Source organism: Balearica regulorum, chromosome 13, assembly GCF_011004875.1.
Source record: "Balearica regulorum gibbericeps isolate bBalReg1 chromosome 13, bBalReg1.pri, whole genome shotgun sequence".
Lineage (NCBI taxonomy): Eukaryota > Metazoa > Chordata > Aves > Gruiformes > Gruidae > Balearica > Balearica regulorum.
In genome coordinates, this window is record NC_046196.1 from 16,251,824 (window position 1) to 16,396,002 (window position 144,179).

The 144,179-nt window shown below is 40.2% G+C and overlaps 1 protein-coding gene across 2 annotated transcripts; it reads left to right on the top strand.

Annotated features, from left to right (window-relative positions):
- The first annotated feature begins 2,891 nt into the window (after positions 1–2,891).
- NKD1 (NKD inhibitor of Wnt signaling pathway 1) lies at positions 2,892–115,550 on the top strand. Of its 2 annotated transcripts, XM_075765468.1 has the most exons (10): positions 2,892–3,153; positions 3,294–3,326; positions 3,529–3,686; positions 74,893–74,950; positions 93,735–93,841; positions 96,412–96,507; positions 105,092–105,239; positions 106,288–106,372; positions 111,100–111,230; positions 111,986–115,550. In XM_075765468.1, the coding sequence occupies exons 1-10, from the start codon at positions 3,129–3,131 to the stop codon at positions 112,558–112,560; spliced, it is 1,416 nt and encodes a 471-aa protein (XP_075621583.1). In that variant the 5' UTR covers positions 2,892–3,128; the 3' UTR covers positions 112,561–115,550. The 2 variants fall into 2 exon arrangements, with proteins under 2 accessions (XP_075621583.1, XP_075621584.1); XM_075765469.1 differs by lacking the exon at positions 96,412–96,507.
- Positions 115,551–144,179: the final 28,629 nt, after the last annotated feature.

Consider the following 144,179-nt stretch of genomic DNA (forward strand, 5'->3'; position numbering starts at 1 on the left):
GGTTGAATTAGAGACCCTTTAATCATTAGTACAGTTTTATGAATGGTGTACTTTACTCTGCTATTTTACTAGACGTCACTACTTAACGCACTTCTGGCTCCATGGAAGGAAAAACAAAAGGCTTTGTGTGCATCGAGGTCCCTGTAGTTTTGAGGATCATTATAATTCTACTGAGTCAAATCCTGAGGTCCTCGTTTAGTTGTTATACCATGCTAAATCCTCCTGAAATCAACTGGAATTTGTCTGAGCAAAACCACGCTAAGAATCTCAGATTTGGCCCTTTAAGAGTAGCTAAAACTTTCTCTTTCCCAGGTGGAGGAAGAAATAGCTGCAGTTGTGATTCCTACTCAGTGTAGTGTCACCAGCTTGTATTTGTGTTAGCTCTGTGCCCAAGCATCGCAGTCATGAACCCCATTGTATGCGGAGTCAGCATTGTAATCGTGAATCCCATTGTACGCAGAGTCAGCTACTGACATTTGGGATTCTTTTGTCAGATTTGCTCTCCTGTGAAAACCTTGGTTTTGCAGCGTACATCGTTGACAGTAATTAAAAAGGGCTCGCTTTAAACTCTAACAAACGTTGCATATGTGAAAGCATTACTGCACAACAGTGACTGTGTCACAAATGCAAGTCCCTTCAACTCTGTAACTGGGACACAAGTGGACCTCTGTAATCCACTGTGAAAGCGAGGGCTTCTTCCCCTGGTCCTTGTTCAGACCTGCTGAACTCAGGGCATTTCTAAGGCCTCGTTTTGTTCCCAAGAGCTGAATGATGGGGGCACCATTTCACAAAATAAATGAATAAATCAATTTGGAAGGCACTTCCATTAAGGTGATCTGTATTTCTCATAAACAGTGAAGATAAGTGATATCTCAAATAAAACATTTGCTGATGAAGTTAAAAAAGGGTACTCGAATATATGCCAAGCTGAGCAGCAAATAAAATTGGTATTACAATTTCAAATTTCTTAATATGTATCAGAGAGTTTTTACAAGTTTTCACTGTCTAGGTGAGACTCATGCCCCAAGGAGTCTGCTTTATCTAAATCACTTTCTTCCCCTTTTTCTCCTCCCCAGAACAAGAGGCAATCTTCAAAGGAACAAATACGTCCCTTTAAACCCACAACATAAAAAATGGGCCAAATAAATTATTAAAATACATAAAAAAGAGATTTGCAAAAGAGGCATGTTATTAGCTATTTGACAAGCAATTGATGCTGCTGCAATGGCTGCATTTCACAACACAAGTGTTTTCTTTGCTAGACAGATAAATAGTTGAAATAATGTGAGAAATGACTTTGCAGTCATCCAAAGAACAATTTGGCTTTAAATGGTTCATTTAATGGCTTTCCACTGGCTGTGCTGTGCAGTCGTTTCATACCAGACCTTCACCACATCCATGTGCTTTGGAATTCCTTCTAAAAATGAGCTCCAAGCCTGACCCTCCTCTCCCCGTCCCAATTCCCTGCAGAAGTGTTACTACATATGCTTTGAATCTTTTTTTTCAGATGAGCTCCCAAGTCTAACTCATTCCTCCCTGTGCTTGAAACGTATGGATTTGAAAGCACAGATGTGGCCTTGAAGTTTTTGGACCAGGCCCATCTGGGTCAATCCCTACATAGTTTGACTAGTAGTTTCTTGAGTAAAATTCTCAGAAGCCTTCATTTTTTCTTGTTCTGAATCTACTATGCACTCCCTTTTATCTCCCCTAGTTGAACTATAAGGATCTCAAGGGAGATGTGATTTTCATAAACAGAAAAATAATGACCAGCCAGACGCAGGAAACAAATTTTTAATGACTGTGAGAATTGTCTTTATGAAACAGCAAGTTTCCTTTTAGTTTATTCTATATGTAAAAAATATACCATTCATAAACTGGAGAAGGGGAGATTCTTTTTAAATCTCATCTACTCAATAATAATAATAATAATAAAGCAGCTGATTGAGACTTTGTCCTTCTGCTGTCAACATTTTGAATCACTGAGAAAAGGTTCTGGATCTGACCCTGAAAACTGCGTTTTGGCATTAACAGGGACTTCAGTAGGATCACTTGTGCGCACAGAGGTGCCCGTGAGAAACAGTTTGCAGGACTAAGTCAAGAGAACAACTGCTTTTCCAGATATGCCGGCTTCTTTTGCAATCAAGGTACTGCTAGGTAGGGACACGAGGGGTTCAGGAGCACTTCATCACCGCATCCGAGTACCAGGGGTGATGGAAAGCGGTTTGCGAACATCACAAACGGCGTGCGGGGTGTCCCGCCTTAGGATCCCTTCTGCATCCCTGAAGGGGAGGCAGATACAGAGTCGCGGCTGGGAGGGAGACCCTTTGGCCCATGCGGAAAAGCTGCTTCTCCGCGAATAAAGGGGGCAGGCCCCCGCGGGCTCGGAGAGCGGTACCCCCGCAGCGCCGGCTGTCCGCAGGCGTCCCCGCAGCCTGCGGAGGGCGGCACTGCCCGGCGGGGCGGCCCCGGCAACTCGCGGCCGGGCCGGGCAGGGGCGGCCGGCGGCAGCAGCCCGGGCCAGGAGCCGCCGGCAACGCGGGGCGAAGCAGGGCTGCCTCCGCGGGCGCGGCCGCCGCGGGCGAGCAAGGCGGGGGCGGCGGGGGGCAGCGCGGCGTATTGTCTGCCCGGCGCCCCCGGGACTTCGCGGGGAGCGGAGCGGGGCCAGCCCTGCCGCCCGTGCCTGGCTGGAAGTGAAACGCGCCCTGGCTGCTCCTTTTTCTTTTTTCTTTCTTTCCTTTTTTTTTTTTTTTTTTTGAGCCTCCAAAAGGCTCACTCGCCCCTTTCATCTGCCGCCGCGGCCCAATGGGAAGGCGGAGGCTGCCTGCAAGTGGTCTAATCTCAATGAGGTGTCAATCATGTTCCCCGGTGGGTGAAGTAAGGTCTTTTGTAACCGCCTCTGTCTTTGGGAAAGAGAGGAGAGAGGAGGAAGAGTGGAGCGGAGAGGGGGACGCCGGACCGTGCTGCAAGAGAGGAACTGAGATTTGATCTCGCTTGTGCGTTAGCAGGGAGAAGTGGAACACATGGATTTCTAAATACGCTGGGATTTTATATATCTACAAAAATAACAAGCGAACCTGACCCTACTGCAAACAGTCAAATGAATCGTAATTACAGATCAATGCAGAGAGATGGGGAAACTTCACTCGAAACATGGTTAGTTCTTTTCACTTGCTACTTCCTTAGCCCCTTCCCCTTATTCGGATTTTACTCGGTTTGTTGCTGTGATTTTATATTGGCGTCTAATGATCTTCCTTTATTATTTCCCCCACACACTTTCCTCCGGATCTGCCTAGCTGCCGTTTGTAAACCCAGAGAAAGTCCAGAAGGTAGGGATGGCTCCTTACTGTTAGCAACTTTGAACGCCTTCCCCCGGTCCGGGTGGCTGTCCCTGTCCCCCTGCCCTCTCCCCTCAACTTTCCGCCGCGGTTTGCGCCCTGCGTGTCCGCCCCGGCTGGCCGCGGGGATGGCCGCGGGGGCCAGGCGGGCTCTGCGGGCGGCTCAGCGGCGGCATTGTCTCCTCTTTTCTAGGTGATAGTTTTGCGGTGAACGCCTCTCTGGCTCGCAAAGGGCTGGAGGACTGGATGGTGAAGCAGAAATACTCCGGGGGCAGCAGCAGCGGAGGCAGCAGCTCGGGACTCCAGCAAGGCTGCCAGCACCGGGCTGTTTGCAGGCTCTCCAGCGCCAGGGTATGTCAGCCTCCTCGCTGTCCCCACCTCCCCGCCCCTTCTTTTTGAAAGAGGGAAAACCAAAAGCTCTTTCTACATCCCTCTCTCCCTCCCAAGGGGCGGTTGTGCAACGGAAGGGTTTTCTTTGCCCTAATGCTGCTCCAAGAGCCTGCCCCGTGGGTGGTTTCCTTCAGCCCTTTGATGAAGTTAGGAGCTGCAAAGCAAACTTGGTGCTGGTATAAAACCCAGAGGAGCAAGGGGACCTGTCCGCTAGTGTCTGGGCAGTACGGTTAGAACAAAACCCTTCACAAACAGGAACAGAGAATCTCTGGGAAAAGCTCAGCACCCTGCCAGCGTGCGCAGGCTTGTGAACCCTGATTGGCGCACAAGTTTGTGACATTTTGGCAGAGGAATTCAGGAACGGAGAAGTCCCTGAAGAGTGTTTTGTTATTTATTTGCTCTTTGCTAATAACGCATGGCTGACTTTCTCCGTAAGAGTTACTGCACATGTCACTTGTCCTGGCTGTTACCACTGTGGTCACTTTCCACCCTTTCTTTTTGTCCAGTTCTCCCCTGTAAAACTGGGCTGCAGGAAATGTTTAAGTTGCCTTTTTTTTTTTCTTCTTTTAATGTCGTCTCTTTAAACAAAAAGGCGTGATGGGAGGTAAACAAACTTAACGATTCTTAGAGATGGTCCTCATAGTGTTTCAGGGTATGATCCAGAGCTTATTGATGTTTACTGAAAGACTCCCATTGACTTCTGTGAGCTTTGGATCAAGCCCTGAAAGCTCCATCAGTGGAAAAGTAACCTGAGAGATGGGGAGATTGGAATCTGTGCTTCCCAGCAAGGAATGTGGCTCTGAAAGCACAAGCAGAGCAGGGCCACCAAACCTCCTGCAGGCTCTTCGCTTTGTTAGCCACCGGTTTTATTGTCCGAAGCCTGGACTTCTCGTGTCTCAGGAAAAATTAATTTGCAAGTCAAGAATACTTCATTTTACGTGGGGCATTAAAGTGCATAGAAGATGCGTAGTATGGGACAAGCTAATGATGACTTTTTAGATTCCACCAGTATTGTATTTAGAGGAGGATAAATTGTTTGGGAGTCATTAGAAGGGGGTAAGATATTGATGTAAGTGTTTGTAATTGATGAGCATAATCACTTCACATTCAACTTGCGGGTGTGGTTGGTTGAAGTGATTTTTATTGTGCTTTACTTCGAGACAATGTGTACAAAGAAAGGCATTCTCAGTAATAATGGTACATACATATATGATAGAGATGCAAAGAGTAAAAATGTGCTTTTAATTATTTTTAATTATCCCCATTTTTGTGAGTCAAGCTTTTTAGCTATGTTCTACCTTTCACATATATATTTTCTAGGAAAGAAGTTGAGCTCACCAAACTAAACATAGGTTTAAAATACAAGAGTTAAAGGTAAAAAGCTATGACTTTAGCTTTGTGAAGTGGATTTTCTTCCACAAAGACAGTTTGCTTTCTGAAAAGCAGAAAAAAAAATCTTTTGTCAAATATACTTTGCTATTCACAAAACTCTTCAGTTTTCAGTTCCGTGAGGCTGCTCAGCTGGAATGACATTAGAACAGTATTTCTCTTACTCAAGGTGTCCTCCTCATGATAACTCAGCAATTAGCAAGCCATTAACTAAAAATTAGTCTACAGTTTTAGTACATTAGAAAACTGTAAATAGGTTTAAGTATGTTTAAAAGCACTGTTCCCATGAGCCTTTTTGCTGTCATGATAGAGCTGTTTCTGAATGTTTGAAAATATTTGCAATTTATTGCCTAATATATTTGGTAGTATCTGTGTGCATGTATAGCCTGCTAATTGATTTAGTTTAATTGTCATCCTGTCACAGGCACGCTGTGACAGCTACATTAAAGTTCCTTTAAAATATGAACTTTTTGTAATATGGAAGGATGCATTTCTAATCCTACATTGGAACCAGATGTGCCATATGTACAGTCCTTTTGACAAGGATTGTGGAGTCACAGCTATTGCCTCCATAACTGAGATTGCCTGACTGTTTCACTTCTGAGATCTCTTTGATCTCTTGTATAATTATACCAAGATACAAAGCAAATTGTAGCTTAACCTGTTGGCTCTTCATTCACCTCAAGTTGTAGAAATACTAGATGCTTCTACTCATGGTTAGTCACATGGGATTGTGTGGGACATTTGTGTATTCTCCAGTAATGTAGTACTGTTGCACTTGAATTGACCAAGGGCTCTTCTTACGACTTCAGAATTCCTCCTAAAATGTTCAATTAGCTTACAAGGCTCTGTGGAATGGTACAGTTTTATAGTGTCACAGCTGAAACCTTGGATTCTCATTAAAACATTTTTTTCCTGAAATAGGGGGAAATGGCAGAAGGAGTTAGATCAAACACTGATGAAAATGTCTGCATTCAGAGAAACATCCAGTTGAGTTTAAAAAAACTAATGGTCCTAGAAATAATTTTCCTCCTAGGAATCCTTAACCAGAGTTTTCTCGATAGTAGTTTCATTAGTATGTAGGGCCCTGTTTGGTGAAATCCAGTGTACTTCCAAAGACCTGTTGATGGAAGTGAGCACTCCGTTGCTTCCAAGTCTGAAACTTCAAAGATTTGAATAATTTTGATTAGAACTTGAATGCGATAGTGAAATTTGACTTACACTGCTCTGTATAATCCAAAAATTCTGTATTGGTTGTAGTTGGAAGGCTGTTTTCCTCAATAACAGAGACACATTAGTCATCCAGGGGAGATGACACTGAAGTTCAGGGGGATTCATGTAGCATTTTACAAGAGGAATGAGTGACTAATACAGGAAAGCAATAAAATTTCATTTGTGCTCCTCTCTAGAATGATTGAATTTACAGTAATTGTGGAGGGGAGGTCATTGCGTCAGTTCACTCAAGGAGTGTTTGACACAAGGAGGGTTCAAGAATACAACACCTTTTCTCTTCCTGAAGTGAAGTTTTGAGAATTTCTTGGTTAGAGCAGACTTCCCTCAGCTGACATATTGTCCATGTCGTGTCCTGTCCATCTGGGTCTTCCCGCTCCAATTCACTGGAAGAACAGTAATTAGTGTCCAGGTATTGCCAAATGCATCAGTCATCTGAGAAGGATCTCAGAGTAATGTTGGGTGAAGGCATGGGCCGTGGGTAGGGGAGTGTATCTGAAATATGCACTTCTGGTGTGTATACAACTTTCTGTTCTGGGCTAAGAGCTCTGATCTCATTAAACCATTGCCACCCGCCCAGCAGGGGCTGCTCTGCTCTAAATGTTTTAATTACTGTGGAGGCTGAGGGCTGGGCTGCAGCCTTCCACATCGTGTGGAATTAAAGAAAAAACGAATTCTGTTGCATCCATGAAAAGTATGAGGTCCAGAGTCATCTTCTAGTTTCAAAGCTAATTGAATCCACTGAGGTTGTAAATCTATTAGAGCAAGTGAATACGCTTTGCTGCTTTATAAAGGAGTTAACTTGTGCCCAGAAACGTTTTCTGATGCTGTGGATTATCCTGTATAATTCTTAAGTTTAACTTTATTCAGGGTGTTTACTTTTACAAACTATTTTTGGAGATCAACATTGTTTGCAAATATTCATGTGTTTATTTATTTAACTGAGAAGTAGTTCTATGCTAGAGGGGAAAATATTAAATATGACACTTGCTTAGTTCAATTTACTTTTATCTTCAAAGCCATAAGAAATTTTACTAGTTTCTTGTGTGTCTTGTTAAGATCTGTGCTTGGGATTGGAAAAAAATCTCATATTTTTAATTAAATTTCAAACCAGCTCACAGTGAGCCAAGTTGTAAGTAATCATTTTAGGTAAAAAAGAAAACACTTTAGCATACCACTTCTGCTGGCCTCTTTGGTGCTGAGTTGAGTATCTGGTCTGGGAATAATACAGTATGAAATGCTGAGGCACATCCCTGCTTCAGAGGTGGGGCTTGTTCTCCATTTGTTCTGTGCCTTTAACTGCCAGTGACATTAATGGGCATTCCTTGCATGGCTGAGAGGAGACTACCCCAGTGTCAACTTCACTGCTCCTCTATAGCATGATCTTTCTTAAATTTTAAAACAAACAATAAAAAAAGCCCTTCCCCATGTCCCACTGTTGAATAGCATGTGTGTGTGCATATAAAAATACATAGTCTTATGGAAGACACAGCTGGGTAGGTCATTTATCCAAAATGAAATTATTAGACTTTTTAAGTGGTATGTATATACTATGGTTTAGAGGCTGTTGAAGTGGAAGATTTAATTGTAGCACTACTTTGGGGTCATCTCACGGGTAGAATGACATTTGAAAGACTGCCTTCTTACTGATATGGTGACAAGAGCAATTAAAATTTCCTTGGGTGCTATCTTGTGTGACTGCTTGATCTTCCAAACTGAAATATTTTCAAGTGCATTAGTGTCAGTATTGTATAGATAATTATTTGTATTGACTATGAGGATAAAAGAAACAACAGACTCAGCAGTGCTAGATATTGGTGTGACTAAAAAAATATTTTGGTATACAAAATATTGTGTATGGCATTTAAAATAAAATTGCCAAACTTTGTATTTAAAGAGAGAAGCAGAATATTATTTAGTGTTGAAATTTGGTGCCGACAAACCAAGATAATTTAATTAGTGGTGCATGTAGTATATCTTGACAGCTCTGGTTTGGGAAAATTATAATATAAATATTAACAATCAAAGAGTCTCTGAAATTATTACTGCCATAGTGATGAGATTAGTGAATTGGCCAATAGTGTAGCAGAAAGCTGGATTCCAAGGGAATTATCCTTGAATGATACCAGTTGGTGCAATTAAAAGCCACAATTCAGTTGCCATATGGAAAGTGTTAGGCATCCTTACATGGTTTCAAAGCTATGTGCCAGAGGTTAAATTGACATATGAAGAGAAGAATAAATTAAATATTTTGTGTTATGAAATTAAAAGTTGACTTTGCTTGATCCATATGGAGGAGGTGGATGGAAGACAGTCTGTATTTCATCAGGGCTTGTTTTATAGGTGTTTCAGATTTAACGTGGTGCACTTTTAATTTGGCATGTTGATTGGAAAGCTGAATGGCCCGTGAAGTTTCTGCAAACAATCTTGCTAAAGTAACTTTTTTTTTGATCTCTAACAACCCTCTTTCTCCCATCCCCCCTAAAGTGGAGTTACTTAGGGTGATGTTTGTAAGAACAAAGTGTATTCTGTGTAGTAGCTGGGTGAAGTCCTCATCTAAGTGATAGCTATGTCTCTTGGGCTACTGCTAAGTTCCTCTTGGCTTAGTGAAACCTTAATTCTTCTGAATGAAGCGGCCTTGGTTATGGAGTACACTTTCTTCTGTAAATGGGGATGAAAAGTAACAACAGTAAGTTATATTCTTTAATGACTTAAATGTAAATAATGTAGTCCAGACTTTACACTAAAACTTTGGTTATAACAAAAATGGGAAATTTGTAGCACATGATTGTCCACATATGGGAATGTTCTTTACAGCAGCATTCATTAACAGAAGGGTTTTCTGCAGGTTTTGTGAGATTGGTAATAAGACCCAGGAGGAGCTCGGTAAGTGGCTATTTGTAGGCACCCTTTAGAAGAAGATCTTAGTTGACTTTTATGGTTTCTTTTGAATTGAGTTATGAACAGAGGAAAGATAAGTCTTTTGAGTATTGAAACTTTGTAAGAGTTAGGTTTTCCAAAGTTGAGGAAATAATCGTTTGGTGATGATATTTAAATCAAAATGGAACATTGCTCCCTGTGCTGCAGATGTTGGCCTTTGTAGAAATCCTTGTGGATGGATTTTGCTTCATGAATGTCAGCATCAAAACCTGGTTGGAAAGTAAATGGTAGATGTTGAAATGTGCAAAATACTTGAAGTATTTTTTTGTAACTAAACTACTTTTCTAGTTAATATACTAGTTACTCTGAATACTTGGGAGTTTTCAGACTATGTGATATTTATAGATACCTTTTCATGGAAAATGAGGTATAGTTTTAGTTCAAAAAGTTAATGTGAAGAAATGATCAAATAGACTTTCCCTGTGAATTTATTCAGTCATATCTGCCAACATTGGCAGCACAACTAGGCTTGTATTTACTCCTACAGAGTAACTACAACTATGGGAGACTGAGTTGGACTGTATTCCATTAAAGAATTATTAACCAAGTTCCAAATGCAAAAATCTTCATTGTGTCTGATTTCTGAGCCAGCAAAGCATGTTTGTGTTGGAATATCTCATGACATTTGTCTTGCAGTGGTGGAACACCAGTGGTGTTAGCTGTGGTGAAAGGGCTGTGCTGGCACAGATACTTTTAACTACTGCGTAATCTAAGAGACAGGGGAAATAACTTGTGTAGGTACAAATGTTGCTGTCCTGGTCTCTCTGTAAGGGATACAGCCATACAGTATACGTTTGCTTTTTTGTAAACTTCTGGATTTATTGCCATCAGAGCAATATGGCATATACTTTTATCTTGTAATTTGCAGAATAGAGATGACATTTCTGAATGTGAGAGACATCCTGTTTTGAGTTGGGAAGTCCTGTATAGTTCGTGTCTTGCGGTTACATGACAGCAGTCTATTTGCACGTCCGCTGTTTAATAAGGACCGGACCATTGGCTTGTCATGGGAGTTGGCTTTCAAACAGGCTTATATCTGCAAATAGCTGTTCAGCCAGATTCCTTAATACCTATACATGTGTGTCTCACATGGCCTGATATGTGCCCATCATATGTGAGAAATACTTCTGGTTTAGTCATACAGAATCTAATCGTTTGAGGAAGGGAACGATGCAGTCTCTTGTTGGGAGGTCCTACAGCAGCTGTGAAACTTAGCACCACTGATTTTGTTTGTGTGATATGGCCTACTGTATGTTATAGGGCAATAAATGATCCTATTGTTTTAGTCTATAAAACTTTTGGTGGAGTAAATCGTTGTGCTCCTTGAAGACCAGAATCTGGCCACAGGAGACTGAAATGCCATCAGTGCCTGAGAAGCTCCTCAATGGCCAAGAAGAGCCCTGTAAAAACACACCTAAAAGATCCTGCCACACTACCCCTTGGCAGGGATAATGGAAGACCCTGTGGCTCCCTGGTTCAAAACAAGGTCCTTGCCAAACATACATGAGAAGTTGTTGCTCCTTAAATCTGAAACTGTTGTTAATAAAACTGAATGCTTGTTCACAAGACTTATCAGGCAAGCAGTTTTTCTGTTTTTTGTCAAAGATCAGAGTTTAATAATTTTCTCTGATAACCCTTCTCAATCTGAAAATTCAGTGGAACTCTGAAGCTCATCGAGCTGACTGTGAAAGGGTGTCTTGCTTGTACCTGAAAAAGTGCCATCTACCAGTCTAGCTTTTGGTTGTAATGGATTTGGATTTAAATGCAGACTCAGTGGCACTGGTCCCTGATGCCATTTGCAATGAGAATCCCTTGAGAATGTGAGATCCTCCCTTAAAATGTGGGAGAGGATCAGTTATGTTTTGAGCAAAATTTGCAGCAGAGAACTTTTAAAGTGCCTGGAATTTTCACCCACGTATCCTTGGGCTTCAAACTGACAAATGCAGGCAGTGTATGTTGCTTTAGCTCAGAGATGGATTGGCATGTGGTCAGAATAGTCTATGCACTGTCCATTGAGAGAAATACTTTGTGTTTTGCAATTAGGGTGGAATTTAATGCATTTGGGGGCATTACTGTGGGAGCTTTAAAGGGATTAAGTATGTTGAGGTTCCTATTAAAGTATAACATTGTGATTCAAGATCTGTGAAAGAAAATCATGCATGGGTGTTTGATCTTGGGGTGCAGCCACACATGCTGTGAGGCATAAAATAAGGGGATAGACTCAGTAGGGAAGTGACAGAACAAAGTACTGTCTTGCAGGAGAAATGGGATTTGGGAGCAGCCTCGGATCTTTTGATCCATACTCTGATGCAAATGATGAGTGGTACGGAGGTGACAGATTTTATCTTGGGGGAGGAAGGAGAATGGTGGGTAGTGTGTCGCATTGCCCTCGGAGATAGTTTGCTGTCTGATTCCCCAAAGATTTGATAGCAGTAGGTAAGGACTAAGCCATTTCTTGTTGTCCTATCCTGAAAATGTTTTATGATTCCAGGATGGTTAGTTTCAAGAGAGTTAGGTAAAGAAGGTAGTGGCTGTAAAGCTAAGCCTTATGCGTTAAATGCATATAAAGAATAAATGCCTGTTTGGGGGACAGGAATTTTCTCTGAGCATAGAGTACCCCGGTCCTGAGCTCACAGAATAACAAGCAGTCTCTGTATTGCATAAGATGCTGTGGTTAAGCCTGTATCAGTGTTTCTGTAATAAACTACTCTTTTTGAAACAATAAATAATAATTTTGTTTGTGAACTTTCCAAGTCTCTCTCTGTTCACATAGTGTACGTGTGTATAAACTACAGACACTCATTCCCCTATAAAGAGAGAACATCATAGTCTAGCAAACAGAATATCTGTCATTCCAGCTGAGCAAAGGTCTAAGGCAATAACCCAAAATATCCTGGAAGAAATTCTAAAAAGCATTGAAGAAATCAATCGTCTGATCCTAGGGGAAGGTCTTTGATGTAATCCTGGTAAGTTTATACTGGGAGCCTGCCTATTTCTTTATGGTCAGCCCTAGACTCTCTATATGAAAAGTGGATCAAATAATTTCATATGCTTCTGCTTTAAAAAAAAGATGGTTGATAGTTTTCTAAAGCATACACACTGTTTAAATGTAGATTGTGGCTTTTAGCCGAAGCCCAGGTGGGGAGGAAAGGCTTTTCAAAACAAGTACTTACAGAAAAATAAATAATACTTTGATATTTTCCCATGGAAAAACTGTGCCTCATTTAGCCATCCTGAATATTTAATTTTATTTTGAGGATAAACTTCATAGGTTATCTCAGTTAAAGCCATTTTTATTTATGCAAAGCTTATGTGCAAGGTCTTGTTCCTGATGTGGATGTGTATGTAAAAGGAGTTTTTCAGAATACCATAAATAAATTACTTTTAAAGGTATATTTTTAACTCAGTGCAGTTAGGTAAGTCTGGTTTTATCATCTTGAAAAATTCTCCAATATTTCTCTGTTATGCTTTGATGCAAAGCCCTGCCATAATAGAGGGGAAACTTCTCATTGCTTTCAGTGGTTTTGTATCGGGTTCTCTGCCACATCAGTGGAAGATGAAGGAAGGTTGAAGTGGTGAGACTAATAGTCTTTTTATCTAGCAGCTACACTGCTGGTGGAATGGCAATGTACTTTCTGCAGATGCAGTTTATCTGATAATTTTATGACAGGTTCGCAATAGTTTTTCCCGCTTGTACGGCCACTTAAATTCCCATTTGCAATTAGCAATGTAGTTTTGCAGATAGGTTTAAAAAGCATGTTTTGAGAGAGGCTATTCCCACAGCACTGCTTAATACCCATTAAAATACCACATTTTTATTGTACGAAGGTGTTTTTTATCTAATTAGGTTGGTTTGTTAAAGTATTGCACCACAGTCTCATTCTTTTTGTTTTCTTTTTTTTTCTTTTCTTCTTCTTCTACTCTAAGGCTGTTTTTAATTGTCTATTTATGACCAATAGGAAGCACACAAAATATTTAACTCTGGACTAATGCACAGCATAAAGTAGTAAATGAGATCTCTTCCTGCCTAAGCTATTGCACAGGCCTTTTCTTTGAAAGGCAGTCAGTCTTGGATCAGAACATGGTGGTGTGTAACAGAAAAGAAAGGAAAAAAGACCCCAGCATTTGGAAAGGAAGTATTGTATTCATTGATGCTACATAGACTTCATTGGAATTTGGTCATCAGCCTTACCATGGCACTCTTGTCCAGTTGTGCTGTTTATTTTTTTTTTAATGCAACTTAGAAAAAAAATGAAATAAATTTTTGTGAGAACTGTGTGATGAAAGTCAAAAGTAAGGCACGTTGAAGTAGCTCTGTGTCCTTGGACATTTGCTGTTATCCAGGGAGGGACTAGCTAGGCTGGAGCATGCAGGTGTTCCCTGTGCTTAGCCAGTGAACATACATGTGCGGTTTAAACACAGAACAAACCTCTGGTAAAACAATTTGACCTTAATCTATGGCCACCTCTGATTTTCCCCATTTTGGAATGACAGAAACTGAAGATACTGCAGTGGAATTGCCCTAGATTTGCCAGTAAATGAATAACAGACAATGGGTAATGTCCTGTGGGAGTAGCAAAAAGACTGTGAGGTCCCTTATTAGCTCTGCAATAGTAATCTGACTGTCCTTGTGTGTTTGTGATGGCAACACCAACAGTCCTGGTCTCCTCAAAAAAATAAGGACAATTTCACTACCACTGAGGAAAATTGGAAAGCTTGTCAAATACAGAACAACAGAATGGTTACAAAAGAAAAATGCTAATGTCATGCCTTTAGGGGTATGTTTTAAGCAAGGAAAGAGTCCTGCCCTACTGTACAGTCAGAGTGTCTCCTAATAGCAGCAGGAGCCCTATCCAAAGACTGGGTGAGGCTTCCTCCTTCCATGCTCTCAATAGACGTGGAGTCTATTCAAAATCTCTTGTTACTGCTTATCAGTTCCAATATCCAGTAGTATCAGGGATGGATAACCTGTTCTGCCTTCAGTTAGAAATATGTCCAGAGACATATTTCTCTTTTCTGAGAGGTGTGCCAGTCTGAGAGAGATGCCAGATCAGGGGGAGGATTTGGCTTTAAATTGTGTTGGCCCAGCTTACTGATGCCAGCGGGCTGGGTGCTAATAGCTGAGGGCAGAACTGCGCAGAGGGAGGTAACTCAGCTGAAAAAGCAGTCTGCTGATGTTCAGTCTCATCTGTCTGTAAATGGGTGGACATGTGTGTTACCTGGACTCAGCTCTCCGTAGCCAAGAATCTTTCTTCTCATGATGATGGTGAGTATTTTGTGTCATACCCAGCTGCACTCCAAACTATATTGTACGGTTTGTGCAACACTGGTTTGCAGTGGCCCTTCTTGCAGGGTGATGCCTTCCTTCTGTACCAGTGCTGCTTTGTCCAGGTATAGCACCCTTTCTTCCGTTGACCAAGTTCTGCTTACAGCAGGGTTTCCCAAACTTCATGTGCCTGTTGGAATTGCCTGTGTTGTACAGAGAGTGAAATGGTACAGGTTTCGCCACACAGGTTTTTGGCTGTATGCTATTGATAGGACAGCTTTTGGAGTGAGCGATCTTTGTGGAGTATAAAGGGTTACGTTGTTGAAGTTACACAGGCGCCAATCCACTGGCACACCGCAGGTGATCTCGGAGTGAATGTTGTTTAAAGCGCCTGTCCCACGGTTTCACAAATGTGCTCTGACCAGAGGATGTTTTTCTAACTTCAAAGGGCTTCTCGGGCTGGCTCGGTGCCTCACAGACTGAGTCCACAATTCCTCTCTGCTCGTGATGTGTTCTAACCATGTGTGATTTTTTTGGTATGTGATGTTTTCTTAAAGCAGCATTGACCTGTGTTCAAGCGAAACTTGCTCTTAAGCTTGTAAACACAAACTTGTCGTGTGGGCAGTTTTCATCTTAACCTGGTGTATTTTTTTTTAAGAGCAAGAATAGACATCAAAAGGAGGAGTAATTTACAGGAAAAGGAAAAAAAAAAAGAAGAAATAAACTTGCAGCAGCATTTTGAGTTGCACTATCCAGAGGCTTTTCCTTGAAGATCAAGGTGTGAGTCCTTTGCTGGCTGTAAAGAGAAGAGCATAGTTCCACCTTGGCAGTGCTAGTGGGTTACTTTGTATGAAATGTGCCTCTGCACAAGGGGCGTGCAAAGGGGGAAAGCAATGCAAAAAGGAGTAGAAAGTGGAAAGAACCTTAGGACAGTTAGCAGTGATGTGATTTTTAAATTCCACCCCCTCTTTAGCAATGTTATATTAATATTTAAAAACATACAAGCATATTCCTAAAATTTTATTTTAAAGTTTTCTTTTTCTTTTGTAGTACTTTGTAGTATAGTTTTCTGAAAGGGATTATTTTCAGGTTAATGCAAAATGTACTTTCTTTTTAATGCCAAGAATTAGAAATGACTGGGTCTTTGTCGGTCAAATTCTTTTACCGTTGAAGTCCATTAACTCTGCTGAGAGCAGGATTAGGCCCTGAAATATCTCCTGAGGTGCACTATGCTACATGCGCTATGGTTGTGAATCTGGGAAGAGCTCGTGTTCCGTTGGTGGGCACTGGTTTTTGCAATGTTTGAGCATTCATTAAGGCTAGAAACAATGGGCTACTTTCAGGTTTTAAAGTCATAATTTTTAGTTTACTGTTATGACTATTATGGGTGGGTTTGAGTGTATTAAAAAACCCTGAACCAACAGCAAAGCAAAACCTTTCTTCAAAGAAAACAATACCTTACAAGCCAGACCATAATACTGCTTGCTGAGTGATTGAAAAGGATCGTCTGCTGTGGGAATAAAACATCATACTGTGAATGGCATGCTGTGAACAATATATCTCAGCTGTGCAATGAAGCTTCGCTCCTCATGAGTAACAGTACTGCAATCTAGCACTTAATAATTAAGCCAGCTTTCAGATGTGGCTTGATCCCCAGGTCCTCATCCAGACCAGATCCTGGAGAAGTTCGTGATCTCTAGGATCTGAAGCCCTAGCAGCAAACAACCTGTGCTACCCTGCCATCCCATGGTTATCGACAGGAACCATCCCACCACGTTTATTTTGGCTAGTTTTAAAGCAGGTGGCCAGGATGAATTCCTAGTTTCAAAGTAGCAGCTGCTGCTTTGAAATTGTGTAAGAAGGGCTTTGGTTTCTTAACACAAAATAACTGAGCTGCTGTTTGGTATTAGAGCATCATTATTCTGGGAAATGCACTCTTCATTTTAAAAATATCTTCTGTATGGAAGTTGAAAGTTTATACCTCACGATTCTAAGGGCAAAGAGCTGAAAAAGTTCCTTGTTTTACTGATGACTGCAAATACTTAAGAATTCCTCAGTGACTTGAGTGAATGGAATCTGAAGGTAGTATTAAAATTAATAGCAATATTAGAAACACTGATTTACTGCAGGAATCTCTTGTTTGTTGGTGTTAAATAATTTTGAGGGGGGTGTGTGTGTAACTATAATTTAAGATTTTTTTCCCTCTTAACTGAATGTCCTTGTGATGGTTAGCCCAAAAATGTTATGTCTTTATCATTAAATCAATTAAAAAGTCCAAGTGGACTTTATACCATCATGGTAATGATGCTATGATTAAGTAGAAGGAAATGTTCCATTACAAATCCTCATTTCCTCTCTTTGTAAAATTTTGTTTTAAAATGAGACTTCTCGGGTGACTTTTTCAGTAGTGTCAGCAGAATGGTGAATTTATGTTGTTGCAAGTATAAAGAGAATTCATGAAGAAGTTTGTGTTAAGCATAGTTTTCTTTTTTATAAAAAAGGATTCTCTTCACTGTGGTTTTTTTTCTTCTTTTGTATTCCTTCTCACCTTATGATATTATAATTTTTTTGCGTACTTTCAAAATTTCATAGATATATATTTATAAAAACTATATGTCATGTAAGCCTTTTTCTAGTGTAAGGGCAAGTACATTTTATGCAAGGTACATAGCATGGGGTTTTCTGGGCCTTCAATCTCATATGATCCTGTCTCACAATAAATATATCAAACAGGAATGAGCAAAGTGCAGCCCTCTCAGAGTGGGTGAAAATGAGCTCTTAAGAAAGAAGATGAGGGAGGGCTGGTTAGAGGAAAGGCTAGACCTTTCCTTTGAAAGGAGGCCTGAAAAAAACAAGTAGGCAGAGGATGGAGTGTTTCTTCAGCTTATGTAGACAGGCTTGTTAAAGGATGCAAAGTGGAAAATTAGGGCTCATTTGGTACTGGGAACGTGGTCAAAGAAATAAATGAATGTAGGATACACATGCATAGGATGGAACAAAATCATTGACTTGGTTGTTAAGGGGATGGGATGAGACTGGGCACATCAGAAGCACAGGCAGTATGGATGGGATATCTGGGCTGTGCCCTTAATTCTTTTTGCTTCAATCATAAGATAATTTTTGTTTGTATTTTTATCTTGTGATAGTAATTACTGGTAGCGCTCTCGTCTCTTGGAAGCCGCATGTTCTAGTGCAGCACTTCTTAGATTTATCCATTAATAAGTGGTGCTGAACCATATTTTATATATATGGCAGAAAGATCCCTACTAAGTTAAAGCTCTCAGTGGTTCAGAGACAGGCTTACTGTGCAATCCTTGCATCCCTGATAACAGGGTATGCCTTTGCTAACAGGGCTGACTAGTGTAGCCCCTTGGGTCTCTATTTAGTGGTTGGGATTTTCATGGGTAGGATGCCAGTCCTATTGTACTTAAGGAGATAGGGTAATAGGTTAAATACAGCTTTCTTGAGGACTCTAAATCACAAATTAGGTAGGCTTTGAAGTAATCTGAGATTAGAAGACTGGTCTGTGGGTTTGGATGTGAAGATGGGAGGTGTTTGTGATGTGGGTGGTCAGATGGATAGCCGTTGCTGTGGTGCTACCTGGTCCCTGAAACTCTGAATGTATGGCTTAAGAATGAGATACAGGAGCCAGTCTAGACCCTAGCTTTGGCTGTATATCCGTCTCAAGTTGCTCAAACATGAATCTTCACAGAGACCCAAGATAGCTAAGCACTTGTCACTCATTTAGTCTCACTTGTCTTCTCTTTGAAACTACTGGTTTTATCCACTTTTTCCCACTTTCCCATCAGGAAAGTGAGGATAAGTTTTATCCTTTTACCTGCCTAGGCTGTTGAGGTAGACAGAGAAATATTTAAAGTTCATGAAGAACTTCAATGCCAGCTGTACACCTAATCCATTGGTATGTCTTTATGAATAAACCATGTATTTATTACCTGCTTTCCCGAGCAAAGTAAGAAAATAAGAATGTAAAAGAATGTTTGAATTTCCGTTGGAGTTTATATAATCCTCCTTTGTAAAAAGCCCCTCTTACATTGTTTCTTTTTTTGCTCTACAGTAATCTTCCTGAAATCCTTTTGGAAAGGGGCCTTTCTGAACTGTCCAGCTCTCGTCACAATCCAGTGGCCCAAGACGTCTAATTCTAAAAAGTTTGTATTTATCAAAGCAGTTTTAACATATGGAGAAAAAAAGACATTTTACTTCCCCCTCATCTGAACAAGAGTTTGGACAAGGTTAGAAGGTGGTGGAAGGGATGTGTCTTTAATGTATGAGTTGAATCTCCGTTCCTTGTGGAGGCCTGTCTGAGGACACCTGCGTTCAAGTGATGTAGCCTTCCTGCTTATTGCTGTACCTTGCTTTTCGTAATGCGCATAAATTTAGTGCAAGCTTAGCAGGAATGTGGGGATAGAACATATGGCTAGCATATGTATAAATCATAATTGGTAAATAATATAGTTTGAGGAGAATGCCAGATTTTTACCACTGTTACTAGATGAAATGGACTACACAGACATAACTAAAGGGCGAAGGAAAACATTTGTTAAAAATTAGACTGAAGATGAGCTCTGATGCACCAGCTAGACTTGCAGCTTTGCAGGGAGATGAGGTTTTTTTGTGGTGTTTGCTTGAATAATGAAATTGCCCTCTCTTTAAGGTTATTCTTTGGAGCAGCAGAGTTTGTACATGAGTGAAATGCATGTCAAAATGTTTACAATGAACTGGAGTGGTGAGCCAAAGCAGTAGGCTTTTGTTTGCACTGTCTTTGTAATGGAGAGCCTTATAATGAGGGTGAACTATGCCTCCTATTCTGGTGGGCCTTTGTACTATCTGGACCACGAAGTGGAGCAGGTTTACAGGTTAATTAACACCTCTTCCCTCCTCCTTCTGGTGTTGGCAGTGATGTATCACTTATGATCCTGTTTAGAAATGGTGACTGATGGCTAGCGATGGATACTCCCAAGATTTTTAGTTGTTGCCACTGGATTGTCTGCTGCGAATGTCATTTGTTCTTATAAACAATAGAAATCACAGTTAATGTATAGTGCTGAAGAGAAACTTATTGTCCTGTTAGCCTGGCAGCAGTGAGCACACCCCTCCAGCTGTGTGTGTGTGCAGCCAGGCACATCCCAGCCTGTAGCTTCCCTGCTTCCCCCTCCTTATAAATATGATGAGAATTCAGACAAATTCTGCCTGTCTAAAGAAGATTTAATGGCATCTTGTAACCCATTATTATGTATTTAAAGATGATTTCTCTGAATATTGAATTGTAAGAATGGTTTTAATCTAGCGGCTCTGTGGTTTTGAGAGTTCAGTGAGTCTGGCTGGAATCATTGTACTTTGTGTGTTAGATATGGGCATTTATTGGGTTTTTTCCTCTTCCTTTGGAGACTTAAAGTTTTCTTTGCCACCTATTGCCAAGGGTTCACACTTTCTCAGCAGTTGCCCTGTGCTTCTTTCTTTCCCTCCTGGTTCCTCAGGTCTCAACACTGCATGTGTTAGATACTTCTATTTTAACAGCTATTGCTTTGCCTGAGCTTGATCTAAATGTGATACATTATTTGGAAACTAAATGTTGGTGGAGAAACAAAGCCACATGGTGGTCTAACTAGCAGGGTGCACATTTGGGTGTGGAACATCAAGAATCCTTTTGCCATCTAGCATCGGCTAGCACACCATACTGTACCATTTGAGGCAAATATATACCATACATACTGCCTAGTCATACCATACCCAGATTGATAACAAAAAACCATGTATAGCATATGTGTATTTTGTGAGGAGAAATTCTTTCAGCTCCAATATCCTACTTCCTTACTTGCCTATTTGTGAGTGGAAAGACAGTGGAGCATAGCCCAGCTCAGGAGCAGAATCATTTCTGGAAGAGGACAGTGCAGAGGCAGTGCTCGCCACCTTCCTTGAGGCAGCGGGGAAATTGGAAAGGAAACTGTGATTCAGTGAATCATAGCCATCTCTGACAGCTCCAGGGGCACTGCAGCTCTCAGCTGCTGCCTTGCTCGCAGTGGATTATAGGGTCATAATACATCCCACTATGCTGAAGCAGAAAAACAGCAAATTCGTCCTCGGGAGCTGCTTTATGTAGTCTAGAAATGAAGAATTCCTCTGTTAGAATGTAGTGCTTTTTATCCAGCTTCCCAATTCCCATGCTTCAGCAGTATATTTATCTTCACCATTTTCATGCTGTGAATAGAGGAAGGCCAAGAAACATGCATAAAGGACTTCCTTTACAGCCAATGATATGTGCAGTATAGCATCCTATAAAGTTAACAGGGATTAAGGTGAATGACCATGTGAGCAAGGGAGGCATTCCATCAGAAAATATGTCTGTTTCTGTGTAACAGCTAAAGCAATACTATCTACAGACTTTGAATCAAAGGCTTGGACAGCTAAACAAAGCTAATCCCCAAAGATGTACTATTAAACTCATTTCTTGTGTATGGAACAAATATTGTAGGCGTTTTGAAAAGCATTTTCCAGCCATTGTTAAGAGAAGAGTTGGGGTGTGAGCTATAAAATTTTGATCTGGGTTCAGACTTTCTCCGTATTTGTGGTTTTGGTTTGAGCCTGTCTCTAGTTAGCAGGGATATAAATGTTAAAATTTACCCATGTGGCTTGAGAGCTGTGCTGTGTTAGTAGTGTAAGTCTCGCTTTTTCAGCATGTCTTTTATTTTAGAACATATTTCTTTCTGCTGGGATCAGAGCCTTTCTTTTACTGGGCAAACTCTGAATACTCTGGCAAGGAAGGACAACTTGACTAGGCCTAGTAGAGCTGCAAGTGTAAAGTGTTAATCATCTATGAAAAATCATGTTTCTGCCTCTGCCTCATAAATTCTCTTGAAGTGAAAACTCAAGTTTGTATGCCCTTATAGAGAAAAAAGTAAATGTCCTATCATGTTATTTCTTTCAGGAAAGCTTTCTTTTCTTTGTTTCAGCTTTTGATAGCTTGTTATATTTCATTGCTCAAGAAACTGAAATTAATTGATAGATGGGAAAAGGTGAGTAAAGAATATCCTTGGTTTTGGAGAACTGAACTTTAAGTGAGAAAGATGAACACTAAGAATGAGGTCCTGTAGTGAGCTCAACTTTTTTAATTTTTTTTTTTTTTTTTTTCCCTTGGAGCCTAAATACAATTGCAAGAACAACTCTCACTTTGGGTAAAAGAGCTGTCTGCTCAGATCTGTTAGGTAAGGTCTGACTGGGTAGTATGTTTATAGAGTGCAAGGTTAGGGCTCCAAATTTGAATTCTTGTCACAAGACATGATGATTTATGAATGGCAGAGAGAAATGATTACCCAGATGTGAACAGAACAAAGAAGCTAGGCATTGAACATGCTTTCTCCTGGGCTGTCACCCATTGTATCTGTAGCCTGGTGTGTGACACTTAATGTAGTTTCAGACTAGCTTCATTCTGAACAAAGGCTGATAATGTGTGAATGCGTGTGATGGTCCTGAGATGATGGCAAGCAAGCCCATTAGACACTGCATGGTGTCTATTTTCAGAGGGGATCTTAGCTCTGATTTCTGTAGAGTTACGCTCTGGCAGTCAAAATTGTGTAGCAGAGAATTTTACAGAAATTGGTATACAGGCATTCTCAAACGCTTGGCACTTTGTCGTATATTTAATCTATTTACATATTTCCTGTACCACTGTGCAAACAAACCAGTGGGCAGAGTCCTGAAACCATTTTCTCAGGCAAAGTTCCAGTTGATACCAAAGAGGTTGGAATTGAAAATAATCACTTTAGAAGCATTTGAATGTGACCTTTAGAGAAATTCTCTTTCCTTTTGCTGACTTTTTGAACCCCTCATTAGGGAGTTACTGAAGATCAGTAGGAATCCTCAATGAGTTCAGGCTACAACCCCAGCTGAGTTGTCACTTGTTGTTCCTTTTGGAGCATTGCAGGGGACATTGCTTCTTCAGAAAGTAGCACAGACCTATGGTATTGTTACTCTTCCCTGTTTCTCATTCCTCGTTGAATTTGCAAGTACTCCTCTGTTAGCCTTATTAGATCTGTGGGTAAAAGCATGTGCGGTGAACTTAGACGTGTTTCAGCATAGATGCTGAGGCCAACCCAAGTCTGGTAGTGTTTTGCATGCCTGTAGAGATCTTATCGCACAAGCAGTATACAATATATTGTTCTCTGCCACCATTACAATATCCTTTTGTTCCCAGAGAAACCCTCAAAAAGATATTGGCCAAGCTTGAAGAAATTCATAGAAGAGCTAAGGGTGGTTGAACTAAGATGACTGAAAGAGCAAATTATTTGCTTCTTGTGTATGTAGGGAAACTGATAAGAAGAGTTCTCGTTATAGAGTGAAAGAATAAAAGTACTTTTATTTATCAGTAATTTATGTGCTTACTTATACCGACTTTTATTGTGATACAGAGTGTTTGTGCAGCAACTATTCTGGAATACCTATTGCAATCAATTTCCATATGTAAACATGTCAGTAAATACTACTGAAGCAATGACCGAATGAGAATTTAGTCTATACTGTTTGAAGCTTAAAAAAGGTTATTTAGACCTGTGAAGGAATATGATTAGGAATAGTAACGGGGGAACTTAGGAAAGATTGGGTGTAAAGACATGGTAATGAAGGTCTATTTTAATGAGGAATAATTCTTGGAAAATGGTACAGGTTTTATTTTATCTCAGAATTGTTAAACTGCACAGTTTACATCTCTAGCTTTCTCCAGTATGTAATGAAAAGGCTCTTCAAAGTTGAGTCCATTGAACTCAGTTCATTTCAGTTTCTTCTACTGAAAACATAGAATAATTGTGTGCATCTGTGTCAGCAAAATTGAGATTTATGGGATTTTTTTCCCTTTCAGTGAACATCTTGTACGTGATACCATTCAACATAGAAGTGCTGTTACTTTAGGCGTGGCTTTAGCAGATTATGCTGACAGCAGATAGTTGTAACTCGGAGCTCCATCCTTTATAAAGAGTAATGATCCTTGAAATAATAAATATATTGGAAATGCCAACCCTGGAAGTTGTTTTCAATTCATAAATATCATCGTTTGTGTAACAGCATACATCTTCCTGCGCTATTTCCTATGTGAGAGCAGAAGTAAAATACTAGAGCAGTAAGGTTTCAGTATCTCAAAGGTGCCATTGGAGAGAAAAGATCCCTTCATGAGGAATATATGTGTTGGGAAGGGCAGGAAGAGGGTGATGACAAGCCATTTTGCAATATCACATTTGCTTATGGCTTACGGGGAGTGCTGCAAAGAGCTCGAAGCTTTTAACACATCTGAGCATTGTTGATTTTTATTCTGGTTGCCATCATTCAGTGGGCAGAAAACAGCTCAGCAGGCACAGGGGCCAAAAGCTTGCCTTCTGTGAGTGGCATTGTTTTGGGGGAGAACCAGTAACTTATTTTTAAGTTTGTTACAGTACAGACCTAGCAGTAAATTAATCATGACATTAAAAGGGAATGTATGTATAGACATTACTTCACAGAGTTGTGATAAATTCTGCTCTTGCCATATTTTAATTTCCAAGGCTTTTGAATCTCAGACAAGGTGTTATAGATGTAGTTATTAAATTCAGCAGAAATATTTTTATTGGGAAGGACATTGCTTGATGATGTAGCTGTGAAAGCCAAATTCAGAGACTAGCAAAAGGTTCTTTATCCATGCATTTAGGAGGAAAAATATTATTTTGTAACACTCACTTATTATTGAAATACTTGTTTTAAATTTACCTTCTTTTTCTTGAGAGTGTGTGTGTGTAGTGTCACAGTCATGACAACGTAGGGTTTATTCCGTTTGTTACTGGATTATCAGTAACGTTGTCATTGATAACACAGAGGTGGAAACACAGCTTTGGAAATAGCAGAGGGGTTCTAACTCTGGTGGCTCAGTAGACACTTGTTAGAGTGACCTGAGGACATACTGCTCTCTTTCAGCTTTTTTGAATACTCTTAAGGAAGTTTAGGACAGGTTGTCTGCACTGAGGATGTATTGGCAACCAGGCAAAGAATGGAATGCCAAAGTGCTCAAAGAGTTAAACCCCACCTTATCCCACTTGATCTGTGTAGCAAATCTGTGCCTGGGTGGGCTGGAGATATCTTAGGATCAAGTTCCTTGAAGGCTGATATGGGACTTTGGTTGGAGTTTTGGGGCAGATGGTCTCTGGGTGAGCAAGGCTGTGGACGCACTGGTAACTGGCTGCTCCATGGAGTCCTGTCTGCATTCCCTTATACCCCATGGTAAATACAAGGTAATTTGAGGCAGCTTATGCCTTTATTTACCCCAGTGGAAGTGTTGACACGAGCTATTACTGTGGAATGCCTGCCTTGTAGCCATACTCTCAGATGTCCTAATGTTGAGAAACTGGCCCGAAGCTATTCGCTGAGATTCATCCAGTAAAACTTCCTAGCTCTTAGTCATTTGCTCCATAAGCCATGATAGCAGAGCTGTATCAGATGGCAAAGGCCTACAGCTTCTCGCTTATGGCTTGGAACAAAATTTAAGAGTTATGTATCGAGTTTAATTTGATGTAATAATAATTTATATAGTGTAAACATGCTAGATATATATTCTGTTGCTGGAATTAATCAGGGAAAAGTCAAGTATGTAGAATTCTCCTCTTCGTCTTTCTTTTAAAAACACATGCTCGCTCCTGGTTCATATTTTAACAGCACTGGTAAATGAAGTTCTTCGCCACAAAACAGGTGTAAGCCACCATCCTGCCCAGCCAGCACGCCTCGGTCGTGGCTTGGAGAGCCAGAGCTTGACCTGCCTGGTGAAACTGCCAGTTGTGTTGCAGACACCTACTTAACAGAAACACGAAGTGAAATCACTGTTTCATTCAACATTGGCCACCTATTGGATAGTACCTCTCAGTCACCATAAGACTGGGCTGGATTTTAAACAGCAGCCTGTTACTGAAAGACTCTGTTTCCCTTTCTGATCTGCTGAGCCAGCTTGTGCTCCAGAAGCATTTGAAAAAATATGAGTGGAGGGTAAACACATGAAATTTCCCTGCCTCTTCCATCTGTTTGCCTGTGTCTTGTTCTCACGTGCCCTTCAGTTCACTGTTCAGTCTTCAGTTTTCACATGCTATTTGGCTTCAATTTCTATGCAAAATTCTTGGAAACCGGAGATGACTCAGAAGGGGGTGAAACCCTTGTCCTACAAGACTGTTCCTGAAGCAGGCAAGTGGTTTTCTTTCGCGTAAGGAGCAAGCGAGTGCTCTGAGCCCTTGAGAGCCAGCTTGGTTCCTTGCTCCTCACGCTTGACACACACAAGTCAGGACACTTCTGCCAAGAGTTTTACTTGCACTTACATTAGCGGAAATGTCCCTGATAAGAAGTAGTTGTTGAAGTCCCATGGCTTCAACTGTGAAGGCTTTTAACTTTTTTGCATGAAGACTGTTGATCCATTTATATTTATTGTTGTTGTTTTATGAAAATGTGAGTGAGGGTTTATCTTTTCCTTTGAGATGTATGGCACTAGCTCTGGAATTGCTTCCAAGTTTACAAAATCAGTCTGTGGTTTAGACCTCTCCGATAAACATTTTTTTGTTGTTGTTGTTGCAAAGTTGGATCAGATTTTTGTTGTCATAATGGTTGGTGCACTTGGCAGCTTGCATTTTAAGTAATTAGGAGATAAAATTGGACTCTGTTTGAAATCCAGTATGTCTGGTATTTTGTTGCTTTACTTAGTGATGTTTTTAATCCCCCTTTTGACTTTGAAGACTAATGTAAGGCAGTTAAGAAATGAGGGTTGATAATTTTTTTTTGTCATTTTTTGAAACCTAGATCCAAGCCAGCTTCTCTTGCAATATTTCAGCCTCACTGTCCCAGGACACTTTGAGATAAATCAGTGTCTTTATCAAAAGAAGTAGGCCTTTTGTGGTAGCATTGTAACATTAAATATTCATTCTGATTTGTAGAGTTGAGACAATTATATTGAAGTTCCTGTAAACTTTACTTAGGATTTTGAAGCCTTAAAAATATGCCACTTGCTTAATTTCATTCTGCAGTAGCCAGTAAGGGAGTTTACAGCTCAGATGCATTGAAGTGAGATACTTTGGAAAGCTTGTGGAAAATCTTCAGCGCCCTCCATGGCACATGAAACAAACCGAAAGGCAGGCATTGGGGTTTTGAGGGTTTTCTCTTTCTTTTTTTTTTCCTTCCCCTCTTCTTTTTGCTGTACACAGCATCATGGGAGTGATGAGGGAGGAAGGAAAACAGCAGGCTAAATTGGGAAACATTCTTCCCTCTTAAAGAATCTTTGCTGCATGCAGTTTATACATTGAAAATATTCTTTTATACAGTTCTGAATCCAGTCACATTGAGGAAAAGATCCTCGTTTGCAATATTGTTCTGGGCCTCTTAGGAGCTATTGGTTCCAGTTCTGGTCTAGAAGTGGATGCACTTTAACAACCAGAGAAGTAATTTTCTGCATCATTAGAATCAAATTCTAAAAAAACAAACAAACAAAACCAAAAAACCAAACTTGGCCTAACTCACCATAATTTGGCAATATACTCTACATTCAGCAGAGGATTAACAAGACAAAATTTGTGCCAGTGTGGCTTAGGCTGTGTCCTCTATATCCAGGCTTTGGAAAGGAGATGCGCTTTGGAATTAAGTAACGTAGACTACAAGCATCAATGTCTAACTCATACACAGATACTTTTTTTTTAATTATTGTCTTGATTTTACTTAGTTAACTTCTTTAGCCCAAAATAAATCATGTGAGGAAGGAGAACTAGAAGTCTCTGGTTCACAGCCAGCTATATAGCTGCAAATGTCACTTCCAGTGAAACATTTTTTGTTAACAGTCTACCAAATATGCCACAGAAGGATAGTTGTGGCACCTGCTCTCACTTCATGTTCTTGTGGGCATCTTCAAACAGAAAGCGTAGAAATTCAGGGACTTTGAATCACCTTGTTTCCTTTGTTCTGATAGTCCCTCAAGTACAGAATTGAACATGGCAGCATGGAAGAACATAACCTTGCTCTTGTCTGAGCTGAGTCTGTTCCGAGGATAAATTGACTATTCAATCTGCTTTCTTCCAAAGGGTCTAAATTCACTTTACTCTCTTTACAGTTGATTTTCTGTAGAGATTGGGCATCCCAGTTTTTTCCTCTGGGCAGCTTGTGGGAGGAGATCCAGATGCATAGGCAACTGGTAAAGCAATTTTGTTCTGCTGCTGGTGGCCTTAATTAATTGTGTCTAGATTAATTAGCTGATCCATTTGTGGATGCAGTGTTTGGGGAAGAAAGTAACTGGGAGTGTTGTGAGCCAACAGTTAGGGCTCTTGCCTAAATATGAATAAGAAAACATACACTAGCTGATACTCTTAAAGCAAGTGTGCTCCCTCTTCGTGCTTATTGTGCATACATATACACGATTTTAAATGGTGAAAATAGAAGTTTAAAAAAAAACCCACTGAAGTTTGAATGGTAAAAGTATATACATAAAATCAAGCTGTTTCCTTGTGGAATGTGACTTCTGGAGAGGAACACCCAAGTTTTAAACTTCCTCCCTTCAAAATTTATGGAAGCCTCAGAAACTTTACTTTTTTTCTTTTTTTTTTTTTTTAATGCTAGGATCTGTTTCAGGATTTAAATTTTTTTAAAAACATGTATAACCCCCCAGTACGTTTCACAACTTGATTTAATGCAGCTTCCATGTGTCTTAAATACAATAGTAACTTCTGAAACCAATATTTCTTTAGAGAGCAGTAAAGTTGTTTCTTCATGACACCAGTAAGTAGCTTTCTTGCCAAGAAGTATATTGTAAGATTTATTAGACTCTCCATTGCCCTCCCCCAAGTAACCCAGATTTTAGCTTCAAGTAAAGCAAACATGTTCAAAAAGTACTCTCTAACTTCAGGCTAGGCGGATACAAAATAAAATCCTCCAGGGGTACATTACAACTAAAAGATTCACAAGCCCTCCAGGGGGTTTAACTTTTTAAGTAGGCATTTCACAAGTATTTGTTGCATAAACCATTATATGCTCCAGGCTGGGGTTCTTGGAGATTATTTTTTTTTAATATAAAACATGCAACAATAAATGTATTTTTGTGAAAAATAATATCTCATCTTTGCTTAGAAGTGATGTTCTGTGCTTTAGAGCATGTGTTTTCTTGATTTAATATTTAATATCAAATTTCTTGGACTGTCATTTTAGTCCATTCAGTACCTTGGGATGCTGCTGTATGGAAATGGAGATCATGCATTCCAATTACTTCCATTCACTCGTTTTGAGTGCTTTTGGTGAACTGCAACTCCATCTTTGGCAGTTGGAAAAACAGGTTTTGGAGACTGCAAAGGCAAATGACAGCCATTTTTATAAGTTGTCCTCGCATAATCGAATAGACCAGATGGGCACAAATGCCTTGGAAAATAGCATATCAGAAAGAGGAGATAGTAGCCTTTCAGTTTTAGGCGATCTGGCCTCACTTTCCATATCTTTCAGAGACTTCTTTGTAAGTTTGAACAAGTCTTGTTTCTGTATTTTACATGTTGTTCATCCTTCCCACACAGATAATTATCCTTTATTTGTTTCTTTCAATTTTTAACTCCTGGGGCAGAGTGTCTCTATTCCAGTGCTGTAATGGGCAAACTGTTGTCTACAGTTTCATTGGGACCTCCAAGTGCTACTGAAATGCAAATGAGAAATAAGAATACGAAGAATGGAAAACAAGTAATGTAAGACAAAAAAGGGTCCTTTTAAGATTGTAACAGGAAGCAATATAAGAAGCTTAATCCAACCCTGAGCCTTCCAGAAGTGAATGAGGAGCTGTAACTCAAAGAGATTTTGGAAGAGAAGCCCTTGAGTATACAGGCTACCAAGTGACAGGAAAATGTCAGAAAAGAAATCTTGATTTGTCTTTTTAGACAACTTGTTAGTTGAAATGTTGCATTTAAATAAGAATGATGATCAGTTCTGAGTAGAAAGAGTAATAGAAACCCTTGTAAGAAGCAAAATGATGCGTCTGTTAGAACAGTGATACTCAAATCATCAGACACGAAGGATAAAGACAAAATACCAAAAGCTTCAGAAATACAGGAAGGGGGAATATAAATCCCAGCAAATTTCTTTCTTTCCAAATATGAGTCCCGTATATAAGAAAGAGGAGAGCCCTAATACCTGTAAGAATACCTCTTCAAAGAGGGGTTGAAGTCAAAATATTGTGTGCATCAGAGCTGAGAGTTATATAATAGAAAGTCTTAGGTATTTGGTAGACTGAAAGAGTTCTTGGTGGACAGAAACAGCCATCCAGAGATATTTTGAGATCTGAAGGTACTAGGATAACTACTAGACATTACTAAACTGACATAATATTTGTCTTGAGACTTCAGTGTTGGAAAGGCACTTGGTAACGTCAGCTCTAGAAGTGGTCATTCCCTACATCTCCATTTCCCAGAAGAGACTAGTTCTGCCTTTTTTGCACAAGCATCCTCATTTCCAACAGGAACTCATCAAGCTCTGACAGCGAGACATCTATACGTTTGTTTCTACTAACCACTGCTTTCAAAAGTGTAATCCAGGAACAAGCCTTGCTTTAAAGCCCCAATTTGAAGGAGGAAGATGAAGCTCTGCCTGCCCTATAGTGTAAATACTTCTACCCTGGCTGCATAAAGTTCAGTGGTATATTGTCTGACTGCCAAGGGACTGTGCTTACATTTTGACTCACACAGACATTTGAAAACTATTAATAAGAGAGCAGATATGCTTAATTATTGATTCATTCCACATGCTGCATGCTTTGTAAATCATATTTTGCATAAAAGCACATGGCTGGTACAATCAAGGGGACATCACTAGTTAATCCAGCTGGCATGGTAACCTGCTGGATTTGTCCACAGCATACATATGATTGGCTTTAGTGCCTGGAGAAGCATGAAATTGTTCCTGGTATGAGGAGGTGGCAGTAGAAGGTTACCATTAATTAGAATATGGTTTGATGGGGGCTATGAGGGTTTTTTGTTTGTTGTTTTTTTTAAAAGCAGAAGCATACTACTTGTGATAAATCACTTTTTCGCCTTTTTTTTTTTTTTTTTTCCCCTCCACATCCCAACTTCTGTACTCTATTTTACCTTTCCTGCACTGGAAGAGTTAATTACATTAACAGGCTTATGCTCAATTATTTATCTTCAAGGATATTTCTTTGTAACTTCTGTAAATGTTTTGATGTCTATTGCAGATTCTTTTTGACATTTTAGTCTTCTGGCTCTGTCATTTCCATTTGCATTCTTGCATTTGGACACGACAAGATACATCCATTTCTGTTGTGGTTATAGCTGATGTTGGTTTTCCATTTTATGGGCCAAATAAAGTCCTTAGATGCATATGCGCCGTTCCCATTGACTTAAATCATCTATATATTTTATTTATAGTCTTTTTTTCCCCCCAGACACTCACCATTTCAACAGGACTGTCCAAATGTTGCAACCTCCTGGTCTCTTATGGCCTGAATAAAGTGAAAATGAGTCAAATTCTTTTCATGTTTACACACACAGAGTGCCTGACTTTGGGAGTGAGTGTGTGAAAAGGAGAGATTTATTTCAACATGCCTGAGGCTTTTATGTCTCATCCCTGTTGATACAACTTGTGCAATTTTAGTGAAATCTAACTACATTAATGACAAAGCAAATTTGATTATTAGGAAGCAGTCTTAGCCACATAACGTGTACGAATGAGATAGCTGGCAATAATAACTGGTATTGTTTCAACTCTGTCTCACTGAAAATTACTAAAGTGAAATGTAGATTACATAAATAAAACAACGAGAGTGCCTTTGAGAGCATTATTGTTATAGAGCAGTTCGTTCATTGTTCACCTGGGATAGAAAGAAATACTTGAATTTGAGAGGACACATGTACTCTGCAATTCAAGCTGTCCTGCTTCACAGGTAGAAATAAAGCATAGCCAACTGAGGACTGTTCTACTTGTTTACATATGCATTTCTAGTGTCTTACTGATCCTCTAAGAGTTTTTAAATTATTATTTTTTTTTTTACCAGATGCTTACTAGAAATAAAAGCCACTAATAAATTTACTTTGCATTTAACTTGGAGAGTGTGCTGTTGATGACATAGTCTACAGAACAAACAGTTCTACAGACAAGCTGGAGATTCAGGGTACAAGATCAGATTTTCTCGATTTGTGGGAAATTCATTTTGTCCTGGTTTCAGCTGGGATAGAGTTCATTTTCTTCCTAATAGCTGGTATGGTGCTGTGTTTTGGATTTTGGGTGAGAATAATGTTGATAATACGCTGATGGTTTAGTTGTTGCCAAGTAGTCAAGGACTTTTCAGCTTCTCATGCTGCCCTGCCAACAAGAAGGTGGGGAATGCACAAGAAGCTGGGAGGGGACACAGTCAGGACAGCTGACCTAAACTGGCCAAAGGGATATTCCATACTCATGGAAGTAACAGTAAGTTACTTCATGCTCAGCATAGAAACTTGGTGGAAGCTGGTTGGGGGGTGCCACTGCTGCTCGGGAATTGGCTGGGCATTGGTCTTCTGTTGGTGGTCAGCAATTGTTTTTCATTTGCATCACCTGTTTTTCTTGGGTTTTATTTCTCTTTTTATTTTCCTTTTCATTACAATTTATCATTATTTTTATTTTATTTCAATTATTAAACTGTTCTTATCTCAACCCATGAGTTTTCTCACTTATACCCTTCTGATTCTCTTCCCCCATCCCACTCCTGGGAGGGGCAAAATGAGCCAGCAGCTGTGTGGTGCTTAGTTGCTGGCTGGGGTTAAATCACAACGCATTGGAAACTTACCATGGAAAGAGGAAAAAAATCTTAGATACCTTTCTGGTGAACTTCTCAGTGTATATGTGAATTATTTTCTGAAACAGAATGAAGCCAGCATATATTTGTAGCCATACAGGTGCTAGGATGCTGCCCGGTTTTGGCTCCTGATAGCTTACTAGCTCCTCTGCAGCGCACCTTCATGGTTGGGACAATCCTTCTGGAGAGTTGATGGAAAATCTAAACCAACTTTAGATTGCATTATCTCTTCTTTGGGGGCAAAGAAGATTTACAAGGGAACCAGGGTGATGGACCTCATGGGTTTTCTTTGATCTCTTACTGGCAGTGTGATAGGAAGCATTTCCTTAGGACTGCAGAGCAGCAGTCAGTGCTGTGGATGCAATTAAACTTGTTTTTGTGTTGCAGATCCAGCTAGTCTCCATTCTACAGTTACTTACAGGAGAAAGGGGGAAGATTAACCTCATTTTGCTGCCCACATAGTACCTTCAACAGGATGAAATGAAACCTGAATAGTGTGCTGTTGAATTCTTGCTGGTTGGTTTCTGTGGAGAGTCTGCATGTTTCATTTTAATTTTTCTTCATTTTTTGATTTTTTCTTTTCCCTTGATTCTTTCTTTTTTCAGTCATTTGAAATAGGGAATGTAACTTGAAACTGGAAGCACAAAATTTGCTTTGAGAGATCAAGAGTCTTTTAAGCGGCTTACTGGATCAGCAGTTGCAAAGTTATCATGAGGCCTGAACTCTTTCTATGGGTTTAATGGAAGCAGCACAGTGCAGGAGCAAACATCACAACTCTGTATCCTCAAGGGAAGACTTAGTGCTTTACACATACAAGCAGAACTAAATACTGTACTTTGATGTACCTTTTTTTTTTTTTTTAGTTTCAACCTGTTGGGAGTAAGTTTTTCTGCACTCCTGGTTAAGATTTCCCTTGATGTTTTGTGGATTTCATGTACATTATATAAAATTGGAAAGAAGGACACTAGATGGTAACCATCCTAATAGCTATAAGCTATGGATTTGTGTCAGTTTGTTTTTTATACAATTCCATGTGTGAAACAGTACTCATCATGTGACAGGATTATCGCAATGTGTAAAAATTTGCTGTTTGCCTGGTACTCTTTGTTGTGTTTGGTGAAAGCAGAATGGGTGCCCAGTGTCCATGTTGTAGAGGTGGGCTGAGCTGTTGTTCCGCAGGTTGAATTAGACTCAGTGATTCAGATACAGCACCAGGACTCTGGTTTTCAGACTGTGTGTATGTGGTGGGTAGTTACTACAACACACTGTACTAGCACAGCACAACGTACGCTCTTTATAGTCATTGTGTTATCTGGGTGTTGACAAGTGCAATACAGTGGACTTTACTCCTGTGAAAGCGTGTTTTTAAAATGCGGGGTACTAAGTTGTATGAGCTATCTTGAGGTAAGAGCACAGTGAAGACAAGGCGCTTCAGCTTTACCAGAGGGTTGGCTACACAAGGTCAGCAGCAGTCAGAAGGTGACTCTATCTAGCTTGCCATGTGTTTAAAAACCTTGTATCTCTCTCTAGAATGTCTCGTGTGCATCAGAAAAAATGAGGCAAAGGGCTGGAATAATCCTCTGGGTTGTCAAGGTTATCCCCTGTGGTTACAGACAGCCATGCTATATAAGCACATTTATAAACTCGCCAAGATCCGTTAAAATAAAATAACCCAACAACGCTCCAGGGTTTTTGACTGTCTGTTCTAGGGGGAAGAGGAAGAGGAGATTGCCCCATTTTTCCTGTTGAAAAGGTGTTCCATTGCCTAACCTTTGGGTAGGAATCTATGTCTTAATTTCAGCCTAAATTAGTTATCCTGAAATACAGAAACACCTTTTTAGCAGCAAAAACAAGGCCTCAGAGAAGGAAAACTAATGGCTGGTACATAAAAGCTTCAGGTTTCAACCACTGAAATGTCCTGGCATAACAGATCCAAATCCTGGCAATGTCTGTGTTTGTCCTTCAAAGGTAAATCAATTAAGCACCATGGATTTCCCTGGCTGGAAAACTGTCATGGAAGGGTAAAATTTCCTTTTGTTCGTCTTCTTTAAGACCATAGGATAGTCTCCTTAGTAAGTACAAATTGTCCTGATGTCCCTGATGTAAATTTTTTCTTTCCCATTCTTGACTGTAAAGTGCACTAAACTGATGCCATCAATTCAATAAATTCTATATGTCAGATACAGGCATGTTGAAAACTTCCATGATAGAACGCACGTATGCTGTGGAAATTCAAGTGCAAAATAATAATAATAATAAAAAAATCTTCATTGTAACAGCTGAAATACATGCATTTCCATTGACATAACAAAAAGGTATTTTGAACCTTTCCCAGGCGTTTTTGTGGAAGGGAAAAATTTACAGTAAAACAATTTGTAGGTATTTGTTCTGTGATTCTGAAATACCTGCAGTACTGCTTCATATCCTGAAATCTGGACTTAACCAAATTTCCTACTGAAACCAGTAATCTTGCTTAAATAATATTAGTAAAGATAGTGGGAGGACCCAAAGCTGATTTAGAATTCTATTGTGAATTTTATTTCCCAAACAATATGATATGTCAAAATAGACACACTGTGTGATAAAGCTTAATTTCAAAAAATGTCACATTTTATTCAAAATTGCTGAAACATCTGATTTTTACATGTTTGAAATGAATCTTTATTTCTACTGTTTGAGCAATTTTTTGTTTGGGTATTTCAGTTATAGCAAGTAAACAAACAGAGGAGATTGAAATTGAAACAAAACTGCTTGAAAATGATCTAAATAAATCCTTGGGTGCTTTGATTGACCCAGGAAAATTTTTAGAAAAAAAAAAAAGAATATGTCACTCGTGACTTTTTTTAATCCTTCCTTAAGATATGTAATTTTTCTGAAGTTTTGGAAGTTATTGTTCAGCTCTCGAAGGTTTTTGTCTCACATTACTGTATGGAAGTCAATGTTTAAAGTCGTCTTTGATCTTTCCCTGTGTATAGAACTCTATGCTATGAACATTTTATAGTTTGTTACCCAAAATAATTGGACCTGCAATAATTGTATATGCAACAGCATTGTAGTGAAATAATGCTGAACTTCCCATGTGCAACACAAATGTTGCCTCAGATCCGAGGACTCACGTGACAGCTCTTCAAGAAGTTTTAGCTATACTTGGCTTTAAAGGGTGTCTTAGCTAATTAGTGTATTAGAGCTCATGGGCCACGGCTTGTGAGTTCAGAGCTTCTGCTAATTAAGTTTTGAATGTAATTTTAGTTAAACTATTAAAGCTTTGTCCCAGGGCTGTTCTCATTAAGCAGAACTCCAGCTCTCCTGGATTTTCTTTGTTCAGAGCTCTCTTGCAAGTGCATGGAGGCACATCTGGTATTGGCTATGGCATTCACATGGGTCTAAAACTGCTGCAAAAGAAACAATGCAATGAAATTTATCTGGGAAAACAGTGAGATCACAGCATAACATTTCCCTGGAGAAAAGCCTGAACCTTTTTTATGATCTGGCTTAGTAGTTAGTACAGTACCCTTAACCATCAAACTTCAGGGCGTATGAAATCCCAAAGGATGGAAATGGAAATATTTTTTTGTTTAGTGAAGGCTAGAGTACACCAAGATAATGATTTCATCTCCTCCTCCAGGATTCATTTAGGGGCCTAAGCCCCACTGAGTAACATGTGCAGAACAAGTACAGTAGGTAGTTACTGCAGATGGGTAGGGCGTCACATACTGTGAACCACCTGTGACTCGAGTTACATTGAAACCTCGCAAATCTCTGTTATATTTCTGGTGTCATAATATCACTTTGTTTACCAGCCTTGGGCTTTTAATTAAATTTTACAGGATACTTGCCCACAATATGGATTAGGCCCATTCTGTTACTTGGGGGGAAAAAAAATTATTAAACATGAGGCTTTAAAATTGGCAGTTGCTCAAATTTATTTTTTCTTAAAGCTTAATAGGCATGTCCAAATGAACATGGCAATTTCTTTAGAATAGAAATGAATACACTGTTTTGTTCTATCCGGGATCTGTGTAATAGACTGTGACATCTCCCGCTGTGATACCAGGTGAAAAATCTCTTTCAGAAGGGCCAAACCCCACCCGTTCACATTGGCCTGTAATGCATCGCTTTCTCGCTGGCGGCCGTAGCCTGCTTCCCGCCGCACTGCTGCGTGCAGGGGGAGGCTGCAGGTTGCTGAACTTGAATTTGGCTGAACTTCCATGCTAGCATTGCTGCATAGCACACAGATATGGAAAGATAAAAACTAGGATAGAAACTTGGGAGTTGATGTTCACTGGAAGTGAACGGAAGTAGTTCATTCTAGAGGCAATTTTTTCCCCTTTACATCTCTATGGAAAGCCCCATGTAGCAAAAGATACCTGGTGTTACTGTTTATCTTTGTCTTCAGTTCTTATGTACTCACTCTTAACAGCTTTCCTCTGCCCCTCCCCCTTCTGAACTACTTGTTTTCTTTCCTTATGGTTGTGTCCTTTTCCTGATTTATTGTTTTCTCTCTGTACCTGCCTTTCCCCAGATCTTTCTTTTTTCCTCTCTACTTCTCATTTTTCCTTTCTGTCATCTTCTCTTTTTGCGTATGGAGCAAGAAGCTCCTGGAGTGACAGCATAGGATTTGGACTGCTCTGCTAGGGCTGAAGCTGCTGGTTACTGCAGTGGTTCACCACTTGGAGGGAGCTGGAGGCAGGCTACTAGCCGGGAAGTGGAGAGGGAAGCCAAGAATGTGCACTTGGTTTGCCACACATGAACACTTAGCAGCAAACAGCACCCAGCACCTCTGCATGGAGATCCTACCCTGTAGAGAAGCTGACAGATCATGACCTTTTCCTGTGTATGGCTTTACTATGGTGTTTACTGTGTTTCTGTGTGTTTGATGAAAGTGAGTTTTTTCTCAGGTGTTGAGTTTGGCTTGGAGTTCCTGGATTGGGCCAATCTGAAACGCCAAATGAACTTCATAAGCTGCTCCCTCAGGAAACCATAGCCATGGTCATAGTTTATCTGAACAGTGCGAACTCTGAGTACTCAGCTCTCGGAGGACATTTCGGTCACGTTCAAGGACAGTATTTGCCCTTACCCCTGACTTGCAGACCTGTCCTCTTAACTTCTCTTCCATGTCAGTCATAATCCTCCTGGTTCTTCCTGGGGCAAGAACTCAGTCCAAGCACCAGCATCATTTCAGATTCCAGCTCTTTCTTTATGTTGTTTCTCTGGCAGCACTTGTCGAGACTGTGGCATGTTTTACTCAAATTCTGGTTTTCTTTTTTACCAAGAAGAAACCACACCATTCCCTCAGTTGGCTTGGCAGACTACCACAGTGAGTTAGCAGTCTGAAGCTCTGTGAGGCTCCTGTTGTTGCTCAAATTTTTAACCCTTTTCTTATGTGTCAGGGAAGAGTTGCTGGTTTTGAGACTGTAGCAAGATAGCTTAACTCCCATCCTGCCAGGCTGATGGGCTGGTTTTGCATGTCTTTGCTTCCTCTAAAATGACAGCATTGAGAAACAATTTTGCAGATAAGGTGTATCTATTTCACCTTGTATTAATTTTTCTTTTCACTTACCCCACGTTAAACATCAAAAATAAGATAATGGGTTGTTGGTTTAGTTGTCCTGTAATAAGTCTTTTCTTTGCTTACATCTTTGCTGTTAATAATCTTTAATTCTTTTTTTTTCTTTTTTTTTTTTTTACTATAGCTCTTGGAGGCAATAAACAATTCAGCTCTCATTTCCTGTCAAAGACTAGCACCGTATGACTGATGGAAAAAGTTAATACATCAGCAGATCAGTGTTTATGTAAAATCCGGTTATTGTATTCTTAGCTTTAATCGTTGTTCCTAAGAAGTATGATGTCCACATTAAGGCAGAAGCTCACACTAATTTGGTGGTGGAGATTATTACTAATAATATTAATTGTGGCTAAATAGCATTCAGCATGATAGCCTGAAACTGTGAGTGGTGTGCATGATTACAATGTTACTGTGACTGGCAAAGAAAATATTCTTTTGAATGGCTTTAATTGTGGTCAGAATGGACCAGCGTACACTTGTATGCCATCCTGACATTTCTAAGGTAAACCACCACTTTCCATGGAGGGAGAATGAATTAGACCTGAGCCTGCTTCCCCAGGCTTTTCATCCTCTTATTCCTTCCCCCCACTACAGCAGAACACTGTGTATAGCAGGACAGCAGCAGGTCTGTACATTAGCTCAATTACTGTGAGATGCTCATTCCTGACTATGCTCAGCGCAGACCTGTTTCTTACAGCAACCTAGTGTTATTGGCATATTGTTGAAAAATGTGCCACAGAAAACACCTTGCTGAAGTTGTCTTGGGAGCCTAGTATTAAGAAGAGTTGTTCTTCTAAAGCCGTGGGCTAATAATTTGTTTAGCTATATTAGGTCTTTTGAACTGGTATTTCCATTTCCTCTCTCTCCTCACTTTTTCTAATTCTTCTTTTTTTCAAACTCACCCTCTAACCTCAGCCTGTCTTGGACATTCCTTTTTCACTTCCTCTTCCATGTCTGCTCTTTCTCTCCATGCTCATCTTTGTCCACGTCTCTGCTCCCTGAAAAACAGCAGAATTTCTTCTGTATCCTAGAGCAAAGTTATACCATAAGAGATTTCTGCTCCAGCACCACCAAGGCTAGACCTGAGTCTGCCTTTTCTCTCTCTTCCTCATAGGCATAAAGTATCCAATATAGAGATGTGGTAAAGAATAAAAGTTTAACTTTTCTTTGAATAATGGTAAAACTGCCCGGCATTGCCTGGCTTTGTGTCCATTCAAGAAGGGTGACAAAATAAGTATTATATGGAACACTTTATCATATTTCTGTAATTATATACACCTTCAGGGTCATCATTCAGGAGATGGGCTGGAGGGACTTCCAGACTATTTTCAGTCTTCTGTTGAACCCTTATGTGACTAGGAGTAAGTAGTTTCACTTCTTTTGAATCTTTTTTCCACTACTGTGTTTACTTATGTGTCTCACCTATAAGACTGTGTAGGGCAGGATATATCTTCCACTTGTATTTAGAGCCTGAAGATTATTTGGATTTTTAGATACTTCCAAAACGCAACTGATCTTTTCAAAGTTTGCTTAATTGTGTGATCAACTGCATTTCTATGATCATAAATTGCTCTGTTGTCTTAGCCATGAAAGATATTCTTGAATCTCTCATATGTTCTGTTCATTTTAGCGGAAATAGACTCCCTTTTGTATATATCAGATTTGTTTAATGGAATTAACCGTCCTCCTTACCAGAATTATTTTGATGATTTAATCCCTATGGAATTTGATAGGAAATGTAATCTTGTTCTTGTATGTAGCACTTTAGTTATGATCTTCACAGCTGTGAACTGGGTTTCCCTTATGCTTGTCTTGCTTCCCTTGTCTCTGTTAATACGAATTTGGTCGAGTGTGGTTTATAGTTAGATTTCACGCTCATTACAGTGTGACATGAACTGGTAGCCTGCTGAAATGGGCATTCAGAGGCTTAAGAGATGGGAAGGCTTGCTAGTGTGTTCAAAAAATAAACACTGTGAGGAAGTTTCTTCATTAGATGGAGCTGGGAACTGTAAACCCTGGGAATTTGAGAATTATCTATGTACATATCTAGGCACTTAGAGCTAAACCAGGGAAGGTGTGAGATTTCAGCTTTAAGTCATACCTGTCAAGGGTTAATGGGAGTTGAAGCTGGGCTACTTCCTTTGCAGCAGTATCCTTTTACATACATGATTTTAAAAACTTGCTAACCAAATACAATCTGGCCCTTGCTTTCCTAAGGTTTAACTAGGGCTGTCTGTCCAAATCTGCTCACATGCCATTTGATATCACATGGGAGAATCATAACTACTAGTGGAAAAGGCCACAGATTTATCCTAAGAGCAATGTCTTCCAAGAATCCGTATCCTACATGACACCTGAACTGAGAGCTCAGGATTATACCCACTTGGAGGCGTTCCTTTGCAACTTCAGTTTCCCTTAACTTTGGTATTCGTATACCAATGTGCCCAATATTTCATAAATACAATCAAAAAAATCTTTTCTTGTGTGTTTTCAGAATTTGCCTTTATCATAGATATTACTCTGCTTATTAATTTTTAATGAGGACATCTGATTGCTTGCATGATTGACACAATGAAAGGAAAACTCAAAACAGAAATGAAAAAGCACACACAATTTGATTTAAAACAAAGTGGATTATAAAATTAATGAAGAATTGCAATTTTTATTAATTTTCATTTAAGATTATTTTTTTCTGAACAGGGGTGTAGATTTGACTGTTACAGCCTTCTCCTATGACTAAATTTGTTAGAGGCAACTGTTATCTTTCAAATCAGATCCATGAATGAGTATATCGGCATTGAGAAGAGCTGCTGGCCAGAAGAAAATTGGGTTGTAAAAGTAAGAGTGAGTTCTACAGATTACCAGATGTGTGTGAGTTCACCCTCACTTTAAAGTTTGACATTTGATAACCTTTTCTCTCTGACAGGTATGGATGACTGCTCAAATCAGTTTGGGGGATGTATGTAAAAATCAGGCTGGCTGTTTGTTTTTAGTTTTTATGGCGTATGGTGAATGGTGGGCTAGCCTTTGAACTCTGTTATCTTACTGCAAGTCTGCGGTGTGCCAGAAAACATGGAGTGCCTGAGTGTACCTCTGAGAGTTGGCTTTCCTTTTTTGTTTTAATTAAAGATTTTTCTTCCTAAATCATATAACAATTTTTCAGGCATCTTGCTAGTTAAAAAAAATTGCTCAATGTTTGTAACACAGTGAGAGATAATTTGACTCCTGCCTTGAATTTAACCACAGCAGATGCTGCTAAATATACTGTGTTTTCCCAATGAAAGTAATTTACCTTGAAGATGAGAAGTGGAAACATATTGTTTAAATAGCTGACTTGATTGCTCAGAAATGAGGCTGACCAAAATGATTTGATGACTTTTACCTTAGCACTAGGCTATTAAACAAAACTAAACATACAATACTATCAGCAAAAGATGTCAGGGAGAACCAGACGTCATTGCAATGGGGATGTTATGAATATTTTTTTAAGCAAATAAGCATGCTGAGTCAAGCAATAATGAAAGAAATGCTGTGATTTGCCTGCAAAACTACCATTAGAGGTCAAGAATGAAAAACAGTAGAGTGCCAAAAAAGAGGGTACTGGAGGTGTGAATGCCATCTGTAGCAATGAGTGGTAAAGACAAATGTGCTGCATATGACACAACACAGAAAATTATTCTGGATTCGTTAATGACTTGAGCTATCAAGAATTTTGTAAATTATAACTAAGCTGGAAAAGTTTCACATGCTCAACTCAGTAAAGTTGGGATCAAAACCTGCAGTACCTACTCAGATAAATTGTCATAGTTGTCTTTATTTTAAGTCTTCCAGCTTCTACAAATAGGAAGTTCATTACTAATTTGGTAATAGTTTTGTTATCTTATTTAAATAAAAGTGGCATAGGGAGAACTTCCAGATTTTATAGTACTCGCATGCAGAATCTGGATTTAACTTATGGTTACCCTTTGTCTTGCTAGCACCCCTCATCACAACTGCAGAGGCACTGTGCAAGTACTCTGTGCTTCTTGTCATGTCTTGAGCTCAGTTCATCTCAGCTAACTTTAGATGTCTACAAAGTAAATGTAGACATCTGAGCTAGTCATGCTGTCTCCTTTCATCAGTGGAAAGAAACAGAAACTTAAGTGAGGTCAGTTTTAACACTTGTGACTGTTTCTGGTAAGCCATGTGAGCAGGAACGTCTATTTATGCAGAACAGAAGGAGACCTCGTCTCTGGCTGGCTCCTCTGGGTGGTAATGTTAAATATAGACCATGGGTGAGAATATAGCATTGAGAACGTTGTTATTTTTGAATATATAGCAGGAGGTAAGTAAGGTAGGATTAGCTGCTCAGTGTCTAGCTCCTTTGAAATTTTACAGTTAGTTGTGCTATTTTAACCAGAGAAGATATATCAGGTTTCCATGGATAGACTCGTGTCCACTGTGTGTGCTGGAAGTCACTGCTATGTCCAAAACTGTCACCTTCTCTCAGGGAAAACAAAAAACCCAGTCATGGTCAGTGGCTGAGAAGGAAGAAACTTACCGAAACACTGCAATAAAAATCTGGGAGAGGGTATGTAGATGTTTATGTATGAAAGGAGAAGAGCAGATGACAGAAAAAAGAAGAAAGGAAAGCTGCCGCCTGTCCTTTCTTTATTCGTTGCTGCATTAAGAAAGGCCATTAAGCTGGAGAGCAAATCGGAGTGTCAGCAGCGACGCACAAGCATTAATCTCTCATATCTGAAAAGTGGTAGATTTAGGAGCCTCTGACTGCGAAGCTTGGCCTCCGTTGCGCTTTAAGTGTGGGTGTTTAAGGGAGAATGTGTTTGTGTGTACATGTGTCAGAGAGAGAGAAAACAGAGGTCCAAGGACTTTGCAGCACCAGAACATGACAGCCACTATCAACAGCGGGTGCCTCTCCCTTGCAGGTAGAGGGGTTTGTCCATTGATCATCTTGTTCTGTGTGTCTGCAGTGTTTGCCTGTGTGTCACAGAACTGGATAAGCCGTCACAGTGCTTCTCAGCCTTGAGCTAGGGCTATGACTTATCCCGTATCTCTTTGTATCTGCTTTTTATATTGAACAGACTGAGAAAATCCTTGCTTTTTCCCCAGCAGCACAAGTCAAAGTAACATCTCCGTTATGTTAGAGGTGAGATGTGCACAAGTAGAAAGAAGTGTGTGCATGCGTAAATAACTTGAACAACTTAAGCTGTACATTTTTTTCCAGAATGGTTCAAAATATTGTATGTCTCTTTCACATATGTATAACTAGCATAATGAACAAGTAATAACCCTGCCACTCTGCTTTGGAAGGATTATTGGCCAATGGTTATAAAGTAGGTGAGGTTATAAAAAGTCCTGGGTTCTTTCATTTGTCCTCTTCAGCTCTGACTTCTGTGTGCCATGCTTTATCTGTCTTGAAAATACCTTTAAACTTTTTCAACCCTCATTGCATCATGTACCCATCCTATCACCTGCCATCACTACTCACTACCCCACAGCTAGTTGTCACACTTATTTTACAAGGTTCTGTTAATGTCTGTAGAGCAATTTGTACTTACTTTCAGTCATGGATTTCAGTACTTTCTTAATATCTTCCTGATGACATGGTATTTAGGGACAAGATTTTGTCTGCTGAATAACTTTTCACTTGAGAGTAATACCAGTGCTTGAGACTTTCCTGAACAAAAGACGATGTCAGCCTCTCGCAGGAAGGAAGAAGCCTTGCCTGTGCTTTAGTGGCATAGATAAGGGTAGGGGAAAAAAAATTCCTTCCCTGAATACTTGTGCTTGAAGCAGGAGGAGCTCCTATCACTCAGATCTTGAGATGCTTTGTTGTAGCCTGGTCTTCCTCTTTGATGCCTTTTTTTTTCCTTTAGAGCCCTGTAGTTAATTAACTCACTTGATTAAAAGCAGAATGTCCAAACTCATGGGTCACCACACTTGGGAAGTTTAGATGTCCTGTTTAAAAATAGGCATCAGCACCTGATATGCCTTTTGAAGACAGTGGGAGCCAGTCCTGCATGAGCTGGCTAAATATAGCGGCAGCCCCACCACTTGCTGGAGAGATTAATAAAGGGGAGAAATTCCATTTGGGCAGGTAGGGTGCAACAGATCCAGAAGATCTCCTAGCTGTGCTGTCTGGTGGCATGGGCTCTCAGTAAAAGGAGAATTGCTGTGGTTTTTAGTTTTTCAATATAGGGGTATAGAGAAACTTGTTCTGTCAGATCTTGTCAAGCTGTGAACAAGAAGGATTTTATATACCATTTACTCAGTTGTTATTTGGACAGAGCAGGAATACTTGAAAATTGCATTTTTACTTCACAGCTACTTGCAGAGATCAGCCATGCGTGCAACCTTCACTTAGTGAAATAATGAGAAAATTAAATGATCCTAATTGCACGGTGCACCTTGATTCCATCTTTCAGCTGTCCTTCATTTTAGTTTTACATTTACTGCCATTCCACATAGACCTATTTTTTGTCTCATTTGTTTTACTGTAAATTATTGGCATCACCTGAAAGGGACGATGAAGGTAAAGTTAAAGGAGCTGGACTGGTGAATTACTTAAACTAAGGTTTAGTTCTTCAATTTTATTTCTTGTGTTCCTCAGTTTAGGCATATGTTTTAAGTCTGTGAGATTTGGCAGGTTGGAAGGTTTTGATGTATGTTGACTTCTGTACGTAAACACAAGCCACCAACTGTCCAGAAAAGGAGAAGCTAATCCAGTGAAAAGGCTAAGATGTGAAATGAGAAATGGAAACAGTGGATAAGAGGAGAAAGAGAGAGACTAGCCAAATTAAAGATGCAGGAACAAATTCTGAAGGCTGACAACTAGCTTTTGGAGTGCTTTTACTCCCCATGCTTACACTAGGTAATCCATTTTCCGAAACAGAGCCTGAAAAGTTTTGCTTGCATCAGCCGAAAAAAAGCTTTAACTGAAGGGGAGGAGTAGTACTATTGTGGAATTTTTGATTGTAGAGTATGATTGATATAAACTTCATTTGCCTGAAAAGTTAACCCAGCCTTCCGATTTTGGACACAGTACTGCTGAGTGTAATGTCCTAATACCTGCCTTAGTGTGCAGGCAACACCGGAGCTTCTTGTGCTGCCACAGCACTCTTACATTTCAGAAGTGTGCGCAGTAAGTGTCCTGGACAGTTTGAAACAGCATCAAACAGTCTTCTGCTGCTTAGGAGAAATTTGTAAATCCTTCATATGTCACTAAAGGTGTAAAGTAAACAGTGTTGACCAGATTTTGACACACAATGCAATACAGTAGTCCACTGTCATAATTCAGATTTATCAAAGATCAGTCAAACACAGCAAATAAATCAAACACAAGAGGGCCTGAACAACTGCCAGAGACAGTGCACCTCTGGGAGTGTGGCACCTCCAGCAACAGAGAAAGAGAAGGTTGATCATTTACCGTGATATTGCCCCTGTACAGATATAAAAATATGTTGATACAGTGTCATCTGACCCTATCATTGCATTCAGTGTATAGTGAACAGCGTATGGTTACCCTGTACTCCTAATTAAAAAGGAAGTTCCTTGGGAAAGAGATATCTGAAAAGGAACTCTTTAACCTTGATTGGTAGGCTTAGTACTTGAAGTACGTGGTATGAATAAATCTTTCACCTTTGTATTTGTAGATTATTTCATCTTTTCTCCAAAAATCTGATATTTAGAAACACACCTACTTACTGCATGCAGATGTTCTGATCTGAGGACCCTCTTCAGGTAATAATTTGGCCTCTTTGAACATAAGAGCTTTTTTCCCCACAGACCACTTGAAGCTGAAACAGATGCCTGCCTGACTAGGAGGGCAGGCTGATGAACCCCAGACTGTCTAAATACTAGCAAGAGAAGGAAAGAACAGTGATAGAAAGGGTGGGGGAAAACATACTCTAATAAACCTTCTGTGGCCTCTGTATACATGGTCAAAATACACTGAGAATTGCTCAAACACAAATAACACAAAGGTGGGACTCCTGTTGGTCAGCTCTGTCCTATATTTCTTCCCTGTATATGTGTGATGCAGGCAGGCACATCCAACATTTCAGATGGGGCTGAGTGCCAAAATTTCCTTGCTTTAATTTCTGAACTCAGATAATTGATCCTTACTATGAGTTGCTGATGGGAAGTGTTTACCAATGTCACCTTCTCCTTCCACACTGAAATGCTGCTGTTGAAATAATGTCTCTCTAGGAATTAAAAAAAAAAAAAAAAAGAGATGGAGCTAACTTTGTTTTATCAATGTTGTTGTTAAAGATGGGTGGTTTCAGCAGTTGCAGGAGAGGCTTAAGATCCAGATGAATACTGCAACTGAGTGGAGAAGAAGCTGAAAGAAGTACATATTCCATGGGGACCCATCAAATAATTCTTGCCCCTTTGTGAAGAAGGAATACAAAAGCATATTCCCCAGGCTCTGCTGCCATTTTGTCCATTTGCTATTTATTCCTTTAGTATGGAAAAGATAGAGAAACTCTTTCCTGTCTGCATGAGGCAAAAAATACAAGCCCAGCTGGTCTCTAGAGAGCCTCATGTAGGGCTGCTCCCATCTGAGATAATTTGGCACAGTTAAGGCTGGGTGGTGCTGATTCCTGGAGGAATGCTTTTTGCATGGGATGACGAGGAGCTGTTTGCACACAGGACAGCCAGGAGCCTGGTCCACGCTCACAGGCTCATTTAAGTGGTAGTTCAGCGGTTAGTGTGAGAGGGTTCTAGCTCATCGCCAGGGCTTGTAGGCATGGCTGCAATGCAAATAACTGTTGTTACTGGCCTGTCGCATTTCAAGAGTGAATAGATATGGAAGCTAAAATGCCGTATTAAGTGAGGTTTGAAACAGAGGCAGCAAGGAAGAGCTGTACAGCCAGTACTGCATGGCAGAGCACATAAAGGCTGTCGATCTCCTGTACTTTCAGGGGGTCTTCCTTTGTGCAATATGTTTTTATAGAAGTTAATACTCTCTCTATAAAAATCTACTTGTGTTTGAACCTTGTGCACGCTTTTGTTAAAAGTTGGGAAGCTTGAAGAGAGGAAAGCTCCCCTTCTTTTCCGGCTATGTGCCAGTAGCTTCTTCTGGATACTCAATCTCCTCATTTTTCCATTGTAATTACATCCTTTCCCCTTTTGTGGAAGAGGGTTAAATATTTCAAGTGTGTTAATCTTTTTTTAAGAAAAGAACGTGTTTTTGGAAGTTTTCAAATTTCAGGTTGGCCTGGGTGGTCTTTGTTATTCTCTCAAGATGTTGACAGTATTTCTAATGATGGCTTCACTTGTACACAAATATTATTTAAAAAAACAAACAAAACCCCCCAGCCTTTTGAGTTTCTTCAAAACCATACTGTCCTTCTGCCTGTATTACCCTTAAAAGTAGTCACCCAACTCTGAAGTTTCATGAAACTACAGAAAGTAATTTTTTTTCAAATGGCATCTGGTCTTAAGAAGATATTTTCTGTTTTCTGTGCTCCTAAAAACAGTATTTCCCTTTCTGAACTCCTGCGCTGCTTTTGTTTCTCCTGAAAAACTTGGCTAAATCAGACGTAAGAGAAAGATTAACAGAAATAAGAGGATAGAAGGTGAAGAGAGAAGGAAAGTATTTAGTGGCATCACTAGTTTTAAGTGTGTTGTACAAAGATACTGTCCTATCAGTCTTTGTGTAGTCCCTGTGCCTGTGCAATTTCTAAATGTGTGTATCTCATGAGTTTAGAGTAAGGAATCTATTAATTACTTCATTTAACAGGAGTTGTTTCTTTTTTTGGAGCCTTTCCCAACTTTTCTTTGGGTCCCAAAGAGGGTGGATAGAAGGTTTTGGAAATTTGCAGCATTTTCCTAATGCTGACTGTGGACAGCTAGGTAAATCCTGATAGATCAAGACAAATTACATGCACTTGCCTGTCTGTAAGAGACAGTAATATACTGGAAAAATATTTCTTTGCCAGCACCTTTCCCACATTGATTCATCTCGTTCCAGCAGCTTAATCATGGCCATTTGAATGTGCCATTGCAGATATTAATTCAGTTTGACACATCCATTTTCCATACGCTTGGGAAGGAAATCTCTTTCTACTGGTTCCCTACTTTAAGACACAAAGCAAAACAAAAAACAAAGGAATGTTATGTGATTGGTACCAGCACCAGTTGCTCTGTTTGTCTTGTTCTTTTTTGAAATAAGCTTTAGTGGCAAGAGAGGCCTTTAGACAATCTGGAGGGGATATAAAGAGTGTGCTTTGTTTATAGTGAGCAAAGATAATTGAGCTTTTCTGTTGCTGCCTGAAAGCCATGTCTCCTGTTTCTGGGACCTGTTTACTGTGTACTGTACAGAGCCTGCAGCCTTTCTGCAGCAGATCAGGACTCCCCTAGCCTTTCTGCCGTTTCCTTTTTTATGGTTGGGCTTTTGAGCAGCGCTGGTATGCCCCAAACACCTGCCAGATTTGCATATCATTCTTGCTTGGCTTGAGCATCCACTGCAAAGTTGGCACATGAACTGTGGAGAAGCAGGGCTAGTGTTTTGATTGTACGCCAGAGCCTGATACTGAAATAGGCAGTGGGAAGGAATCCAGTAATTGTTGGCCTCTGATCAATGAAAACTGTCGTTAGGCCAGTAAATCGTCGGTATGTGGGCTTAGTTCTATATATCATCTTTGGGCTGGTGTCACCCTGACTCCAGGACGAGAACATTATCAACATGTCATCAAGTCTGCCGGGAGCTTTTTATTACTTTTTCTCCCTTTGATTTATATCCTTTCTCAAATTTCACACAGGTCAGGTTTGACAACACTCTGGAGGGATGTTCAGGGGATTGTTTCTTTGGTGCAGAAATAGATTTGCCAGCCCTGTCTAGCAGGGAGCCCCGCTCCTCTCCCCTGTACACCCCAAACGGCTGCTGGTAGAGCTCTGGCCTGGCAGAGCCTCCCTCACACGTTGCTAATTGCTGTGGCAGGAAGCAGAGCCTGCCATTATCTCTGCTCAGACTGTTCGCTGGGATTGTGGTGAGACACCACCTGATTAGCTTTGGCCTTGTGCACACACACACGAGTGGCACAGCTTTAGTTTAAATAAATTGCTACTTTTGTTTGAGTCAAATGGTGAAGACTCCATTGTGGGCATTAAGGATTCTGACTATCTTCTTTTTTGCTTGGCTTAAAATGGTTCTGGATCGGTTAAGTCAAATAAAAATAAACTGCACAAAACAAATGTCCACATGGCTTTTTGCACTCTCAGTTTAAAACCAAGCCTCCCATTTAAATTCAGCAGAGCTTTCTTTTGCAGACAAGCCTGTGCCACCTGTAGTGCTGTGAGAGTAATGCTGGAGCATCCCTTCTGAGCAGAGCAGATGTACCAGCTCAGGCAAAATCTTCTTCTGTTGCCATTGGGAAACGTAGGTCTTCACTGGCTACAAAAGCTGCAGCTTCTGTGGCTTTGCTCATATTTTTCTAACCAGGTAAATAGGTGGTCACTGCTATGTATGGATGTGGGATAATGTAGTCTCTTCTTTCGGAGAATTTATTGCCAAATAAAGACTTTTTCTGCAATAGTGCCTGCAAAAGAAAGATACATTGTTAAAGCAGTAGCAGAATAATTGTAATTGTGACAAAGACCTAAACCTGCTTTAAAGGAAATCATGAATGTTTTCAGTGTAAAATACTGGCCTTCTCTTTGAGCTGGAGCTGGGGAACTAGGTGGTATTTCTTCAGTAACTTTTTTCTTTATTCCTAACTATATCCTGTATTTTCGGAGCAAAGTAGGGTTCTTTCTCAGTTATTGCTTATGAGAATGATTAGTATTTAAAAGTATGTGGGGTATGCAATTAAAGCCTATTGTAGTGTAAAAGTTTGAATTCAACTCCTTCTGCATACAAGTAATGACTGAAATCTGGAAGAGATTATAGCTGAAAAGAATTTGGCCTGAAAATACGGATGTTGCCTGTTGGATTACAAAACTAAGACAGCACGTTCAGAGTTAAGGCTGGCTGCACAAGTGGCTGCGGTATACCAAGGGATTATACGCTGCTGCCTTCTACATATAGGCACAGCGAGTCCGGATACGGTTAAGAGCCCAGGCCTTGATTTTTCCCACATTTAGCTGAACTTGAAACGTTCTGTTTAAAATAACTCTTTGTGGATTCCTTCCTTGTATGTAAGATAGCTTTATTCAAAGGCAAAGTTAGATAAAAAGTTGCTGGTTAAGGTGAATGGCTTGCTTTTTACAGGCTGAGTGGCTTTTCTGGAAACCTTTTATTCTAATGTGTAAATCCTCATTAAGGACACTCTGTTTAAATCTGATCATGGCCCCATTTCAGCAAAGCACTTGGCGTGTGCTGAAGTATGTGGAAAGTCAGTGAGATTACTTGGATGCTTAAAGTTAAGCAAGTGCAGTACTGAATTGGGATGTACATGAGCACAAGATTAGTTGCTACACAAGTACAGACCTTATTACTCGAAGTTAAATATTTTGAATTCTTTTTTAATCTTCTTAATGGGAAAGTGAGTAGGCTGCCTTGAAACTCCTTTCTTGCCAAATTCCATTTCTGAAATCAAAGCTCCCATTTGAGTTACATGACCACAAAAAGCGTTATAAACTAATAAACCTCTGAATTTGTTTACAGTTATGTGAATTGAAAAACAGATGAACCAGTTTAAGATTTCTTTGTTCTTATTTTTCCTTTTCTGTTTCTTTTAGTATTTACTTTCAGAGTTGGGCCTTTGAACTATGTTCTTTTCCTTGGCCGCATTATGCTCTTCCCTAGCTCGAGCAGGCAAGGGGGACTTCTGACAGCTGCCTGTACCGAACTACACAGCTAGCCTTGTTACCTCTGTGCGCACAAACTCTCTTCAAAGGAGCTACTGTTTTCTGTCAGTACAGTTTAGTATGTCCAGAGTGACGTACCTACCTGACCCAGTCTGTCATCAGAAGGCTTAAATGCAGCCCTGGTCATAGAGGGCTGCACGACTGCTGCTAGATGTCCCAGGGTGGTGACTTCCTCCACGTACAATTAGGAAACTTGTGTTCTCCGCGATTCCCCTGCTTCTTCGGTGAGGAGAGCAGAACGCACACTGTAAGTGGAGAGCTAAGGCTCTATGTGTTATGCTTTAAGGGCATAACAAAAATAAATACAGTGATAATACATTAGGGAAAAAAGAGCAGAGATCTCTAAACAAGCTTTTGTGTGTTATCTCCAGCAAGCTTATAAGAGAATTCACAGCATGAATTTGTGTATGCATGTGATTATTGGCTTCAGCACGTAGGCTTTAAAGTCTCGTACAAATTGTATTTGTTGGTATTGCCTCTTGTCCTGAATTCTACCCAGAAAGTGAGATCTTGAAGCTATGATAGTTTCCTGTTCCATTTATTTATTTATTTTTAAATCTTTTAAGTTTGTTACTCTTAAATGGAAAAGACACCAAAGCAGAGGAGAAGGAGCTCTGCCCATCAAAACAGGCCTATGGAAATATCCCTAGCTAAAATAAACAGAGCTTTGTTGGGCACATTTAGGATTCAGTCAGGATGCAAAGGAATACCCAACCCATAACAAGCTCAGCAGCTGCAAAGTTTGCTTTGCAGGCATTGTGTAAGAGATTCACAAAATTAAGCTGTTAACAGGGATTCTACTGCCACATTACAATTGGCAAATATTGGGTATGCATAGTTATTTGCTGTAAAGCAGAGAAACTTGAAATGAAATGGTCCGTTAATAGCACAGTGCAAGCAAATGGAGAATACCTTAGACTCCAGTGCAAAATCCATATACTGCCAGCTTATGTGATTGAACTGGTGTGCTAAATCTATCACAGCCACTGTGTTTTATGATATAAGCCAGCTTGTGTTCATGTTTCCTGAAGTCAACGCTTGTCACATGTTAACAAAAACTCTCCTCCTAGGCTTCCTTCCAATAGTTGAGTCTACAATATTCATCAATTCAAATGGACCAGAAAGTTGTGTAAGTTCTGTTCCTGTGTGCTGCGAACCCCTCTGTGGCTCCTTTGCAGAGCTTATGAGTCTGCAGCAGGTGGCTTTTCAGGGACACTGTCCTCTAGCTCAAGCTGCTGGGGCTTCTGCTTTGGCCCTGGAGACCTTGGAAAACTATACAAATAAGGTTTACCATGAACATCTGAACATTGTGTTTTTTCCGTAAGCTTGGTGTAACTTTCAGGGCCTTTACTTCCATCACAATATGTATTTTCCTAGCCTACCTCTATGCACTTTTCCCACTCTACAGGTTTTTCTTTTATTGTTTTATTTTTTTAGCATCCCTGTTATGGATTATTACCTTTGAGCAATGTCATTGGAGATGGTTACTCCTTTCTGCCTCATAGAACACATCTGAGTGGGATGTCTGTGCTATAAATACTGCTGTAAGAGCTGCTCACGTAGAAACTTTGAGGATTGCTTTACAATGGTTGCTCAGGTAGCACCGACAGCACATGGCAGCACAGGGGAGCTTGGTGGTGCATGAGCTACTGCACTGTCTGCTGGCCACACTCTTTCAGCAGGGTGACACTGTTTGCAGAAATTTGTTAAGATGGATGGAGAATTAATCTGCCTCTTTCTTCAATAGCATGGAGTTGTCAAAGAGCTTCACTGAAAGACATCATCCACAGAACTATCTCCATCATACCCAGTCTTCTTTTGAATTCTTGATTTTTATTTTTTTTTTCCAAAGCAGCTCTACATATGTGTTAGGTGTTGATACCTAACTTTATTTTACTAGGGCAGTGTTCTCAGTTTTTTTCGGAAGTGTCAGCCAGCAGCCCATCTCATTTCTGCTAGGTAAGCAGTAGAATTTGTCCATAACTTTTCAGAAATCCCAGTCTCCATCAGATATCTGTCTCTGCTTCGCACCCCATTTTGTCGCACTCCCAGCTATTTGTTCTCATTGGACAAGGCTGTGGCTGTTGGAGCCATATTGTAAGAAAAATGCAACCCTGAAAGGGCTGTAAGCTAATGACTAAATCCTGCACGTGTGTGTGCTCCTTCACAAGAGGAGCCCCTGCAACTCTGAACCTGGGAATGTCTTTAGGAGTTAGACCCAGGTCATTGAAATTCACAGCCATGGCTTTAGTCTTCTCATCAGGTGTTAAATGTTTGTGGGCTGTGGCTCTGAATAGATAGGGGATAAAGACCTGTAGGCATGTTCTTTCTCTACATCCATCCCAGTTTCTTTCCTGCTGTAGCTCTTGCTTCTTTGCCTTGTTTTTGTTTCAGTCTGATTACTCACTTTTCACTGCATATTCTAGTATAAAGCTTAGCCTAGTTTCTATCATCACTTTTAAATCTTGTATATATTACCATTCAGGTTTCTTGTCCCACTTTGAAGTTTATTTTTAATGAGGGATAATTAACATTAGTATTAGTGTGATATGGTATTTCATGTCCTGTTATTCTGTTACCAATACCTTGTATCTTTTTTCATTGTTTTTAAGCATTCTTTTTAGATGCTTGATCCTGCAAACTGAAATTTACTCATTTAAGTAGTCACATTGGTTTCAAAAGAACTGTTCATTTGAGTAAGCTTTAGTGTTTGTGCAAAGGTTTCCATGACTTTAATTTCTTCTGTGCATCTGTTTTCCAGTCATCTTGTGTCGCTAAGCCTTGTCTCTAACTTCTCCCAATGTCAATGTCTTTTGTGGGTTGTTACTGGTTTTTTTGTTTGTTTACTTGTTAAATTACATATATATGAACTTTCCCTAGATTTCTTACTTCATCTTCTTCCATCATTGTCACCACCCTGATCTGTGCAAAATTGCTTTGCTCCTTCAGAAGAAGTCTGTTCGTAGTTTCTGTTAATAACTGTAAGGTAATTGTTAAAGCAAATAAAGGTGGATTGACAGCAGTTTGTTAGGGATGACAGACAACTGTAGCGTAAAGTCAGACCTGCAAGGAATGACATATAGTCTAGGATGTTAATCTGCAGATGACCTATGCTATGCAATGGAAATAAGGCCTCCTTCCATTAAAATCAATGGCAAAACTCCTGTTTACTTAAACAAGAGAAGCAGCAAATCCACAACGTGTATTTTCTATAATTACACACCTGAGAGTAGAGCGACTCAGATATTGAAACTTCTGTTTTAACCTTTTGAGGAAAGTATGTATTTTCCAGTGCAATGTATGGGTGAGATAGGATGGTAAGATTATTGGTTGTAGAGCTGGGAGAGCGTGGAGGTGAGTAGCGAGGTTCCAAGCTGTGCTACTCCTTTTCCAAAGTCCCCAAATGTCGTCTTGCTCCACTCAGTCATTCCTCTTTTCCTCTTTCTTCCTCTCATAAGTTTCTCTTTTGTAAGAGGAAGGGGAAGGCAGCTTTTATCCAAAGCAGGTAAATAGAGCAAAGTCTGCCAAACGCTAAGGCTGGTCATGGTGAAGAACACTAACTTTGACAGACAGTTCAGGTATTGTTGTCCTCTGGTTTTTAGGACCTGAAAGTGGAATATATGTAAGAAATGAAACAATTGGTTAGGGATTAGTGTTGGTGAGAAGCTTTGTTGGAGCTGTACCTACCTTGCTTCAGTTACGTCTGCCAGCTCCGGAATAATTCTTCACATTTTGTATAACCCAGTGCCTACAAACCGAATTGCATGATAGAAGACTTGATTGAAATCAATAATGAGATAAGAAATCTTTCAGGCAATCTGAGCTGCTTCGGTCCGTGTGGGGTGAATTGACCAATCTTTGTTCTGCTTTTCCCATAGAACACTGAAGGTTGTGCATTTGCAATATTGAATCTTGTATTCTGTGTCCCTCTAAATCAAATCTGTATTTAGTTCAAAATGCCAGTGTATCCTTAATTGGAGAGCAATAACCTTTCAATAACCTTTGTTGGGATTTATGAATGAATTTCTATCTTAAGGCAATACTTTGTTTAGCTATTGTACATGGTTACAGCCCTGGGCCGGATCCACTGCTAACACTAGTGGCTGGGACAACTGGAGTAAATCTTAATAGCATCAGTAGGGAAGACTGATCAAAGTTTCAGGTCATTTGCAGCCTTGTGCTTCCTTCTTGTGTATCAGGAATTTCTTACTCTCTGCCTTCTTTCTTTTTTGTTTGCAATGTTTTTCTTTATGGTCAAAGAGGAACTGTAGCCTCCCAAGAGGTAAAGAAAAAATGAGGAAACTCCAGTGACTGGCATGAGCAGGCGACTATTTAGATAATGAGGTTCATTAAATGTGGTGCAAATAGTGGTGCAAATGCCTTCGTCAGTCAAGTGGCCCTTTAGAAGACTTTGGAGCCAGGATACTTCCTTTCATCATCAGGGTTTTGTTGAGGTGCACTGTTGATTAGGAACACGAATGTCAGGCTGTCAGTGTGCTGAGTTGGGAAAGCGTGTCTGAACAGACTCCCAGCAGGAAAATCGCTGAGCTACACTTAACAGGTGAAATAAGGTGGGAACTGAGAGAGAAAATACTGTTAATAGAAGGCAGCTGTCTGGGGAAGAATAGTGGCAAAAATCCTCATTATTAGTGTTTCATGATAGATGTCATCTTTTCTCACTGCTTAGTAAGTGTCTTCTGAGGAACGACAGTGCACTGTAAACTGAATGTTCACTTTTTGCATCTTCCCTGAGACTCTGCACCAGTCACTCTTGCAGACACTTGGGATGCTCTAAGAAAGCCTTTTTGCAAAGTTTTTTTCTCCATTATGCATTTAACAGGTAGACTGATAGTCCTTGTGGACAGCAGATACTGCTGCACTGTCTGGCTACTCGCTAAACTTACATATGAGGATGAGTCCTGAACAATACAAGGTAGTAGGTCTTAAGAGTCTTTTAAGATCAAGTCCGGTAATTTAAAAACTAAAACCCTGTTGTATGGCTTTGTGATTTTTCACTGCATGTCAAAAAAAGAATGACCCACTAGCTGTAATTATTTCTTAAAAGAAAAAGCAGGTGGCACAATTTTTCTAACACAGGGCCATCAAAACGCACACCTCAGTACTGAGTCAAGATGGTGTGACTGGTGTTGGTGCACCTGCTTCTGTCATATTACGGTATACTTAAAGATTGTAAGACTTACCTGCCTGTGGCTGGCAGGGCAGACATTCCCGGTCTAATACTTACCTGTTGTCACATTCATGGGTTACTATGTCATTTGGAAGTATTGGCTTATGCCTAAAAGCATTTCTGTTCCCTGCAATGCAGTTAGAACCAAAATTTGTCCTTGTAGTTGAGTTAGAAATGTGAGCTATTGCAGACCAGACCACCACAGTCAAGTGTTGCTTATACTAAGATCCTTTTGTGGGATCTTTGTTGCATCCCAACAAAGAGGAATTCAAGCGAAAACACCAAGAGGCCCCCATGGATGAACAAGGAGCTCCTGGGCAAAGTGAAACAAAAAAAGGAAGACTACAGATGGTGGAAGCAAGGGCAGGTAGCCTGGGAAGAGTACAGAGAAACTGTCTGAGCAGCCAGGGATCAGGTTAGGAAAGCCAAAGCCCTGACAGAAATTAGTCTGGCCAGGGATGTCAAGGGCAACAAGAAAAGCTTCTATAGGTATGTCAGTGATAAAGGGAGGACAGGGAAAATGTGGGTCCCTTCCGGAATGCAATGGGTGACCTGGTTACCCAGGATATGGAGAAGGCTGAGGTGCTCAATGACTTCTTTGCCTCAGTCTTCACTGGCAAGCGCTTGAGCCACACTGCCCAGGTCGCAGAAGGCAGGGACTGGGAGAATGCAGAACCACCCACTGCAGGAGAAGATCAGGTTCGAGAATATCTAAGGAACCTGAAGGTGCACACGTCCATGGGACCTGATGAGAGGCATCCACGGGTCCTGAGGGAACTGGCGGATGAAGTGGCCAGGCCACTCTCCATCATATTTGAGAAGTCCTGGCAGTCTGACGAAGTTCCCACCAACTGGAAGAGGGGGAACATAACCCCCATTTTTAAGAAGGGTAAAAAGGAAGACCCAGGGAACTACAGGCCGGTCAGTCTCACCTCCGTGCCTGGCAAGATTATGCAGCAGACCCTCCTGGAGACTATGCTCAGGCACACGGAGGGTAGGGAGGTGACTGGTGACAGCCAGCACGGCTTCACTAAGGGCAAATTGTGCCCGACAAACTTGGTGGCTTTCTGTGATGGGGTTACAGCATCAGGGGATAAGGGAAGGGCAGCTGACATCATCTACCTGGACTTGTGCAAGGCATTTGACACTGTCCCGCACGACATCCTTGTCTCTAAATTGGGGAGACATGGATTCGATGGATGGACCACGCAGTGGATAAGGAATTGGCTGGATGGTCGCACTCAAAGAGTTGTGGTCAACGGCTCGACGTCCAAGTGGAGAACAGTGACGAGCGGCGTCCCTCAGGGGTCAGTACTGGGACCGGCACTGTTCAACATCTTTGTCGCCGACACGGACAGTGGGATAGAGCGCACCCTCAGCAAGTTTGCCGACGACACCAAGCTGTGTGGTGTGGTCGACACGCCGGAGGGAAGGGATGCCGTCCAGAGGGACCTTGACAGGCTGGAGAGGTCGGCCCGTGCGAACCGCATGAAGTTCAACAAGGCCAAGTGCAAGGTCCTGCACGTGGGTCGGCGCAATCCCAAGCACAACTGCAGGCTGGGCGAGGAATGGATTGAAAGCAGCCCCAAGGAGAAGGACTTGGGGGTATTGATTGATGAGAAGCTCAACATGAGCCGGCAGTGTGCGCTTGCAGCCCAGAAAGCCAACCGTGTCCTGGGCTGCATCAAAAGAGGCGTGACCAGCAGGTCGAGGGAGGTGATCCTGCCCCTCTGCTCCACTCTTGTGAGATCCCACCTGGAGTACTGCATCCAGCTCTGGGGGCCCCAGTACAGGAGAGACATGGAGCTGTTGGAGAGATTCCAGAGGAGGGCCACAAAGCTGATCGGAGGGCTGGAGCACCTCTCCTATGAGGACAGGCTGAGAGAGTTGGGGTTGTTCAGCCTGGAGAAAAGGCGGCTCTGGGGAGATCTAATTGTGGTTTACCAGTACCTGAAGGGGCCTACAGGAAAGATGGTGAGGGACTGTTTATCAGGGAGTGTAGTGACAGGACAAGGGGGAATGGGTTTAAGCTGAAGGAGGGTCGATTTAGATGAGATGTTAGAAAGAAATTCTTTCCTGTGAGAGTGGTGAGGCACTGGAACAGGTTGTCCAGAGAGGTTGTGGATGCCCCATCCCTGGAAGTGTTTAAGGCCAGGTTGGATGAGGCTTTGGGCAATGTGGTCTAGTGGAGGGTGTCCCTGCCCACAGCAAGGGGGGATTGGAACTAGATGATCTTTAAGGTCCCTTCCAACCCAAACCATTCTATGATTCTATCATCTTTAATATAGATGTCTTAATCTCTTCTTGCTGCTTCTGATTTCTTTGGTCGTATTTGCCCCGATGTGCACTTCTGGCCTTGTCCTTTATTAGATTTCTAAATAACAAAACCTCAAGTGCAGACAGCAATTTGAACCATTAGGCCATGTGCATGGCAAGATAATGGCTGGGGCACACTTGAGTTGGAGGTGACTGTATGGGCTTTGTGAGATACTGAGAACACAATGGCTGAAAAATCCACCATCTGTGACAAACATGGTAGCTGAGGTGCTTTGCAATGGCTTCCTACACGTTCCCAGTGTATGTTCCTGGTTACACAGAGCCAGGCAGAAGCAGATGTAGACGGTGTAAAAAGCCTGGCTACTCCAGCGCTCGCTGTGGCAGGCATGCTGCACTCGGACATGAGGTGACTGTGGTACTGATGGTTGTGGCAGTACTGGTAGGGTGGGCTGCTCCAAAGGATGAGGGTTTATACAGCAGCTTGGTTTTGGAGCACCATAATGGTGTTGGCTTTGTGCATGTTTAATGGAACAACCTCTTCAAATGGCTCCTAGCCCTTATTTTAGTGATTTTTTAAATAAAAGCTTTCCTTTTAAGAAAGGATGTTACTGGTTCTTTTGAGTGCATGTATTTGCAGAAATGGTTTTCATTCTCATCTGCTTCCTCCTGCCCTTTTTTGTTATGTGGTTTGTTTCTTTGTTTTGGTTTTTTTTTTCCTGTTTGTTTGTGCTGAGACCTTTTTTCCTTCGCAGTTTGATTGATCCTCCTTTCAATTCCGCATTGGCTGGCTGCATATGGAACCCCACCTGGCTTTAGCTAAGACAAAATCGACTGCACACAATTTCCCTCTGACAGCTTGTACAAGAGCAAACATTTCCGAAGAGCTGAAAGTCTAGAAATTCAATCAGCGGAAAACCTACTGTGTGGAACAGCTTTGCTAGTGCTACAGCTCCCTGCTGGGTAGAAAAGCAATCCAGTTACAATAAATCCTTAAGAGTGGAGTCATTTGGGTAAAAGGAAAAACAAAAGCTGGTTTATACAAACTGATTGAAGTCAGACGTTTTGACTTCCCATTGAAAAAGGAGTCAAGGCCCAGGCTTGCTTGGTAATTTAAAGGGGAGATTGGCTCCTTTCATCTTTCTCTAGGGCAGGGTTCTTAATATTTTGCTTGTGGAAGAAATATAAAGAGTTTTCAACTTAAGTTAAAATATCTTCTTTGATATCGATGTTGATGCTATAGCTGACTATAAAACAAGTTGGTCCTGAATGCTCCGGCAAGAGGTGAAGGCACAATTCTATTTCCAGCCACTCTGATTTTGTTCCACTGCAGTTACAGAAATGTGAAACTAGGATAAAACTGGGATCAAAATCAAGGCTTGCATGTCTTGCCAGGACAGCTTGGGCAACGGTTTGTGCTGTGTTCCTTGTGTGTCATGAGCTTATGAAGCTGTTGATGCAATCTGGGCTGTCCGACAGACTCTTCTGACTGAACTTAAGAGTTGTGCCTAGTGAGAGAGATCTGTTCTGTTTGGGTTAATTTTATTTCATTCTTTAAATGCAAGCAATTAAAAATTAGCAGCATTAAAAAATATTTCGCATTAATATAACACTGTTAACTGAAATGCCAGTAATGACTGTGATGAAATATTTCTCCTAGTTTATATTTAACAATTTAGATGAAGGCAGCTTTGGGTAATAAAGTCTTGTCATTTTCCTTTATTTTAATAATTATTGCACCACTCCTCTTTGTGCGCCTTTCATACTGGAGCATATTAAATGGACCAACAGACTTGAATAAAAGAATTAAGGAAGCAATCTTCTGTTAAGTCAGGTGAGCACAGTAAACTGCCTGGAAATGCTGAGGTTTCCTTCCTCCTTTAACGCCTTTCAGGTGTTTGCATAAGACTAGGTGAAACTTTTCTGGGCAAATGTGAATTTTAAGGTGCTGCTGTCCCTTTAATAGCTGCATGGGGTCAGTCAAGCCTGCTGCTCTGCATATAACCTGCATTCGGCTGTCATCCCTCCTTGCTCCCCTCCCAAATGTGTCTGGTCCTCGTGGAAAATATTAAAGATTGTGTAAACATTTTAAAGGATTTTCACTGGCCTTTCTGTTTAAATAAGATGTTATAAATCATAGCAAATGAGTACGAAACCTTGCCCCAAAGATGGAGTTAAGTTGGTTTAAAAAAGAAAATAAGGCAGGATGATAAGACACTTAAAGCTCCAGTTTGTGTCATTTGCTAGTCACTAGCCCATGAGGAAGACTTAGTGGACCTGTGATGAAACTGAAATACCCTAAGTTTCCATTTCAGCTTTCTCCCACCCTCTATGGGGAAGAGAAAGTGGCTGTTGATCCCAAGTGATGCCACTTTCGTCAAAGTGTTTTGTACTAGCCATGGAGTCATGTTTTCTATGCCACCTGTTTGAAGGGGGGCTGTGCCCTTCCAAGGGGAGCACACTGAGGACTTGGTAGCCTGAGTGATGTGCTCAGTACGTGCAAATGGTGCTCTTACAGCTTTTGACAACATCCAATATCCTTGGTTTGATTGGCTTCTTACAGTGCTGGTTTTGGCCTCTCCTGTTTTTGTGTGAAGTCTGGCACCAAGGTCAGCTTTTGTCAGATACATGCACTGCATCTGAAATCATAAACAACATGTGCCTGGAGATGGATCCCTGGCATTCGGGCTTGATTTTGGAGTATCCAGGCACTTGTGAGACCTGGACCGAAAGATCTGTTTGGTTGCCCAAGACCTGTGCACTCATCTTTCTCTGGGCTTGGTCACTGCAAGAGGGGAACAAGAGAGCTGCTCTAGATTGCAGTGTTTGGTGGGGTCTTCTCTACTGCAAGCACCTGTAGGTGGCAAGAAGTAAATCCCCAGTATACCTGTTGGAGTGCATCCTCCTGGGACAGGGAAGGGTTTGTGGCTCTGCATAGCAGTGGAAGGCACAGGCAGTGGTCTCTGCTGCAGTATGCTGCAGAACAGGAATGGATAACAGTGATACTTGTTAATGGGAATAGGGGAACAAGGGAAAAAAGACATTGAAAGAGCTTCTACAAATATTAGCTCCCATAGTGCTTCAGAAACTAAGGCTTGCCTTTGTCACTGCAATATAAATTCCTTTGTTTCAGGCTAAGGAGCTGCGCGTATATTCTGTGAGACTGGATTATGTTTTTCTATCAGTGTTTCTTAAGAGGAAACAATGTTTGGCAAAATTATTCTTTTTTGTTCTTAAAGTTTCTGTTCTCCTTATAATGTAACAAACAAACATACATACACAATCAGAAAACCAAACAATACCCTTGAAATGGTGAAAAACAGCCATAAAAGCTCTTGCAAGGTCTTTGGATGTCTCTGGGCATCACTCTGCCCAATTCAAGAGACAAAACCATACCAGTGGCCCAATGGTCAGAGTTTTGCATGTCCAGAATGTCAGAGTTGCATCAAAGTGAGGATCTGCTCCATCACGGCAGACTATAGTTGTTTGGGTTTTTTTCTCCTGTCACACAGTTTCTATACATACAGTTCCTGTGTGTATCAGCAGAAGTCCTGTTCGGGGAAGATATGCACATCTGAAAGACTTCTGTCTAGACCTTTAGCATTCAGAGGGACATAGTGGAAAATACATTGATGCTAACTTTGACAGTTAAAAAAAAAAAACCTTCAGGAAAAATGTAAAGAATTTTAATTGATTTTAATTTGTCTGCTTGAGATTAGAACGGAATTATGAGTTTCACAGAGCAACCAATACTGCTGGGCCCCTAGTGCTGAGACCATTTGAAAGAGATACACTTGAAAGGTTTTTTGCTCTGGCTTGTCTATAGATTGGTTTTTTTCCTTGACAAATTCCAGCAAAAGTAACTTAGCCTAATGAATGTCAATTTTCAATGTATATATAGAGAGAGTCCAACAAGGTTACTAAAAGGCTGGATGTATAACCTCCTCTGTAGTTAATGTTTGAGTATAGAAAGCAGAAACATGCTGTAAAGTCAAGAGTATTGCTATAGATGCAGAATTCTAAGTCTTTATTCAGGCAAAGCATCACCAGCTTTGGGAAGAAACTCAGATTGTAGTCCTATTATTTTTTAACGTAAAGCTTCAGTTATGGTGCTGCTGCTGTTGTTCATCTTATGCTGGGGAAACTTCAGCTCTTCCTGCCAATAGCCACTGTAAGTAATAGTTACAAAGTTTTTGTTGTGTATTTTTTTTTCCTTCTAATTATCATTTGCTATTTTTTCATCATAAAGGACAAAGTATTTTGCTGTCACAAAATAGTCACAATAGGGCCCAGCTGAAACTAAAACCAGGCCATAGCATTTATTTTATATTGTATATTTCGGGATGCTTTTCCTCGCTCTGTTCTGGTATATGTGAGACAGAAGGAGCATGTAATTAGCCCACACTGGAATATGCCATTTGACAGTTGTGAAAATCATATGCAAAACAGCCAGTGTGCTCCAAAAATGGTTCCTGGCCTGAGTGCTGCATCCCAGTAGCTCAGAACTTGCCATTTGATGGAGACAGGAGTGTTGCCACAGTGCAGCCACCACAACGCGTGGTGCGAGTGGTTCTGGTGGGGCTTCACAGCCTTTCCGCACACTCAGTACTCCTCTTAGGTTGGATATGTTGGGGTGTTTTGAGGAAAATTAGAACCCAGATCTTACAGGTGTGCTATTTGGAGAGTTTAGTAAGCTTTTGAATTTATGGAATAGAATTTTAAATCTTCTGATTCCATGCGTTTAGCCCGAAGGGCTCAGTAATGTGTTCTGCTTTCATGTTGTCCCCTGTCTTCTCCTGGCTTTTTCCATCTTGGCCCTGCTCTGCCACTGCGGAAATCTCCAAGTCCACAGAATAGATTTGACTTACCTGAGCAGCTCTGCCGTCTGCTTTCCTGCTGAAGTTTCCTGCCACCCTGAAATGTGGTGGATGACCTCAGGAATACGGTATTTTATTTACAAAGCCACAAGGCTTGAGGATGCCTTCCTTGTTATTCCCTCGAGGAAATGATCCATCCCCAAACAGTGAGGCAGGAGAGATAATAAGGAATCATTTTACGAGGAACCACATTTTGTCCTGAACAAATCTGATAGAAGATTTTAGTTCTGGTTTTCCAAAGCTGTTTACCAGTGTGTTTGGGGGATAATTATTCTGGAAAGAAGGTGTACATGGGAGTAGCAGCAACTGAAGTAGGGAGACTATTGAGCTGCTACAAGGAAAATTTTTATGCAGATGAAAGTGGATGTAAATTGTGGTGCTTGGAAATGAGCAGCAGTGAAAAACTAATAATTCTGCACGTTGTGCTATGGTACTATGGCTTGTAATTGAACTGTTCTGAAAAAGAGACCATGCATTGTTGCTGCTGCTTCTGCAGAAGTAGGCCTGACTTTTTTTTCCCTCCCTCTTCCATCTAAACCCCTGAAAAAAAACCACGCAGGAGAACATGCCTGTTTGTCTAAACCCCTTAAAACTCTTTACATTTTAATTATTAGATGAGAGATGCCTACAGTTGCATGGTGGTATAGATTCCCCCTGCTTCTCTCCACACACACACACATACACACCCCACCACCAATGTTCTTTCTTATCGTTACTTCTTTTGTGTGAAATCTGCAGTTCACTGGTAGGAACTTTATACAGACTTTTATACAATAACTGCAGTGGTGCATATTTAGGAGTTTGTGTATGAGGGGGAGAAGGAATTTAACATCGTTGTTATATTGTTGTTTGTTTTGACTCGATATCCATCCCGACGGAGGGCAGAGCACCACCGAGAGAGGTGCTGCCAGGTGTGGCTTCCTACTGCTTTCTAATTCTGTGATCACAGAATACCCGATTCTGCAGTCCTTGCACAGACAAGTCTCCCACTGATTTCAATGGGAAATTTGCCTGCATCAGGGATAAAAGAGCGGGCCCCAAGTTGTGTACAATGATGCAATCTGATCCTCCTGCTGTGTAAATTGATGTAATCGCATTCTCGCCCTCCCCCCTTTTCTCAACCCTTCTCCCTACCAACCCCTGGTGACTCCTGGGGGGCTTCTCACCAAACGGAGAGGAGGATGCAGCTGTGTGCTGAAACAGCAGGGGAGGGGAGGAGACCTGCTAGAAAAATTTACGAAGGGTTGCATCCTAGATGTAAGCCTAGAAAATGGCTAAGGACATGGACCTGCCTGCCCTGGAAAATGCAGTCACCTGCTTCTGCTAAATGAGCAAATGTTTCTTCTCTATAATTGTGACATTGTGACACGTCCTCCTGCAGATGTTGTAAAGCTGAATTCAAGTGCTCTGTGAATTGAGCAATCTCATCGCTGCCTGCATTCATTCCGTGCAGAGGGACAGGGTTAGCGGTTTTTTAGGGCTCTCTGTATTGTTATTGTTGACAGTCTCCGCTTTTCAGCAGCGCTTTTGTGCCCTGGCGCAGTGCAGGTTGCTTGGGAATATCGAACCTTGAGAATGCTGCGCTTTGTTGCTGGGCGAGCCGGGCGACCTCTCTGATGCTTCCCTCTGCTTTGCCATTTATATGGGGTTTGGGTTTATTTTTTTCCTTTGGGAATTCTAGGCTCAGCTGAATTTGTTCTGTGTTTTGCGGAAGAAAGAGCTTGTTAAAGAATTCCCCGATGACTTTGAAGTGAACTATTTATTTTCTCTCAAGGGTTATTCACTGTAGCCATTTGCCCCCTCTCCTCTGTTTTTTCACCCCAGTGTTTCCTGAGCTACAAGCATTCTTGGAATATATTAGTTGTAATGAGTTATGTGGGCATCAAAAGTTTTCTTTGAAACTATATGGCATCAACATCTGTTAGCTCTTAGAGAACAGAGACGCAGACAAAGGGGCTGATGGGGGGAGGGAGGAAAAAGATATTAAATTCTGGAGTATGAAGTCTCCGTCTCAAAGACTCAGGGGGAGGGGAAGGGGAAATCTGCTAAACTCTGCGGCTTTGATGTGGTCCTCTGGCCCTGGGATTCCTTTTATGGGAATGTGCGTGGCAGACGGTCCCGCACGGCCTCTGCCTGCCTGCCCGCCCTGCCTGCCCGCCCAAGCGCTCCCTCCCAGCAGCCTGCCCAGCCTGCAGCATAAATCCTGCCACAGCCCTTGTTGCTACAGTAACATTTTCAAGGAAAATGCCGTGTGCTCAGTTTTCAGCTATTGAGATGGGGAATCGAAATTCCTAGTAATAGAGGTAACTCAAGTAAAAAGAAAAAAAAAAAAGAAAAAAGAAAAATAAATGTTTAGAAGTGAACTTTTTATTTGCTTGTAATCCTCCTGACCCTGTGGGTCAACATGCAACTGTTCATCTAAATCAGGTTTTTAAATGGTGTGTGTCTGTGGTTTTTTATTGCCTGTAATTAAAAACCATGTGTCTGTTTCTATGTACGCAGCATCAGTCAGCATTCAGGCATGATCACTGATGCTGTTCTACTTACAGGAATGTGTGGGGATGGGTTCTGCTTTTTCATGTATCTTTTTCTGCAGAGCCTCAGTGTTTGTCCTACGTGCCAGGGAGCAGAGGAGAAGAGTAAAAGAAACCTCTATGTCTGTCTTTTCCTCTTGTTGGCTCCAGTTCTAGCCATAATGCTGGTGGCATTGTGCTTCGCTGTGACTTCCTGGCCCATTAAAACCCCGACCAGTTATAAAATGAGTAGTTGACATACCTGGGCTTTGGGGACAAAGAGGTGGTTTAAAAAGGAATGTGAACCATCTGTTTTGCCAGCACCTCCTGTTGACGGATTTATGGATCAATGTTAGCACATGTGTCCAGGGTCACACACCTGTGCTTCCTAACAAGGTAATATTATTTAGCAGGGTATGTTTTCATCCTGAGGATTCAGAGCTCTTTGCAAAGGTGGGCACCAAGAATTCCGTTGTACAGTTGAAAAATGAAGGCACAGAGAGATTTAACTGACTTTACCCTGCACCACACAGTGAGTCTGTGGTGGAGCAGTTATTGAATCCAGGTTTCCTCCAGCTGCATAAATATACGTCATCCATCAGCAGGAAAAGACTTAGAGCTATAAACATAATAGAGGAGCATTGATTATCATTCTAGGGGAGCTTTAAGCCTTTGTGCTGTATGAAAACCTGTGGCATGTAGGAAGACACAGGCTATTATCAGAAGAAAGTTTCAGAATGCAGTATGTTAAAGCTGTCATAATCACTGAAGTCAGTGGAAAGAGCACCCTTGATTTCAGTGATCATGTCTTAAATGAACAAATGATTCTGTAGTCAAGCTCTGTAGCCATTTTCTGCATGCTTGTTTCCCAGCGTACGCCTGGGTAAAATCACCTCAGTGCACTCAAGTCTGTTTGTTAAAAAGTTTCCTGGTAACCAAATCTATCATGAAAGAAAGTTGAACAGAAAATCAGATTTATTATGTAGCTACACCCATCTGTCTGCTGCGGTGAAGAAAGCCAAAATAAGCAATTTGGAGGAGTTACTGAGCTTCTCCACGCTGGAAGTTAGATGAAGATTTGTCCTCTTTCATTCATGTCCTTAGACTTGTTCATCAGTATGATGAACATCTCTGTTGAAGATCTTGAGGGACATGGGACAATTGATTTTGCAATCAGCAAAGAGGTTAGAAGATAGCTAGGAGAATGAAGTAAGCTAAATAGCTGAATCTGTAGAGTGAGTCCATTTATCCTTCTGAATTAGCTTCAACATGAATTTAAATATAGCAAAAAGCACGTGAATTTAAATATAGCAAAGAAGCAGTAATTTCTTGTTTCAGTCCTATTTATCTCAAAGACCGATGATCTTTTTTAGTTGGAGATGGTTGGACCCTTCAGTTGGAAAGTAACTGCTGAATCCATAGGTCTATTCATACAGTTGCTTTCAATTATACTGTCTTTTATCTGGCAGAAGTCCTTGAAAAACTGTCTCACCCTATCACCTTAAAAAGTAGAAGTTCCAGAATTCCAGTAACAGTGTTAATGGAAGATGTCACTTTGCAACACCTAGCAAGAGTTTCTAAAGATCCATGAAATCCAGAATGAAAACATCATAGAAAGAGAAATGTTCTGTGTTGAAACTGGAATGATCTAAATGAAACTGTCCCCTAAATGGATCTTCTGACTATCTACAGGTCTTAATGTTCACTGGATAATTTTTTGCTAGCTACAAGCAATATTAAGCAAGTCCATAGTATTTTAAGCCATTATTGCTGGTTTTTTTTCTTTTTTATATATATATATATATATATATATATTTATTTTTAGGTATACAGGATATAAATAGTTATATATTTACTAGCATGTTTATCTTCCACAGCACATAAGAATCTTATGATTCAAGTCAAATGAGCGTGTTTCAGTATTGCTACTACCTGATTTTCATAGGCTGGAGGAAAGAAATATATGAGAAGAATGAAGGAAGGATTTGTGGTTTATCCTGTTGGAAAGCCTGCTCCCGGTGTTGGATTGGGGCAAAAGAGATTCAGCTGCATGTTGCAAGCAACCTGGAGCAAAAAGTACCATGTTTCCTTTCTTCTTCAGACATCCATCATGAAGGCTTTTGTGTAAGTGTCCATCTGTTTCACACTTTCACTTCCTCAACAGCCTCATGTTCGTGCTCTTATAGATGGGATATCCTTAAAAGCATATCATACAATGACTCCTTGTACCCATTTGAGTGTCTGTAACGGGGATATAAAGATATTGGGATATTTTTTGTCTCATAAGCCTCTAATAGTCCACGATCCATTGTGAGTGGAGATTAAGGGGTTTTTGGTGTGTTGGTTTTTTTTTTTTTTTTTTTGTAATCCTGTCTTTATCTTCTCAGTATTTTACCAGCAGCTGGAATTGTTCTGCAGTCACCTTCTGTGAGATGAGACTGCAGGGGCTCCAATTCTGTCAAATTGGTGGATATAGATACAGTGATTTCAAACACTATTATGATATTCTTATGGCTGGCAGTTACTGCTCCTAGAGCAGAGGCAGCCAAACTGAATGCACTTGTGCCCTTCACCATTGTGGTTTTTCAGCTGGTATATTAGTGTGAACTTTGTGCTAGGGTACCAAAGGATGAATTTCAGTATCTGCTGTGCTATACCCATTGTGTTCTGCCATCTCTGTTAGGAAGACCGTAACTTTGGATACAGAAGCCATCATGGCAGACAAAGGCAGTAAAATCCTAAACCACAGCAGCTAAACTCACCCAAGATCATCTATCAGAGATCTTAGAGGAGAAATGTGTTTTCTTAACAACTACCTGCTGTGATTATAGTATGAAGAAATTTTATCCAAGAGAAGCTTCCATGCATGGTGAAGGAAGAAAAACCCATCTGCAAGGATCACAGAGCACCAGGTTCTTATTTCAGAGAAAGAAAACGTTACAGAAGTTGAGCTTGCTGCTTCTGCTTAACAAACTGCATTATTGCAGTTGCAATGTATATTTTAATGTTGGTCTAAAAATTAGTCACCCTGACGACTGAACTTCTCCAAGTGTGAGCTGATTTACACATTCTTTACACAAAAGTTGAATTCTGGTGAGTTATCTTTATTATTAAAGTGTCTGGAATGGCAAACTCCAAAAGAAAAAGTAAAACCTCATGGTTGCAGAAGGTAAAATATGCAATGGGAGAAACAATATTAGGCTTAAACCAAGGCATCAATGTGTATTGCTTTATAGTGTTTTTCTATATGGTATATGCTTTAATTCTTAATTGTATTTGTCTGGTTTCAATTTTAATTATAGTGAGGCTTGGAATATATACTTTGTCTGTGTAAGGCCCTAGGTATATAGGTTGCTTATGAACAGGGAAGGAAAGGAAGCTCTTGTCCTAAATAAGACACTGTAATACAGAAGCATATGGTTTATTTGAAAAGGCTTAGGAGGGAGATCTTCCAGTATTTTTGAAAGAGAATATTAATGTGAAGGCTTCACTTCCAAATGCAGAGGGAGCCAAATGCTTGCCAAAATGCATTCTTATCTTTTGCCTGTAAGTAGTGATCACACAAAATTGTGTGTACAAACATCCACTTTTATGTATATTTGACTGCATAGGTTTGTATGCATGGAAGCCGCTAACCTAGCAAAATGTCATCTCCAAATATGTCTTACTACAAGCAGTTTATTTATTTATTTATTATATTTTATTTTCAAGTTTTAAGCCTGGATGTGAAGCTGTATTTGTAAAGAATTATGATCATCTTAGATACATGAACATCTACTTTCACCTGCATTATTCTAAAATAAATAATACCCTTTTTTGATGTGTGAATAGGCTTCCTAGTAGTGAAGACTAGGCTTAGGTTGATCATAGTTAAACATAGCTATGTTTCTAGTCCATGGGAAATTTCAGATGGCCGAAGGGGATCTAGGTTCCTCCCATCAATTGTTTTCTCTAAAAAATCTTTTATCTCTTTCTCTTCAAGTCTGGACAAGATTAAAAAAAAAGTAAAACAATAATAATGACTGATTTGGTGTTTGGATGGGTTTTTTGAAGCATCTTCAATAGACTAGATTTTCAAAATCTGCTAAGGACTCACTATGTGAAAATCAGACTTATTTTGGAAACTTGTTTCCTGCAAGTGGGACTGAAGCATTCAGAATAGCCACTGAGCAGCTGATAGAGCCCTCAGTTGTTTGGGTAAAGGCCAAAGGGCGTCCTCATTCTCTTGAACCTCTGTTTCTTGGGATTATTTTTTGTCTGTATCAAGAATGGAAGTTTGTGCATAGGTGATACGGCATTCTTGTTGGCAGCTACTTTAAAACCATAATAAAATCTACTCCACGAGATGTTAGAGTTACCACATATCCCCTGCAGTCCTGTTGTGAAACACGTTTCTTCAACTTTGCTCTTTTCAAAAGTCTTGGAACTTTATTGCATCAATATGAGAATAAAGAGAGAAAAAAATACATGTTTCAGTCAGATGGTTTAAAAATAGGGAGGAAAGTTTTCTTGGTTGACAATTTGTCAGTTTGCATGTGTTTTACTTGGGGAAAGTGGATATGATACCTCGATAAGAACTGCAGCAAAACAAGAAATGTGTGCATATTTTCTGCCAAAAATGTGGAAAATTGAGTATCTTAAGGCTAAATCAGAGGATTTTAATGAGATATTTGAAGGAGGAGAGGTGAAGCAACTTGTTTCTACTTGAGAAGAGCAACACCTTTTAGAAAAATGTTAATGAACACAATATGTGATGTAATACAGGGAGTAGGGGGGTCCAAACTTTAGAAATGTGCTTGTCATCATGATAACCTACCTAAATCAAAGGTTATCTTTTCATATATCGAATACATCCATGGATGTAGCTGTTTCTAATTACACCAAAAGCAAAACTGTATTTCACACCATGTTAGTCTAAACGTGGACTCCGAAAATACACACTCTGTTTGCATTCTGTAGCTTTGGCTCTTTTGTGCTGGCTGCTGGGTGTCATGGAGGGCGGCATGAAAAGGCAGAGCCAGAACAGGTAGAAAGAGTCATACTGATGACCAAGGTTAAAGGGATCGGTGGGTGTAGGGGCGAGGAGGTAAGGGTGGGACATGTGAAGGCACATACAACTGTGTAGAGCCTGGAAGGTGAAGACAAGGAGCTTCACCTCAGTGTAGAAGCAGAAAGGGAGTCAGCAAAGGCATCGGAGGAATAAAGCGATGTAGGCAGAACGACGGGTGAGAATCTGGATGGCAGTGGTTTCAGATAGCTGGTGAAAAGGAAGTCAATAGCTGGAAGCCCCAGAGTGAGTGCCTGGCCTTTAGTCTCCAGAGACTTGTATCATTATGAAAACTGCACAGGATGGTTAGGGCTGAGGTTGGGGTTAAAAAAATAAAATTCTCAGCGAGTTAGAATTCATCGGAGTCTGATTGCACGGCAGAGGTGGGAAGCGAGTGACGATTGCCTGACTTGTAACCAGCTGAATAGAAGCCCTGGGGTGTGGGAGCTTTTAAAGATTGTTTTTCTTCCTCATGTATGTATATACTCAGCAGCATTTCTAAGGGAGCAGCACTAATTAACTCTTCTCTCCACCCCCACCCTCTTAAATCTGAGCTGAGTACAGCAGCACCTATCAGAATAGGATATATGGGACACAAGGTCCTTTCTACCCAGGCCAGGCAGCCAGCTGTTTGGAGTTTTGAAGCAGATGTTTGAGCCTGAATCTCAGTCATTTTGTGTGATTTGTGTTGGTAGCTAACGGAGGCCAACCTTTTCATCTGGGAAGCTCCCGGTGAGGTAGAGACACTTACTCTAGATGGGTTCCTGTTTAGCAACCTATAGCAATGGCAGGCTGGAATAATCCTTCTACGTAAATGTTTCTTTTCTTTATTCTTTCAAGTGCTCACTGACCTCATTTATATAGTATTTCACAGGGTACATCTGGTTTTGGTTGTTTCATGACTCAGTGTTCCAGTTCAAAAACGCAGAGTTGCGATTTAAAACATCGTGTCAGGACAGTGATATACAACTACCTATGACCTAAATGTTGTTGCTTTTGCTCTCAGGCACCGCTCCTGCTGCGGGCCGGGCTCCTGCAGCTGCGCGGCGAGGCCCACGCTGCAGAGCCTGGCCAAAAGGCAGAGCCACTGCTGGCTTTTTCACCCCCTCGAGCCAGTGTTTCTTTTGTGCTTGAACATGCTTCTCCCCAGTGTCAAATATACCTACCCAGCTATAGCATTCGCTTCCCACTAGAATTTCTTGAGCTGCAAGTTATGTGTTACGCATTTACCCTTTTCTTGTGCTCTAGTCCGCTTTCTGAATTTGGGTAGCTGGGAGTAGATGCCCTATCTTATTTACACTAACACACTTTGTGCAGGTTGCTGGGAGAATACTCTGTTATGCAGTACGAGCTGCAGTCAGAATTGTTTTCTCTGGTGTTTGCTCAGCTTTTGTACTTTTCTGTTGAGTGTGAGTTTATATACACTGTCCAGAAGCCTCTTCTGGAGCAGGTGCGTTGTGGTATTTATCCAGGTTGTGACATCTGTCTCAGTGGTGCTAAAAATATTCAGGTAACTCTCTTGCAGTTTTATTGACAGAAGAGTTAATGATAATAAGAAGAATGATACATGTCTTTTTTGCCCTTCATTTTTTCCCTGTAAAATCTTAGAGTTGCCCACACCTTTCACAGATACGCATCTGTCTATCAAAGATAATACATGTCATAATCTTACACACACAGAGGAACACATTTGAATGGGAGCTGAGGAATTCTGCTTAAATGTATAGCTAAAATGTTCAAATGATACTCTCATCAGTTTCAGGATGGGTTGTCAATTTATGTGGCATTTAACAGTAATATTATGGTTCAACATCATACAAACACTTTTCTAGAATTTGGTAATTTATAATAATTTGGTTTAAGGCAGAAACACTGGAGATTTGTTTGCATTAAGTTACTACTTTAACTTAAATAACTAGGAGCTATAGAAGGAGTGAAACTAGACCAGAATATAAAGCATATTTACTTAATACTTGTGTAATGATTAAAAATGAGAAAATAAGGAAGCTGGCTTAATGAATATAAATGCTTCACTCTACTGTTTTACACTTCTGTCTTCCACTCTTTTCCATCAAGTTACTTGATAGTGCATTTTACATCAACAAATGTATGTGCATTTTTAAGTGACTTCTTTTGAAAAATTATAAAAATTAATGACTTATGAGATCAATGACATCATTTCACAGACAACGTTTGATACCCAGATGTGCTGCTTGCTTTGCTAAAATTTTAAGAGATGAAGGTTACCAGCTAGTGTTCTCCTCAGAGGTACATCACAAGTAAGCTCATACCTACTCATTGCATATTTGCCGATCAGGTTAACAGAAAATATTTTTTTTTTCCTAAGAGAGCGGGAGGGAGCAGGAATTCTGAGTTTAGTTAAAAAAAAACCACCCAACAAACAAATCCACAAACAAAACAGTTATTAAATATTTAGCATTGTGGGAGAGAGCAGAGGTGCCATATATGCCTATCTAGTCACTTCTATGTATCTCATTATCTATGAGAGCAGTCAGAGGTGTGCTCTCAGAGTTTCATGGAAAATGATGACACGGGGGAATTTGATCAGATAAAGTTATACTAACTTTTACAAGGCCCTGGAAAGACCATATTCTTGCAGAAATATGATAAGTTATTCCAACATTTAATGGCTTCTTTTCATTCATTGTCTATTTCTTCCATAATTTTTAAGGTAATGATTGATATTAATCAGCACATGCTCAAAAAAAGAGACCTTTTTCTGGAACAAACACTCAAGGAAACAAAATAGTTTTTGTGATTTGCTTCTTGGAAAGCTAAATCCAGAATGACAGCTTTTGTAGCAACACTGTGCTGTGCAGAATCCTAGCATTCCGGGCTAAGTTGCCAGCATTTCTCCGAGCCATTTGGCCTGGGAGTTCTAACTTTGTTTCAGGGTATCTGCTCATGAACAGACCGATATTTTCTGGGTCTCTGGGCTAGCTATCCAGTAATGTTTGTGAAATCTAATTTTTAAAATGCTGCTGCAGAAAATGATACTGATGAATTCCTCAGATATACTTTTGTGGCTTAGTTACTTTCTGGTAACTAATCTCAAAGAATAACATTTGGGCATGTGGAAGGCAGAAAAGAACCTTTGTCAGCTTTTTAAAGAAGAAAGGTGAACTGCTTTCATCGTGATAAAATTACTTAACAGTAAAGCTAATGAATACAACTAGACATTAATTTTCACAGGTTATCCCTTTTTTCCTACCTTGTGCAAAAAGCTCTGTACTGTCGACTTCCAGTTCACAGGTTGATACTGAGAATGCTGGCTCTGTGTTCCTCGTATGTTTTTGCAGGTGAAATTAAAATGGCCTTGAGTGTAGCACACCAGCTTTTTAGGACCATGTCCTGCTTTATCACCATAACTATTTATCAGTGGCAGAGATTGATTGTGGAGAATCTAGGGAGCCAGACTATAACGTGATAGATCAGTGACATTAGTGTGATGCTAGAGCCTTCAGAATGAATGGGAGAAGGATAGCTGTCATTGCTTATGGTTTAGCTGGCGTGGGGGGGATGGAGCTGGAAGGGTCCACTAGTAAAAGCATAAGAGTGCTCTTCAGGGTCTTTGTAAGTGGGATTTGGAGCTACAAATCCCACTGATGCCCTTTATTACTACTTCAGCACCATTAGAGAATTGGGTTTTCGGTCTGATATAAGATCATCTGCATATCTATGGCATCTGCTTCTGTATTACTCTAGAATTACTGGGGCTGACAAAATTTGATTAATTTTGGGACTGAAAGATCAGGCAACTCTTCAGAGTCTGGTATCTGCTTTTCTTGGGCGACCTCTGGCATATGAAAGTTTTCTGTTTGTTGGTGGAACCAAGTGATAACATTCCTCTGGGTAGTGAAGGGCTTATTTCTCTTTTATTGTTTCCATTTGGAGTTTTTTCTATCTTGCTTGATTGACAGAATGTTGAAATGCTAAATATTAACCTACTTCGTAAAAGGATTTGAATATGAACACTTCTTTTTTCTTTCCCCTGGTACAATGTATTCATCTCCATTAAATTTTGGTCCTAAAGTATGTCCAGAGCATTGTAAAGTAGCACCAAATGCATTGACTACCACTAATAAACTGATTGACTTCTTTTCCGGAAAATGACTTCTGTGCTCTCGTTAGTGTTTTAAATTAATCCTGGTGATAATAAATACATATTCTTAACACTTCAAGACTTTATATATAGTATAATTGTCACTAATTTTATTTTTTTTTTTAACAGGATTTATCTGGGGAAGGCTACAGAGACGCTATTGGTGATGAACACTTTCATCTAGAAGGTATTTAAAGAACAAAACTTCTTGGTTAATGTTAAGGGATATTGGAGTAAGTCAGCGAACAAGTGAGAATGCATATATGAGAGTGCAATTCTTGATACACTGATGTGGTGTTTGCCTGGCAAAACTATTAAGTTGAGAATAGGGTATTATTTCTGTATCTCCTACCACTGTCCTCCTAGTATCAAAAAAAGTCACCCAGTTGTATCATAGGGATCAAGTGTTTTAATTCAAGGTCTCACAATTTTTTTCCAGCTAGTTCTCTTGGCATTGGTAGCAGTAGTGAGTATCAATGTCCCCAGCAGAAGTGTTAAATGCAATCACTGAAAATGCTAGCACTGGGTTTTGTGATACACTGCACGCCCTGCTGCGTTACACGAAGCAGACTTAGAAACTCCTACGTTAATTTCTAAGAAAAACCAGAGACTCTTACTCAACACATTTCTCTTGAATGTGAATGGAATCGTTATTGCCTCAGTTAACTTCTTCTTTCCAAGGCTCATCTCATCTCTTCATCTGTGATCAGGCCTCTCCTTGCAGTGGAGATGGAATCATTGTGGTGGGAAGGGCCTTTGGGAACCTTGAGTATGGACACTGTATTCTGTGTGCCAGAGAGCATATCTGAGGTACTTTGAATTTCAGTTAGGCAAGTAGGGGTTGATGAACAGAAGAGATTAATTTGAGGACATCGTTCCTCATTCTTTTAAAAAAACAAGGAAATGAGACTTCAGAAACTCTGGGAAACTCTAGCATAACAAATGGTTGCACGGGCTGTGTGCTCGATTTATATTATAGGCTGGTGGAAACAATATGACCAACTTATTTAGAGCAATGAACCGTGTCAAGCTTAAGTTGGAAAGTTCTGTCCCTTTTTATAATCCAGCCATTTGTTTCTGGTGGTAGAGACTTCTGTCTAAACAGAACTTGAAAGGTTCTCTATGTCTTCCAGTTCCTTACCTGTGAAACATTTTAATATACTGTGTTTCTTGGATCCCATGTTTCTGTCATGTCTTTACTTTACAAAGAATGTTCCCTCGTATGTGCCTGTAATGTAGGAGCTCAATTTCAGCTGGTGCTTGTAGACTACTGTTAAACACAAAAGCAAGATATACTTGCCATGATGGAGTCAGTGTTTGTTAAAAGTGTTTCAATATTTTGCTTCAACACAGTTTGCTGCTCATATTAGGACATAACTCTAATAAAGGGTGGCTTTTTAATTTTCACATTACAGGAGAATCTACTTAATACAGGATATTAAATGTCACTGAGGTGAATAATTTCATTTTTCTGTGTCTCATTCTACCTTTCCTTTCCTCTATTTCTTACTTTGCTGCGTAGAATTGTCTTGCATAGCAAGCATAATACCCAATATATACTATTTCCAAAATAGTCAGCAGCAGGATTGTTTTTATTAGAGCGTAAAACCTTTTAGGCTACTGTAATTTCAGTCTTTCAGCAGTTTTACGTTATTACTTCTGATGCATCTCGTTTCTTATGAAGTAGCTGAGTAGTGAAGACAAGATTTAGATACCAGTAGGTGGTCCTTTCCTTGTGTGCTGCCGCTGGGGAAGAACTGTTCTGTGGCATCTTTCCAGTTAGGAGGCAGGTAACTGTTCCCACCTGGTGCTCAGGAAAACACGTGAGGATTGCCAAGGCTTGGTCCTCATCCCTTCTGCTCTCAGATCTCCAGGCTAGCTTTCCATGCTGGGGACGGTGTTAGCCATTTACCTCTTGAACGGGATATTTAAAATCTTCTTATAATTGAAAGGTGATACTAGAAGCACTGTGTTTAAGCAGGATGCTTTCACCCTTTTTTTATAACTTCGTACATTTTACTGGCATATTTTTGGATGATTGTGATAGTACTAGTGTAAAATTGTGCTATTAGCAGAAAGTGAAGCTGAAACATGATTTGAGACTTCTGTTAGGGCACAGCTTGAATTCTGTGTGGCTTAGGTACAGGATGACCACTGTCATAGCTCTTTTCTGCATAGAAATGTTTTGTGTGAAAATGTGATTAATATTCTAGAAAGTATATTAATCTTTTCATCTAAAATAGTTGTTCTGCTTTTATTTTGCTACCTCACAATCTTCACATATGTACTGGTGTAACACATGATTCATGTATGATAAGATAACATCACTGATAACTGGTTTCAGATATAGGGAGCTGCAGCACACTGAAACATGGTTGGTTGGGCTAAGCTCACAAAGGACATGAATGGCAAAACGAAGACTTGAACTCAGCTCTAGCAAGTACCAAGCAAGTGTCTAATCAATGAACTATATTCTATCTTTATAAATACACGGTAGGGATGGAAAAAATTAAAAAGAAACATTTCTCAGAAATTTGCAAAAAAGCACAGCAGGTGCCACAGTTCTTCTGTGTTAGGGGAAAGTTACAGCCTTCACAATCAGAGACTTTATTGGAGAATAAATCTGAGTTCTTTAGAAGACTCTCACTGAAAAGACAAAGTGGCAATAAGAGAAATAATTGAATTCCTTATTTTGTTTTACATAGCCAAGTTCATTACCTTTTTTTTTTCTCCCTCTTTTTTCCCCCTTAGCCGTCTGAGCAGTACAGATAAAAAGAACTCTCTTTGCTGGATTTAACTTCTGTGTTGTTATGTAAAGCTTGATCAAATCCTTTCGTCTTAACAGACTTAACTGGCCAACAGCAAAAGGCTCAGGATTCTGGGATTAAGATTGTATTTGGTAAGAGGACTGGTGCATTAGTGCTTTCTTTTGAACTATAGAAAGAACAAAGTAAACATCAAAAGCATTAAGCCATGAGAGCGGATTGTTGACTCAATGTTGCTGCATGACAAGAGGTTAGAACTCAATAGTGGCAACTCTGTTTACCAAGTGTTGTGCAGAAAGAAACAGTTTGACCAGTATTGTCTGTTATATCCAGCACCTGCCTTTGATTTTGCTGCTGGGCAAGTAACTAAATTGAAATTTTTTGATTTTCTCTTATGTGGTCAGTGATTTCCTTAGATAATAGACACCAATGGAAACCTCAGTCTCTTCGTATATTACCCTTACTCCATTTCCTTTCTTCCTCTTTCATTAATAACTCAACAATTGGGCATGCTGAATGCAGGTTCTGTAGTGGATTTATTTGCAACTTTCATTCCAAGTTTAGCAGTGCTTTCCCACTGCATTTCAGAGACTTCCACCTGCCAAACTTAGAGCACTTGTGCAATCTGCTATGGCTGTGTACGAACTTCTCATGCTTGAACTTTCTTGTCCAGCAGTTTCTGCACAGGAAGCACGTGCTTCATCAGTCTTCATGTCTAGAATAAAAGAGCTTGAATTTTCTCTTCCTTCTCCCTGGATAGAGTAGTAGGTTGCCAGAACTGAATGACTGGAGGTGGCTTCGGAAGAAGTCACAAAAACCAGCACAGACATTGGGAGATATTTTTCATTTCATTTCAGTGGGGAAGGTAAAATGGCAGGTAGGAATTGAATGTAGCGTCAAACAATAAGTCACTCTTGCGTCATGGGACATGCAGGTGGCTCAAAAGGGTACTTGCTATTAGTGTGTTCAATAGTGATATCCAAGCTCTCTCTCTGCTCTTCAAAGCCTAAGTAAGCTATTTAATAGAGTCATTCAAGAGTCCTGCTCTTGTTTTCCAGAACTTTTTTCACCTCCTTTACCCAGACTTTTTGGTAGCTAAAGCCTGTAGACTAGGAGAGCTTTCTTGTCTTGACCACTCCATGTCTTTATGAAGTGAACTGGGATTCCTCCATCTTATCACACAAACATTTAGAAGCTTTTCAGAGCAGCCTGTTTCTCCCTGTTTGTGATATCTGAACTAGAAGCAGGAAAATCTCCCTCTGACACAGACTGATTGTGGAAAAGAGGCAATTTCCTACTTGTCTCAATACAAGCTCTTTAGAGCCCAGTGGGATACAGCTATCAGTCTACTTCAGCTGCCTTTTGGAGTACAAGGTGAAGTCCTTAAGCTCAGGAGACACCTAACCTATCACCCCTATTAGTTATGTGATAATGTGATTTCTCATGTCACTGTTCTCCTGAAAAGTATGACTTAAGTGTTTCTACTAACCAGAAATCTTGTGTCTCTGTGAGATCAATCTAGTCCTGTACCTGTCAGAGGAGCAGCCTCTTATGCTGACAGCTATCTGTTCCATGTTTCATTTGTCAGCTGAGGGTGATGTCTTTATTATTATTCTCTCAACAGAAGACTGGAGAAGATCCAAGCCTTCCTGGTGCCTTATCTGAACATGATATCCAAAGTCCTGCTGAAAGTAGTGACAGAGCTTGACCTGAATCAACAAACCCATTTTTTGATGTTTCCTAAACCAGATGTATCCAAATTCCTAGATGTAAGATGTTCCCTCGTCTGGTACCAGAAAGGACAAAATTATTCAGAAAGGACAAAATTATTCAGGTCATCTTCTTGCCCATAAATATTAGAGAGCACTCCAACAGAGTTCAAAGCATATGTTGCTGCTGAAAAAATATCTATCATATCATAGAAGGGCTACTTGTAGCACTTTTCACACATTTATAAGACATTATGGAATTTCTAAACCTTCAAGTAAGACATGCTGTATTCAGCAAAGCAGAAAAACAATTCATTGTATTCTTAATAGTAGTATATGTTTTTCAAGATGTTACTAGTATGTCCAGTCAGTCCTTCATCTCTTCTTCCTCCACCCAGCATCCAGGGAATCTGTGGTCAAGGGGGGGCTGAGGTGTAGTTAACAGAGTTCCACCATGAAGAGCTGTGTTGTTATTTTTGACTTTAATAAGAACTGATAAGCAAACAAGGAACAAATAGTAAAGAATGCACTAGTGGTGTAAGGCTGCTGATCTTATGCCCGATGCTGCCACCTTCCCGGACCCCCCGCAGCTGCACGTGCTTTCCCTGCCATAGGTGTCCGGGACAGCCCAGTGAAGGGAGCATGTTTGCTTCTATGTGGGTGCTGCTGAGGTGCCCATGCTTCCTCTGTACTGGGGTTGCAGCTGCTGGGGAGGGCATAGGGTGCAGCAAGGTTGCTCTCATGCATTGCGAGAGAATTCCGTCTCCTCTGTCTCTCCGTTCAGGAAAAATTCAGTGAAGACTGAAGTTCCTGGAGTTGTTTCTAAAATTGGTAATTGGAAGAATATCTGTTGGGTTGTCAACTCAGAGGAAGGGTGGCAAGGTATGGTACTTGGGCCCAAATTGTTTATAAACTTGTCAGCATAGGAAGACTTGAACAAGCATTTTAACTAGTTTTAGCTAACCATCTCTTTGCATAGGAGACACTTTTTACCATACTTTGATAATATCTTAGCTGTAATAAATTCCTGTATTGTGCTAGGCTGAGCTATGAATGGGTAATAAAAGGCAGTTATTTCAAACTGCATGCTCCTTTCCAGTTAATGACTTCAGTTATAATGGTTATTTCATTTATTTTCTAAAGGTTAAATAATTTTCTATGTATTATGTACATGAAATTCCAGTGTATTTGTAGAAAAGACATAGATTGCATCTTGCACATAGGCAAAGTTGCTTCATCTGAGCCCCGTTGTTATTACCTACCTAGTACTACTGATGCAGGCTTGGTGCTTCGCAGAAAATAAAGGTCCATTCTCTGTCATGTTCTTAAGCCAAATACCTGTTCATCACTGACACAAACAGAGTGCTAATAATTCTATCTTAAAAGTGCTCTTGTGGTCAGCCTTCTGGGATGTTGTATGCGTTTTTAGGACTTGTGGCTAATCTTACACACTTAACCACAGATTTGCTGCCCATGATTATATGCTATGTGATCACCTCAGGCTGGTGATCACTTGCTCACTTGCTGTATTTTTTTTTGACTGTCAGGAGGTTTCTGCTTTCCTACTACTCAATATGACATGAAACAACTCAAAAATATCTTCAGCTTCAGGGTGACCCACTGGCATCGGCCACCATTATCTGACAAACAGCTAGTCCCTGCCGAGGCTGGAAGCTGATAAGCTGGTTATGTGAATTGGAAGGACTACCAAAGAACATGAGGGGCGGGGGCAGGGGGGAAGGAGCAGTGGAGAGTGCCAAGAGAAAACTGCTTAGTTTGGCAGTTAGAATAAAAGTCACCAAAGAACATGAAACTGGTAGGATTAGCAGAAGTTTTCCTGTGGTCATACACAGATCCAGGAAATTATAAGAAGCAGGTAGGCTGTTTGCCATGAGTGGGAGGAAAATCTTATGGCATAAGGCACTTTAAAAAAAATTTAAAAAAATATAAAATTGTACAAGTGTTTCTTAACATTAGCCGTTCCATTTGAGGGGGGTTGGTATTTGGATCAGAAGCTTTTACTTCTAGCTGCTGTTTCAAGTGCAGCCAGGTCAGTAGTGATGAAAGACTGTTGCCATCCAACGGTTGTCCATGGCCTGCGTGTAAGCTAGTGGTCTCCAGGTGTTTCCAAATGGACCTTTACAGTGTCTAACAGCTCCCACCCATGTTGGCAAGCAGAGCACAGAAAGGCAGTAGTGAAAAGTGGGCTGTTATGTCACCTTGGAGGGTGAGCTTTCCTCCTTGCACTGAGCCGCTGCTGTGTGGAGGCTATGTGCTCTGCTGCCCGTGCCGTGCTTGTTCCTTGCATGTAGGGTATCGTTCTCTTTAGCTGACAACCTACCAGCTCCTACCCGTGCTGCCTAATGGTTTTTGACAGATGATGTGTTTTGTCTATGATTTGAGAGTTTTTTTCTGGGTTATTAATCCTCTGCATCAGACTGGGAAGCTCATACCTGCTGTTAAGTAATAGTTTCATATTGATCTCTGTATTCGGATCATTCTACACTGCTCGAAAGTTGTAATTCCTGAACACAAGCAAGTTGCATGTTTGGTTCAGGGACACAGTAGCAAAGGAAAGAACAGAGCCTGGGATTTCCTGTATCCGTGTCTGTCCCTTACAATACAACAGAGAGAGGGTTTCCAATCATAGTATACTAGAAAACCTTTCAAACTTAGAAGTGGTCTCTATTCTTTATGGTGGCTGAAGAAAGCCAAATGTTAATTTGTATGTAATGTATAAAAAATATTTCAGTAGAAAACCAAGGTAATGAAAAGGGAACAAGCACCTCAAAAAAGCAAAGAGTTGATACTTAGGGAACACCTTAAACATGGAAAGTTTTAAAATGATATATTCATACTTGGTATTTATAACAATATTGGTTTTCCATACTCTTTCCTTCTACCTAAGACTGGCAACTTTTCCTTCTTTCACAGAGAAGCTAATGCTCCTTCTGAGTGGTCATTAAAAAAAAAGAATCAATTAACAATAAGAATATTCATTTACTCTCAGCTCTGGGGATATAGCTGTTGGAAAGCTATGTCTACAAATCTCTCAAGCTGCTTCTCTTGTAGCGTGTAAGAGGCAGACAGTCAGGGTGCATGTGGGAAGCAGGGCAATCAAAGGGCAAAGGGAGATCTCATCAAAAGGAGGAGGGCTCTTGCATTTGCCTTCCACATCCTGAAGGTGAGCAAAGCATCATGGCGGCACTTAGGCAGCAGACTGTGTCACCCAACTGGTTGCTCACACCAGTGAGTGAAGCCCGAGAGAAGCTACTGCTGTGTAGAGGGACTGAGATGGGGTGAGAAATGGGTGCCAGGGACATGAGGCTCATCCCCTATGCATGAGGTTTGAAAGGGCTGGGCCTCAGTAATTTGCACTCGCCAAATCGGTCTTGGTCACTGGTGTTTCCCTTGGGCTGTCAAGGTTGTGACTCAGAGGATGAAGGAACTGTAGCATGTGTGGGCATATCTGGGTTAGCTGTTCATCCGGCTTAGGCTGGGTAACAATCACACTGAGCACAGAGGAATGCAGGCTGGTGCAGAGCTCTGCACTAGCTGCCCACCGCGTGAGCACACTGTCAAACCCTTAGCACCACCCGAGATGTCTGCGTTACAGCTAGCTGTGTCCATCCGCATGGCCTGCTCTCCTGCCTCAGCACTGGTGACTAATCTGGGAGGCACGGTCTGCCATTAGATATACCTCGGCAAACTGACGGACTCGGGTGTATCTCTGAGAGACAGCTGATCTAGCGTGTACAGAGATAAAGCTGCGTTACTGTACGTGTGCAGCAGTATAAAAATGTACTTGAACTTTGCCCCAGGACATCCACCACCAAGAACAAAGAATGAAATATGGGAACAAGTCAGGAGTTGGAAAACAATCTTTCTGGAAACATGATGAATACCAGTGGTTTCATTTATTCTACTTGAAGAACAAAGGTCCTTTTCTACTTTTAATTTCCCAGCAACGATTATTACCAGTTATTTTTCTTGTAGCTTTGACCACAGTTCGTGGAGGTTTTATTAAACATGTTTTTGAAAAGTGAGTCAAAATGCCATTCTTCTCTGACTCTCTTGTGACTCTATTTTTTACCCATGTGAGTGAAACTAGAGCATATTTCCAGGCAAAGATTTGGGGCCAGATAATACTCTTGTGCTGGTGTTTATGGAATTCTTCCAGTGTTGTGCTCTTGTCATTGAAAGAAGTTTTGGCCCTTGCTATTTCAGAAGACAATGTGTGTGTTTCAAATCCTTTGCCTTTACATGAAACATTCATTTTTAGAAACCTTGAGTACTGCATTGAATAGGTAATATGTCCTGCTGCAACTCCCGAATATTCCTAAAGCTGCCGGTTCTCTTGTGTTTGACTTGACCTTGACACAGCCAGGCAACTGTGTTTCGGAGTGCCCCCTTTGCTGGGTTTTGGTAGCTTTCTGCAATAGGCTTTTGTTTAGATCCCATGTGCATGCTCCTGTAAGGCCCTTCTTTCTTGCCCATAGGGATTTCGTATCCCAGTGTCTCATGTGAGGATACAGTTTATGACAGGATTAAATGGTTATTGCATTTCTGGGATCAAATTTAGGAGCCATCGTTTTCTATAGATAGCTAGATAATTGTATAGTTAGATGGATGCCTGAACCTTCGGGCTGGATAGTTTAGACAGGACAGCCTGTCATCCTGCTGAACCTTACAAGTACACAAGCATGTACAGGCGGACTTACAGAGGCAATTTCAGTGAAAAGCATATTGCTTTTGCCAGTTGCTGCTCCAAATTCAAAGTGTGTATCAGTCAGGGTGCTTTTGTGTGCTTCAACTCCACTTCTGCTGCAGTAGCTACAGAAACCCAAAGTTTTACCTCACCAGGCAGAACAAGTGCCCTTTGTTACCTAGACAGATTACAGCTTTTTCTAAAGTCTGCTCTTCATAAAAGCCCAGCTTGAACAGTGGAAATTCTGACTTGCCTCAGATACTGAGGAGACTTTTATAGTTTCAAGTAGCTCCAGGGTTATATTTTAAAAGTTGAATTTCATCACATGTTTCAAGTTTGGTGGAAAAAAAAAAGGCATGATATTTTTAGCAGAAAAAAGTCCCCCCCACACCTTTTTTTCTTAACAGATGTTTCATCTCAATCATATCCAAACCTCAAAGCACAAGTAGCAGTCAACCTTATTCTCCTGTGGAGAAAAAGATAAAATGTCATTTGTTTGGAAGAGGGTTTTTTTTTTTTTTTTTGGTAACCACAACTAGTTTGTGAGTAAAGGCAAATAATAAATGCAGCACTATGGGGTTGTGGAAATGAACCTGAAGCAACATTTCTGCTCTTGAAAGAGCTCGGAGTCCAGCTGCTCTTGTTAGATGGAAAGTCCCAACCCCCAGCCTACCAAAAAAATAAAAATACCAGTAATCAGGTTTTTCTTGCTTTATAAATCTGATCCAGCAATCCAGGTCCTTTCACCAGTAAAATATGTCATACAAAGTGCCCAACTTTGTACCAAAAAGGATTTAAACCTGTAAAGGTAACAAAAAGAGAGGTAAGGAATAGCAGTTGTAAAACAAAATATCCAGAAGTAAAAGAGCTGCTACCTCAGGAATTTTCACAGGGCTCTGGAGGAGCAGAGAGCTTTGCTGTACTTTGCAGCCAGGCTGTGCGCAGGGCTCCGCGCCGGCAGGGGAGAGGCCGAGGGGAGCCAAGGCAGCCCTGAACTCTGTGTGCAGAGATTTATCTGGGAGGGAATAATAGTCACTCTTAAGGATTTGGAGACATAAAGCTAAAGTGTGGTGCTGCAGGCCCTTGGTTTTTTGTTTTGTTATTTTAATTAAAAAAAAAGCCTTTAGAGAGAGTGGAGCCATCCAGGTGTGGAAGGATATTCTCGGTGTTCAGATGAAGACTGCTCTCTGTGCCTGCTGCAGGACCCTCTAGGAGCTGCACTGAGCACCCACACACCTGCCCTGTCTCAGGCTGCCTGCGCCCCTGCAGGGGTGGCTGCCCAGGCCCCGCTAGCAAGTAGTGATTGCTGCCCCGATTTCAAGACGCTACGTTTGAATGAAAATTCACAGTGACGCTGTCTAGGAGGATATTGCAGGGTTTTTCACCAAAGGGGTAGCTCCAAGTGGGAAGCTGACTCTTGATTTGCAAAACACATGGGCTCTCTAGAGCTGTCTCCTCCTGTAGGCATGCTCCAAACCATCTCTTCTTCTGCATTTTGAGGGGTACATAGCACAGCGGGCTTCCATCTCTGATTGTGGTCTTTAGGCTGTGCTGTAATTATTAATAATGGTGAGCAGTTACCTTAATTTGCTCTGTAGGAATCATTTCTTGTGATGAGATCCTGTGTGCTCTCTAGACTTTAAATAAGGTGGTGGGGTCAAGCCTTGATGAATTTTATTTCTCTGCATGTTTTGCAGTATACGACCTTAGTACCATTCCTCACGCATATATAAAAATGAAAAGGGAGAGATGTACGCTTGTGCGCGCACACGTATATGCTGGACTGTTACTGTCACTATATTACTTTTCAGTTGTGTTGTGGATCAATTTCCATTCTTTGCCACCTCTCAGAGTAAGATGTAGGGCTCTGAGGATGGGAACGCTGAACCTGCTACTGAATATTAACTATGGGAGAGTTGTCAGATATGCAACTGATTCATCACAGCCAAAATAACATTACAGTACAGGTCCACAACATTGCTCTCTATAAAAGGCTAGCTTTGTGAAGGTCAGGGTGACATTCTTCCCCATGGGAAGCAATTCTGATGAAATGAATCTTACAGTTCACATGCCTTTAGAGGCCCCGTTATCATAGCAAAGGTGGTGGAAACATGATTTTCCCATTGAACATCTAAGTTAGATGGGAGTGAGTTGATATCAAAGCCTACATTTTTAATAATATTACCTACTCAGCCTTCATTTGAATAAAGGGTTATGTAGTGGCGGGGTTTTTTTTCTTCTTTTTCTTCCCTTGTGAATCTCAGGGGGAAAAAATCCAAAGAGACAAAGAAAATTTAAGGCAGAAAATCCTATGTGAACGTGCATATCTGCAATTTACACTGAGAAGGGATTTTTTGAAAAGCAAAATTGTTACCAGTTACCAAAATCAGTGTATGTCCATCTTTAGAAAAGAGAGTTCTTTCTTTTTTGCTTTAAGTTACAAATGGTCAGTTGATGTCCCCATCTGTCACTGTTCAGCAACAGAATTCAACACTTCGCAGGCCCATTCAGAGCCCCAGGGACACATAATGCTGTTAGAAACTGGTAAGTGGTCCATATGACAGTGACAGCTTTCAGTTAAGAAGTATTTACCTATGTTAAATGATACAGATAGTTACAGCAGATTGCATTCTGTTAACGTGGCTTTTGGTATACCCACTGATCAAACACATATCTCGCTGTTACAGGTATCATCCTGAACTATTCTGACCAAAGTGTATGGAGATTTACTCCCCCTGTCCCACATCCTCTTGCTTTTTTCCTTTTTTTTTTTTTTTTTTTTTTTTTTTTTTTAAGACGGGAGGGGAGGGAGAAATGATCTTCTTTGATCTCCAATGAGGAAGGGAAAAAAAAAGACTGTTCTGTTCAGGCTTTTGGCTAACACAACAAACAGTGTTTAAAATTTAACTTTGCTTAATTAATTAGTAATTCTGTTTAGTGCTCTCTGATCTTCATCCAAAAGGTATTTTGAAGCTTGAGAACTGAACATCAAAGTGTATTGGGTGAAGATGGTCAAGTAAGGCATTTAATCTGGCAGTTGCTGTTGGTGAAATACAGCCAGTTGGGGAACTAATTGGAACAGGCATAATCTGGCAAAATTCAACAAACTCCCTCCCTTCAGTAAATTCACTCCAGAGAGAGTGTGAGAAATCTAGAGTTAGTGTTTAAGCATGTATGAGTTACACCCTAGCTAGCAGAGAGAGACTGTATTGTCCTTTGTATCTGCATCTTCAGTACAAATCCTTTTCTGGTAAGGAGAGAGTAAAAAAATTGTCCCCCCACCCCAACAGCCAAAAAAAGACACCAAATCTAGACAGAAACCTGTGATTCTGTATCAAGACTTGGAAATATTTCTACTTATATGTGTCAAATTATTGGGGTTGGCAAAAGGAATCGAAGCTTTAAGGGAGGTGGTGTTGCACAGACCTGTGAGTTTGACTACTTTTTATTCAAGAGGGAAAATGTTCTCTCAACATTTGAGTGAATTTCAGTTTAACAATTCCCCAATGTCCTAGTGGTGACTTGTGAGTTAGAATCAGTATCTGATGCCTGAATGATTAAAACATACTTTGGTTGTCTATTTTTGTTGGGTTTTTTTGCAAGCCATCACATGGTCTGACTCACTACCCCTCTGTTCTGCGCTTAATTGTCTCCCCTTGGTCTGGTGCTGGCAGTAGGTCTTGTGACATCATGAATGTTGTGGGTTTTTTCCACTCTGTAGTGTGCAATTGAACCTTTAATTTGTGTGGTGACCATCAACAGGAAACAGTGAAATAGAAGAGAATGACTTCTCTCCATATTTTCAGGTTGAAATACCCATCCCAGACTAGTACAAAGCACTACTAGTACAGCTCTTGCTAAATTGCTTTTGACTTGTCCCACTGGACTTAAAATGGACAATTAATTTCCCTACAGCGAGTTTCAGAGAAGGCAGTTTGATCTTTGTTGTTTTGAAGGGTGTGTCTAATTCATCAGCTTCAGCTTTCAGCCAGAGAAGTTGAATACACGCTTTTGGCACTGACCCAGGACAAGCCTGTTTTTCTATGCGCTTATTCTGGTGGCTGTGGAAAAGGAATGTTACTCCCTTCCTGGTCCTATTCTGCCTACGTTCATTTGGCGCTGGAGAAGAGGACCTTTGCTCAAGCACAGTTATCTCCGTCGGGGATGTATTTCAATCAACTCTGTGGAATAAAACCAAAATGTGTGCTTAATGGGGGTGATATTTCTTGATCTGTGGCCTCCAGGAGAACTTAAAAGTGAAATCTGAATGTGAAAGCAATTGTTAATTAAAGGACGACTTCTCAATTTGGACTTTCAAACATAGTTGTTATTGCTCTGGTTGTTGTTGTGCAGTCAGTGAAGAATGTCAGTTATGTTTGTCAAACCTGATTTGCAATGAAAAAAATGTTGACAGAACCAGATAATTTAGACATCAGAGACTTCAGGAAAACCAACACAATTAATTCTCTTTCTATCTGTTTGGTCCTCATAGTCTCTGACTTTAAGTTCTGCTGCGTCTGCTAGATCTGTAAATTGGAAGTGAAACCCTTACCCTATTGACGTCAATAGGAATTTTACTACTGAGCTCGATTGGACCAATTCTTTGATGCTCAATTCCACCAGTCAAATATTGCTACTGAAGTTCAATTTGAGCTGTTACAGAAGTGCTTATGACTTCATCTCCTTGTCTTGATATGTCTATGCATTTTTTAATTTTCCTTTTATCCTACTCCCCCACAAGTCTCAGGTTCTAGTGTGTGGTTTGTTGTTTTTCCCCACGTACAGATAATTCTGTCCCTTTGTTTCTGGTAGTAGTTTTAAAGAATTGCCATGGAGTCCAGTCTATCCAATTTGCGGGGAAGGCTAATAATATTTCACTTCAAAGAGTTTGGTTTCATATATGCCAGATGCTGACTTTCATAGGTGGCATTTTTGTCAGTTCTCCAATTTTACCTTTACTCTGCTTTCTCTCAACAATTACACAGTAATGACCCTGATGTTAAGATAATCGTCACTGGTAAGGTCCAGTCATAATTTATCACTGTCGAATTGCATAGCTTCTCCCGTAGTTCTGCTTTCTGAGTTAAGGCCCCGTGATCCATCACGCACCTTTTGGAAAGACTGTCATCCCAAAAAGGCTCTGAAGTAGTTCATCTTTAGCCTGAGTTCTCCTAACTGCTGTGCAAATTGGGACTTGGTAGCCGTAACTTAGACCTGAACATTCATCAGAGTTGCATCCTTTTTTTGTTTCTGTCCACAAGATCCTCTTAATCCATCTGACTCAAATGCTCAGTACAGTTGAAAAACAGTGACGCTGTCCTTGCTCTGAGAAGGAGGATCATTTGTTAAAGAGCATGGTGCTTGGCTTGAATGAGGCTTGGAGAAATCCGAAATGACAAGCCACCAAGTTTAAACAGTCATTTTTTAACCTGACTGCAGCTGTATTTTGGCTTTCTGGTTTTTTTCCTCTCTTATTCTCAGATGCAGGATGGAGGTGAGTGAAGAATGGTTTGGCTGTCTGAAGCTTAGTATTCTATGCTCATTCAGTACACGGAGCACAGCAATCAGTTTTACCTCATTTCTGGGATTTTTTGGTGATTCCTAAGGAGCAGTTGGAATTATTACCCCCTTTTTTTCTTAGGGATGAATAAAGCCCTGAAAAAAAAGACTTAATTCTTCAGGGGTGAGTCTTAATACCTTTAAACTGGTGTTCATTCTCTCCCACTCTTCCTCCCCCACCTCAATTACGAACAATTGGGTGGTAGTAATTAACAATCTTAGAGAGAAACATCTGCTAGTACACTTAAGCCAGTCAGTTTGTTTTTCATGAAAGAATGGTATTTCACAATTTTTCCAAGTTAATATTTTTCCTTTATTGTCTTTCCAATTTCAAATATTGTCCAGACGCATTTTTGTAGTGTCTTAAGGTTATAGAAGTAAATACAAGACCATTAATAATGAACAAGAAAAGAGAACATCATAAAGAAAACATATGCAGTATTTCAATTCATGAAACTTTCTGTTAGGGAACAGTGTTGTTGAGAGCATATGGTTATTCCCATGAGAAGCAATAAATATAATTTTTTTTCCCCCAGTTGTGGATTCCCACAACAAGGGTAGGTTTTCTCTGTGTATTCGTCTATATAGTGCGTTCTCTTTGTCAGGACTTATCTGAGTGGGGAGGTAAGTGTTTTTGCACAGATGATATATTGTATGTGGACCTATTTCTGATGGCCTAGACTTTGGAAACGCAAGTCTATTAATTCTCCACACTCCTTTGAGATAGCAATCTTGTCTGGTCTAGTTTAATATCATTGGCAGAGCTGAAAGGAAGTTCACATTGTGAATATATCTGAACCTTGGCATGAGGCTCACTGCAGTATCTCTGTTTACAGGCTGCCAGTTTTAACTGTCCCAAGCAGACATTCTCATTTTATTTATAAGTAGGTTCAGCATGTGTTTGTATCCTTCATGAAACTGAGTGCATGTCAATAGTCAAAACTAAATATAGAAACAAGATACCAAACACTTACCCTGCTCTTCTCAGACAAAACAGTTGCACTCTAGTATGTATTTTTAAATGTTCATTGGGTATGGATAAGGCACATGAGGATATATGCACAGACTCATTATTTGATCACTCATAAATATTATTTTAATACCCCTATATTCCCCTTTAAAGTTTCCTCATTTAGATTTCATTTTATTTTGCTGAATGAAACTTGACATCAGGATGAGATCACCAGATTTCCCCATTTCATCTGAGCTCCAAAATGAGTAACTGATTTCAAAGGATAATTCCCCGGAGCAGCAAGGCCAATGAGTTCTTCAGATCAAAGGTCAGCAGCGCTCAAAGAGGATAATTTCTGGCATACAGTATTTAAACTCTCTCAAGGAGTGTACTGCAAGATGTATCGCCTCCTTCCCCAATAGTTGAACTCTTGTTTTTTGAGAAGACTAATTTGTCAGAACACATTTTTTCCTCTGGTACATAGATTACACGTTAAAGTGCAAACTTCCTATCTGAACGCACAAACTGTACATCCAGAAAGGTTATTAAACGTAGCAGTGGAAGGGCTGTTCCTGAAAGCAGAAGGTAACTCTGCTGTTCCTCTCTGAAGCACCCTGTGGACTGGGGAACTCTGGTGCTCTTGGCACGTGCCGGCAGCTTTCAGCAGCAGTGCAAAAGCACGGTGTGGAAGGGAGAGAATGCTCTGTAAGACACTTTGTTTTGACAGAAAAACCCAACAAAGAGCACTGGGGCGGAGAATAGTGACCTTGTGCAGGATCTGCTCACCAGTGCTCTCGGCCGAATGGGTTTGCCATGCCAATGTCATTTGGGATGCCATCCGTTAATAGATAAAAGACCACCGTAGAAGACTTTTGGCCATTATGTACCTTTACACATTTAAAAATATGTGTGATAACAGGGGTGGATTTTTTTTTTCCCAAGTTGGTTGTCCACTGTTCCAATGAAAGCAGGGGTCATACCAGCCCCGCTTTCTCCTATTTCACATTCCCTAGAGCAAGATTGTGAGGGCTTGCAAAAGCCCCTCATACAAATGTTTCTATCAGCTGAGTTAGAACTGTTCATCTGAGAAACTGATCACTGGTACAAATGAACCATGGAAAATCTAGGGGCATACTGAAGAGTTATCAAGACCCACTGTCAATGTAACTGTCCTTGTTAATGAAGGCCCATGTTACCTTTTCATTTCTTGTTGATTTTAGAATGAAACAAGAAGGCTGGACTAAGGTCCAAAGACAACCAAATGTTGTCTTTTGTTTCATGGGGGTCTTATTGTGGCCTTAGCTTTGAACTTCCAGGAATATGGAGTTGTATTTATGGACAAACTGAGTGTAAAGCAAATGGCCCTTCTTCAGATATAAGTCAAAGTTCTGTATTGTAAGTAATATTGATTTTAATAAATGCCTTCACTATGAGAAACACTATACAAAAGCCTCCTCATAAACAATCCCTGCTAATCCGCTAACAGCAGGTTAAAAGGACAAGGGAAGAAACTGCTGTGAAGTGAGCTTTGTCCTCCTTCAGCTGACCTTCTTGCTTAGTTTGTTTAGTGTAGGGAGTCCTGACATGGCTTGGAGTAGAAATCAAAGTGTATCAATGTGTGAGTATGTGTGTGATGAACTCCATGTCTACTTGCATTTGTACAATGCAGATTACACGTGTGTGTTGGGAAGCTGAGGTTAGTATAACATCAAAACTGCAAATAAGTATCAAAGTCAGGAAATTCCAAAGGTTAGGATTTCTACCTCATTCACCATTTCTTTACTGCACATCCAGAATCATTTATAGTATAGTGTCACAGTTTTGAAAACCAAAAAAAGAAGTAATACAATAGTGTTAAATTTAAACAAAGAAATAAGACTAGAAAATGTGATACATTGCAGTGTAGCAATGTGAATATTTTGGCAGAAATCTTAGGTTTTGAAATTTCAGAGAGTATAAAGCTATGGCAAAGGTAGATTTTTTTTTTTTTTTAATTTTTTAGCTGTTTATTTTAAATGTGAAAGAAAATACTGAAAGATGACTAATATAATATCTTAATTTCTAGCATGTTAATGACTTGCTTTCCTGGGAGAATGCTTGGGAGGCACCTCAGAAGTGCCAAACACTGGGAGAGCCACAGAGCAAACCCAGTTTGAAATGGCTCATCCTGAACTGGAGGGGATCGTGTCTCCTTTTTTGTAAGGAATCTGACTTTACTGAACTGGCACTTATATGAGCTCTTACTTACTAAGGGTTCCACAAGAAACGATTCCTACATAGCATTAGGATAAAGGCTTTGGGTAAATGCAAATGCTGCAGTGCAACAATAAAAATGCTGACTTTGAGACCCACACTCTCGAATTTATCTTCTGTTTTTTGGGAAGTAGGCAGGATTACTGCTATGCCTAATGAAGTATGGGCATAGCATTGTTGGCAGAGGTATGTGGATGTATAAAAAATTCATATCTAAAATGTTTGAGGGTAGGGTTAAAAAAATCTGTATATTTTCATAATGAATATAGAATTAATTTTTTTCAGATACAGGTTTTCATTATGTGCAAGGCTGAGTGCCTCTGCAGGAGCCAAAGGCACAGGCATTAAGTTCCTGGCCATTTGTCTTTTAATCCACATGAGAAGTATGGATACCTTTCTGTTATGTATCTGATATATGTTATTTATGTTGTGATATATGTCTGGTAGATGCTAATCTTGATTCTCTTTATGAGTGCTATTGAATTATTCAAGTGAAAATGTTTTAACTTGAAACTTAGGTGAAATACCTTTTTATACCTTCTTGAAAAAATGCAGCTTAACCTTTTTGGCAGGTAGTGTTACCTTTTTTGGAAGGTAGTAAGGTTTGTGTGCATTTGAGGAGGGAAATTGAAACGGAACAAGGACTTCATTTCAGCTTCATTACTTAATTCACTGCTGGTGAATGCAGTGTGTTTTTGCAATATGTCACAAACTTTCAATATTTTGCAAAATTATTCAACTTCTTTGCAGTAACAGTTCTGCTGATTTATATTCTCATAATACTGTGTTTGAACTTCCTCTGACTCTAGTGATGTTTGTAGGAGAGGCTGTGTACCAAAAGCTGTTGGTTGTCTGCAGAAATTATCCCAGATGTGTAGGGAACACAAAAGCAAATCAAGTATAATGATCCTCTCATACAAGTTTGCTGAAATCAATTTCACCCTAAATATAAAGACAGATTTGCAAATATGAGACTGCTCTGACATTTCCTTACAAGCGTTTTTTCTTAAATATATTTTTCGCAGTGGCTTTGCCTCCAGAGAAGACAGATGGAGTTTGCAGTGGAGATGAAAAGAAAGCAGAAAAAGAAAGTGACACACGCACAGGTTCCAAGAAGCAACTGAAATTTGAAGTAAGTCCTCTATATTTTAAAGTTTCACTGTACTGATATAATTATGGTATAAAAATAACCTGTGGACTGAAGAGTGTCCTCTGATGCATGTATATAGCTCCTGACAATTGTAACGGGTACAGGAGGAGGCAGAATTGGCACGAGTCAGTGTCTTACTATTGGTGCTCCTTATGAGGTGATTAGTGAGATTTATTTCCAGGTTTGGAGAGGATCAAATGATGATCGTTCCTCTGTAGGATCTGAAATGTATAGTAAGAAGAGGCATTCAGTTTAACCCTTTACCTATGATCCTTTCTTTAGTAATTTATTATGTCAGCTACCATGTTATCAAATCTTTAGATTGACTTTCATGGACTATTGCACTTAGTTAAATCTGCCTAGTGTAAAAGATGTTTCTGAAATTTCCTTAACCATCAGTCTTCTGTGCCTGGGCCTCCGAAGTGAAATCACCCTGAGCTGCTACATGGGAAATCCATCTGATCATGTGGCAGGAGGAAAAGGATCCTGGAGGGCAATGAGTCTGATGGTCTATTTCCTTGTAGACTTACAAACATCATAAAACTGCCAGACATTGTGTGTAGTTGGCAGGTTTTGTTTATACAGGGAGTGATTTAATAAATATGAGTACTGAAATGTGCTGTCATCCGGCTAGAGGGCTGTCTGTCTTGGTGAGGAGGAAGATACTCCGGTACCGGCAAGAAACAGCACAAATTTTCATCTCTCTGCACTCCAGCAGACGTGGCAAACTTCTACCTTTCAGTGCTGTCAGCCTGTCACAGTAATGAGCTTTGCGTTCCTCAATTGTTATTTAAAAGACCATGCAGCCACCTTGCAGCATGGCTCGAGCGTTCGTTTCCTTGTCTAGAGCAGATTTAGTTGCTGGTTTAAGGCTGATTAAAGGGGGGTAGCTTTCCCATAGGCAGTTCAGGTGTTGCTCGGTGCTTGTGTGCCTTCTGGGGGGAGGTGACTTTTCCTGCCTTTTGTTTTTTTGCACAGCAATAACTCTTTTTTCTAGGCACATTTTATATTCTACCTTGAGTAGCAGACGTTTGCAGCCAGGGAAGTCATGAGAAACTGCAATTAGCAGTGCCTTGATATTTGAATGTTGGAGGACACCTGTCAACATGGTTGGTGCCAGAGTAGCTGGAACTCTACTGTACCGGCAAAGTCTGTGTTTGTTCCCAAGTAGTTCTTGGCATGCCATAAAGGTTAGCACTTGGTACTAGGCTCCATGACTAATGCAGGGAAGGTTGCCACAGCTCTTAACTAAGCAGAGCACATCCTCACATAAAGATGTTATGTTAGGCAATGTGGGACAGGGAAGTATTAATATGTGGCAAGAAACCAAGTATTGATATTTTTTCCCTTGTTCTACAAATGAAAGTTTTCCAGCTATGTAAGCTAGGAGCTCAGAGATTGGTACATGTTTCAAAGGTATAAAAGAATCAGAAATGCAAGTGTTGAGACAAGAGGTCTAAATCTGAGGTGAATGTGATTTGGCTTTTAAAGGTGCTGGGAATGTTTATGTAACATGAAACTGTGTTTCCACGGTAGAGTGTGGGGCACTTGGCAGCTTTCAGCCGGGCTTGTTACAACTGGGAGAAGACTGCCTTTGAACTCAGCAGGGGACAGGGGGTACCCGTAACTGCTGTAGGGAATTGGTTTCAAGTCAGAAGATCAACCAGGTATTTTGAGCTCTATCATGCCAAAGCTATTTGGAGCTGTTTATTTTACTTCCATACAGTGGCTTTCATTTTAATTGCACTGTAACTTTTCTGTTTTGCCTTGTTGTGGCTCTGGATAATTCTGATTGCACAGATCTTGGGAGAAAGCAAACGATTTGCACCCAGGTGACTGGAGTCAGTCAAAGTGCATCCTTTGTTCTTGACTGAAGTCTTGGTTTTGGTTTAGGGAATTTTTTTCCCTTTAACAAATTGATTCTTTCAGGCTTTCCACAGATCACACTCTCACTAACAGAAGCGCAGTTCAAATAAGGACCAGGCACTACTCCCAGGTTGTTCTTAACCGGCCAGTTCCTAGGCAGGCTCCATTTCAGGAGCTTCAGTGGCATGACGCTGTACTGCACTAACTCTGGCAACCTTTGGGTATCAAGTATCTGTGTCAAGGACAGGTCTCACTGGTGGGGATTTGTGTTAATGACCACTCTTGGCACTGTGGTGTAGTGCCTCGTTCTGTGACTCTGTTTCTGTTATCTTTCTCTTCCTGAGTTAATTGGAGTTTTCTTTCTCACTTTTTAGTGGGAAATCTTATTATATTTCAAGAGCTTCAGGGAGTAGTTTTCTTGTACCTTTTTGTGTTTTCTACAATGAAGCAGAAAGGATCTTGCAGGTTCCTCGAAGTCTAGCCCAAGGGAGTTAGGATTATCATGTGACTGTGATAAGACTCCTTCAGTGTGGTGGACAGAGGTCTCCCCGGGACATATCCTGGAAGCTTCCTCCCGTGGAGGGAGGGAGGAAAGAAGAAAGCAAGCAGCCTCCTCCTATGGAGAGTCTCCTCTGCAAACAGGCCTTTTGCTTTAGGTAATGAGCTGCTCTTTGCATGTTTCTTAGGAATTGCAATGTGATGTGTCTGTAGAGGAAGATAACAGGCAAGAATGGACCTTCACACTGTATGACTTTGATAACAACGGAAGAGTCACACGCGAGGTAAGCAAAGTACAGCTGCCCCTTTGTGTGCAGCGTTTGCTAACAAGAGAAGTGTTTTATAACAGGAACATTTTTTCTTCTATGAAATAGAGGTGTCCTGCCAACTTAAACAGCAGTTTCCATGGACCCTTCCCTCCTAGAAACAATCCCACCAGTAGTTTACTGTTTTCAGATGTACTGTACCACTTCTTAAGCTGGTTGTTGTTTAATATCTGGGATTAGCCTTTAAAAAATAGTACTGGCATTCGAGGAGGAAAAATATCTGAAACAACTGAACAACTAAACACATTGTCAAAATAAACTCCTGCAAATGTATATTGTTCTGGCTTCTATCCTGCTTTTCAGAGTTAAGCTAACCAAATAGCAAGGTTGCTTTCTGACATTCTTTCCAGAAGGACTAACTATACTGTTCTGTTGTTTTCATGAATATTAGGCTGATCTCTGCCTTCTCCCTCTAAGTATAAATAACGCTGATCATACTTACTGCAGGACCATAGCGAATGGCTGTCAAAGCATACCCGTGTGTATTTTTTGTCATCAGGATGTCTTCAGGTCAAATTTCCTGTGCAAATAAGCCAAATAAGAGGATGTATAAATTAGAATACAGTCCTTTTTCAGAACTATTTTTATCCAAATTGAATGATAGTTCTAGAAGAATGTCTTTTACTGAGATTTACTGCAATGTGCTGTCATTGATTTTTTTGTGAGGTGTGTTGACTGGCTCCCATGCCTTCAGATAATCAGCTGAAAATTGACAGGTTTTGTCTCTCTTGGCTCTTATGCTGGTGCCTGTGAAAATTGCTAAGAATTGATTGAAAGGAATATGGTAACTACTGAAAGTGTAGTGGCCTCGGACAACAAATGGGGGTAGAAATTTTTCCTAGAAGACTGAAGCAAATCTCTTTTGACGTTTATGAACATATTTCCAAATGTGGTGGTTGTTCAGGGTTTTTAACATGTATGTGGGCATCATTACTAGGCTTTTTTTGCTGTCTCTACTCTGATAGTGCTTTAAATAGTCAAATGAAATCTGTGCCCCTCATGCAGATGAAATGTTACAGGCCAAGTCCAGAATTTCAAATGGGAAGATGAGATATATAGAGAGGGCAAGGGGAAGGGGGGCTGGGGAAGTAGTATTGTATTTGTTAATGTATGGGGAACAGAGACCAGAAGAAGGAAATAACTTGCCTGAAGTCTCACAAGAACCTAGTGGCAGATTGAACCCAGATCTTTCAAGACCCAAGGCTAAGTCTTCATTACAAGATTATCGTGAGTCTCAAAGAATAGGGGAAAAATACACAAAACCCAAACCCACACACATGGGTGTCCTTTACATTCAGGCATGGAATTCCCATTAATGTCAGTGGGAGTTCCATGTGCTGAACATAATGAGAATATGCTTTTAAGTATGTATACAATAATTATTTGTGATTATGTGGTACACCAAAGAGCTTAATTTGACTGTACTTAGAGAATATGTTACAGCCAAATTCTACCTCTCCCTGGTACAAGAGCAGACTGCAGCTTAACTGAAACCAAATCTGTGCAGGGATTGAAAATTATACTACTCTGAGGTCTGGAGGTTGCTATATTCAGGCTTGAACCTGTGCCAAAAATAATTCTTTTAACCAAGGGACCAAATAGGTTGATAATTTTCAGCTCTTTACATGTGAACAAAGATAGAAACAAATAGTATGCACAATTGCAGAGTTTCCCAGTTATGTTACACGCTTCTTTTGCAAGCTGTTCCAGTGCCATTTGTATAATCCATCTTGTTGGTTGTCTTCTGTTGAATCCAGATACGATTTAAGAGTTGTTTGTGCAAGAATGACTAACGATAGCAGCTCATAGATAATCTTGGCCACAAATAAGGAATTTCAGTCTCTTCATATGACATAGAATTTCTTGTTCTGTTAGCCCCTGAGAGACTGGCAGTCAACATAGTCGGCTTGATACTGTTGTTCGTCAAGCAGCTCTGCTCCTGATCCAGCGAAGGACTTAACGATGGCAAACGTTAAATGTGTGAATAGTTTCAATTAAAATGAATGGAACACATGCTTTGAGTTAAAACTATGTGAAGCACATTGCTGGATCAGGGACAGAACGACAGTCTGAGGCAGAGGGCTAATCTGTACCAGTGCCATTTAGTGAGCTGATGAAAATGCTTTCAGAACCAGTCAGCTTTTCTAAACAAAGGTCGAGTGTTCTGGTGAGAAAGCTTAGTGTGGACCTCTTCCCCTTCTTTGAAAATTTCCCTTTAATGTCTCCTGGATTTATAGCCAGATTCATCAAAGAGATGAAATTTCTTAAGTCAGATTTCTATCTGTAGACCTTGAGGTGCTTTACAAAAAGTCAGCCTTATCATTCTTGTTCTTCGTGTTGGAAAAGTGAGACACTGGAAAAGGAAGTGACTTGCCCACTCAACATCCATTTCATTTGATTCAAAGTCATTGTGTTTAAAACATTGGACTTCATGTCCAGGGAGTTTCCAAAGGAATACACGGTGTTAAATTAAGTTTGTAAGAGGCATGTAGGTGGGGTGCAGTTTTACGAGTGGACTAAATGTCTTTTTCATTAAAATGTTTGAAAATTGTAAATAAGATACGGATTTAGTTACTGGATAAAATTTCCCTTGGGTTTTACACAATGACAGATCACCGCAAGAGCATTCAAATTCCATCTTAGTGAAATTTCTTCTGGATCTTAACAACATCTTCAGAACTTAATACTGCTTTGATTTCCTCCTAGAGTCTGTATGGCTTATTCCATAGTCCTTATAATTAGAAATTCAGATCTAGTCATGCTTCTTGAAGAGATACACCCATTATGAAAGCATAATTATTGGGATGGCAAATTATAAAATTAACATTACTGTATGTTATTAAACTACTGCTTTTTCTGTCATAAAATACAACCATTTTTCAGTCCTTTTGGTGTAGTGGGAGATAACTTTTCCTGCTCTAAAATGTATATTACAAAACTTGGCTAATAATGTTTCCCTTCATTCCATAAGCCATAAGAGGACAATTCATTATGTACTACAGGCCTTTTTAGAACTGACAGCTGCACTGTAATTATCTTCACACAGATATTTGTAATCGGACTTGAAACTTGGATAATTGAACTAATGTGTTTTGATCCATGAGGTTTTATATTGAGCTCTCTGAATGTAATTATACTGCATAAACACTAGCCTTTTTTTTTTTTTTTTTCCTCCTTTCTTTCTTCTTGCAATCAGTTCTTTCTTTGGTGAGTGGCTGCACAGGAATAAAGACACAAGAAAGTTGCTTATCAGGAGTAAAAAAAAAGGGAATTTCTTCTAGACTAGTTGTTGAGTAGATAGCAAGTGAAGCTCCTTTTAGGTTCCAAATAATGTTTCAGAAACTTATGTGATCAAACAAAGCTGATGTTGCAATAAAAACATCCTGCTGTATGTAAAAATCAGACAACAAACAAAGTACAAATGAGACAGTTGTACTTTTCTTTTTCTGAGGGAACGGTAATGAACTGATATTGATGTTTCTCTTCATGCATTTTTAATGCTAAAAATGTTGTTTGCATCTTACATTAAATACCCATTTTTTCCTCTTATGTTTCTTTTTTTTTTCTCTCCCTTTTTAGTTATTTTTGCTTATACCCTCTGTAATGAGTGAAAAGGTTTGAGGTTATTTCTACATTCAGAATTCTGCACCAAACTTTTGATTTGGGGAAGGATACTGGCTTTTCTGGAGCTACCGTTTATCAGCCTGACCCTTATCTTGAAATTTGCTGGGTTTCACTGTGTTTGTCAACATTGTATTAACTCATGGTATAGAAGCAGCAATGGAACCAACAGATAGAGGAGTAGTGCCTGCCTGTATCAGAGGGGCCATCATTTCAGCCATTAGATTTGATGGATTTGTGCCAGCGAGAAATATTGAGAGAAAATATGACTTTCTCGTTTGGTTTTGAGGGGAGCCAAAGACATCTCTCCTGGACAAGTTACAAAGAATCAAACTGAATATTTTCTTTCAGTATGATTAAACTCAGTGGGGTGTTTAGTGGTTTGGTTGGTTTGTTTGTTTGCGTTTGTTTTTTGGGTTTGTGGGGGGTTTTGTGCAAATATCTCATTCTATTAAATTAATTCTGCTGGAAAAACCTCTTAGTTTCTTTTACAGAATATTTAGTTTGCAAACTAGTCCTGTGATGATAAACTACGCTAATACTGGAAAAACAAGGTCATCCCTGTACCACTAACGTTCCAGAGAAGTAAAAAATGAATACCTGGAACAGGGACTTTCTCAGTCACGTGAATTCTGTAAGGAATGAAGAATCCTTCAATGTAATTTGCTCTTATTCTTTTTTGCAGACCCATTAGTTTCTCTGAATGTTCTAAATTCCTGCTAATCTCCTAGTGGAGATCTGTGAAGTATTCTGCAGATACGTGTGTGAGTGCAGCATACGTGTGTGGCCTTAACTGTTTGCTTCTTAGTATTTCTAATGCAAGTATTTCTGGAAATCTACTGAAGTTGCTCTTTTTAATATACTTTTTTGTGTTAGCTGCTTGATAAAATAAGATGTGAAAAACATGCAGATTAACACTGTTAAATCCTTCAGCCCTGGAAAAACCAACTGTAGCGTTCAATAAGCAAGACACAAATAAATCTGGGTATGGCATGTGCTGTTTGGGTACTACCCAGCAAGCATGTGTTTTCCCCTTGGAGGAAAAATCATCATAGTTTCAGTTTTCTTACTTGATTTAACTAGTTATCCCAGCAGAAATTCTGCATGCTAGAAGCCCTTCAGAAGTTAGTTAGATTCATGTGACCTGTTTCCCCTCTAAATATGATCTGTTTGCTATAAAGGAGAGAATTTTTTTCTTTAATTCTAATTTCTCTTTACCCATTTAGTATACTAATTTAAAAATCCACAATGATTTTTAACTAGAAATGGTTTAAAAGTACATTTCAGTTAAAAACCGAAGCAATGATATTTTTGGAAAAATAGGAAACACTGAAAAATCTGTTCTTGTTTATTTGTCACTTAAAAAGGGAGGAAGTTCGAGATATGTGGGATGAAACTTTTTGTGTGGGAAGTGCTGAGCAGTCTTAAGCAAAGCAGTCATGTGACTAGTAAAAATCATAATTCATTGTGCAGAAAAGTTAGGTTCTTTGGTAGGTGGTCTCTGAGACGTGCTGGTTGGTGGCCCAGAAAAGAGGACAAATTAACTAGCTTTTATTCTTGATCTTTGATGCTAAATTTCTTGAGGACAGTGAAATGCACAAGCTGGTGTGTAGAAGGTAAAGCTGTGTTAATGGTTTTAGGTAGTTCTTAAAGGATTTTAAATGCAGATAACGTTCAGTGGAACAGCTTTCAAGGGGAACATAAATTGCTTTAATTTCCTGGCAGGCTACTGAAAGATGAAAATTCTTTTGGGGGTAAATATAACTATAAAATACAATTTTTGTACCATATTTTAATGATCTAGTGCTACTAATTTGACAAGAAGCCATTACTCAGCTGCCAAAAAAGGGCTGTGAGAAGGTAGATTTCGTCGCTGTTCAAAACTCGTTGACGAAGACTATTCCTACCAGATCAGTGCCTCAGGAATTTGTATGTTGTAATTGTGAAGCAACAACTGGAAAGCAACAGGAGGTTCAGGCTGCCTTGTAGCTGGTACCTACTCAGCCAGGACCTTGGTAGATGACTGAGTAGCGAATGACCCAAGCAGACTTGTTTGACCAAATCAGAACTGTCAGTTCGCTAGAATTTCCAACCCCAAACTAGGACCACAAGTAAATGAATACTATAATAAAAATGTTGTTGTCAGTATTTAAAAGATCAGCATAAGCATTAAGTGGTTACTTATGGATATCCCTAACCTCGATCTTGGTATATATCCAGTCTGACAACCACGTTCATTCAGTGCCAGAATGCAAAGCAGTTCAGATTGTCGTGGCGGAAGCCAGGTATTAAACACATAACGAACTGCACAGGCAGCAGAGCGTAAGGCCACAAAGTGTCCTGATACCTCCGTGCAGCCTCTTGAACTGTGTGGAGCCTGGACATTAATTTGGGTTAATTTGGGCCCGTTTGGCTGAGAGATGTAAATTGTCCTGATGTGATATGTGCATGCACATATTTCTGAGTTGCCAAGTATGTGTCACACAAATGTTGCGTCTGGCCTTCCTTGACAGCATTTGGGAGTACTTTTTAACTGCTGAGTCAAGCTGCTTGTTGAGAAAGACCCTCACAGAACACAAGAGGCAGATTGTATGTCAGTTAGCAAGTTAGACCTCATGACTGGAAAAAAAATCATGTAAAAGGACAGTGGGAGCAAAGACTTTTTTTCTTTGCCTATTGAAGTTAAAATAGACTAGATGATCAGCTTGTACAAACATCTGGCATAGCTGAAAAAGGAAGGAGGACAGATTATTGTGAATGAAAGAGTTGATAATAGCCTCTTGATAGTAGCCTTGTGTGGAAAGATGCCATGTTGGCTAACCAACACTTGTTAAGGAATGTATGGGAAAGGCTCCATTCACCGAGTGCAGAGTGTATGAGGCCCTGTTGAATAAATATGGTGCTTAAGTATTCTGCTGAAGGGGAAGGGTTGGCTTATCGAGGTGTAGGATTTATAGCACAAGCATCCTAGAACATCGTTTATGGAAGGCATATAAAGCAACAAATATGTTTTATGTCAGTCTGTTCATGTTCTTGCTTGGTTAGGTTTTTCTCATAGATGAAATAAAAATCCAGCCCTTCAAGCTGACTGTCAGATATGGCTGTTGTCTATTTAGAGGTCTGGCAAGGTTTCAGATTAGAGTGGAAGTGTGAGAAGTGAAATGTGTTAAAGAGTTGTGAGGTGTCCACCAGATTGTCACTGAACAGTCTCTCCCTCATTCAAGCTTTAGACAGCAGTTCTTGCCAAAAGGATGGAAAGCAGCTACTGACATGGTAGTAACAGTCCATATATAGACACTCTTGTGGCAATGGTAGAAAAAAGTATTTCAGTGGGGAAGTAAAGGAGAAACTGCAAATTCTGCTCTCTTTTTTTGAATATGTTGTCTTGAACTCACAAGTCTGGAGAAAGTCCACTGAGTGCAGAAAAGTCAGCCAGAGCACATGTTAAGACAAAATGTGGACCCTCCAGGATTTAGTTATTCATTCTGCCTATTGAGCTGGATAATCATGTACTATAAAATCATTTGTCCTGGCCATAAGGTCAGTATTTCCCTAAGTTCCATGTGCGTAAAAATGAGTATTTCTGTGTCACCTTTAAAGCTGGTTAGATAGTGAGGACCGTGTAGTATATTGACTACTAAAGTACTGGGACCCATTAATGCATAAACTTTGAGCTGCCATTGTTAGAGGCATGACCTGTGGGCAAAGGAAAAATTGTAGAGGTTTTGAAGTTTTATAGACCTGACCCTTAATCCTCAGAACCAGTTACACTTAACAAAGGGTGATTTAGATATTTTCTTTGTGCTTGCAGGCATCTGGAAAGAGGTCAGGTACTAGGATAGGTGAAGGAATAGGAAGACCAGAATGGGGAAATTCTCAGGTATACATTGAATGGTATCTTTACAGCCTGCAATGATCAGTATACTTTGGCCTTAGGTTGGTGCCCAAGATCAGTTTGGGTGAAATCCCTTTGGGGAAAAGCAGTGAGCCAAGAGATCTCCTTTTAGTCCTGCCAATTTAAGGTAGTAACCTATTTGAGCCTGACAGGATTAGATCAACCTGAGAGACCTTTGAGCGTCACCAGCTACTAAACAGTGTTTCTCCTGTTTGAAACAATTGGCAAGTGTTCTTTCTGATACAGCCAGACATTTAAGCATTTGTTCATGTCCCATTGCCTTCAAAGATATGTGTGAAGAACGTTCTATAATAGGCCTGACTGGATAATCGCTGCTGTTCAAAAATATAAGTTTAGAACTTGTTTGAATTTTGCAAAAAAAGCTAGACTCCACATATGGTAGAGTGACATTTATACGTCATGTATGTCCAAACCTGAGGTTTACAGTTCTGCCACTTCTCTTACTGGTTTTCCTCTATATAGTCAACCATTTAACTATACCAAGAAAAAAAACCAAGAAGTAGTAAGACTTTCATGTCCAAGATTTTCTTCAATTGCTCTATTTGTCTGGATGATGTGAACTCCATTTTTAGTGCAGTATGAATGGTTGTTCCTGGGTTCTGTTGAAACCAAAGAAAAGAAAAGGCAGAACACAATTTTGCTGATTCACAGTTTGGGAAACCTGAATGCCTCGTGCTTTTATTATTGTTTTGATCATTTGTTTTGACCATTTCATAAATCTTATGCCATTTGATGAAGAAGAATATGGATCTACTTGAATCATTCCCTTCTGTGTCTGTGACTTGTATTACAGTCTCCGTTAGAAAAAATGGGGGTTAACAGAAGAGAGAAATGGATCCTTTCTTGAAAGGTTCTGTGCAAATTCTGATCTTTTAAATTCGGTGATTTTGGAGGATATTTCAGCATTTAATAGTCCCAAGTCTAAAATAGTTGTAAGTATCGAAGCTGCAGGTGTCATACCATTTTCACAATAGCGCGCCTCTTTGTGTTTCAATCCAACTATAGGATATTACCAGCTTGCTTCATACCATCTATGAGGTAGTTGATGCATCAGTAAACCATTCTCCTAGTTCCAGCAAAACTCTGCGAGTGAAACTTACTGTGGCACCAGATGGCAGCCAGAAGAAAAAGAGTATCTTGTTAAATCATACCGGTAAGGATGTGCAATCAGCCACTGGCAAAGAATACCAAAAACTTCAAGAATCCCTTAAAAATCCATCTTTGTATTTTGTTAATACAAATAAATACATAGTTAAATGCAAATAATTATGTGGGTATTTTAAACTCCATGAAGCTGTTTTAAGATCTCGGGTGCAAAATTGCCTACCCTCCTTTCAGTGTCTCTGAAGCAAATTAGGGTTCCCTCTCCTGATTGATTGTTTCTTCCTGGCAGCAGCAATAACCCATATGTTGTGTAATTGTGTACTGCAAGACAGATTTGAGGCCTTTTTGACTTGTACCATTTTAACTCTGCTGTTACTACAATGCTCTGTTTGTGTGGAAGCAGGTGTAGTGGTATAAAATGGATTTTGCAAGCACATAGCTATCACTGCTGCTGACTAAGAATAAACAATTAAGCAGAAGTAACCTTTATGAATCTATGTATAAACCCTGTATGTTTTTCTGTACCGGCAGAGTCTGTCATTATAAGATGGCTTTTACTCTGATGGCTTATTCACCTTATTCACTCTGATAGTAGTTGTATCAGCATAATTACTTCAGTAGATGAAGTAGTACTAAATTAAAATACTTAAAAGTATTTAAAATAATACTTTAGTAAAAAACGTGGGCACCTTATCCAAAAGGAGAGCCTTGTTACCTCAATTTGAATATATATATCCACTCAGTCAAGTGCAGACATAAACAAACGTGCACTGCTGGGAAGCTGTGAGATGTGTTAGTACAGCATCGAGCTCCCAACTGCCCAGCTCTCCTGAGGGATGAGTATATCAGTGTGAAGGTGGCTCCGATTAACCTGCCCACATGGCTTGCAGCCTAACCCTGACTAATGTCCGACAGTCAAGGTTATGTCTGCCTAAAATCTGTCCTGCGGACAAAAGCACTTTTGAGAAGGTTACATGAAATGATACATTACATCTTGATCTACTGACAAGAAAAAATGTATTTGCAATGTAGCATGTCACTTATGCTGATGAGCACGGGCAGTAATGTGAGAATAATGTACTTTCTCTTGTTGGCAGATTTGCAGAGTGCCAGGCATAGAGCTGAAAGCAAAGCTAATGAAGAAGTAAGAAGCTCTGAGAAGAAGCAACGGGCTTCTCTCAGGTAAGGGGAAAGAAACCTGGCTCCTGACAGGCACTGTCAGGAAACCTCAGCCACTGATTTCTTGCTTGCCTGCTTTATTTTAAAAAATTATGTTAAAATAGAGGAAATACAGTTTTTTCACTGTGGAACTGTCAGCAGATTCCATGGATGGATAGTTTGTATATTAAAACAAAAAACAAAAAAGCAAATCTATAGCACACATTACTCAAATTTTCTTCTTCTGTTGACACTTTGGAGGACATGCAGTGTCTTTTTAGATGCCATCTGCAAATATTGTACCTATTAGTGAAGTTTATAGCACAGCCTTTTGGCTGAAAGTGTCCTAAAACCTTCACCTTCATAGAGCTCCTGCCTTTCTCTGCCCTCCTTCTAGCCTATCTTTTTCGCTGGTCAGCTCAGTTAGCTCCAAGCTTTATTAACTCTGTCTCATTTACCAGGTCAGAGCCAGACTGGCTTCTCCTTGCCACCTTTCCTCCTAAAGGAAGCAGCTTTGAGCTGGCACTGGATACAGTACCTAGCAGAAGGAGGGAAGCAGCAGAGCAGCTGCCACATCAGCTTTAAGTCAATGTCTCCCTTACAGAATTACTTATTAGGTTGTACCTAATTCCATGTAGGAATTAGCCTGCTTGCTTAGAACCAATATATTTAATGTAATCTTGCAGGAAAATTGGGATAATTTAATTTATCTTTCTTTTCCCCCCCCCCCATAAATTTCAGAATACATTTCACCACTTGAAAAAATACCTGTCTGTTGTCTTTCAATGGAATCCAGCCTGTGTGACTCAGAGTGCATCCATTTCCACTGCACAAGCACAGTGGTTTCTTTTATGAACAGCTGCAGGTACACTTGCAGCCATCTACAGATTAGATAAAGAAAGGTTTTTAGTTCTTCCCTAGCAGAATGTACAATATTATCTTGGATGCCAGTCCACAACAGGTCTTTTTGCTCTGAAAATGTGTAATCATGTGTATGATGAGTTCTACCTACCTGATAGGCATTACCTGCACTGAACTTCAGAGTATGTGATAATAATTTGCAATGTATTTTTCAAGTATTAAAATTTTTTACAGCTAAGAAAAATGTTAATCTCTTGGTCAAATGGAGGTCTGCTATTCCTTTTCTGAATTTGTTATTTTAATGGATAGAAAAACAAATCAAAAGCAGGTAATTTTGATGCATTGTAATGTAGATTAGTTGCTCCAAACAGGTCATCTTGGTGTATAGGTTTGATGTAGTTTAGGGTTTTGTGTTTCATGCTAGGGCAGAGGGAAGTGTTTGCTGAAATGCTACAGTAATGACATTGAATCATTAGTTGCATTTGTTTCTTCAGCTGCAAATTAAAAAAAAAAAAAAAAATCTAGTTTTGGCTTTCCTTGGATTTAGAGATATTTGTCCAAATACATGTATTTAGTTTAATAAATTTATAAGGAGAGGGAATATTCAGTTTTATTAAAATTGACAACAAAACTGTGCCTCCCTTTTTTGGATAGAGTAAAAATGCTAGTGAGTTATCCCAATGAGTAAGTCCCAGTACAATCAGATTTCAGATTAAAAAAAGACTAAAATGACTTCTACTCTTCTGTTAGCAACTCTGTACAAAATCTTTTGCAAACTAAAGAACACTCCACATGATCTAAAGAATACTCCGTGGTTTTGCTTGCTGGCCCAGATGTGGTGTTCAGATTCCCTCTGCCCAATAGCAAAGGTTTGCCCTGTGTGAATTTAATGGACTGTTTGTGTTTGATAATCTATTGCAAAAATCCCCTTTCAGTTTGAAGTCCCCTTCCCATCCACCTTAATGTCTTGTTTTTGCACATGTAGTGGTTTTATGAGCAGCAGCCATTTCCACTTAAATCCACAGTCATAGAGGTATCAAATATTGAAGTAGAATCTTGGCTCTGCTCCATTTGTCCTTTTCGTCCCTTAGGTTAGAGGCTTCCTCCACAGGATAAACCTGTATCTTCAGCTGAGCAGATCAGTGTCAGATAACTGTCAGCATCTGACAGTTTTTGTTGCATCTCATTAAATGTGGGCAGGCTGAAGATTGCCCTGTGCATCTTGCAGGGGTGTTTGCGCTCTCTGGCCAAATTGCTGACCCTCAGAAAAGCTCCCTGAGGCCCATATCAGAATCTCACGATATTAATGCAGAGTTTTCCCCTTTGAAAGCAGCAACAAGGACTTGTGAGAAGCGCGCACATTTCACAAATTCAGTTACTTAGGAATTCTAGGCCAGATGTGATTAATATTCAAGGTAAAATGGATAGAAATGTTTTTATCCTGAAGGTGGGAGATAGATGGGTTAGATTTTTCATCTGCTGGAAGCTACAGGCAGGAGTTTTTACCTGTAGGGCTAATACAAGTATCAAGATCAAGTAACTAGATTCTTAGCTAGCTTGCCTGGCATGTGTGGTATAAAATTAATGGTGGAAGAGCACCAGCAGGCAACTTTGTGGATTGGGAGTCTTTGTGCCATTCTAGTTTATATTTCATTTAGTGCAACAGGGAAGATATGACGCATGCCAGCCTCTAAAACATCTTCCTTTTACCCACAGATAAACATTCTCACTCTTTCTTTCCTGCTTAAGTGATTTCTCCCTGACTGGCTTAAACTCAATGTTATCAGCAAGTGTAGCTTTCAAGGAATGTCCCTGCATTTTTCTACCCTGCGCTCTTGTCACTGCTCTGTTCCCCTTACCAACTATATTGCTGTGTGCTTATTACCATCAGAATGACAGTCCACCGTGGGAATTTTAGAAAGGGCTTTCATACACTCCACAAACACTTAAGCAGATGCCTTTTTTTATTAAAAACAAAACAAAACCAAAACCCAGCAACACCACTGTATATTTTTACACCCTGTGCTTGATGCATGGCTGTTGCATGCCTGTGTCTTCCCATGTGTATGCAGGAGAGCACTGTGGGGCTGGATGCCAGACGCTTCAGTTCTCAGAAGTACTTAAAGTTCTCTTTGACAGTGGAGCACATCTCTCATCAGTATATAATTGCTTCACTGTGTATATTTGCATGAATATTGTCAAATGTCATCTTGCATGTAAGAAAGCTATTAGAATGCAGTCCTGTGGCAGTGCTGGTGTAGTTTTTCTTTGCTGTCTTGAGAGAAATGGAATTTATTACAGTAACAAAAAAACTGGTTCCCTGTTAACTTAGTTTTCAACAGACAGTGCTGTATACAGTCTTGCTTAATTGTGTTGGATCAAACCCAATGATATTTTTACTGGGTTAACTGTGCATTTTCTTCAGCACGTGTGTCCCAATGGTTTCCGTAGGCAATTCATGCCTGGCAACTTCAGTTAGCCAGGTTCTAGCCCCAGAGATCTTTTATGTTGACCTGACAAAGTGTAACAACCTGTAAAGGTGTGTCTGAGGCAGGAAAGGTACTGAGTTAGCTATGTATCCAAAAAATAAAGGATATCTGGACATTCCCTCTTTTTTGACAGTACCCCATGTCACTTCTAGAGTTCAAAGCTGACTCAGAGTCTTTAAAGCTTACCTGCTTTCGAGGCAGAGTCTCCTCCATTCAGGAGACTCTACCTCTGTCAAAGTAGAGGAAAAATGATCTTCCAGGTAGGTCAAGTCTTGCGACTTCTATCAAAGAAACTGTAGACCTGTGTCTGACAGAGACAGGGGGACTCATTTTTGTAATGTCCCTGAGCAGTACTGTGCTAGACCAGGAAAGCAGTTTGTGCCAACACTCAATGGGATCAGCAGCCTCTGGAGACCTGGAAATGTGTTAATAAACTAAAAGCGGAGTACTGGGCACCACACAGTACAGAGCCCATATTTAGTAACTGGTGTGGGATACAAGACCAAATTCTGGTCTTAGGTTGACATCAGTGCAATGCATAGAGAAAGCGCAAACCCTATCTTGTGGTCTTGGAGACTGAACTATCTGAATGATGGGCAGTGACTTCATCAAGAGTTTTCTGCTTATCCTGTTTGTTATATTGAAAATATTGTTCGTATCTGCAAACATCCATTTAAATTGCTGAATTAAATTGTTCAGCATTACGGGCTACACCACTGTAAACTTCTGCCTGATTTTTTTCTGCCTCATAAATGAATGGTATTTCAGATATTCATTCTCAGGAAATAGTTCTGCTATAAATAAAATTGCAAAGCAGAGCAGGAAAAGGAGTCGAGACTCAGAACCCAGCGGCTGATCTGACCTTATTAATTGTATTTTGGAAAGCTGTGGTTATCTCTGGGTGGCCTACCAACACCTTCTCTTCTCAGGCACTCTCCAGTTACTACACCTGAGCTGTTGCCTGTCGTACTGAAGCAGATACACATGAACGTTTATCTGACACGAGGCTTACCTCAGTGCTTCCTGACAGTGGTGGGAACAGTCATGAATCAAACAGCAGGTTTTCTTTGGCATGTCCAAATTAAAGAATCAGTTGAATGGTTTGGCCCTAAGACAGAATGTAATAAACCCTAGGAGCATTTTTATTTGTTTTTGCATGCATGATGCAATTTGAAAGCCTCTTTTGCTTTGCAACATCAGTGTCGATTTATATGAGGGGAAAGAACAGTCAGTTCAGGCCTATCAACTTAGCAAATCCGGTCATCCAGAATTTCAAGCATTTGTTGTTTCTGTGTGAGCAACTCCTGTCACTTCAAAGGGGCCATTAGTTGTTGGTTTGCAGATGGTGATAATAACTTTAAAGAAGTTCTGCTGAATTGTAATTTTGCTTCCTGCTGACAGATATCACCAGAGTGAGAACAATCCAGAGCAAAGTGGGTGCTATCGTCATTGTGTTGATGAGAACATTGAAAGGAGAAACCACTATTTGGATCTTGCAGGAATAGAAAACTACACATCAAAGTTTGGGCCAGGTAATTTGGTAATTTATGTTGCAACCTTTTCGTCTTTTCTTTCTTCAGTTGCATGTTCCACATCAGGGGCACTGAATTGTGAACCTGTGTGATTTGTCTGTAGTGACTTACTGGAAAGAATAGGACTGTGTGAATATTGCAAGATAATTACTGGCGAAGGTGGTATCACAATGGAGTGGCTAATGTGCTGCAAGCCTGCTTTGAAGTACTTGTTTGTGTAGCTAAACTTGGAGGTGAGCCTAGGAGAACAATCTTTACATCTAAGTTATTAAGTTTAGTGTATGAGTGAGGCGAGGACTGATTTTTGGATGTTGGAGCTCGTTCCCAAGATGATACCAGCACATATTTTGTACTCGCTACTGACCCAAAAATTGGAGAATATGGGTTCATACCTGGAATTTTGGCTTTTGTCCCCAAATTAAAGGGATTTGGATTTCCTCCCTTTCCCTGTCCTCTGCCAAGATTTTACTATTCTACTCAGTTATTTTTGTGCATTTCAGATAGATGATGACCAAGAGAAGTTAATGTAAAGACTTAGACACACACAGACGCGCTTTCTTATATAGACACATATGTATATTTGTGTGTATTATTTACTAGTCAGCATTATTAAATGTAATTAAACTCGACAGCTATAATTGCATTCATTTCCTTAGGAAAAATTCACTCTGCCGATTAATGCTATCCCTGCCAACAGCATGCTACTAATTAAAACTTGAAATACTAGATGACTAACTCAGCTTGTTATTTCCTAGGATCTCCTCCAGCAGCTCAAAAACATGACCCACCAAGCAGAGTTGTGAATCAGACTAGATCCCGTTCTCATGAACCTGAAACCTTCCATGCTCACCATAGGAAATCTCAAGTGGTGGATCCGAGCCACAACAATCTGGCTGAGAGTTCATATGCCAAGATTGCAGAAATCCAACAGAGGTTTCGGAACCAGGACTCAAACAAGCACTTTGTGAGGTCTCCCAAGGCCCAGGGCAAAAATGTTGCCCCTGTGCATCCTGGAAGGGCAGTAAGAAATAAACCTTTTCAAGGGGCACCCATGCCAATGGCTTCCCCAAGTGCACGAGTGGGCCAGAATGTTCCTTACCTCCCCTTGCAATCCCAACAGGTTCACAAGAAACATAAGCAGAGGGCAAAGGAGAATCACCAAATGTGCAAAACCTTCCAGTCTCCAGGGACAGTTGTGGAAAAGGAACATGTGAGAGATCTGCCCACAGTCATTTTATATGAAGGCCAAGTTGGACAAATGATACAAAGACATGAACACCACCACCACCATGAGCACCACCACCACTACCATCACTTCTACCAGACATAAAACAGATCCCACCAACATCCTCCAAGAATCATCCCATATGAAGGAAATGTGTTCTTGTGATACCAGAACTAAGGCATTACTATAATTAATATTATTGTTACTCCATTAATATTCAGCTAGCATATATTTTAGAGGTTATATGGAACTCTTGAAACTTACCCTATTTATATGTTGTGGAACTGCATAGCTTACTTAAACACCTTGTGGATTTTGTTTTTTTAAAGTGGCTTGTAAAACAGCAAACAGCCATAGCTTTTTGAGCTGTGATTTAATACAGGTCGTCAACGCACTTCTTTACAAGTACTACTTTCATTGTAGTAGGAAAGATACTTCAAACACTATTGCAGACATCTAGCTTACCAGTCTGCTGTATGTTGGCTGATCGCACACAAGCCTTTTATCAGGGGAGCAATGTTCGAAGGGTTGGACTCCAGAGATACTCAGAATAACAGAAAATACAAACAGCTGCTACCTCTAGTATTATTCAGATTTTATTTTCTTTTTATTGATTGTAATGTGCTACAGGGGGGGATTTTAATATACTGCATTCATGTAGCCTGTTTGTGTTCACATCCTTTCAAATTATCTTAGTAATTACAAGGAAAGATTAGCTATACTTGTCAACAGAGCTACATTTGTATGATTTACACTTTATTTTCTTGGAGATTCTTCACTGACACAATACAGTCTGTTATATACTGGGTAATATTTAAATATACTTCTTCTATTTTTGTTTTTTCTCTTGCTTACTCTCCATTCTGTTTGGGGTAACCATTTGAAAAGAAGAGGATGTGAAATGGGGTTTTCAAAAGTATCACTAGACTTTAGTGCTTGGGCCATAAGTATTGTTTATAAGGGTTTGGGAAGGAGAGGGCTTGTTTGGGGTTTTTGTTTTGTTTAAATCCACAGTTCTTTGTTTTGAGAAAGAATTGAGGAAAATATACTTTCTCACTTTAAATGTTGGCAAATATATATAAAATATAAATATATAAATATATATATAAATATGCACACTCTCAGGTACATTTTGTTGTGTTTTGGAAATCTGTGGTTTGAATATTAACTTTTTTTTTTTTTTTCCCCACAACAGTGACTTTTTAGAAATATATGCGATGGCATTTTCTTAGGTGCCTCCAATTTAAATTTCCCTAGCACCTACCAATTTGTGTTTCTCCCATTTTAGAGACAATTCAACATGTAAAAAATATCACTCACAATCATTCTGGCCTCTTCTACTTTTTCTGTATCAAAGGGCTTCCATTCCATGTAGGAGGATGAGACCATACTCACAAGACCTTACTGGCTGCTGAGAAATTTGAAGGTCAAAAGCAAATTGGAAAAGTGAAAAAAAGGGTCAGTACATACAAGTTTTACTTTCTGTGGGCCCAGATTTATAATACATTCAAGTTGGGTTTTGTACAGATCACCGTTTTGCAGGTAGAAAGTGACTGAGAAACACCTGCATCGCTTTGGAACTTTAAAGTAGAGAACTCCTCACAGAAAAACATAGTTGTTCTATAAACATATTTGCATTTTGTTTTAATTATTTTAAATGTTGTGGTATTTTGTCTATAGTATATATTGTAAAATGTAACTATCCCACATTGTTATAAACCCTTTATGATTAGGGTATTTTTTTCTGACTAGAGTTTTGATCAGTCGAAAATGAGGTATTACCTTATTGCTGACCAGTTTTAGAGGGATGTTGTCCTGTCTAAGAACATGGGTGCATCAACTTTTAAAGAAAAGTGGAAAGCCTTGCCTTCTTGTGGAATTGGAATAGAATCACTGCTTCGTGGTAATTAGGTCCATCTCTTGTCTCCCTGGATCAGCAGTTGTTTAGACTTATTGTCCTCTTTAAAAAATCTGGTTTATTTTATTTTATTTTTCTTAGCTGTCAACAGTATGTTCTGTTAAATCTAACAAAATGTTTTTAAAATGTGTTTGATCTGTGTGACAACTATATTGTTCTGTTTATTTTTAAAATTCCTAAAGTCCAAAAATATTTATATGCAGAAATTTCTGTATTGAAAATATGAAAAGGCCACAAATTTGGTTAGTTACCACTGAGTTGTTCTAGTCTAAGCCTTTTTTGCTGCTTGTGTATCATTCTTTTTCAATGTATATATAATTATGGACTGCAAAAAAAAAAAAAGGCATTTATATGTCTAGTAGAAGGAATAAGCTTATTTATATTATAGTGTTAACAAAGTCTGATGTATTCAAGTGACTTACATTATACCGCATGCAAACACACAAGTGTACATTCCATCTAAGAAGGGATGCCATGCTATTTGTTTTGAAGATGTAATTAAAGCTGCTTTCTTTTCAGCAGAGCATATGCCAGAAAGACTGTGAGGTGGGAATTGTTTCTTAGTCCATTTTTTTTTTAATGCAGATTATTGCTGAAAAGCAGAAAACATTCTGGAAAACTAGAGCGCTTTCAGAACTGTGGGCTTTTCTAAGAAAGGGCAGCAAAGGGGCTCTTTCACCCAAAGATACTCTGCTGGAAAAGATAACAGCACCAATAACAAAATCCCATCTGACTGAAAAGCGTGCAGTACTAGTTGTGCCAAGCGAACTCGGAAGTGTAACACAGCTGACCATTGGTTGCAACCTTGCATTGATTTGGTTTGGGTTATTGTATTTGGAGATTCAAAAGACAAATTCTGCCTTGCTCAAATTCTGTGAAATACAAATACATTTTAATAACGTGGCATCCCCATACTAAAACTTTACACCAGCCATGTATGAACATGCAGTATCTAGGTACAGTCTTGCAGTTGTGTTACGTGTATGAAGTGTGAATAACATGTAGCACAGTTTCTTTTCACAGAACCTTAAATTTCCATATCTTTTAAAAATGTTTGCTTTTCAGTATTTTGTATAGTAAATATAGATGGTTTTGACTAAATGCTTTATTTATTTAACAGCAAAAACTGTGCCAAGAGAACCCCCTGTTAATTAAAGTTTTACTAGTTCAGAAAGTATATTTCCTTCTTCTTGTTGTGGATTTCAGGGGCTTATTGCAATTGCTGTCAGTGCTTGCAGATCCCAGTGATGAAAGAGCTTGCATTAACATTTTTGGGAACAGGATCAGGCCATAAGGTATGGACTGGGTGTGCTTTGGTTTTATATTTAAACTACCAAGTTTCAAAGTTAAATTTCTTGTCCCCTACTATTAGACCTGTGTTGAGTAACTGATTTTTCAGCTTGATATTAATTCTGAAAATATTTTTTTAAAAAATAATATTATTTTAGGTTGTGCAAAACTGTGGCTAAATCAAAATCTAAAATAGCTTCTGGTTAAACAAAACATTTCCAAGAAAAGAAAAAAAATCAGAGTTGAGTATATTATTACTATTTAAAAGTAAAATGGAGTGGCATGAAATAATTTCAAGTGAAAACTCCATCCTTTTCACTTACTTTTTCTGCTTTTACACAAAGCAATTCAGCAAAACAAAGCCGATCGCAAAATTTGTGCTATTTGCTAAAAAATTTCAACTGAAAAATTATGCTCAGCTCTACCAGCTGCGATTTTTGGGAAGCCAGGTTTTTGAAAAGAAGGATTGCTAAGCTCTTCTCCTAACTTCATGACCACCAAATACAAAGTAAACAAAGCTAAGGATAGCAAAGTGAAATCTCTGTCCTAGTGAAATCTCTGGCAGGACTGCCAGATTCCCACTGGCTTCAGGGTGCCTAAAATTTCATTCCAGGAATGTGGGTTTGAAGTCTACAAAATGTGCAGACAGCGATTTCAGTATTTATTTTTTATGCATCTTACTGCTGATGGTTTTGAAGTAGCTAATATTAAATGGAAGTTTTACTGTAAGAGATCAAGCTGGTAAGTTAATTAAGATTAGCAGCAAATACTGTGCTTTATACTCATGCCATTCATGGCGCTTCCAAATGTCTTTGAAACATCCACACATCATTTAGTCACTGTTAGAAATTAAGATCCAGTTCTGCCCTTGGATGATGAAGTACAGGTTCTCCAGGCATATTGGCGGAGCAGCCCCTTAAGGCCATACCAAACTAAAAAGCCACATATGACCTCTATAACTGCCTTCCTACTCTAGTCATCATGAGCACAGAACAGCAAAGGGTAGCTGGAGAAGTACCTTAAAAGGGGTGTGTGTGCGTGCACGTGCGTGTGTGTGTGTGTGTGTGTATGTGTGTATGTGTCCTCTGGCAGGAGTTAGTGAATGGCAGAAGATGGATTCTGACAGAGGTGATCTTTTATAAAGGGATAAGTACTGTGTATGCTCAACAGCCTACAAGTTGTCACATAAATATACAGATATGATGAATGCTTACTGTTCTCCATGTGTCATTGTGTACCTCAATTATTGAATGACAGATTTCATTTGTATTCCAATTAACAGGAAAGTTAGGCCCTTTGGGGCCTAAATTATACTTGAGAAAAATTCATCATGCTAGAAAACTTGCAAAAACATTCACCATAATTTTTGCCTGGAGTATAGGCAAGAATGTTCATGTTTGGAAATGTGTCAGCTAATCAAGTCTCACCTTTAATTACCTTGATGCAATTCATCAAGATCTGAAAATATGTTTTCAAACATGACTTATTCATACTTTTGCTGGGAACCAAGTCATATTCAGCATCCTGTTAGTTGTCAGAATTCATTTTTTTTTAAATGAACCAAGCAGAAACATGTTTGAAAATCCATGACATAAAAATTGAACTTAATGTGTTTTATAAATAGCTTCTGGAAGAAGATTTCTTTTCTAATGCACTTAGCAGCAAAACCAGGCTCAATTTATCACATAATGATTTATTTTCTTTGCATATTTGACAGCTGTTCAGTTGATTTGACTTGGAAGGAGCTGTTTTGGGATTTTTTTGGTGTGTCTACATTTAAAATGGGCTCAAAATGGGCTAAAAGGAACAGATGTAGAAAAGCAAATAACTTTATATTGAAATTATTCAGTAGACATTGAACTGCATCTTATTTGAAGTTTGGATTATAGTTATTAAATAATGAGGTTTTCAATGATGCTGTTATTTACTTTTATATTTCTATATAATTCTAGATAATTTGATCCTACTGAGCTAAAATGATAGAAATCATATGGATAAGGTCTTCTAATTTCTTTTTTTTTAAATAGCAGGACTTAAGGAGTATTCAGATGGATTACTGTGAGGGTTAGAGCTGCGAAGACAGACTGGCAAGGAAAGGATGGAAAGATTTGAGCAATGTAGGGATAGCACAGAACTGTCCAACAGAGGGGCAGGGCGAGACAGACAGGAGGCAGGAACATACTGTATGGAGAAGCTATATTCATATTACTTTTTTGAATCTCTTATGGTACTTCTTTTGCTCCTAAAACAGCAACAGTATTTCATAGAATGCTTTTCACTGGGAGAGCTTGAAAGACTTTCTGGAAGAGGTCAATCTCCAGTGTGCAGCGGGAGGCGCAAGGAAGGAAAGCTGTAGATAATCACTGCTAGAGCTGTGGCAGAATAACAAATGATGCCCCAGTTCCCAAGTCCCTGTCCAAGCTGAGGGAATTATTTTCAGTAGTGGAGGTGTTTCTACAGATGTTTTCAATATTCGTTAGAACATGTTTTGAATAGTAGCATAGGTTCTTCTTCTGTTTGATTACAAACACACAGAAGTTGGTCAAATGTTGCCCAAAGCTTTGTATCTGTTGTCATTTTTCTAAACACTAAGCACTAACTATGCCTTGGAAATCTACTGACGCAAAGTATAATCTTTATATCACAAGAAAAGGCAGACCGGCGCTATCGGTTGTCCCGTCAGCCTAGTATTTTGGGGTCCAAGAGTAGGAAGTTCCAGAAGACATAATGTTAAGGGCTTCATAAATTTGCCCATGGGCAAACATTAACAATATCAGGCATACTGGTAATTATGTGCACTGTACTTTCTGGTTTATACAACATGCTTATGAGGTGGGGTTTGTGTCTTCCTTTGAGTGCCTAGTCCATATAGACAAAACAGCCTGTAATTGTTACCAGCTAAGAGATGTATGCTTGTGTTGAGCCTGTACTTTGTGGATGAAGATACAGGGTTCAGATCCTTCTGGTGCTGGGTGCTTATTTTTCCACTTAATCCTTCCCATTCTGTTCTATTCACGAAGGGTAGTACGTTAAAGCTTTGTGAATTTTCTAATAAAACATCTAACAAACTGGGCCAAATTTGTCTTCAGCTTCACAAACGGAAGCCAGAAGATCCCCATGCACGTCTTGGAATTTGGACCTTCAAATGCATTTTGCTATATGAGTCATCATTTTTTCTTGTACTAATTTCAGATATTTGATAAGCTCTTTTTATGGTTTACAAGTTTAAAAAGACAAATAAAACTTTGTAGATTAAAACGTTCATTTGGAGGTTGTATTTTGTCTGTTCTCAGTGGAGTTCTGTGAATGGTCTTTTTCTGCGGGCTTTAGCTTAAACCTACAAAGTGACTTTGGAGTGGGTGTTTATAGTTCTTCGTGTGCTTGTTCACAGGATAAGACTGTTGATAGATGAATAAAGTGCCACTTGAGGTTGTTAACAACCAGGACTGGTAACGCTAGTTCAACTAAGATAAATAGTGAAATGCTATGGCAATTAGCATTAAGGTCTCACTTGGCCAGTGCTGATTTTTGAAGTTGTAGATATGGTGCTTTATAGAGACGCATGGCCATGGGATCTGGAGCTATTTATTCCATCCCTGCTCTGAGTGCTGTATGGACTCCTGTGCAGTGCGTGCCCAGGGCATCCTTGCATACTCAACATGCCATTAGGAAGCAGGAGTATGAAAATCATAATGTTTCAGTCCGAAGCAATTAACCCTCTCACCCTGCAAGGAGTGGAGGGGAGGAAAAGCTCAATTAAAGAGACTTGGAGTTTCCAGTAAGTGCAAAAGTATGAAGGGAAGCAAAAAGCAGCACTGTGGGCCTCACATTCCTCCTGTCTCTTTACAGCCTTCTCAGGGAATATTTTTTACTTTTGATGTCTATAATCACAACTTCTTGCTGTTTGAGTATGCCATCTGTTAAGGCATAGCCCTCAGTGGCTCTGCGCATGTGACTTCCATGGGTTTCAATGGAAACTTTGTGCAGCTTGACTGGGTCGGTAGATGTAAACAGAGGTACTCCAATTTACACTCGCTTGGAATCGGGGCGCTGGGGCACTCGTAGCTTGCTCTGATCAAGGACAGGGTTTTATAAGAATTTTCCTGGTCTAATAAATGGATGCTAAAATAAATTAATTTAAAGATTACAATCTTGACAGTTAGGAGTCTGAAATACATGACTATGAATTATAGTAGTAAGTCATAGTGTTTTCAGGAGCAGGGCAAGACTTTCATACTTTACTCTGCTAAAAGCATCATCACTGCAACCTCTTTCCTTATAACTGTATCATAAATTCAGCACTCACAGGATACTATGTGTCTGCTGATCTTTCTAACAATAGTTAATGAAGTTTATTTTACTTAGAGCCTTTGTTCATATACATACTGCTTTTATTGCCCACAAATGTAAAGGAAACCTCTTAACAGCATAGCTCACCGTGAGCATCCCACGTGCCCTGTTGCAAACCTCCCCAAGGATGTGCAGGACGGAGTCACTCCAAAGAAACGGTCTGAAATTTCTGCTTCTGGCCACACAAGAGGTACGCTCGCTATGTCTGTAACCCCGACAGAACTGAGGAGCCAAAGCGGTTCTGAGGCAAGTAACTGTTCCTTTTCCTCAAGAGAGGCAGCAACGTCTCATACTGCCTAATCGCTCCCCTCAATGCCGGTATGCTGGGTTTCTGCGGATGCGCTGGGACACAGGACAAGCGGATGCTCGTACTCAGTAAGGCCTTAGATTCCAAAATGCTCTTCCATCCCTTTAGTCAGCAACAGGAAATGTTTGGAAAGATGGCACTGTGAAAAGAACTTGAACAAGACAATTTTTTTGCTGTTGACTCTCTGCTGTGCCCTTTCATGGGTTTAAAATCCACTTATCTGAAAGTGTGCAGTTACATTTTGTCCTTTTTCATCATTTAAATGCATCTTCTTGATCTGAAGAAATAAAAGCAATTTAAAAAATTAGAGATTTTGTTTTCATATGTGCTGCCAAGTCTGATACTGCAAAGTAACTGCTGAATTGGCACAAGCAGTTTGAGAGAGCCAGCAGATTTAGGAAGGGAGAAGATAAACCTTATTATGTTTCTTTGCCAAAGGAGAAAAGAAACGATATTGACTTAAATGTGGGAAATTTAAAAGGGGCCATATGTTCTCACTTTGTGCTTTGTTTCTAATAGATAGACAGAAATCTTTGAAGTGTGGATTGGCACAGTAGGGTGCATGCTTCTGTAGAGAAAAGATGCTAAATGGGGAGGATGTGAGGGGGCACATGAAACTCTATTAGCCATGCAACAGCAAAGAGAGAAAGGCAAATCCAATGATAATGTACATCTGTTTCAGGGAATTTATAAGCTTTGAACATTTTTTATGTGCAGATAAGTGGATCCTTTTCTTACCATAACTTAGAACTTCAAAGCAGATTGTGTGGATAATGCAAATTGCTGAAATATGAGATTTTCCTACAAAGAGGTTTCCAAAAAAGAAAAAAAAAAAAAGAATTAAGGCTAATTGATGCCACAGTCTTTTATGTACAGTGTAAAAACTCTACAAAAATTGATTTTTATGAACTAAGAAATTGATGAAAAAATATTGAAGTCTGCTGTTTGCATTCAGGGACTGTAGCTTGAAACTGAGGTTCTGTGAATTAAACATTTGTCTCTACAATATCACTATAGCAATATTGTAACATAAATTAAGATATGTAGCCGAGCTGTAATTGTATCAAAGTCTGCCATGTTGTAGGAATGTAAAACTCATGAGTGTGGCATGACATGCAGCACCTGACGTTAACATCACTGTCAAGGTAGCGAAGCAGGAATTTCTACATGAGAAAAAATGATTACAAAAGACAAAAATGAATGGGAGGGAAGCAGGGAGTGGAGGATAGTGATATGGTAAATCCTGGGAGTAGCTGAATGGGTAACTTCTTAAGTGCTCAGAAAAATTAGTTGCTGTCTGAACTGGGGGGTTATGGCTGGGCTTGGGGATGCCGGCTGCGTTCCAGCTGGGAGATATGAATATCCCAGTTGAAAGTGCAAGGCTATGTATGATATCATATGCAAGAAATGACATAAGCGAAGGCATTTTGAAGACTCTCATTTATTGCATGTGCTGCAGAGGTGCATTCCCTTCCTCTCTTGCCAGTCTCAGACTATAAAGCCAGCTTTGTGTTTCTCCCTGTGCTGTAACTGCTGGGCATAGGGGTGCTAAGGCTCATCCTGATGCTAAACACATAGGCAACCAGAAGTGGGAGCTCACGTCTCATTGCTGAGTCTTTGCTCAACTTTGGCTTCAACTGCTGGCTTGGCATCTTCGGTAGATGTTTCTTTTCCTGCACTTCAGTCTGAACAGACCGCCATGACCTCAGTCCTGGGTTTTTTATTGTGTTGGTTTTTTTTAACTAAACCCTTGCACAATCTTGGTCACCATCTGTCATGGCAGGAGATCTTCTGAGGAAAGTGCCAGGCCTTGATACCCTGAAATAAGCTTATATCCTTTCATAATTTTGCGATGTATTTTCACATCCAGGGCTTGTTTTTCTTCCCCAAATCCGCCTCAGCTGAGGTGGCCCTGGCGGAACCTTCCGGAAAGGCACCTGCAGGCGCCTTTCCGGAAGGTTCTGCCAGGGCCACCTCAGCTGAGGCGGGAAGCAGCTGTTGCTGCCACCACAGCCACCAGCTCTGTCCCCTCACCTCGTGATGGTGGTGACTCAAAGTGCCTCCCCCTCACTCTGTGACAGGTATGGTTGTTCTCAAAAGGCTGGATTTTTATTTTTGTCCCAGCCTTTTTGCTTTGTAATGTTTTGCCTTGTGATGGGATGAGTGTTGTGAGGTTGTGGGATCCGTCCCCCGTGTGGTGGTGTCTTCCTAACTGCAATTAAACCAAACTCCTGTGAGATAATGAAACAATTTACCTCATGATTTGGGCAAAAACTTACTGGTTTAGGCAATCAGCAAGGGCCATGCCTTTTAGGCACCTGTTAAGGTGCTGTTTGGGTTAATTAATCAGGCAAGATGCTAGTGTCCAGCAGCAATGGTGGCCCCCCCACCCTGCCATGCTCCCCAGGGCCAATGGAGGCCCTCTCCCAGCACAGCTCCATCTCTTCAGGCTTGCAGTTCATTGGTAGACAGTTAAACTTGAGGCAATCTCGCCTCATCTATTTACAATCATACCCCAACAGCAGGGAAAGAGCAGTAGGCAGTGATGTTGAAAAGAACAGCTGTATGCCATCAGACTAAAGATAGAAACATGAAGCATGAGGACTAATTAAGTTCCCAAGTGGCAGTGTACAAAGTGTACAGACCAAACAGAACAGTGCCTTCTGCTTGTTTTGATCAACTCTGTTTCTATCACTTTGATGAAAATAACCGCTTGATTTGTCGCTCCCTGTGGCTGCCGGGGGATCCCTCACTCCACACTCTCAGACAGTCTCGCGCTGTCAATGCCGCCTCATGGCGAGCGGTGCAGCCCAGACACGGAGCCATTTCATAACCAGGGAGTGACTGTGGCTTCTGTTGTCAGCAAGTGGGGCCAGGCGGCAGCACTGAGTGTCACAAAAAAAAAGTGTGAAAAATGTTCAGAACTTTTGAATTTGCTGCTTTTTTTTTTTTTTCCCAGCCAACTGTAATATAGACACTTTCACCCTAACTAGGCTGAAGTGAGCATACTCTGACCAGCTCAGCACAACAGTATGGACTTTAGTTCTTTATTTTTCCTTCTCTGATGTCTTTTAATAATTTCTGTTTTCCTTCAGGGGGGCCCCAGCTGACTCTTGGTTAGGTCAGTCAGCTTGCTTCCGAACCGGTTTGTATGTCTGGTGGCTTTTAATGGAGACTGCATATGAGCCAGAACTGCCTTTTTTTTCAGAGCTCTGAGTAGAAAATTACCTTAAGGATAAGCATGCAGAAAAAAATTAATCTGAAAATCATCTTCCATGTGGAAAATGAATTTGTGATGTTTCAAAGTCTCTTATGCTCCAATAGGAGGCAGAAGGGACACTCCCATGAACTGCTCTAGCAAGTTCAAGAGAGAAAGGCTTGGCTCAACTGTAGTTCTGCAGCAGGTTATAAGTTGTAAAGCTGAAGGGCTGTGACAGGTTTAAATTCTTTGTTGTAATGATGCTCGGATAGAGACTGAAAGATGAAAATGCTCAGTGTGAAGAGATGCTCTTTCTTTCTTCTAAGTGTAATAGTTAGCTCTAAGTTTACATTGCTAAGCTGCTTCAATTAGAAGCATGGGGTAACTTCAAATTTTCTTTTATTCCAGCGAACTCTGGAATTTAAATTTAAGTCTATTTTCATTCCACGCTTAATCTCTCAGTTGAAACCTTGAGTTTTCAGAAGGTGGTATCATTGATGGCTATTTCATTCCTGATCACCAGTAATTAAGTTATGATGAGATACACACACACATACACTTTTTTTTTATTGTGAACTTTCTTTCTAAAGTGTTTCTGGTTTAATTTTTTATGGTCCCATTTTTCATTCATTGAGATCTAAGTGCTCAGCCCACACTTGTTTAACTGCAATCCACAATAATGGACTCCTTGAGGGAACTATGAATCAACAAAGCTACATCTTCATGCACAGGACACCTGACATCCTGTAAGCTGTCAGGCCTCAGTGTAACATACGGAACATATTGTCAAGGCTGCTGTGCTGTTGACGAATCAAATAAAATGACTGCTGTTCTTTACAGTAAGAGCCTAAATTGCTCATGTATTTTATCATGATTGAGTTTCATATCTCTACTGATAGAAGGTTAGACCCAGTTACATCCTTAATAATTTCATTTGATATAGTCATACTTCAATTAGCAATAAGAGTGTCAGCTCTAATTTACTGTATTGGCCACTTGCAGCAGATTGATTCCCCCCCCCCCCCCCCCCCCCCCCCTTCTTCCTTTTTTGCTTACTGCTGAAGGAGTTTTACACATCTAGTTCCCACTTCTGAGCTCCTCAGGTAAGGAGACTAGTGTGTAGGTAATATTTTTAGATGGGAGGTGTAATAGTTGAAAATGTGATAGCAATTCTTGGGTCTTTAAAGATACATGAACTGGTTTTCTCCCTTAACTGCAACATTAAGTGCAATTAGGGAAAGATAAATGAGAGTCTGACATTACAGTGGTACTATGTACTATAACTGTAGTGCCAAGCAAAAAATACGACGTATCCCTTTTTTTCTAGAAGTTTCAGAGACTTTGGAAAGATTTGACAGGATTGTTTGCGTTACTGCTGTGTAATGCTTGTTATCTGCCACTGTGGAGGAAATGCATCAGTTTCCTTAACCAGGGTTTACAGCTACATGAGATCAGTTAATTAGGCTAGTAATGAACTGGTTTGTTTATGAAATTTCCAGAGATCACAATGCCTCACAGAGGTCCCAAATCTGCACTAAATAAATATTACCAAAATAGGCAACACTAGCAGGTACTGTAGTTTAGCATTACAGTTTTGACAGCAGCCAGTGCTGCATGTGTTTAAGGGATGGGGTAAAAACCTGAGCATTGAGAAGTTACTTCCCAAGGCTTCTGAGCAGTCAGAGTTTGTCCTGAAGCCTGCAGCAAACAGGACACCCTGTGCTTTCCAAAACTCCCAGCCCCTTGTACTGGGTGATGGTCTGATGATGGCTTTCGCTATTATAATTCTGATGATTCTTTTGCCCTTATTGACTGTACACTATTTAGTCTTCTACTTTTGTTCATGTTTGCATTTTAGTCTTCTAGAAGGAGATGGAATTTCAGGGAGGGAGGGGAATTGCACTTTCTTTTGGGGAGTTACCGAGTGTGCTCAAGCAAGATGTTGGGGTATCAGAGGGTCCTGGCAGGGCTGCAAGGAGGCTGCGAGGAGCGCAGGTGCAGCAGAAGCTGCAGCCTAGCCTCAGGGGGCTGCAGACCCTGTTGGCTGCAGCGGAGAAAGTCCTGGGGCTGGCTGAAACCATGCCTGGAAATAAGACCCATGCATACTGGGGCCCAGCCTGAACACATTGGTACTGCTAGAGAAGTGTCCTGCTGCTGCTACAGACAAAGACATGGTTTGTGTCAGGATGTAGGCATCTTAAACTGGCATAACCGCTGCTTGCGAATTTAATCGGCTTCCTTTACCTTTCTGTCTCTGGTCTGCTGCTACACAGCTCTTACAAAACTAAATCTGGCTTCTTGCAGCTGAGTTGGTACTGACAACTATTTCTTTACGATTAGGCTAATGTTTAATGAGAATATTTACGGTGATTTATGACTTGACCAGGCCATATTTCGAGCTCAGGAAAAAAGGAGGATAAATATGGCTTATAGATGGTGTGGTTTTCAGTGTTTGGCCTGGGGAACAAAGCAAGCATGCAGGATTTCACCTGGCTAATCCTTATGCTTCCAAACAATTCTTTTCAACAAAATCTAATAGGTAGCCTGAAAAAGGTGCTGTAGTATGGTAACTGGGCACTAGCAAGGGGGGGTGAAAAGAAGTGAATGTGATGCTGCTAAACTATTCTCAGTAATTTACAACCTTCAAGCACAGCAGAGCACTAAATTGTTGTTATAGTTCTATTACTATAAGTGATATAAATAACATTCTGAACATTTTTTCTGTTAAACATTTTAATCCTGGCACTTTTGGCCAGCTAATAACAATAGCGAAACCAGAAAGATTCACATGTGTCTTAGAGATCAACAGACAGTCCTCTAAGGTAGACTGAGTCAGTGCTTTGACAAGGAGGGAATCTCGCTGGAATAATGTTGAAAGCAGAGAGCAGAATAACAATGAGTGTCAGGAGCACTGAGACTACAGAGGAGTTGAATGCAGAGGGCAACAGTGACAGAGACTGAACTCCAAAAGGCAGAAATAAAAAGCGTAAGTCACACACACAACTTCATACAGTCAGAAGGTGCTGCAGAAATCTGCCAAATCTGTCAAAAAAAACCTGTACTAACAATGGTATTTTTAGGCAATATCATTCTCCTCAAAATCTGCATTAATTCATGAGGGGTTTTTTTTTTCCTGACACTCAAAATATCTGCTGGAAAACCACTTCCATTCTTCAGCAAGTGCCTGTCAGCCAAGGGGAAAGGACTGATGCTCTGAGGCTTCTATTTTCAAACCTGGTATATTTCAAGAGCCACCTCTGAAAACTCAGAGCTCTTTGATCAGAGGCATCCATTTTATTTGGTTGGCTCAGGCAGCCCAAATAATTGTCCAGATAGTTTTTCCTATTTGGTTGTTACAAGGTCTAGACTATGCTAAAAAAAAAAAAAAAAAAAAAAAAAAAAGGCATTTTTAAGCACATTGTGTCTCTCTTTTTTCTTTTTTTCTTCTTTTTTTTTTTTTTTTTTTTTAAGAATGGGCATTTAGTTTGTATAGGCAGAAAGACCATATAATATAACCATATGCTGAACTATCTTTTAGCTTTGGTACCTATAAACTTGCTTGTTCTGCTGCTCAGTAGTGGTAGCAAATCAGAAACTGTAGCCTAAAATGAGCTCAGGTGTTTGTTTTGCTTTAACCACTGAAGAGACAAACTACCTTTCAGATTTCCTCAGTGTTATAAGTTCCTTTGACAGTCTACAGGTTTGGACTTTTGCAAAATGGAAGGGGTTATTTGGATTGACCTGTGTAATTTGCTTTTTAATCTTGGTCCGTTTTTAGCTTGGTTTCTGCCTCTTTCAAAGGAAGCTGCAAACCACATCCATTAGCGGAGAAGGGCTTTCTCAAAAGCAAGGCTTAATAAAAGGTTTGTTTGGTGCAAGCTTAACTGGATAATGGTTGTTTGCTGTTTAATGAAGATAGGCTAACAAGGATTTTCTCTTGGCTCCCTGCAAACTTTGTGAGCCAGATGAGATGGTACATTATGAGCTAAGCTACTTGGGTTTCATCCACATGCAATCACATCTGTGAATTTTTCCAGAGCTATCTTCAAAACCCCACTCATTTGCTTCTTTCAGAGACAGGCATCACCATGGTTTGTGCCAAAGTCAATTTTCTAGATCAGTCAGAACTTCACAAGTTTGAATAAATAAAAGCAAGGTAGACAAGGTTTAGCTATTAAACCTCTCTGTACCAATGCTTAGCTGTCTGACAGAATTAGGGTCACCTGGGCTCCACTGGGTAATAAGAGCAGGCCAACAGCCATATAGGTGTCATCTGGGCTGTAGAGTAATCAAGGGCCCTGAGGAAGCTTCTGTGGTAGTGGAGGGCAGTTATAGGGTTTGACAGACAAAACTGTGTCCAAACTTTCAGTAAAATCAAATGGCATCTTTCCTTCGACTCTGACAGAAGCTGGATCAGGGCTCCCATGAATTATAATGAATAGTTATATTAATCCACTGCTATGTAGCTGTGAAAATCCTGCACCCCCTTCACTGGGATGACGGTGCAAGGCTAAATCACCATGGATATTTGATTGCATTCTGGCTCATGTAGCAGTAAGAGCATTACCAGGCAGCATTTTATCTAAGACGAGTGCTCTCTACAGTACTCACAACAAATCTCAACTTATTGAAACTCCAGTGATTAAATGTTTTACAGACCCCTGCAACATCAGAAGACTCTGTGAAATAGGCATGGCGGCTTTCAATATGGTCTCATAGGGATCTGATTACGATTTGGACTCTCTTCTCACAGTCATTCAAGTGGACCTTCAAGAAAGTGTAACCCTTTCACTTTCAGACTTTATTGGTATGCAAAACACTTGCTCAAGGGTAAAAGGCTTGAGAATAAAACCTGTCACACTGGAGCCAAATAGTCAAATTGATCATATCTGTGCTGGTTTTTAAGCACAATACAGCAAGAAATGAGGTAAAGTAGCTATAGATGCTGTTTTGGTAGTTGTATTTGGTTGTAGTTGCATTTTGAAAATAAAAGGTCTCTCTACAGCAGAAAGTCTGGGCTAAATGCATTCCTGCTGAATCAATTATGGTAAATGTTTGACATGTGTTCTTCTGTTGGCACCAATTATTGATAAAATTCTGTTTGAAAGCAGTAGCTGACACTACGGTATGTGCAGAGTCTATGCACATCCAGTTGCTTAAAATGTAGTTCCTGCAGATTAACAGTGTGACCAAAGTTTTTATTCCCCTTCTTTTGGAGCAGGCACATTACAAATGCACATCAAAGAAAATGAGCTCTATTCTGACTTACAGTCTAAGCATGTTCCTGACAAACCACATCTGATGAAGAGTCTTAAAGAAATAGCACAAGCAACACTGCCGGCAGCAAAACAACAAAAGGGCTGGCCCCTTCCACCAATGAAGGGAGTCTGGTTAATCAAAGGATTTTGTACCACGGAGAGGAACTGTGCACTTTACATTGAAGCAATGCAGTCGAATAATACATATGCAATAACCCAGCTAGGCAGCATTCTAACAAATCACATTTAATTACATATCTTTTCCTCTCATGATATTCTTCTCAGTTCCACTGCAGTCTGGGAAATCAATAACAAATGTTCATTTTGAATGTCTCTATTCTCTAGCCTTGGATTAATTATGCACATTCCTATTGTCCTTATAAGGACAGGATAGCTCTTCACTTCAAACAATGAAAGAAAACATGCAAAGAAAACCTCCCTTGATAGTATTCAAAACAATAGGAACATAAATTATGAACCAAATCAAGTCTTCCGATTGTGGTGTGTAGCACCTTCTGATAAAGTACAGCTGGCCTCCTCCCAGAGCTGTTGGCACTTTCTGTGTCTGTTACAGTGCTGAGCACCATCACCTTTGATTTCACGACCAACGTGAACTGCTGAGTCGAGCATCTGCATAGGAATCAGGACTGCTCTGTCTTATTGCTGGCTAGTTGCTATCATGGCCAAATGAATTAACATCTTTTACTGCTCAACTTCTTCACCTGCAGCATAGGAATGACCATGCTTTACTAAATCCCTCTCAGTGACCTGTGAATGAAAGCACAGCACATGCACTATTATTATCAGTATTAGTGAGGTGATGCTGGGGGTCATGACACCTGGAGTGTGTAAAAGTCACAGGTGTGAAATAAATAAGCTCTTTAAATAGTGTGTGTGTTCCTTCAAGCCACTGTAGTTAGGCACTGGGGCCCATACTTAACAGACTGCAGCAATATGTGGCTTGTTTTTTTACTGGGAACAAAATGTTTATACAAGTTTGGTGAAAATGGCAAAGATTTTCACGTATTCATGGGGAAAGCAGTAGTATTTCTTTAAGGGGAAAAAAGAGCAAACTACAAGTTCCCCTGGTCTTGGCAAATCATGAGGCGTTTTTCATTTTGTAACATCAAAGTCGGCTCCTCTTCTTTGATGTCTTCGCATGCTGTTTAAGGTAAAGCATGAATGAAGAAATGTCAATCTGCAAGGTGTCCATGTAGTTTATGCTGAACACTGAAGAGGACTTGTAGATAAAAGGCAAACACAAGGTTTGATAATGAATGTCCAACAAGGAGGTGTGCATATCTAAAAGGAAACACTCAGCTGGAGAACAGCTCTGCAAACCTTAAAACTCTGCTTAGCCCAAGTTTAAGAGATTAAGAAAAAGTGGATTTTTTTTTTTTTTTTTTTAAGGTGTGGAACCAAGACAGGGATTCTGTAAAAATCCTTGTTGTTTTATAAGAAATGAGTGTTCTATCAATGGTTTTACTTAACAATCATAAATGTGCCACCCACTGTGCTTAATTTGACAATGTGTAATTTTGAGAAGATAGAGAGCAAATGCTGGGAAAAGCATCAGAGGGGAAAGTATAAACCAGCACAGGATATTTTGGAAGTGTGTAGTGGTTGCTTTGTGGTGTTTAGTGTCTCAGAGTTTTACGCTGAATTTAACAAAGGAAAGTGTCAATTATTTAACTCAGTTTGTTCCTATGATCTACAGATTGTAATGGAGCAATAGTCACTTGGGGAGAATAAGCAGTTTTGGGATGAAGGGGAAGATACTTTCTGGACCCAAACCCCACATTTTTCAGTCACAGAACATCGAATGATGTCACTAGAAACTTAGCTGTAGAAGAGGGTGTTACTGCTGTATTGTCCTGCTGCTTGCACTGAATTTATGTTTCCTCTTCATTATTCCTGAAGCTGGTGAAAAGGTTGGTTTGATGAACCACGTGCTTTACTTGATTTACTCTCAGAGCAAGTGCATTGGGCATGCTGCCCTGGAAAAGGGGGAGCAGCCATGGGGACTGCGAGGGGAGTTCCAGCTCTGTGTCCATCAGTGTTTTTCTTTGCTGAGACAGCTCTGCAGGGTTTGAGTCTGAAATATATCAATGTCTTAATATTACCATCTATCTGCTAGAAACTGGACTGAGATTGCAAAATCGTATGATTAATTAACAGGGCATAAACCCCCTGTAATAGGTGCCTGTTGTGGTGGGATGTATGTGAACAGGTAACACATAAAGGTGAATTTCCAGGCATAGCCAGCCTCCTTTTGTGTGTATTAACCTGTATGACACTAAAATGAGCCTTGCCTATTAGGATCAGAAATATTTGTCAAAAATAGTGATGACTCGATGTTTGGTGTGTGATAGTTGAGGAACGGATATCCACAGGAATCCAGAGAAACAGGAGCTAAAACTCCATAGCTTTGGTCAAGGCACTTAAATTGTTATCAGTCTTTTCTTCTGCTAGTTGGGAATAATTATAAGAAAATAATATTTATTATCTTTGAAGATGAGGAAGAGACAAGCATAAGCATGGAGTGACTTTTTCTGTTTAAGCAAACATATTATTCAGAGCTGCTCAAAACTCCCTGGAAACTTTGCAGTCCTGGCTTGCTAAGTCACAAAAGAAAAATGTGGGTTATAATGCATGGGAATATTGGTACCTTACCTGTTTTCTGGCATGTGGGACATCCTGTGAGATGATAACAATATTAGTAGAGAAGATGCCTATATTTTCTCTGGAAAGCTATCTATGACTCCTAAGAATCACCTCTTGAATTTCTCGAATTTTTCTCATTCTCTATTCTACTTTAACAAAATAATATGCAGAGTCAAAAAATAAAATCTGGCTAAAAGAGGACCTTTTATTTCATGCGAATCTCCCTGCCAGATTCAGACTTTTTTGGCTGAAGAGGATTAGGTGTGGAAGAGGCTCAGGGAAAGTCCAAAGTCAACAGCCAGAAATATTTTTTCTCAGTTAAGATGGGACAAAAGTGAACAGAGATTATCTGATTGTGAGTAGTGTGAGCTGGCTGTAATACTTGCTAATTTACAGATTCATGGATATATGGAAGTGAGTTCTGGCATCATTTTAAGACTCAGCTGTTAAATAATTTCTCTAGACTTGGATTTTTTATTTTTTTTTTTAGTTTTATCATCAGTCTGTGGATTTCATGTCCGTTAAGGAAATGCCTTGACAGTTCAAGAATGGGGAAGCTTCCATGGGGATGGTGTGCAACTGCACTACCCTTTGGAGAGCTCTTGGAAAAATTCCTACTGAACACCATTGCGCACAGGTAAAGTTTCACTGAGGTCTCCCTTTCCAAAGCTCCAGGACCTTGTTTTGGGGTTTGAACAAATCATGGGAGCAGGAAACAAGATCCTTGTGCAACAGGGTGGTTACAGGAGCAGAACTAAAACTGACCATTGTATAGGACCAGAAAGATAGAGTGGCTTCTTTATTCTTGCATCAAGCTCTCCTGAAGTTCAGTAATCAAATCTCATGCTTTCAGGTTTAGGTGCAGCTGCACAGTGGAAGAAATGCTTTTGTAATTATCTGACTCTTTAAGCCAAACAGACTACGCATAGCAATAGGAGCAGCTGAAATAATGTGTCTTGAGCTGACCTGGTGTGCAACATCTGAGATCTTTCTCCTTAAGATCTAAACAAATGGCTGAGGTCTCTTGGTGCCATTCAAAATTTAGGCTTATTTTGAAGTGCAACTGGATTAGACAGTTCTGAAAAAGAATAACAACATACTAGAAAAAGAGGTGACAAAAATATTCCTGAGACATTTTCAAGGACTTCAGACATATTTCTAGTGCAGTGAAGGGATCCCACATATCCTCAAGTTCACTTTAGCTAACCTCTGGTGCAGGTAGCAGGGAAGCTGTCACAGAGTGGAATCTAGCCCAGGCTGGAAAACCCATCTGGGCCGCTGAGCGTACTGAAGTCTATGCTGTCATAAAAGCACTCAGCCGTAGCCAGGCTGGGTTAAGGACGATTTGGTAGTTTGAATGCAGCTATCACACTTCTCATGACATTCTAGATATTTTCTTCCCCGTGAGCCATGCTAAATTGCTGACGGATGTGACCCACTATTCATAGAAACTCCGGTTCCAGCAAACAGCAACATCAACTGTAATATTGCATTGATAGAAATGATTTTTTTAATTCAGATTAGTTTGTTTAAAGAATTGCAGTTACATATAACTCTGGGCTGAAACTGACACTATTTTGTGTCAAGTATCCTTTTAGTCAAATTAAGTCCCAATCTTATACAGTCTTTACCTTTGTGGTCGAATTGTTACAGAGAGACATCCACATTTGCTTTATTTATCTGGTAGATATCCAAATATTTGCTGGGAAATACAACTTTTGAGAAGAGAGATTAGCTTTCAAGCTCTGAGTCTTTTAAATGTCATCTCTGTGAAAACTACTGACAGTCAGTAGGTGGAGAGTTGGTATTGTCTGACAAGGATATTCGTGGGGAGCAACTTCAAAATGCAACACAGAAGAAAAGAATTTCAGGACTCCCAAAAGACTTTGGAAGCAAGAAAGTTTTACCCCTCAACACTTGTGCAGAAGGAACTGTATTTGTTCTAGGAGGCTTAATCACCTCATTTTGTTATGATCCTCTCCCAGTTCAATTTCTCCAGACACAGGGAATCAAAATAGGACTGGCAGGTAAGAGGTGATTTTGGCATTTGAATCTTGAAAAGATTGAAGAAGCAGTGGATTAATTGTTCAAAGTATATTCTCTCTCTTGGGCTGTTGGACTGCAGTATTCTTCAATGGGGTGCCACATTGCTTCAGCTTACAGCAGTGATGATGACAATTTCTTTGTGTCGTATGTACTATAGTTCGGCCTAAAAGCCCTATTCAGCTTCACTTGTGTGAGGCACTTCATACAAATCTTATGCAAAGATAATCCCTGCTTAGTAGAACAGATCTGTTACAGAATCACTTTTCCGTCGTACTCTAGCTCTGAAATTCAGGGCTGTTGTCACAGGAAGGCAGATGTCTCTGTGCAGTAGAGAGAAAGGTGGAGTCTCAAATGGATCTTTCTTACATTTTTTGACATATATGAGACGCTGAACACTAGAAGGTATATGACAACCAAAGTCTCCCCCCCTTCCCCATTTTGAAACTTTCCATCCATTTAATGCCCTTTATATCAATTTTAATTTTTAAACCTTAAGAGCTTTGATCTGTTTCATCTCTCCCCAGAGAACAGCTATGGTTTATTCTGTCTGTCCCCTTGTTCCTTTTGCCTACTTCACACCCTCCTGTCTTTATATCTCCTTCCTTGTTCAGCACAGTGTCATGTGTTGCCCTTCCTGAACCTGCAATCTCCCTCCATGCTCAAAACCGTGCATGTTAATTGAGTGTACAAACATTGTCCCATTTCCCTGGAAAAACCTGCTGCAACTGCAATGCAGTCAGCTTCTGGGGAACACTTTGAACAGGAACCAGCTCCTGGCTCATCCACTGCATGTTGTCTCCAAATGGTTTGCTGCTCTGCTTGGACTGTAAGGGTCCTTGGATCCACCTCTCTCATATGGTGCAGAAAACTCTGACAGCACTTAACGAGCAATGGCTGGTACCAATAAGAAGAGTCTTCAAAGAGTTATATTTACATGTAAAAAGACATAGGGACATTTATATATACCAGATGGCCCAAAGCAGGTGGATATTATAACGTAGCTATGGCTTACTGCCATGCCAGAAGAGGAGAGTGCATGTTGTTACTAAAGCAGCACCTCAGGGTCCTAACCTGGGCTGTGCTATGATTCCTCTTTTACTGGCACTGTACAAATGTATCATGTCAGTCACTGACATGAAGAGATCACAGTCTTAACAGACAAGATAATTACAGAGTGCAGTGGATGTAGAATGACTTTTAAGGGCCCTGCAGCCTGTCGGAGGCAGAGCTGGGACTCCAGCTCAAGGCATCTTAGTACAAAATGAGTCTCTCAGTCATTAGTCCTTGCTGCTGTTGACTGAATTGGTGGTTTTGTTTATTTGCCCTGGATCCCCTAGCCTGCAAGCCCCAGCCCCTTCTGCAAGCACCTTAATCTTTGAATTAAGGCTCTGTGTATTAGTTCTGAAGATCCTTGTCATAAAAAAAAAAAAAAAATAAACAAAAAAAAAAGAAAAAAAAAAAGAAAGAAAAAAAAAAAAAGGTCTTGAAAAGGGACTGATTTGGGGCAGCAGTGAACGTACAAGACCATGGGTTTATATCATACAGCCTGACTGAGCCCATTGGATGCTGCGGATTGTACTAATGTTCAGAGACCATTCAAACTCTAGCTGTGGCATTCTGTGAGTATACTAAACCTGAAGCACATGAGAAATTTCAGACTCCATCCGAGTGCCTCTGTCTGAGCTTACTCAATTTGTGTGTAAATGAAATATAAAATGAGCTCTATAGGGTATCCTGGGAAAGAACAGGACAGGGAGGACAACATCTGTTACATAGAAAAAGTTCAGTGAGTCCATGGAGAAATGTGGTACATTGGACAAGAGCTACTGGAAAGGGAAATCCTGCCCCTAACCTGCTGCAGTTCAATGAGGTGTCAATAAGCATGTGCACATCAATACTTTGATTTTCAAAAAACCTTTTTCAAGGTTCCACATAAAAGGTTATCACAGAAACTACATTACCAAGAGTTTGGTGGACAGGTTATTTTATTGAAAACTGGTTAAAGACAGGAAATAAAGGGTTGGTCTTAAAGGTTACTTCTCCATTGCTGGAGCCAGAATGCACCACTGGCCTGATCCAGTATTTCTTATGTTCTTGAATCGGCTGCAGTCTCTTTTCCAGGATAAGTTTGTAAAGTGGCCATATGAACGTCTTCGTGTTACCCAGAAGCAACTGGGAGTATTCTGCTCTCTGTGTTTAGTCAGGAGTGACTTGCAAAGGAGAGGTACGTACATTACGCAGAACTAGAAGAGTCAACTTTGGGCCATCCTTGTTAGCCTAATTTAGAAACTTGTGAAGTCAACCGTAAGTTCCAGCCCTGTTGGATCTGGATGTTGCTGTCTTGATCTTGGAGCACCTGGCAGCTAATTTACTTGTGGAGAGACAGTTCATTTTCACTGTTTCTGAATGTTGGTTTAAAACTGCATTAGACTGCGTAGCTTTTTACCACTGTATTCATTGTATGCCTTACTGAAGAAATAATGGGCAAATGAGCTGTTGGAGACCCAAAACGGATGATTGTAATTTTCAGTTTATTATGAGGAGAAAATACATCTGGAGTGATCAAAGGCAAAAGCTTTGCCCTCCGGAGCAAAAGCAGCCCCTATGACGAGCAGGCATATTGTGGCACACCTGGAGGTGAGTCATGGGTCGAATGCCTGAGTCTTATTTTTGAACATTTCCATTTAGAGAAGGGGAGTAAAAATGAGAGCAGAGGCAAAAGAGGGGTAAGAGCTGAAAGGAAATAGAGTAGTGATTAAAACAGACCAAAGGATTCTACCCCCAGCTGGCACAGCTTTGCTGCTGGATCTCACATGCTGCCACAAGTTTTCAAAACCAACATCTACCTTGTCTCACTACAGAAGGAATAAAACAAACTTTATCTCCTGCTCAGTCTCTCTCTTGGAACAAGAATTTTCAGTGTCAGTCAAGCTGGGTTTTTCTGACAGAAGCAAGATTTTTCCAACATGTGATGGAAGAGAGGGGGAGTAATGTAGAATCAGCTTCCTTGTAATCTGAGGCACTGGGAACTGTATTTTTAAGTATGTTAGCTTCCCAAAATGGGAGACTGGGAGACAAGCAGAACAGGAGCACGTGGTTCTGTGATATCAAGGCAGCTGGAACTGTAAATAAAAAGTATTACTTTAAGGAACCTTGAGCCCAAAATGATCATTCGATATCACATGATATCATGAATAAAGAAAAGAATACCCCAAATAACCTAAATAGAAGAATGGGACATCCAGAGCTGTGACCAGGGATCTCTGAAATCATACGAGACAATTGAATTAAAGAACTGAAGTTACAGAAAGTATTTGCTATCACAGAACGCCAGTGAAAACAAAGACAAGGAGAAGACAGCTTTATGTGTGAGAATTAGAGGTCTTCTTGCTCTTGATGTATTTAACAGTTTTTAGGTAAATTCAAGCAGGAGAAGCATCCTGTGAGCCGTTAGTACAAAAACAGGCTAATACTCTATTCCTTGTAAAAGATGCATGTGAATGTCAACTAAGCTCCTTCAGGTCCAGCAGTGAAAAAGCCGCAATAGTGGAGAAGCGTGATGGAATTAGAAAATACTTTAAGAAAATTGTCTTTTCCAATGGCTTCATTCCTTAAGGCATATACAAACCAGGCACCTGAGGTATATTTTGTGCTGTGATGGGGTTAGAGTCGAAAAGGTGGACAGCTTTCTCTGGGCCTCAGCTCTAATCAAAAAGGTACTGTCAAGGCAGTTTGGGTTAGCAGGGTAGACTGCAATGCTGCATAGACTCTGTGCTGTATTGGAGTCTGCATAACTCCAATTTACAATGCTCTGTTGTCTGTTGGAGGGTCAATGGCTCTGGATGGAGAGCACCTGAGGGCAATCTGGACTTAAGGGCTTAGGTACCTCTTGACAGGAGTGAAAACAGTGGCCTGTTTTCAGCCTGACCACCCACTCCAGGTATTTCTGCAAGAAGGTAGGGTGCTGAGAACTAGATATCTGACAATGATAATAACTAGGTTATTGCATATTGGACATGCCACACCGCACAAAACTGATACTTGTGTCTCATCAGTGCTAACAGCAGTTCTGGCTCCCTGCACTCTTTCTGACTTCCAGCGTCTGAAAGCAGGGTGATAAGAACTAAGCAGGTCTGTTCTGGTGCTTTTAACCCTCTGATTCTTTCTTTTTTCATTCTGCAAATGTCATATCAAACAACAGTAAACATCCATCCACCTTTAGGCTTGAAACTGGGGGAGCCATTCAATGAAGGTGTCATAATTTAAGTTCCTGCTTAAGTCACAGAACAAGTCTAAAATGAGGCCAGCGTGTTCAGAAAAAGCTTTAGAGATCTTTTTTCTTTAGATGTCTTGTAACTTGATGTTAAAGGTGCTCCTAATTCTTCAAGTACAGTGGACGCAGAGTTCCAAACATTTGGCTCTATTTGTGCTGAATTACTGCCACATGGAGTGGGAGCCAGAGAAGAACTCTCTTCCCTTACTCTCTTGTTAAGCCTCTCCCTGCCCTCCCGCCTTGGTGTAAGGAATACAGCACTAAAGTTTCATCAGGTCTAATGAAGTCTTGCCCTTTACAGATCCAAATGCACCTCTTTTTTTCCCCCTTCTCTCTGAAGCACTTCTTGGTAAAACAACTAAGCTGAATTAGGTTCTATTTTAAAATGGTCTGCTGCTGACAGCTTCAGTTCTACAAGCAGTTGAAAATGGCTGGCAAACCTTTATACAAACAGCATGCAAAACATCACACAAAGCCTAGGGAAGAAATGGCTTTAGATGTAGGGATTATAAAAGAGTGAATACAATTTTAAGATAAAATACAAGTGATTAAGTTAATGATGGATAATTTCACCAGTTTGAAAACTATAATTAATAGGAATTAATTGTATATTTAGAAGTTTAGCATAGCTCCACTAAAAATGCTACATCAAACATAATGATATTGGAAGCCTATATAATGAAGAAATGATCCAGATGTTCATAAAAGCTTATAAAGCTTTAGAAAAAAAGGGACTGCATGAAGAAGCTCTAATGATAAAAAGATGCCACTTGCTGTTCTGCTCTTCTTTTAAATACATCCTTTCTGAAATAATGATTATCATTTGCACTTTCATCTTAAGTTAAATAGCATATGGCTTTGGCTGATTAAAGCCCCCTCCTGGTATTAATCAGCATCTTAGTATCATGTTTCTAATGGAGGCAGCAGTTGCCCTGCTGATATTGTAAGCTTTTTAACAACATCTAAGTCTGTGGATCACTGCTGCTGGGAAGAAATAGCTTTGAGCCTTCTATGTACAAGAGTATTGCAAAAATGTCACTTACAGGTGCAGTTTATATGAGGTTCTACAACATATTGTATTTTAAACGTTTGCTGAAACTTAAAGTTTAATAATAACCTTTCATAAGTAGTTACCTGTTTTTAAAAGAAAATCAGAGAACTTTTGAGCATGGTAACATTTGATACATAGAGGCATCATGGAACCAGAGATTACATGCTGCAGGGAAGTGTTTACGTGCCTTTGAATGTCTATAAATCATGAAGTCTGTCTGCATGGCCACTGTCCTAGCCTGAGTCCAGGCCAGCAGTGATGCTTGCAGGCTGACCTGACAGCTGTGGCACGGCTTCATGCAGAAATGGCCTCCTGTGATGGCTAAGCTCAGTTTAGGCCTGTTGTAGATTTGTCACATCATCAGTAAAATGCAAAGGAAGAACTGCAGGCAGTACTGTGGTGGCAGTGTAGCTGTTCACATAAACACCTGGGGTGTGTTTGCTCGATGTTGGAAGGTCCTACACCACCAGGCTGGATGGAGTGCAGGGAGACTAGACTGTGTGATTTAATGGAGATTGTACTGTTTTCTGTCACAGAAATGCATAGAGATGTGTGTGTGTGTGTGTGGAGAGCTGCTCAAATTTGGCATTTCCCATAGGGACTCTGCCCATCCCAGCTCAGCTGTAAGGCAGAAGTGGAGGCCTGGGGCAAGTAACTGAGCACAGAATGCTGTACCACACTTCCTGCATCTGTTTTTGGGTTTTTTTGTTCTTTTTTTTTTTTTTTTCCCTTGAGACTTGCTCTCATTTACCATTGAGATCTAACAATAGCCCCCAACTTAGTTACCAAACTTGTTTTGTTTGTGCTGAATGGTAAAACAAACAGACAAACACAAAACAGCAAGAAAACTGATGTTAACAGAAAAATTTAATAAATCTTATTATTGCAGAGTTGTTCGAGGGGAGGAATATCCCAGTAAGGCTGACAGGCGAGGCAGATCTTCAGCACCTCCATTCCTACACAGGAAGCAGTTCTGAAGACTTATTATCTTTGTGTTGTAGTGGTAATAGAGTTTACATATATGGATACTTTCCCAGATCTGGTATTTCTGCCTCAGCACCTGGGAATCCTTTTGGACGCTGCTTCCGTTTACTGTTTGATGTAGCTACACTAAGGCATTGTGGATGAACAAAATCCTACAACCCTCCACTCCTTTTCTGTCTGGATCGCTGTGTTAAAAAAGCATAGAGTGCAATGCTTAATTCTGTCTTACAAATAAATTTGAACAAAGCAATACTAACATAACTCTGTTGTTGCCACCTTCTCCTTCATTTACTCTCATCTTTATTTTCTCACTTGTTTTGTGAGGTGTTCATCTAACAACTTCATAAATGCCAACTGGACAATTAGTCTCTGCCTTTTTGTAAATGGCTGTTATTAACCTAACAGTTTGTCTCTGTGTTTTGGAACTTCTGGCCTCACTGGATATCACGGTCTACCACTAACATGGCTCACAAGAGACTTGGATATTTTAGCTGTTTTGTTTCATTTATCTTACAGATTTTTCCTGTAACATATCCCAGTGGCCATGCTTGTCTGCTGCGTCTGTCTCACAGGTTAATTTAAATTTTGAATCTTTGACAGGTATGTTTGAACTTGAATTTTTTCAATTCTAAAAAAAAGTACAGTTGTTATACTTAGTTGTATTCTTGATTGTTAAAGTAATTGAAGACTGTAATTTTTAATATACCATTTTCCCACTCTCCATTTTGTTTTAGAATCAAATTCTCCTAGAAGCTGATCTATAGGATTTATTTCTTTTTCTGTCTTTCATGTTTTCTTGAATGAAAATATCTTTACATCTTTATGAATAATATTTGCCTTATTGATAACCATTGACTATCTAAATACTTTATTTCTCTTTTGAATGCTAGGGCATATGAATCATACTCATGCACTGAATACATACAGTAAATTATGCAAACAATTTCATTTCTTTTTGTTAGTCAGAATTGGTGGTATTAGGGCCAATTTACTCCCCAGAAGAGCTCCTCTTGGCAGTTTAACGTCTTTTTATTTAGTTATTTGCCATCTGTAACTTGTTTCTATTGTATTTCTTTATTACCTATTGATGAGGTCAAGATGGTGATTTGGTTGCTGCCAACCACCTGGTTTTCAGCTCATCAGCCCACATGGTTGCCACAACATCATGTAGATAGTACAGAACCTGCCTCTGTCCAGGGGTTTACTTGTAATCGATTTCCTTACAAGCCACAAGGAAGTCCCTTCTGTCACTGCTCCATCCCACTGCCAGCAGTGTGCCTGAGATCCCTCAAAGAGGATGTTCCAAAACAACCATTCTTAAAGGCCATGCAAATTTCCATCAGCCTTTCCATAAGTAACAGGAGAATCTGCTTCCTGTTTAAAAAGAACCACTGACATTGTGTTTCAGTTAGCAACCAACCACACGTGCCTTTTTGCAAAAATTTCTCTTTGATCATTACAGTGCCTTCATTTTTCTTCCCCACTAATTTGCCATTACTCAGTTCAAAGAGGAGAACATGGAGTTACTACTGGACATGCATCTCAGGAAGTGAGCGGTAGCTATTGCACCATGGAGTGGGATCTGTGTTTGAGAAATGGAAAATGGGGGTCGCATTTCTCTCAGCTCTCTAGAAGAGAATTTTAGCAGTGGTATCACCACTGGGTTTCTAGCATGTGTGTGCATTTTATTGCGGTGAGAATTATAGTTTGGGGACAGAAAACATAATTGCCTTGTCATTTCTTTCCCCTCCCCCCTCTTAATGAGAAAGTACTATTCTTAATGATTTTATAGTGACATCTACAAACTTAGTCATGAAGCATTACCACACTCTGCTAAGTACTGTAAAATGAGCAAGGTGTGTTTCTTTCAGTGTCATATATTTGCTTACAAGTCTGCTATTCAGCTGCTGAATTCGACATAGAGCTGCTTCTACAGAGGAAGCAGAGCTGAAATTCAAGCAGTGTGCAAATTGTTGTCCAGATACTTAGTAGCTGCTTTCTTTCTGAATACTTCACAATCCAGTCCTTACAGAGCTCGTATCAGGAATAAACTTGAGGAAGTAAATGTGCCTAATAGTAGAAGAATATGTGCTTGCCATGTTTCAGCTTTCACTGATCTTTATTTACTCTGGGGCCGTTTACCACCTGAACCTCTGAACATGTCAGCTGAAGCCTTCCTCTGGGAACTCAAATGGCAGAAACACTGCACGTTTTCAGTAGTGCAATGGAATGGGTTTACTTTAAATTGCATTGTGTGCATGGTAGTAGGAATCTGCTCCTCAGATTTCTTTTGGATTCCTCATAATTTCTTCAGATTCGCAAATGTTTCACTAATAATATACACAATGGTACTGTCAGTCTTAATGCAGAGTCTGTGTAGCTATAAATTGTATGACATGACAATTATGCAATTTGGGAGTTGTGGGAGCTATAAACATTATAATAATCTGATTTAAATACTCAGTGCTCTAACAAATTAGGCATGATTACAGCGAGTTGAGTTCTGCCTTGAATGCAAATGCAGTTTCATCCAAATCCGTAGCAATTCCATAAAACTACACAGAGAGAGCATGTGACTCATAAAGTATTTTTAAAAAAGAAAATGTTGTATGTATTAATGAACACAAAATAAAACCTAGGGAGAAATATAAATATACTTTGTTATGCTTATCTCAGGGATAATTGTTTAGATTTTTATGTCTGGAACAGCTAGCATTTCAAAACCTAAATATTTGATTCATACATTTTATTTTATTTATATTAGACATTCTCCACGTGTCTGAAATTTATCCCTTTGCTCTGGACCTGCATGACTTGCACCCTTATCTTGTATGACGAAGCTGCAGAGCTACACAGGCCTTGTATGAGCCCTCTGCACAACAGCAGAGGCCATGTGTTAGTAATAGGCAGATGTTGAGTGTGTGTACCTATCTGTGCTTCTCTGGGCTGCTGCTTGTCAGCTGGAGTATGGTAGTGTGTAGGAGCTCTAACTGTGGGCTGGTGACCCCAGATCTACTTCAAAGAAAGAAGAAAAAGTCAGTCCATTTGCCAAAAGCTGCCATTTCTAAGACAAGAAAAAGCAGATGGATATGGGCAGGTAGGGAATAAACAGAAGCAATGACAGCATTGATCTGTATGACTGTGCACTCTGCTGCACGTTGTGTTTAGCTGTCTCCTTCACAGTGAGTGAGGGCTGTGGAGAGGGTATCTTTGTGCAGACTGGCTTAGTTTTGCACTGGGATAGCCAACTCAAAGAGGAGGGCATATGAAGGATAAAATTCCCGCTTGGGTTTAAGAGATAAAAGTGCCTGTGAGTAGCTAGCAGTGCCTATCTAGAGATGAGGGAGAAGCACAGGTGAATTGTTTTTAACATCCACGTTCTACCTACTCAGCTTTCTTAAATGTGTGTTGAAATCCTGCAGATAAATACAGACCCCATCCTGAAGCAGAGTGATGTACCACAGGTTGTTTGCTAAACACCAGGAAGGACTCTGTTCTGTGGCTGACAATCAAACCCCTGGAGCACAACACACAGTGCATCTTGTCATTCGGATGGAGAAGGGACATCACAGTGAGCGCTATAAAAGTGAAACAGGGGAAAGCCTGGGATACTACTGTAGACAGAACAGAGCTGTCAATAGAAATCAGAGCAGTCCCTAAGGTATCCATTTCCTTCCCACACTGTGTGCATGCACACACTTGCAACTTTCTGTCCCTTTCCCCATCTCCTTTAAAATATGCTAGCTATGATGGACAAGCCTAGAAGTGTGGCTATGTATTTCCCCTTACCATCTGCAGATGAAACAGCTGGATGAGTGGATCACCATGCACTTTGGAGGTGATACTAATGGCACGTGTTAGACGGTCCAGCAGGCCATGTTTCAGAACAGCACAGGCACCACTCCACTTCAGAGACATGGTGCATCATTTGCACTATGGCCTGAGTCGGGGCATTGTACACCATTTTAGCTATCATGCTAAAAGACTGGCAGCAACAGAAGCTCAAATGAATTAAGTATCAGCCCATTGCATGTCTGCCATAAGCAGAAACATTTGCAGTGATCAGTCAGCAGTTTATTGGCTAAGATCAACAACTGAGATAACTACAAATAAGTGGCGTTGCAGCCTTTTCTTCTAGCATGTCTTTTGCAATCAGCATGAATTATTAGAGTGGGTTTCAAGAGGTACAAAGAAAGTTCAGCTAACAAGCAAATAGATATAAAAGAAAAGGATAAAGGGAAAGCCAATGTTAATGGCTTTTCCTTACCAAAGACAGCTGGAGTTCGTAACTGTATCACTATTAGTCTGCACAGTGTCACTGTCAGTCTGAAGACAAAAAAATCAATGTGCTGTTTTCTTTTTTCGTTGAGAACAGAAGAATGCA

Bases quoted from the DNA above. Each gene is read 5' to 3' on its own strand.
- NKD1 (XM_075765468.1), top strand. From the start codon at position 3,129: ATGGGGAAACTTCACTCGAAACATG. The intron at 74,951-93,734 runs GTATTTAAAGAA...TATTTTTCGCAG, and splicing joins TGAACACTTTCATCTAGAAG to TGGCTTTGCCTCCAGAGAAG. The intron at 93,842-96,411 runs GTAAGTCCTCTA...CATGTTTCTTAG, and splicing joins AGAAGCAACTGAAATTTGAA to GAATTGCAATGTGATGTGTC.